The 144,179-nt window shown below is 38.9% G+C and overlaps 1 protein-coding gene and 1 non-coding gene across 4 annotated transcripts; both read right to left on the bottom strand.

The window, feature by feature from the left end:
• Positions 1-5,106: 5,106 nt before the first annotated feature.
• Positions 5,107-93,810, bottom strand: LOC149022213 (Transducin/WD40 repeat-like superfamily protein). 3 transcript variants are annotated; one of them, XM_089150386.1, is made up of 21 exons: positions 93,550-93,810; positions 91,639-91,842; positions 91,446-91,530; positions 64,535-64,637; positions 64,364-64,448; positions 60,492-60,578; positions 60,267-60,364; positions 59,872-60,031; positions 59,683-59,785; positions 59,376-59,595; positions 50,263-50,321; positions 49,722-49,846; positions 49,069-49,532; positions 30,136-30,217; positions 29,872-30,045; positions 29,716-29,769; positions 29,460-29,552; positions 29,316-29,381; positions 8,504-8,550; positions 7,568-8,275; positions 5,107-5,858 (listed from the first exon to the last, which is right to left on the bottom strand). In XM_089150386.1, exons 2-21 carry the CDS (start codon positions 91,753-91,755, stop codon positions 5,477-5,479), a joined length of 3,312 nt encoding a protein of 1,103 aa, XP_089006512.1. In that variant the 5' UTR covers positions 91,756-91,842; positions 93,550-93,810; the 3' UTR covers positions 5,107-5,476. The 3 variants fall into 3 exon arrangements, with proteins under 3 accessions (XP_089006512.1, XP_089006510.1, XP_089006511.1); XM_089150384.1 differs by having other exon boundaries at positions 5,108-5,858; positions 60,267-60,370; XM_089150385.1 differs by lacking the exon at positions 93,550-93,810 and adding an exon at positions 92,071-92,389 and having other exon boundaries at positions 5,108-5,858; positions 60,267-60,370.
• LOC149022214 (small nucleolar RNA R71) lies at positions 52,776-52,882 on the bottom strand. Its single transcript, XR_016172619.1, has one exon. It is a non-coding gene; the product is annotated as a small nucleolar RNA R71 (small nucleolar RNA).
• Positions 93,811-144,179: the final 50,369 nt, after the last annotated feature.

Consider the following 144,179-nt stretch of genomic DNA (forward strand, 5'->3'; position numbering starts at 1 on the left):
TACCCTGAGTCAAACAGTCCTTCAGAAGAACCTGAAGATAAGGACTCTTCAGAAGAAGAAATTTCAAATTCTGCTGAAAATAATGGTTTTGATGATGAACCTTCTGCCAAAGATGATGACAATAATCCTCCAGTTTAACCCAGAAAATTCTTCCATAAAATATTTCAGAAGTTTTTTTTTTTACTCAACTTTTTGTTTTTGTCTTCTTGCCTTTGATCACTTTTAACTTTCTTATTTTGATCAATGAATGTTTTCTTTCTGCTTCTTATGACTATTGCTCAACTGATTTGCAACTGCCAAATAATTTCCTCTTGTTTTTATTTTTCAAAAACAAATAATTAACTGCCGAATGACTCTTGCTGGTATGATGCTTTCAGAAGTAGATAAATGATGAAATCTTCTAACAAAATAGATGACCATAACAACTGATCAGATTAGAAAATAGTTGACTAGTGCCTTAGTAATTTGGTCAAAAACCTTTATGTTGCTTAGCTTGTTAGAAATCCTTGATCAATTTTGGAAAATATGATCAGCCTCAAAAGTCTTGGCTTACAAAAAGCTTGACTTACGGAAAATCCTGATCATCATCGGAAGGCATGATCCTTGATCAGCTTCGGAAAGCGTGATCAGGCCTTGGAAGGCTTGGCTTATGGAAAGCTTAACTTATGGAGAGTCCTAATCATCCTCGGAAGATATGATCCTTGATCATCTTTGGAAAGCGTGATCAGGCCTCAGAAGGCTTGGCTTATGGAAAGCCTAACTTATGGTAAGTCTTGATCATCCTTGGAAGGCATGATCCTTGATCAGCTTCGAAAGCGTGATCAAGCCTCGAAAGGCTTGGCTTACAAAAAGCCTGACTTACGGTAAGTTTTGATCATCCTCGGAAGGTATGATCCTTGATCAGCTTCGGAAAGTGTGATCAGGCCTCAAAAGGCTTGGCTTACGGAAAGCCTGACTTACGGAAAGTCTTGATCATCCTTGGAAGGTATGATCCTTGATCAGCTTTGGAAAGTGTGATCAAGCCTTAGAAGGCTTGGCTTACGGAAAGTCCTGATCATCCTCGGAAGGTATGATCCTTGAGCAGCTTCGGAAAGCGTGATCAAGCCTCCGAAGGCATGATTTGTGAACAACCTCTTTTGTGGTGATGAAAAATCTTTTGGGCTAAATATTGATGAGAGTGATCCTTCAAGGACAATATGAACTTCTGCATTTGTTATTGATAATATTTTTTGAGGTGGATTACATTCCATGGACGTTATAAAAAACTCCCATGTAAATCCTTGAGCCAATATGTGTTTGAACTGACAACCTTGATCACCACTTATGGTCCTTCCGGATTTGCAGACAGCTGCAATTCTTTGGATCTGATATTGATTTTTTCCTTAAAACCAGATCACCAACTTTAAAGAACCTAGGTCTGATATGAGCATTGTAGTACGTTGTTGTCCTTCTTTGGTACTCTATGTTCCGGTACAATGCATTCTCTTGTACTTCATCTAAGAACTCCATATTTGCTCTCAATCCTTCTTCATTTGTTATTGGATCAAATTCTTCTTATCTTTTAGATCCAGCCACTACTTCCATAGGGGCCAATGCTTTTGAACCGTAAGCCAATTTAAAAGGTGTCTCTCCCATTGGAGTTTTGGCAGTGGTTCGGTATACCCAGAGTACATAGGGTAATTCATCCACCCATGAGCTGTTCACCTCATCCAACTTTTTTTTGATTCCTTGCAGTAGAGCTCTATTAGTTACTTCAACTTGTCCATTGCATTGTGGATAGGCAACAGAAGAATTCCTATATTCAATGTGATAATGAGCACATAACTCTTTGAATTTTTCATTATCAAATTGCGTACCAGAATCCGTCAGTAAAACCTTAGGTAAGCCAAATCTGAAAATGACTTTGTTCCTGAAGAATTTCTCCATCTGACTTGTGGTAGTGGTTGCCAAAGCTTCTGCTTCTACCCATTTTTTAAAGTAGTCAATCGATGCCACCACAAACTTTCTTCCTCTAGATGCAATAGGAAATAGACCAAGTATATCTGTTCCCCACATTGCAAATGGGATGGGATTTAGAATGGAAGTTAATTGATCTGCAGGCTGTTTTTGGATTGGGGCGTGGATTTGGCATTGATGACATCTTACATAATCTATTGCCTCAGTTTGCATTCGTGGCCAATAGAATCCTTGCCTCAGAACTTTATAAGCTGAAGCTCTTCCTCCCAAATGACTTCCACAGATTCCTTCATGGACCTCTGCCAGTGCATATTGTGCATCAAATGGGGCCAGGCATTTCAGGAGTGGTCCAGAGACTGTTCTTTTATAAAGTAGCCCATTTTTCAAAACAAATTTTGCTAATTTTCTTTTCAAGGTTTTGGCTTTCTCTTTATCAGTAGGTAGAACATCATTTTTAAGATACTCAATTATGGGATTCATCCACGATGCTTCTGCATCAATTTCCATGATTTCTCCATAAAATGCTGAATATGGTGGTGTGTGATGTTGAAAATGCTAGATAAAATGGCATTTTTATGATTTTTTATTCTAAATATGCTGAAGTGTTTAGTTCCTCAATATACACTACTTGCGATAAAGAAGCAAATTTTGCTGAAGCTAGCTTTGCCAAAGAGTCTGCCATCATGTTTTGACTTCTTGGAATTCTTATGATAAGGAAATGTTCAAACCATGTTTTACATTCTAGCACTTTCTTGAGGTAGCTAATCATTCTGGTATCCTTTGCTTCATATACTCCAGTTACTTGACTAACCACCAGCTCAGAATTACTCTTGACTTCGACATTTTGTACACATAGAGATTTTGCCAAGCGAAGTTCTGCAATGAGAGCTTCATATTCTGCTTCATTATTAAAAGCATGAAACCTAAAACGAAGGGCACTTTGAATTACAAAGCCAGCTGGACTTTGTAATATTAGACTGCTCAGACCCCTGAGAGTGACTCGAGCCGTCAACATGGAGAATCCATCTACCAGGGATTGCACTGGGATTTTTTTGATCCATGGGTGGCAAGACATTCTGAGCAACAAAGTCTACAAGGACCTGTGCTTTTATCGCAGTTCTGGGCTTATAATTTTGCATATGGCTCCCCTGTGGTTTCATGAAATGATTAAATAAGGACAAGTTTAGAAAGAAACTGTTAATTTAATAAATTTTGTGACAAAAATGCCCTTTTTCCAATTTATTTATTTTAATTTTTTTCCCCCCTCCTTTTTAATAAGTTTCTTTCTTTTATTCAAAGAAAAAATGTAAAATTTCATTATTGATAGTCAAAGGAGTCTCTCCATCTTCTCCATAGTCGGCCAAGAATTCAGCCGCTGCTCAACCCTTGTTGCAGAGAAAGAGCCCCTTGAAAGAAATCTCAAAAATATAACTCCAAAACTTCTAAAAGGGAAATACGATCATGGTATCATCATTCATAAAATCCTGAAAAGAAATCTCATTTACCAAAAAAAAAAAAAAAAAAAAAAAAAAAAAAAAAAAGAAGTCTCAACAACAATGGCGTATCGTTCCCATCACCGGTACCCAATAAACTAAAATATGCATACCACTGTTCCTCTGCCTTAAAAAAGCTTCTCACCTGAATAACCTTATCTTAAACCTTCATCGCAGGGGTCTCTTAATGGAAATCAATACCCCCATTTTTAAAATTCTCAACCCTAGTTTTTAAATTCAAGTTGGATCCGTAGATACATAAAGTTCAGGTGAAGGTTGGATCATGACAGCATCTCAACGATGGACAGCAAAATAGAAAGAATGTAAGACAGCATTGGAAGGATCAAAATCCCTCTGGATCTAGTGAAAGAGAAAGCCAACAGTCACAGAGTGTACCGACCAACCAACCTACAGTGGAAATTCCCAGCTACCATTCTGAGGAGGAAGAAGCGAAATGTGACTGTTAGGTTCACCTTACGCTTCTAAGCTCTTCGAGTGTTGCTCTCAAATGGCTACCACACCTCAATTTCAAACTTCCCCCTGGGACTTGTGGTTTCTTTTCTTCTACTTTGCTCAACTTCTTCTGTTTCTCTCTCTGGCACTCTCGAATCTTGTTCTGCACACCAGGCATTTTTGGAACTGGGTTTCTCGCTATGGAAGAAGGTCTTTCTCTACCTTTATCGTCTTCTCCTTCTTCTATCCACGTCAATGGCGAGCCTTCAGGTTCTGCTTATTCTTCCTCCTCTTCTTCCTCGTCTGGAAACCGTACGGGAAGAAGATAACCATGATAACCAGGAGCTGCTACAGGAGCTTCAGCAGCAGCAGCAGGCAAAATACCTAAAATGCAAGTTGAAACTTGGACCGTATGAATTAATGAAATACCAGGGTGTTTTGTTAAAGCAATTATCTCATGAATATGTTGGAGACGCCATGAAATTAAGGACCCAAAGCTACACCTAACATGAGTTGTGACCAAGTAATTGTTTTCTCCCACTCTTGCCTGCTTCGTCTCCGAAGCTTTTGAAACCAGCTGGAACAAGGGCTGAGTTCTTGGCCGATGATGGAGAAGACGGAGAGACTCACATTTTTTCTTTCGATAAAAGAAAGAAACTTATTAAAAAAAACAAATATATTAGAAAAGGGCATTTTCGTCACAAAATTATTAAATTAACATTTTCTATTCAACTTGTTCTTATTTAATCATTTCATGAAACCACAGGGAAGCCATATGCAAAAGAAAACTTACACTGGACTAAAAGTGACTTGGACCAAACCTCAGGGGGTCCAGATGAAAATTACCCTCTAAAAATTGATAAAATAATTCAATAGTGAAACCCTTAGTCGCTCCCACATTGATGCTGCACATAATATTTGCTAGTACAAGCAAGGGATCAAGACTCTTGCTGAAGCATGATCTTTTGAGTGTAATGATCAGGCAGACTTGAATGCTAAATGTGCAATTTTGCTGCCAACAATCAGGATTGAAATCTTGGCCGAGATTTTGATCTCCACTGTTCGTCTCGCAGATGGTTAAAAGCGAGGTCGGTCAATTTCGATCTCGAACGTTGGCAGTACAGTGCTAGACGTTGGCAGCACAATGCCCAGCACTGAAGTTGAACCTGTAATCACCCAAGTATTGCTCATGGTGTTTCGAGCTGTTTCACGTGTTCCAAGACAAATTTGCAAATCAATTTGGCATCCGAATAAGTACAAATGATAGGTTGATTGTGAGAATCTGCTGGATATAAATTTAAACTCTTTTAAGGAAACCTGATGATTATGATTATATGCAATTGTACACGCCTTACCCAACACGACTATCTTACAAGGGCACACCGGGTGCCAAAAGCTTCCACACAAGCAGAATATGCGGGGACAATTTTCCCACACAGTCTTAACTCCAACAATTATTTGTTGAGAGGCAATTTCAAGTTCTTAACCTCTAAGCTTTATGGTCCACTAACAATTGCACCAAGACCCATCTCTTATAATAATGTAAATAATAAACAATAGAATAAATATTTAAGTTACACAGGTGATGGCGACAGTAGAAATACTGGCTGCAATCTCTGTAGTAATATGCCACAGAAGGGACACAATGGTTTCAAGGACACTTCAAAGGAATGTCCTTCACTTAAGGACTTCAGATCCATGGAGCTTGAGGACATTGTAAAAAGAGTCCAAGGTGCCAGATTCTTAGCCCTTCTCTGGCAGCATGTACAGAACCATGATACAGTAGTGTTGAAAACCTGCATAGAAACAGCACATCTGTGCAATCTATGGCCCTGGTCAATACCCATAGCGCACTTCACACTTTTGCAGAAAGCAACTTCTGGATTTTCAAATGGAACTGACGCAGAACAAAAGCTGCATTTCTCTTCTGTTGCATGGTCACAAGTTGGGTGTATCCTGCTTTTACAAAGAAAATACAAAAATAATAAGATTTTCACTTAGGAATACAAATAGTATTTGCAGACATGAGATACTAGAAAGTTGAAGAATGTGTAGCGCTAGAATATCACTATTGCATATGGCAAAATAAATTCAAGCAACAGCAACTTTATCATCAACAAATAAACAAAAAATCATTTGAACACCAAAGGGGCATTCTTGAATCATATGACTGCTGATGCCTGGTGTATACTGGTCAAAGTGACTAAACTAGGATATATGATGTTGGGAAGTGAAACCGATTTGGGTTATGTAATGGTAGGTTCTGAACTGAGGATTTAAGCACCTATAAAGAAGTGACATACATTAGTTGAGAAGTGAGGAAAGAGTAAGTTCATTTTGAAGTTTCTTCAGTGCTTGGTATAGTCACAACAGTAAAATAATTTTTATAGTATTGACAAAGTGATACAGTTACAACTGCTCAACTAAGATTACAATTATCTTATTTTGGATCTAATCTATAAGTTCATATAAAAAGCTCACACCAAGCACACATGGTTCCTGCCAACTGTGGAAATCTGAGGAGGGTCATAGTGTAAGCAGCCTTACCTTACCCGTCCCCCACACTTCAAGGAGCGTCTGTTACCTGTCTCAAACCAACAATGGAGACTGTTTCTATGTTAAAAGACCTAACTAGAGTTAGGATACTTAATAGAGAAGTTCTATTTTAGGTCAACTAATAAAAGTCAGTGTGCAAGAGTGATCGGAAGTCCTTTTAAGAGTCAATTTAGATAATACATATACACTACATCCTATCAGACGAACATATATTTAGTATGTGGGGATTATTGAGCTGTTCACCATGGGAACAGAATCGATCTCTCTCCCCTTTCTTTTAGATCTGTTCATCTTTATTTTCACGTCAGATCTCTACTCTCTGTTTTTTTTCTTCTATTCTTGCAACTTTTTATTCATCGTCTGATCTGTCGGATCCCTATTTCCTACATCTCAGATTGCATCACTCTTAATATATCCTTCTAGTTAGTCATCCATATCGTCCCAAATTTATTGCATTATCTTTGGCATACTTACTTTGTGGTGTCAAATTCTGATTCCAACAATTATAATTATAAATCTAGAATTGAAGTCCTGTTTTCTTTGTGCCACTAAAAACTGTATGTGCAAGTTAGACCACTTCACCCTTTTCAGGTATAATTGCATAGTTGTTGTACAGGTTGTAACTTAAACTCAACCAGAATTGTAGCTTGTTCTGATATCTCAGGCTAGAGTTATAAATTTTGCCCTATTTCTGAGATCCTGTCAATACTGATCTTTTACTAAACTTTTCTGGTTCAGGAACATTACATTGCCAACTATTTCACCAGTTCAAACAACATATATTTAAAAATAAATGTCACGTTAAAATAGAGATGTAACCCCTGGATTTAAATATATATAAGAAACTTCCCTTTCGACTAGAGCTTTTCATGTAAGTTTTCACTATATCATCTATCAGAGGGTCAAAAACATTTCCCCTACTTACATTCTGTTTTCATCCTTATTAACTATACCTAGAGATCTATCCTGATTCAAATTTATTTTCCCTGTGTGGAGAATGCCAAGCCTCGATGAAGAAAACACATCTAAGAGAATCAATGATGCGAAGTCACAATGAAAAACCTCTCCAAGATAACTACAAGTGAATAGATGGTGGAAGTAAAAAGTACCTTCTATGTACCTCTCCAATTTCTGATGTCAGTAATCTAAGCTGATTTTGTACCAAGTCTTGGTTCATTGAAACCCACCGTTGCATCGGCACAACACCAAGTGGGAGCCAATATCTTGCTGTAGAAAAATTTGCAGCCGAACAACCTTTATGACCTAAAAGAGCAGCAAAACTGAAGCCCACGACCCTCTCTCTTAGCTCTCTCTCACTGTCGACAAATAACTTGATCCATGGACCTAATTTCTCACTTTCAAGACCATCCATTTTCTCCAGCTTGTGTTTGCTATTGAGTATTTCATTCTGGAAATCTGATAATATTACCCTTCTACAGATAATGTTAAAAAGGTGGAGCTGACGAGAAGGAATATTGGACAGAGATCTCGATGCCTGAAATAAGATGTCTTCAGTTGAAACACCCTCAGGGTAACTATCAAGCCAACTTGAAATCCATTTAATCAGTACAGCATACACATAATTTGGTGTCGCTTGCTTGAAAGCTGACAATGCTGCAATGACATCCCAAAGAACCAGTGTTTTTTCAACTTCATCATACCGCTTTAAAGACCACAAAATGTTAGACTCCCAATAAGCCAAATCAATGCCAGAGAAACCAATAGAAGTCTCAATTTCATGGTCAGGAATCGTGTCTGACAAAACTTCAACTTGCTGCCCACCAATCCAACAGAACTCAACAACAGCCTTTTGTACCCTGAGAATGTTACATTGAAAAGTAAGAGTTGAAGTGTTGAATTCCACGAGCAAATTAACGCAGAAATAACAATCATCATCTAATTTTGAAATGCAATTAGGTTTGGAAAGGCACAAGAATCATATGAAGGAATTTAAGTTGCACAAGACAATGAGGAACCGCAAAGAGAGAGAGGAGGAAAGAAAAGAAAGGGGGGGGGGGGGGGGGGGGGAGGGAGGGAGAAATAACCTTGCTTGATACATTGGATCCAAAAGTTCAGCATCAATGCCACGAACCTAAAATCATTATACAGATTTTACCTGTTAGACCCATGGTACTACAAAGCGTAACTCACACAAGAGGAAACAAGTAACAGCAATCTGAATCCTACAGTTTGGAGGCAGTGACTGTGCCAGTCTCCTGCCTCCCTTGGTCACTATTATGAATACTGAATGTACAAAACAAAAAACTTCCGAATCATCATCATATGGTAAAAACTAGCTCTAGCAACTACGGCCCCTCCACATATATTTTCACAAAAGAAGAAAGATGAGTTGCATGAGATGGCATGGCATGGTCAAACTCCTAAGTAACAACCGAAAGTCCTGTGATCATGTACTGAAAAAAAAATGAAATGTTTCAAAACAGAGAAAATATTCATAAGGCAGTGTTTTCATGCACAGAAAAGGGTGTTCGGCAATTTAAACCCAATAACACTTGACCACGAGTTAAAGTGTCACAGGATATGTCAGCATGGTAGTGAGGTAAAGACTTCATAGATTGATGTAAGAAAAACATGAAGAAGAAAGACCAAGACACTGGTCATGCCACCAATCACACGAATGATGTCACAGCCCATTTTTTTCTCTGGTGTCCTAGAAGATCGTGATCGTGAGTGGACCCCTGCATGGATTTCAACTGCAGCTTTGGGAAGTGATTTTATTAAATTTCTATATATATGGTTTTCCCTATTTTATGCTGAGAGAAATAGTCCTATTGTCAGCATACTATCGTTCTTAATTTTAGAAAGTTTCTACTTTGTTGGGGAGTGATTTTATTTAATTTCTATATATATGGTTTTTCCTATTTTATGCTGACAGAACTAGTCTTATTGCAAGCATACTTTTGTTCTTAATTTTAGAAAGTTTCTACTTTGTTCCTATTGAGTTAGCTTTTATTTTATAAATTAGTAGTTTCCATTTGTAAGCAAGCCTATGGGATCCTATTAAAATATGTAAAAGGCTACTAACAACCCTAATGCTTTATGAATTAATTGAAGAAGTTTTGATTTGATGCTACTATTCTTTTGTGCATGCTGAGTATTAAAATGGACTGATGGCCTTGCTGTGAGAACTCAACTCCAGGGTTGAAGGAACCTTGCTATTGAGTGCTAAACCACACATTCTAATTTTCCATTTTCTTTTAAATCTTCTCTTTCTTCCTCTTGTTCAAACTACCTTGTACTGGAACCTGAGTACTGCTGCTGCTGCCGCTGAAGAAGTTCATCAAAGACTATTGCTGATCATCCCAAACCATTTTTTTGCTGGTTAAATGTTACTGCTGCTGCTTCATTTAAGCTGCCCTGTTACTGCCCAGATTTTGTGATAATTGCAGCATCATCAAGGGTTTCCTTCTTTTCCCTCCATCCCGTGAACCCTGCTGGGATTTTATTGTTAGGCTGCCATTGTTAGGCTGCCCGACCCTGGTGAAGAACAAAAAAAATTTCCCCAAGAAGAAAGAATACATTTTATTTTCATCAGATTTCATGGATATTCTATGGTGGGTGAGATACAGTAAACGAAACCATATGGGCTGATTCTAGCCTTGTGTGAAAACTACTAGCCCAATGATTAATCTACACCACCTTTCGTGGTGATCTTCATCACTACCTGGCCCACAATCCCCTCAAGTTCCAGCCCTGAACTCCCATTAAAACCCCATTGACCTTGTATCCCTAAAACCATTCAACCAAATGCTATGAATTGGGACTTTATTTCAACTCCTACAAATTCAAATAAGCCTTTTCTTTCATTTTATCGTCAGCCCCCTCAGAGGCAGATTGCCATCGAATGCTCAAACCCCCTCAAAAGGCAGAAAGCCATCGAGTGCTCAAACCTCACCAACAGCCTGAACAGCCCTGGTTCAAAAATTTGCAAGTTTGGTTGTCTTCCATCTGAAAAACCTTTTTCTCTAGAGCAATCTGCTATGTGGGGTTTGTATCCTATTTCATCTACTTCAGGTTTCATTATTTTGTCACTTTTGCGAACAATTATTCTAGAGTTACTTGGTCATAATTAATGAAAAAAACGTTCTCAGCTACTTTCTAGATTTTCTAGTTTTGTGGCTGAAATACAGACTTCATTTAATGTTCCTGTAAGTATTCTTCGAAGTGGTAAGGCAAAAGAATATTTTCCCCGCCATCATATGATGACTTTGTGGTAATATTATATTGTTCGTTAGTCTTTTAGAGCCTATACCCCTCAGCAGAATGGCATAACGAAAAGGAGAATAGAGACTAATGGACACTACTCATTCCTTTTTGTTTGAGATGAAAATGGACGAGACTTTCTCGGCTGATGCCGTTTAAGTTTTAACCGCTTGTTGCTTTATTGATTGCATGCCTTCTTTTGTTTTACAATGTTTTTTTTTTGTGGGGTGAATTTATAGGGTAGTATTTTGCTTGCTTTATACATCCAACCATGGATTGAGATCTCGATCTCGAAGGGACCTAGCTCCCTCAAAAAACCAAGATCTCGCAAGATTAGTCAAGATCTGGTAAAAATCCTCAATCAATTCAACCCAACTCGAAGGCCCATCTTAGCAGGTATTAGGGATCAATTTGGGCTAGAATTTGGTATTTAGTCTATTTTAGGCCCCCTAAATACAACAATGGCTTTAGATTTGTGAGAAAACAAGTGTATCTATGAGTTCCAACTTAACCCTAACTTTGAAATTGATATGGTGAAGGAGTGAATATGCAAACTTATAAAACATGGAAATAAAAACCATTACTTGATATAAACAAAAAAGCAAACGTATAAAGTCAAATAATACATCAAACATGTCTTGTTGTTCACATTTCAAATTAAATCATTGAGGCACTTATAAGTTACACCACGAGAGTACAAGAGTAAAATCAATGACTAAGCAACTCCTCCAACTTATGCCTCACAAGCACCAACACCACCTCCAGCAATGTAGAACATAGTTTTTTTGGGGGAAAATAGAGTTTGGGAAGAACACTCCCCTTGCTTCAAGATTGGCTTCAAAATCTGTATATCTTTGTTCTAGATGAACTAAATAGCTTCTTATGCACCCTAGGTAGAGATCCAACCAACTTTCCAGCGAAAAATCTAACCAAAACACCAAAACCAGCAAAGTCAGAAGGAGTGTCATTGAGACGTCTTAGCCCAATATGGTATTTTTGAAGACTGGGTTGAACCGAGATCATGAGTCGACTAAGATCTCAGCTGAGATGTTGTAGTTTTCTATGATCATCTCATTTCGCATGAGATCCATCTCAAGGTCAAAAATGAATCTCAGTGAGATCTCATGAAACCTCAAATTATGTATCCAACTGGTCCCCTTTAAGTTTTCCCACCTTCTGTTTTCGGCCATGCTTGTGTTATTCACAATTATTGTCCCAGGCTCTCTAAGTTAGATTCCAGATCTCTAAAGTGTAGCTTTCTTTAGTATTCCAGCAACCCAAGGGGTGGGGTAGTTATTCTTCTGAGCCCTGCAATATTTTATCACAGTTGATATATCCTTTTTTGAGTCCATGCCTTATCAGCTGCTTCTTTTAGTATTTCCTAAATTGACACTGATCTTCATGTCTCTGTTGTTCAGTCTGTGGCTCTGGAAGTTGCAACACAGTCTTCTTCTGTGCTGCTCCCTATCCTTCCAAAGTCATCAATTACAGATGTCTATGCTTGTTGTATGAAGATAGCTACTACCATCTTCTTCCCATGGAGTCTACCTCCAGGGTACCCTTGTCCACGAATCCTGAGGTTAGCATTCCTTCTGATCTTGGTGTTTTGATTACCTCCATAAGGTACTTGGAGTTGCATTCAGCGCCTTATTTCTAACAACAATTCTTATGCTGGTTTCACTCTTCTTTTCATTCCTTTTCATTTACCATCAAGGGTTGTCTTGTTCCTAAGTTTGTTTCAAAGGCCTTATCTAATCCTAACTGGATTATGCTATAACTGAGAAGCAGTTAGCATTGAAGGAGAATCAGACTTAAGATCCTGATTGATTACCCTCATGGAAGTCCATTTGGTTTATGTTCTGAAGGTTAACCCAAAAGGCTCTTTTCCATGTTTGAAGGCTACACTTGTGGTAAAAGGGTATCAGGTGTACGGTGTTGCCTACTTGGATAACTTTTCTCAAATAGCCAAACTTACTTCTATTCAAATTATGATTTCATCTGTCCTTTACACCATCTAAAAATGGCACCTTTTCAACCAAGTTGGCATACCGCTTCCTTACTTTAGGATGTTCATTCTCTTCCTTGCTTCCCAACAGATGGTGGAAATTCTTTTGGCATCTGAAGATTTTACCTCCATATAAAATTTTCTTTTGGAGAATGATCAATAATGGTCTTTATGTTAGCTGTGTCATTGCAAATTGGTTACCATGCTATCCATTTTGTGCCTTCTGTAATATTCATCCAGAATCTGAAATGCATCTCTTTTTTAATGCTCTTGGACAGATCATAATTGGAGTTGCAGAATTTTGGGATTAAATACCAAAATAATATCTGAACCAAGCATTTTGACTTCTGTTTAAATGCTTTCTTATGGTCAAAAAAGATTTAAAATTGAGATCTTGGTTCTTTTCTGTCCTGGCAATTACCTGCTATTACATCTGGAATACTCGAAAGAAGGTTGTTTTCCAACATAAATCTGCCACCCTGATAGATGTAAGCTGTTAAATACTGACTGGAAGTTGCAAAGTGCCACAGATTACAATCACTCTGAGGAACCCTTGGATCACTCACAAATCTCTGTTGAACTCGGAAGTATTAATTGGCTGAATAATGATACTACCTCTTGTGGCTTGCAGGTCTCTTTCTATCACAATTAGGAGAGCACCGGTGGGTTTTTTGCATGGTGTTCAAGGGCACTCTGGTTTTGGTTAAGACAGGCAAAAGAATAGGAACATCAGAACTTGCTGTGGTGGGTTTAACTCTAGCCTCTAATAGTGGTGTTTCTGATAACTATCCATCCATCTCTCTGTAAATATAAACTGTAGTCTGTAGCAGCCTATATAATGCTCTCCCTAAACCAAAAATACCCTGGCTTTATGAATTTTTTAACTCAGCTGTTGCGTTTGACATCTAGGGAACATATGATGTGATGAAATCCCCCGACCACTCGGAGCGCTTCAAAAAACATACCCAACTAGGCTGGGCAGACTTATTTAGAGAATAAAACAAAAGAAAAGGTAAAGGGTCGGTTCAAGACCGAGGTTGAAGAAGAAACCACAGAACCCAGTAAGAATTTTCCAACTATTTGAGAGAAGCACACCCATGCTAATGTCCCAATGGCAGAGGATGGTTTTAAGAAAATTATGGAATGAGAGGGGAAGGCTGTCGAGAAGGGCATCATTATAGAGCGTGAACCTGCCAGAGGGATCAGAGTCTACACGTTAGTGAAGGGCCGAGAGATGAAGAACAAAATTGTCAACAATCCTATAAGCATCCCGGAGATGTTGAAGGTCGGGTTTCTTTAGAGATCGGTAGATACCATTCTGAAACTGCAGTCTCATAATGGTATTCAGGGTGTTTGGCAATGAGAAGCTCCCACCGGGCTCCTTGATAGCTGGGGCAAATTCAATAGTGATAGGCACCGACCATGGGCTTCCACCCTGAATTAAGTAACCTGCTGGTCTGAGTTAGCTAGGATGGGAAGAAGGTAGGAGTTCAGAAGGGTTAGAGAATGGGTCAAATTACTAGTGTAAAGGGATCAAACCACTAGAGGCTATACTAACCCCACCAACTTGACCGCTGTCACCCTCAAAATGCCTACCCATTGAAGATAGATGAAGGAAAAAGCCCTAACTAAAGGCACATATAGCAATGCAAAGGGAAACAACACAAAGCTATAACAATGGAAAAAATGGATGAAGCAGAGGCAGCAGACTTATTGGTGATGATAGAAAGAATGAGGATGGAAAGCAGAATTGTGGGACGCACAAACAGAGCACCAGAAATAAAACGGACACTGGAGGATGCAGAGGTGAGTTGTAGCAGAGACTAGTGGAGAAATCAACTGTGTGAGGAAGAAGAAACAATAGAAATGAAGAGGAACATGACCCCCTCTTAAACCACGATTTAAATCAATAGCTCAGATTAAGCTGGATGAACGGACAAAATTGCACGCGTTGCTTTAGGTGACCGAGGCACCACAATGGCAACTGAACGTGTTAGGCCACAAGGCAGACGACTTTGTTAACATTCATTCTAAGTCTTTGCAACTGCACAAAATTTTCTTAGTGTTGCGCTCCAAACTGACTAGATCATCGGAGGCGGCCTCCCGACTACCCTAGGTCGGCTTATGCTCGTTTTTTCTGTTTTACAAGTTGATTTAGTGATCCAGGTGATTCAGTCAGATTTGGACACGTCAGTATGGATAAGGTCGTTGGGAACATGGGAGAGCTTGGTTAGTGGAAAGTTTGCCTATATTTTTATGTTGTAACTCATAATAGTGAAGCTGCTGTCTGTAATGCCTCAAACCCTATATTTCATGAATGTACAAAGCATACTAAAGTTGATTGCCATTTTGTTCATGAGAAGCTATAGCGAGCACTTGTTTTTCAAATCATGTTCTCATTAGAGAACAATTAGTGAACCTATTTACAAAGCCTCTGGGAATAATGAAGTTTGTAATAAGTTGGGCATGATTAATGTACATGCTCCAACTTTAAGAGGAGTGCTAGAATATGTTATGAGTGGGCAAAAGGTTAAAAGTGGGAAAAAATCCAGTCTCTGGACTGATGCCTGAGCTAACGCTTGGAAGGATTCTAGCACAAGTAATTGCTTTCCTTCGTATTTTTGGTTCCCAATTTTGATTATAATTATCTCCCTTTTCCTTGTTCTATTAATACGAATTGATTTGGAGGTGAACTAACATGAAGCCTCTCTCAACTATTTCTCCTCCATCATCTCCTTCTCTGGTTTTGAAAAATTTGTGGATGAGAGATCGATTCCAGCCCCAACTGATTAAAAGATCCTTTACTTTCTTATAGGATGGGTGTGAAGCAATGGAGGGTTCAATTCAGTACTAGCTGATTTCTCAAAAATACAGACAAGGTGGGATAGAGTAAACATCCCATACGTCCTCTGGTATCTTGGTGACTGCTTGGTATTTATTGTAATTATATGTTTCCCACTTAAACTTGGCTTGAGCTCAACCAAAATAGAGTGCACCAACTCATAGTGCCCAACTTGGCTTTTTCGCTGACAATTGGTCTCCAAAACTGAGTTCTTGAATCATGGTCGGAACTCCGAAACCTTCTTATTTTGGGATCTAGGGAAAATTCAAAAGTAGGCTAGCTGGCTACCCAGTACCCACTTTCTAACGAACAATTTTGACAGATTTGGAAAGCTGGGTTTGATTCTATTCCAGGTTCAGGATTCAAATTTATAAAGACTGTGCTTGTTGTTGAAGTGAAAGCAACAGTAACAGCAAAACAGCAGAACTCTAAGAAAAGCCACAGACAGTGATAACAGGAGAAGAAGATGATGAAGAGATGCGGAGCTTGATCCCTATGCATGCAGCCATCAAAATTGTACTCTACGCCATTCCACAGTTTTTCTGCTTCTGTATAAACCTCTCCCTAGAAATACGACTTCTTTGAATAGGAAGCCACAGTGGTGTCTCATTGGCATTGACCATGATGACAATCATTGCAACGGCCATCATTAGCGGAAATACAAATTATAAAGGCGTTGTGCCATCATCACTTTTGTTCGACCCTATTTAAGAATGTGAAGCACCAAGGCTGCTGCCTTGGTGCACAAGCTTGCTTTGGTGGTGATTTCCTTTTTTGGTCTGATTGCATTGCTTTATTTTTGGTTTAGGAACCTTGGTGGACAAGGTTTAGGATTTTTAGAGAGTATACTCTCTATTTTTCTATTAGTTACTAATTTCAAAACTTTCCTTTTCTATAGTTTCCATCTTGGACAGCTTTTAGTAGTTAGAAGACTAGAAGTTTCTGTCCACAAGTTGTACTTTTTTATTTCCTTTAGAGGACTTCTTCCTAACCGCGCACCTCAGACTAGAATTTAAACATAAGCTATGATGAAAGAGAGTAATCCCATGGAACATGCTTAATCGCCTTAAAGAGAAGAAGGCTAAGCTGCCCAGACCTTGTGTCTTCCTTTGCTGGCTAGATTTTGCGCTAAAGCAAGAGAAGCCCACGGTAAGACAAAGGCTGTGAATGGGAATGCCCTGATTAGGCCTTAGAGCAGTCCGGCGTGGACAAGAGCAAACAATTCCTTTCATTGAGGGAAGAACTTTGGTCAGCCTGGCTGGATAATTATGGTATACCATCTTACTTATTTCAGTGAGACTCACGTTGCCTGGTGGTTCTGATTAGTTGTCGGGTAGGCTGGACTGGGGTTCTGGGAAATTCTCTATGAATCTCGATAGTAGTTCCATGAACAATCCTTTGGGGGATTGGATTAGTTTGATAAAGTTTCTCGTCTCTCTAGTTGGATGCTTAACTCTTAAGATCTATAAATAAAGGAAGCCCACCATTCTAGTTTTACTTCGCTAGAATTGCAAACCTTTGCTGTGGTTCTTCTCTCATCTTCTCCTGTATTCTCCTTCTTCCAGCACTGATTTGATTCATTAAAGCTTATTTGCTAACATGGCATCAGAACTGTGTTGAATAAAAAACAGTGTTGTTCCATTCTTTCTTCTGAAGCCCTTTTTTGTGTTCTGTTTTCCTTGGTGTGCAGCCATCTAATGCTCCACCTAATACACTGTTAGGTCAGGTATTCATATGAACCAATCTACTCTTTCTATTACCCTATGTTTTTAACGTCCCAGAACTCAGATTATATTCTGATTTTTATCCCCATTCATTAGAGATCCCTTTTTCTTCCCATTCGGACTGAAAATTGCAGAATTTCTATTGCACTTTCTACTTGGGATACTTATTCAAGTTTCTACCCAACTGATTGTGTGATATCTGATACAAGTTATTATGTCTTTAATCACTGCTGATTCAACTACAAGTGTTGCAGAATCTAAGGGATCACAAGTTGATCCAATTAATGTTCAAATTACCCCCATCAAACTCAAAGGTATTTCCAGTTATTTGCTTTGGTCACAAGCTGTTTGTGTTTTACATATTTGCAAAAGGTAAGCATAAGTTCATTGAGGCTGCACCACCTACTGAGACCGACATTTCCTATGCTAGTTGGACCCAAGATGATGTTGTCATCAAAATTTGGATGTGGAATAGCATGGAACTTGATATTGCTACCAATGTTATGTTTCACAAGACTGCCAAGGGAATATGGGATGACTTGCACGAAACCTATTCCTAGGCTTAAAATATGACGGATTTGTAGTATTTATAAAAAGCTATTTCAACTTCAGCAAGTTGACAAGTCTTTGTAGGATTATTACAACTCTTTTAAAGGCATGATAGAGAAGTTGAATGTCTTTCAACCTCTCACTACATATAGAGAAACTTAAGGCACAATTGATTGAGTTTTTTGTATCCAAGTTTCTTGCAAGATTGAACCCTGAGTTAAATCCGTGAAAAGACATATTCATGCTAGTGACCATGTCCCCAACCTCAGTGAAACATATTCTAGACTTCAATGAATTGCCTTGCCTGAAGGGGGTTCTTCTGAAAATAGTTCTAAAGGTGAAAATTCTGTGTTTACTACATCTCCTGGAAGGGGACATGGTTATGGTTAAAGAGGAGTTAAGTCAACCTCCTAGAAGTCATGGTGTTCAGTAGTCTGATAAGGCATTTAGGCTTTGCACTCATTGTGGTAAAATTGGACACTTAGTGGAAGCTTGTTGGGCCAAGCAACTTGCCAATCATGCCATATTTGATGGTGGTATTGACACAGTAGCAAACAATGATAGTGGTTTTGGATCTTCTTCTGGGAACTTGTCTAAGACTCTTTGAGAGGATGTAACCGAAATCCTTCGCCGTCCACAAATATTGAGACCACTGATTCCACATCCACTGGTACTTCTGCTGCCACTCTTTCTCATACAGGTGTGGAAGTTTCATTAGCGATGATAACATAGTTACTGGTAAGTCATTACTTTTTTAGTTCGTTTTCTAAATCTACTACAAATAACTATGTTATCATCGCTAATGAAACTTCCACACCTATTTTAGGCTCTTAAAGTGTTTCTCCTACACCTTCCCTTACCTTGTCATTTGTGCTTCATGTTGCTAATTTTTCTTTTAATTTATTATCTATTGGCTAGTTAACTAAAGTTTTCAATTGCTTCGTAACTTTTACTCCTAATTCCTGTGTTTTCTAGGACCTTTACACTAGGAAGACAATTGGTGGAGGGTATAAAAGGAACAGACTTTACTATTTGGACTATGCTACCCTTATTATGGCTCTTTTTGATGATGACATAGATGCTTTCAAATGGCACTGTCGTTTAGGCCATCTTTCCTTGTTTAAAGTCAGTGTCTTAAGTTAAATTGTGAGACATGTGAGTTGGGAAAGCATTATCGTGCCACCTATCCTCCCGCTGGTCCCTTATAGTGAGTTTTTGTTTTCTTTAGTTCATTCAGATATTTAGGGCATGGAAGAAAAGTCGAGTGATATGGTCGAAATATCGCTTGAAATGTCTACAAAATTTGAAAACGAAACGAAAATAGTGGACATGCATGAAAAGTGTATTGTATCGTGTCGTGTCGACCGATATTTGAGCCGAAACGACACCATCGCATGTTATAAAGTGTCTTGTTTCAAGCTAGTTTTCAACTTACCGCCATTTTTGAGCATATCGAGCGATATCGCCAGGCACATTTTGACCCTATTTTGATTTTTTTTTTTTGTGATTTCTCTTGCTTTCACCTCTCTTTTCACCTAATTTCTACAACTCCATTTCATTCAAACACTAGATTTGCTCCTCCATTTGTGCATTTTCTCAAATCTTGCAAGGTGAGTAACCAACTTCCTCATTTTTTTAATTTTTGTTTTGTTTGTGCCTTAAATCATCTTAGATTGTTTCCAACTTTAAGTATGTTTACTTTATAGTGTTGATATATGAATTTGTAGTGTCAAAATTAATTTTTTACTCTTCCTACTATTCTTTTATTTTTCTATTATTAAAAATTATTTACTAAATTATGTATATTGCTAAAAATGTATATGTATAGTACATGTATGAGCTTCAAAATTAATGTATATGAGAGTTGAGACACCATATTGCTGTGATGGTGTTGAATTAATTTTTTTCTATTAATTATGTAATTTTACTGTATTTAAAAAATTAAAAAAAAAATATATATATATATATATATATATATATATATATATATTTATATTTATATATTTAAAAATAGGAGGTTATTATTAGAAGCATGTATGTCATTTTTGGAGCATAGTGTGGAGCTTTTCAAGATACTTAGTGTGTATTTTTTGTATCAGGCACTCTCATTCAAAGATGTCAGACATAGGTCGGCAACACGGGAGGCCACTGACAGCTGATAGAAGGAAGAGCGAGTGTAATTACTGCAAGAAACAAATAGGAGGTGGGGCCACTAGACTAAAGGTACATCTAGCTGGTGAAAACAGGGATGTAGTAAGGTGCCCAAAGGTGCCCGTAGAGGTCAAGAGGGCAATGGCCTCATATATTAGTGGGGGAAAGCAAAAGAGGAAAGATAAGAGAACACAAAGGGAGGAGTTTGAGGATGCATGCTTAGATGACCTTCCAGATCCCGAGTATAATGGTCTGGATGAGCCAGGAGAGTATGGATGTGACCTTGATCCAGAGGCCGATTAGATCAGAAGGGCGATGATGATGAGTAGGGAGCAACAGAGGGTTGATGACATGAGGAGGCAATAGAGGGGTCTGGGTTGTGGGTCCTCTAGAGAGCCACTAGGTATGGGAGGCAGAGGCAACTCCCAAGTCCCTATGAGGAGGACTCAGAGTGTGAGGCAAGAGGTTCCTATCCCACGGACCCCTACAAGGGGCCGAGCTTCGTTAGCACATCCTATAGATTTGGATCTTGAGATTCTTCACAATGATCCGGCCCTATTTGCGAGGCCTGAGCATAAACAGAAAAATTGAAGCAGTTATGGGGGAGTGTGAAGGAAAAAGTGGGGATGGCTTTCTCCAAATGGGCTTATTACCATAGTATTCCAGCACATACAGCTCATGGGCCCTACTATAGAGATATAATTGAGGAGATAGGCAAGGCTGCGAGTGGTGTACAGGGCCCCACTCCATATCAGATATATATAATGTCTATTTGCCTAAGCATAAAAATGACTTAAATGAGTATATTAAGAGATTAAAGCTCATGTGGGCTCATTATGGAGTGTGTGATGGTTGGACTGGTCCCACTAGACAGTGCATCGTCAATTTCATGTTGAATTGTGACGGGAGGACAGTGTTCCTCAAGTCAGTAGATGCATCCGGTGATAAGAAGGATGCAAAATATATTTATAAATTATTAAAGTGAAGGAGGTTGGAGTGGAAAATGTGGTCCAAATTGTGACTAATAATGGCTCCAACTACAAGAAAGCTGGGTTGAAGATGCAGGAGAATACAAGGTATCTAAACATATAGTATTAATTTTCATTTTTAAATACATATATTTGCATTACATGTACGCTTTATAACTTTGTATTGAACTATTGATGCCTCGATGGATGGACAAATATAAACTCTTTTGGACTTCATGTGCTGCTCATTGCATTGACTTAATGTTGAAAAACATCGGAAAGGTCAGGCTTGTGAAGAAGACCGTGGAGCAAGCCCGACAAGTTAGCACCTTCATCTATAACCACACCTATGCATTAAGGATGATGAGGGACAAGTGTCAAGGTAAGTTAGTGAGGCCAGGCATAACCAGACATAGTTATTAAAACGGCAAAGCAACCAAAGCGACTGGGGCTCCGTCTTGGTGTTTAGGCGACTAAGCGGCGCTTAGGCGGCAATAAAGCGACCAAAGCGGTTTAGTCATTATTTTTAATATAACTACTTTTTAATACAAATACTTTTTATAATCAACTAAAGTACTAAACAAACATTCAACAATCACATTCATAAAAATAAAAAAATAAAAAACATTCAAGAATCACAATTATGAAAAACTATCCAAAAAAAGAACAAAAACATAACTTCATCTCATCAAGCATCATAAGATTCATAACAATCATTATGTAGTATGTACTATATCAGTAATCAATGTGAAAAATGAAAATGAAAGAAAAGCAATATGTACTATGTTAGTAATCATTGAATATGACTCATGCTTCACATTCTATTGCCGACAGGCACTTTGAGCCTCGATTCCGAAATGGCTCACATATTTATATTTATATACAGCATTGTAGAATAAATTATGATTAAAAAAATAATAATAATAATATGCACAAATTACAAAATGTAAAAAAAGCGGCTGCTTTAGCATCTAGGCAGCAAAACGGTAGTGCCTAAGAAAAAAAGCGGTAAGAAATCAGCCTGTTAGTTAAGCGGTCACAATTTAAGCGGTTCAAAAACCGCTTTGCCGCCTAGGCGGCCACTTTGAGAACCATGTAACCAGATTTGCTACTAATTGGATAGCACTGCAGAGCTTTGAGAGTAGGAAGACTGGCCTTAGGAGCATGTTTGCATCAGAGGAGTGGTTTAGTTGGGAGGGTTCTTCATTCGTGGGAGGAAGGAGAGCACAATTGACCATACTCAATGAGACTTTCTGGCATAATGTGAGGATAATGGTGAAGATGCTTGAGCCTTTGATGCATGTGTTGAGGATGGTAGATCAGCAGAGAAAACCTACTCTACCACACATATTTGTTGCAGTAGAGAGATGAAGCAGCAAGTTGCTTAGGTCCACCCACACGGCAACAAGAGAGTCATCGAAATCATCGAACTTAGATGGCAGTCTATGTTGCAGCATTCACTGCATAAGGCTGGTAGTTGTTAAGTCTAATATTTAATTTAATTTTTATTATGTTATCACACTATTAAGCATTAAATATTCCCTTTTATGACATTTTTTCTTACACAACATACTATTTAAATCCCAAGTACCATTACAAGGATAATCTTGGGATGAGGCAAGATTTGATGGATGCCATCCAAACTGCAGTGGAGAAGTTGGAACCGGATCCATCTAAACAAGCAGTCATCCTTATGGAGGTGAGACAGTGATTTGAATCATTTGATATTCACAATTTATAGTTTTATACTAAGTCATTAACCTAGTAACTAGTTATTGTTTTTTTCTCTTTATATATTAGATAAAGGCATTTAGGGATGCCACTTGGAGCTTCGATCATTCTGTGGCCGTATCGGGACGGGAATCCGCCCTTGGGGGTAAGTTCATTCATTTATTTCATTATATATTTAATTATTATATTCTATCTTTAATTTAGTTATTTAAGTATTAAAATGACTTGGAGTCTATGTTTGTTGCAAATGAGCGGTGGTTGCAATTTGGACATGACTCACCCCACTTAAGTGTGATTGCAAGCAAAGTGGGGTGAGCGAAACTAGAGCACCTTCAGCCTCATTCACTCGAAGAGGCGCAACTGATTGGGTGTAAAGCGTCTAGAGGACCTTGTCTACATACACTATAATATGAGACTAAGAGAGGATCATATTAGACAAGGGATGGACAGAGGAGAGTAACAATATCGAGTTGGCCGACATATTTGAGATGAATAATGATGATAACCTAGTAGTTGACTGGATTAAGGACAGTGGAGAGCCATTGTTGGATGAGGAGGGAGGTCGTCCCAGTAGACAGATTGCAGAGGAGATGGGGGCTGATGTGGAGGACTTCATGGCCTAGGAGGGGAGTGCACATGCAGCACCCGCCTGTCCCTTCGTGCCACACCCTAGTGCATCCACCCAGAGTGAGGATTTGATTGTCTGGTCTGACACTGAGGATAAGGTGACTCAGGCCTCCGGCAATGACGACGATGGTGGTGATGATGATGATGGAAGGGATGAGGAGGGTGTTGGAACTCCTGATCATGATTCAGCTGATCTTAGGGACAGACCACCACCACCACCAATACGTGAGAGTCAAGGGGGGAGGACGACCACCAAGATTCACAGGCAAGAGTCAGTTCACCCACGGGACATGGGATTCAGACCATACTGGAGCTGTATCTCGAAGCCAAAATGTTTCCTCTACATATTCGAGGAAGAGGAAGGGGAGACAACACGGCTATAGCACAGAGGACACGGCATCATATGGGTCCTACCGTCCGGCTGATGCAGAGAGCTTGGTGGGATCTATAAGATCGATGAGCATTGATGCTTCTAAAGACTCCTCCACCTCCAGAGGATCCGGATGGCATAGGCATGCAGAGTCCTCATATGATACTACTGTGGAGAGTATTGGTTCTTTTGGGTCGACTTATGGAGCTTATGGTTATGAACCATACGGTGTCCCTCTTGGCTATCAGATTCAGGGTTAGGCCTGTCAGCCACTAGTGGAGCCTTATGGTTATGGAACAACTTATAGAGCTTATGGTGTCCCTCCCACTGTCACCTATCGTAGTCAGCCACTGGGACCTTATTGTCAGTATGGATCTGATCCTTCTACTGACAGTCATGGTGCTCCTTCACTTGATGAGCAGATCTTTCACTTTATTCCACAGCCAGTTCTTTATTTGGAGATTCACAACTTCCCACCGTTAGGAAATTCTTATGCATGTGGATGAGGCCACGTACAAAGCTGCAGTTGCTAACTACGTCGACAACTATATGGGGCAAACATCATGGGACTTGTATTGTCATTTGTATAGGGTGCAAACGGAAGAGGGAGACATTGAATAGAATAGACTTGTAATTAATAACATACTAAGTTACTAACATTCTTGCTTGAGTTGCTTCTTCTCATATGTAGTGTATACTTGGATGTAGCATTTTTAATGGTTTTTTAGTAAACTAGTAGTTCTATAGTGTTTATTATGCTTGAAATAGGTAGTATGCAAGAATCCAAATCAATTTGAGCCCATATGAGGCTCGAAATTGAAGTTACAAGTGTGCAGAAAAAAGTGTCCTCTTGCAAGGCCGAAATTCCCATTTCGACCGAAATTTGTTCCTTGTCATAGGAGTGCAACACCAACAGTCAATAGGATAATACGTAGGATATACACAAAATACAACTTTGAGGCATAGAACACTACAAATAAGCAATATGTAAAATTTCACAAAGTATAAAATAGAGAACAAAGTATGATGAGACAACTTTGTCCAATGACAATTTTTTTTACAAAAACTGTACAAGTATGAAGTATGTACTGTTTTGGTGCCTTAAAGAGAGATATTTTGATTCTAAATATGCTCATATATTCTAGAATTGGTTTATTTTCTTCAACACTTTATCCTCAAGCTTTTCTATAGACTTGCATCACCTCCACCTTCTAAAAATAGATCAGCTTGGTCAAACATGCCATGATTCCTCAAGAAATGTCTCTAACTGACTTCAGAGGATGAGCAGTGAAGTAAAAAACGACCAAATAAACTGGAATCATGTCCGAGGGAACAAAAATTTGGCTACCTAATGTTTCTATAGGTTAGGTGATTCAATAAAAGAATATTCCACTAATTAGTAAGCCAAGCCCTAGGGATCTTTGAAAATGCATGAACCACAATGGCTGTCTTTTAAGATGCATGAGCAAATAATGAAAAAAACAAGAATCTGATAGAAAGGAAATCTTTCTATACCAATCAAAGCCTTCAATATATAATCAATAATCAACCATAACATATTCTTGCAATTTGAAGAAATTATAAAGCAGCAAAAAAAAAAAAAAAAAAAAATAAAAATAAAAGAAGAAAAAAGAGAAAGAGAGAAAGAAAGAAAGAAAGGGACTTGAGCACGATGGGTTAAAGGATAAGAGGTTGTTGCAGAGTTTCAAAAGAGGCAGAAGGATGGGTTGCAGGATAGGTTTGATGGCCGCTGGAATGGATGCGATTGCTACTGGAATGGTGAAACTCCAGTTTGATGGCTGCTAGAATGGATGTTTTGCAGGTTATTGATGGGAAAGGAAGCTAGCGATGGGTTAAAAGAAAAGGTTGCAGAGCGTTGCGATGGTAGTTGCAGAGCGTTCCAATGGTTGAAAAAGGGATTGGCAAGTTAGACAACGACTATGGAAGGCTAATCAATGAATGTTGCAGGTCAGCCAAGCGATGACAATGGCAGTGGTGTAGTTATAGTGGCAGCGGCAGGGCACAGGCATGGATTGTAGTTGCAGAATCGAGAAAGAGAGAGAGAAATAATTTGTCTTTCCTCCTCTCTTTTTTTCTTTGCTTCCCTGATCAACTTTTGGCTCTAATACCACGTTGTAATTTACAGAAATTATTGCTCAAAAGGTATATTTTATTCATAAGTCCCAATAGGGTAGTTATAGTTACAATCTGAGTAAATCATACTTTGCATAGAATAAGGAAATACAAAGCAAATAGAATAGAAAATCAAAATTAGATATTAGGAAACTTATTCTAACACAAACCAGTATAAAGAATATAAGAAAATAAAATATATAACTAACTCCAATTAGGAAACCTCAATCATACTTCCAACACATATCTTAGACGGCTTTGGTGGACATGAATTTAAACTAAAGACAGAAGTAATTGCTGCAAGTGTAGGCAAGCTACTTTTGGCATGTAACTTTCACCTTGACTAAAGTCTACTTTGTTTAATATATTATATACACCACAATAATATTCCAGCCACAAAAATAACTAATTTATTGCAGCTTCAACATCCAGGGTCACCAAGAATGCATGAGTTACCAAACACCAAACTGATCTTGTTGAAGTTTGGGTTGTTACTATTCACGTGCACAGTAACGTTACCAGTTTAATGCCATTATTCCTTGTTTCCTATTTAGATACGCTACTTTTATAATGTAGGAATCTTGCTAAACAAAATTTTGGTAGTTTCTAGAAAACATAGTTTCTATTTTCTATTAGTAACTAATTTCAAAACTTTCCTTTTTCAGTACTTTCTATTTTGGACAGATTTTAGGAGTTAGTTTTACAAGAAAATTCTGTACATAAGTTGTACTCTTTATTTCCTTTTATAGAGGGCAACATGGCTTGCTTCTCAAGTTGTAATCTGGATTATTGATATCTATAAATAAGAGGTTGTGATTCTAAGAGTGCTAAGCTAGAATCGCAGCGTATGTGATTCCTATCAATTCTTCTTCTTTCTTCTTCTATTCTCTTCTTCTTTTTTCTTCTCCTTAATTGTTCTTGTTATTGCACTATTTTGGTTGATTAAAGTTTATTTTCTAACATGACATCATAGCTTTTTTAATCAAAACAATGTTGTTCTCAAGTATTCTCTTTTGAATTTCTCTTTCAGTGTTCCTCTCTTTGGTGCACAGCCACCTACTGCTGAACTAATTTTATAGTTAGATCAAATGAATATATAAACTGATCTATTGTATTACTTATGTCTTACTTATCCCATAACTTGATTGATTACTTTAATCTATTATTTTCTGTAGTTTTACATCCTTCTGCAGACTGTTTTTCTTTGCAAACACCTATTCGATTATGAATTTTTCTGCTATTCTTCTTAAAGTTTTGGTGCGCAACCACCTAGTGCTGCAAATAATAGATCAGTTTTTTGTTCTACCTCTGCACTCTACAAAATTTATTTTATGATTCTTCTTCAAGTTCTAGGGTGCTGGTTTATGAGTTTTTACTACAGATCATGGGATCTTTTGATGGTTTCCGAATATTTATTTGGGATGGCTATTGATTTAATATGGCTGGCTTCTTTGATGACTTATGAAGGACTCAAATAATACCTATCCATGCTACTAACAACCCAGGGAATCCAAATGAAGATTGGCTATATGTTTTAATTTGCAATCCTTTACATGATGACTCCTACACAAGTTTTTTTTGGGTCTTCTCTAAGGTTCGATCTACCTAGTATTTAATCCCTAGGCAGCTGTTTCCTTTTTATATGATAAGGGCTGCGATTTACCTATCTAGTTGTGTTTGCACCTCAACTACTGGTTTATAACCTACGATGATATACAATGTTTCATGCGAATTCTTGGGCAACTATTTCCCTATTTAATGGGTGGAATTAATATTCTGCAATTTTTTTTTCTTCCATAAAGACTTGTACCTACTTTGTTTCTTCTTAGATTTTTTCAACATCTCAGATCTAAATTTAGTATTAGCTAGGTTATACTCCATTGACTACTATTGTTTCTAACAATTTTTTTTCTACCTACCTCTGGTACTACACATTTTTCTTTTTAATTGTTTTTTATTATCCATAGTTGAACCTATGCCTCTCCCTCCTCGTCCATATTTTTCTTTTTATTAAATCCCATATATACCATAACTCCTCGCCATTGGACTACCACTGATACTATATATTTACCACATTACAACATTCCCTACCATGAGAACTTGGAAACTATATTTCTTGGGATCTTTTTAAACTGGATATTGGTTATTGGTTGTTATTAATTGTCCACATGTAATGCTACACGTGAGGGGGAGAATGATACCTTATTCTATATCTACTCAAGATGTGTTGATGGATATTATTTGTGAAGATTTTTATCCTCAACTTATGGCATTCTACAACAATATCATTACCTACCTTTACCTATATTGTCCTTTACCTAACTACTTGGTCTATAGTAACCCATGCTACCTTACCTACTTGGTCCGCAGTAACCTATATTGTCTTTTACCTTACCTACTTGATCCACACTAACCCATAGTGTCTTTTACCTTACCTACCGGGTACGCAATAACCCATACTATCTTTTACCTACCTACCTACTTGGTTCGTAGTAACCCATACTACCTTACCTACTTGGTCCACAGTAACCTATACTGTGTTTTACCTACCGACTTGGTCCACAATAATCAATATTGCCTTTTACCTACCCATATTTTACTTACTATTTGCCTTCTTGCGAAGCATTTATATCAATTTTGAAGATTTAGTGTGGATATTTCTCCCTACTACCGGTATTATGTGGATAATGTCTTTTGCCTACCCATACGTTACCTACTACTTGCCTTCTTATGAAGCATTTATATGGACTTTCGAGTTACAATTTTAAAGATTTAGTGTGGATATTTCTCCTTACTACCGGCATCATGGGGATAATGTCTTTGATCGTGCTATACTTATGGACTTTGTTTGTCTTCAACATCATCAATTCTTCTCATTATTGGATGGTTCTTTCGACATGAAGAATTTTGGTGTTGATTATCTCCTAGATGAAGTTTTCTCAGTGTTTATCGACGTCTGTTATTGCTACACGATTCAAGATTGGTACTACCTTTCAAGTTTATTCTTATTGTGCAAGCTGAAGTTTTCTTTGTGTATACTCCAGCTTGAGGAGGAGTGTTGAAGTTTGGGCTGTTACTATTCACGTGAACAATGTTATGCCATTATTCCTTGTTTCCTATTTAGATATGCTACTCTTTCTAATGCAGGAATCTTGCTAAACAAATTTTGGTAGTTTCTAGAAAACATAATTTATATTTTTTATTAGTTACTAATTACAGAACTTTCCTTTTTCAGTATTGTCTATTTTGGACAGATTTTAGGAGTTAGTTTTACTAGAAAATTATGTCCATAAGTTGTACTCATTATTCCCTTTTTTAGAGGGCAAGACGGCTTGCTTCTCAAGTTGTAATCTGGACTATTGATATCTATAAATAAGAGGCTGTGATTCTAGGAGTGCTAAGCTAGAATCGTAGACGTATGTGATTCCTATCAATTTTTCTTCTTAGTTCTTCTTGTTATTGCGCTGTTTTTGTTGATTAAAGTTTATTTTCTAACAGATCTCAAACAAAATCTAAAGGGAAGTTACTCTTACCACAGCCGCCACCAAGCTTCCGGGAGAGATCGCAAGACCAAAGCATGAATTAGACGCATCAGGAAGCTGAAAAGAAATTTTTTTATCAGGTAACAGAGTGAGGAGAATACACGAATATAAAGACCAAGAAAAAGTACATCATACATCGAGAGAGCTTCTAATGCCCAAACGAGTTGAAGCGAATGGTACTTCTTTCAAAGAGCTTCCTCTTAACACCCAGCTACATGCAGAATTATCCTATAAACATCAATACCAAAATAGAACAGCACACAGAATATTTTAATAACATGACCCAAATGTACATTACTACAAAAGTATGCAAGCATTGGGCAATAAACAATGAAAATAAAGAATATTATGAATATTAACCATCAAAATACTGATTCATGCATTTAAATACCTGGCTACAGCTGTACAAAGAGCGACCATCAAAAGCCCAAGCTAGACCCGTAATCTGGGATAAATTTGAAAAACATGTCAAATGTCATCACCTTGTAAATATGTCAAAGGTAATCAACTTGTGATGGAAGATAGCTCCATACTACTCATAACTCACCACTTTGCCATGTACTTCATACAAACCAACATGTTCAAATTTAAATCTGAATATATCAAAGATCCATACGTCCAATGATCCAGATCCTCCACCAATTGCTATTTGCATTTTGCATGGAGAATGTATAGGCAGAGCCAATGAAAGCATTGAGATTGGTGTGGAAGTAGCAGGTAGCTATTTACAAAGAATAAACATAAATATGTATCAATTAACTACCAACACTTATTTAGAAGTACTGACAAGTATAGGGAAGAAGTTTGTAACCTCCTTCAACAAGGAAAAGGAAGCATGATTAACTTCTGATGACTTAAATAATTGATCCGGATCTCCCAGCCAGATCTTAACACTGAAAAGAAAAAAAAGTGAAGAAAATGAATAAGTGAGAGGAACCAATTGCACATATCTCAAAAAAGGTAAAAACCTCCCCAAAGAAAATAATGCCTATATGTTAAGAAACTTTTTGTTTTCCTTGTTGCAGTGGTAAGAGTGGTAAATATACTTAAGGCTCCATCAATTTGCAAGTGAAACGAAAGGAAGGGAAGAATAATCTGCTTTGGAAAGAAAAGGAAAGTTATAAATCATGACTTTGTGACCTAACAATCTAAGGTATTTATATTTCTTCCAATGTACTGTTTATTACTTCAAATGTTCAAAATCTAGCAAGATATTTAGGAGAGTTTGCCATATATCTTGCCGAGATATTGAGATGAGAAGGGCAATACCAAAATTTGCATTTTTAGAAGGGGGCACTTTATAAAAACGGGGTTTAAAATCTGGGTCAATGAGATTTCTCAAATTTCATGTGAGTCTTGCCAGACCCAGCAAAGCTCCCATTTCAACCCCAACTTCACTTCTCTTCCTATTTTCTTTAAATATTGCACTTTTTAGTCATTCTTTATTCAAATCTTGGGGATTTTGCCTTAATCTTGCCAGAAAATGTGGTGTGGAGGTGGATTGAGCTTGATTTCATAAACCTTTTATGGTTTTTTGAAATTGAAGTATACCGTATACCATTCTTCTGTAAACAATTTTTTTTTTAAATGCATGTTAAATAGTAGTTCAATATTGTATGTTAAAATAATATTGTTGAACACTATGGACCGACCTATGAACTCAAGGTGTCAATTTTTTATTTTCTCTAAGTGAATTATTTACATACAAAATTTTTAAAAAAAATGTATATAATGTAAAACTTGTATGGTGATGGAATAAATATATGTTGAACTCCATGGGCCAATCTACGGTTTCATCGTGTGGAAGTGGATTGAGTTGAGACTAGCAGTGCTAGAGCCTTTGATAGTAGCTTTGATAGTAGTGATTGTAATGATGGTGGACTTCAAAAGTATTATGTAGTAGCAGATTCACTGAGTCACAATTTACAAATGCAACCCATGATACACACCATGGTGACATACATCATCAGAGAAGCAAACTCTCATCCAATGGAACTAAGGGTTACTCTAGAGGGCCCCATGACTAGTTTAACCCACTAGGTCCGACGGACATAGACAGTGAGGGCTTATTTGTCACTATATGTGATATGAGTATTGAGACTATTGGCAGGAGTTCATCTCGAACGGGCCCAGAGCAAAGTGGGACATACTTTAACACATACAGTCAAATGGTTAGGATGGGGATGCCTGCTCCATCTTATTCTAGTGTTGGCTATGGCTCCTCACCAATTTAGTCACAATATAGCAAAAAGGGGTATTCTTTTATTAATGAAATGTGCTTTTAACTTGTCCGAGACCCTGCACATCAGCTAGCATATATATACTCGTACTCAATGCCAGTGGCACCATATCATCCTTATGATAGGTATGGTGGTGGATCAAGTGGTAGTCCATCCCAAACTTCATAGTATGGTTACCCATATCGTAGGATTGGTTACCTTCATTACGTTGATGATGTCACATACATGGAGTTGATATCTAATTATGTTCAATACTTCTCAGGTTTATGTTATAGGATGCATATGTGGCACAAAGTGAGCGTTGAGTTCAACGAACATATAGTAGGAAGTAGGAACTAGCCAAGTCGAAACAACAACTTTTACTAGACCAGGTATCACTTATTCATGTAAACTATATAACTTGTAATATGAATCATGAAGTATGATTGATGGTGTCTTATGGAGTAGTAGCTTCTTTATTGTAATTTGTACCTGAGTACTGAGTTTAGCATATTATGTCTTTTAGAAATCTACTTATCCTTGTATTTGTCCTTGCATTTTAAAGAACGTTTCAATGTTCTAATATCCATGTTTACATTTGTGAAAATACATTTTCCAAAATTCTAGTTTCGTCCCCACATGTCTGAGCATATGCAAATCAAGAACACAACTTTGTGTGCGGTTTTACTCAAAAATAACATTTCCATTGTGTTTTTTTTTTTTTTTTGTGTCAAAAGGTAGCACACAAAAAATTAGACCCAAAACCACTTAAAACCCACCTAAACAGCCTGTAAAAACATGGTGACATTGTATACCGTCTCCCCAAAATTTTGGCAATATTTCAGTATGACGAGAAGAAATTTTGATCCTTGATTACTTCTACAAGGCGAGCCTCCGTGCAATTGTAAGGTTGTTCCTCTATGACCAAGAGGCCAGATGTTTGAGTCCGCAAAATAGCCACTCAGCATAAGTGAGAGTAAGGCTGGGTACACTATGAACCTCCTCAGACCCCATGCTCTCGAGCTCATGCACAAGGTACACCCTATAATCCTTGGTAGAATAAGTCGTGAGGGGAAAAAGGGTCCATAGAAGCTGATATTCCAGTCTTTGGATTAACGACTGGTGTTAGCCTCCTTTTTTTTTTCTTCTCCTTTTTCTTTTATAACAATATGAGGGTTTTATACTATGTGAAGACCTCTACTGGTTCATCATTCTTCATCCTCATGTCCTCCTGTTCCATCATTATTTTAGTGTCTAATTTACATGATACCAGAGCTTGATCCAGGAACCAATACATAGCTCCACATCAATCCTTGGCTTTGAATCTTCAATTGGTTTGTTGAAGATATCTTGAAGGCTCCAACATATTTCCGCCAAGTGGGAGCGGCACTCAATTGCCTAGAGACTAATTCATCTTTTGAATTAAGGAACTAAGTCGTTCTTTTCTGATTTTTCTGATGTAGCTCTTGTTCTGTGTTTTCAGGTACAGTCACCTTGCTGTTACTTTTTTAAAGGCTGCACATTGACCCAAGTTGGGAACAATGTTTGTTGAAGAATCAATCTGTTCTGGATCTTTTCTGCTCTGTGATTGAAACAGAACTCTGCAGATTTTTGCTCTGTTTGAATTAAAACAGAAGCCAAGTCTGCATCTCATTTTTATGAGGGTCGCCTTCTTATTGTTTTTGGACATCTGCTGATTGGACTACAGTTATTTGCTATCTTCTGATTGGACTACAGTTATTTGCTATCTGCTGCTTTATTTTGAGTATTGATAGTTGCTGCTTGATTTTGAGAATAGATACGTGCTGCTTGTTTTGAGAATCTATACCTGCTGCTTCTTGGAGTGTGTGGATCATCATCATCTTGGGTATCCTTCTGAGGATCTCTTTGAAGATACTTGCTATTTTTCTTAATGGCTGAACCGAAGAGTACTATTACCGAGGTTATCTCTTGATTCTCTCATTGCATTACTGAGAACAAAATTAGAAGGGCCTTTTTACTTCCACAAGTGGAAAATGATTGTAAAACTAGTCCTTACTGCTCCTTGGCAGCAAGCTCACTTGACACATATAAACTACCCCTGCTTATGATGAGTCATGAGAGACCGTCAAAGGACAAATCCTAGAGCAAATGTCTAATTCCATGTCAGACCAAATTGCAAACCCAGTGACTCGTGTGAATATGTGATACAGTGAAAGAACAATGGGAAGCACTTGAATTTGTATTCTATACAGAATAACCAGTCGCATATTTCTGTGTTATCACAGGATTTCTATCAAGTTGAGCGGAAGGATCGTCTTTGACCCTACACTTTCCTGAATTCAAAAAGATATATAAAGAAGCAAATTCCATATTTTCTATTATCTCTGATGTGAATCAAATGCAAAACCAGTGACACCAGCTGGTAGCTATATGATTCTTGGGGAGGTCTTGGCGAAGACTTCTAGTTTGTTCGGTACCAAATTCTTGGTGGTCACAAGGTTGTCACATTGGCTGACACTTTTTCATGTGTTCTTAGTGTGTGTTGCGAGTATTCCCATGATGCTACTCTAATTAATAATCCAACCCTAGCCTCTTTAACTCCTACTTGTCGTTCTACTAGAGAACAAGGTTCAGGTCATGGTTGTGGAGAATTCTGGTCAAAACCTGACGATTGGCTCACAGAGTTCCTCAGATACCACAGGAGGGGAGAAAACATGCTATGACTGTGGTAGACCTATACATATTTGTTAGCAACTTGGCAAACCAGCTCTGTTTGCCTACTCCATTATTGCTTCTGATTCCACTAGTACTGCTCTATCTACACAGCCTGAGGATAAGACAGGAAGATATCTGTTGAGGACTATGCTCATGTCGTTCAGTATTAGGCTTCTTAGTCACCAAACCTTCCATTAAAATATCGAAAAGGTTTCCATTTTTGGTTACTTTCTATTTTAGTTACTTTCTAATTTTCTTATTGCTTGGGTGACAAGAAAACTCCCTAGGATAGTTTCCTTTTGTAGTAGATTTTGGAAGATTCCATGCGATATGTAATTTTTCCTTTTTGCTGTAACTCAGTTTAGGAAAGTTTTCCTAGCTGAGATTCGATTTTACATTATAAATAAAGTACCAGTGGAGAACCAAAACACACATGCAAGCACTCTCCCTTCTTATTCTCTTCTTCTTCAGTCTTCTTCTATTCTTCTTCTTCTTTCGAATTTCCTTTCAGTGCCTAGGCTGATTACTGGCACTGAAATTCTAACACCTTCCACATCTACTTTTGTTCAGACAGGTAATGCTACTACAAGTATTTCCTTTGCTCATCATTGGACTGCAAGTACTAGAGCCTTGGATCATCTATCACCTTAGCTGATGGTTCTTCTACCAAAGTTAAAGGCACTAGCAACCGTTCATCTTACTCGTTCTTTGCCATTATCCTTTATCCTTTATATTTTTTTATCATCAGTAACCCAGTCACAAGGACCAAGGGCCCATAGGGTGGAGTAAGGTGTGAAGGGACAAAGGTTCACAACGTGACACCTCCTTGGTCTTACTACCTTTACATAGAAGGCTGCCACCGCCTTGCTAGAAGCACGTTCACATTATCCTCTATCCTTGCTTTTCTCCAAATCTGTTATATTTTCATAAGTTTACTTCAACTTGTAACTGTCATGCCTCATTCTTTTCAAGATTTTGTCCATTTTTAGGATACGAAGAAGAAAATTTGTAGAGGCTTCAATGGCATGGTCTAGTATATCAATAACCCCACCAGATCCACTATCTTTTGGGTCATTCTTTGCTGAAGACAGTTGAAGATCTCACCAAGATCTCAAAAAAGTTGAAATGATTCTAATATGGGGTGCCACAGCAAATACATTGCTACTGCTGATGTATCCTTTTTTAATCCACCGCTGTTACTCTTGTTAGTGTTTCAAACATTGGCAATGATCTCCTTGATTATGGTTTTCACCATGTGGTTCTGCAGGGTCTGATACATTCTTCTTTTTCGCACCCCATGGTCTATCGAAATTATCTACTGAGAACGTGTATGTTCATCATCCAAAGGCAGCTATCGTCCTTGCTCACACAGAATTTGTTTCTTGGTCACCTTCGTCATGGATCTTGCGGTCAGTATTCCACTGTTTGATCTTCAAGTCTGATTGTCCTTCAAAAGGATGCTAAGAATTGTGTTCAATTTATCCCATTTCTGACTTGTTTCCCATACTGATTTGTCCTCTTATTTTCAATCTTCAATCTACCATTGTGAACCACTCTGTTCCTATGTCTTTTCGAGAGGCCTTATCTAGTCCTTGGTGGAGAGATAATAGGACAGAGGAGCTGTTGACATTGGAGGTGTATCAAACATGGGCTCTTGTTCCCTTACACCCAGGTGAGTCATCTACTGGCTGCCATTGGATTTTTATGCTAAAGGTTAATCCAGATGGCCCTCTTACTCTTTTAAGGGCCAAGCTTCTGGCTCAGGGGGTATGCTTAAGTCTATGGTGTTGACTACTTAGATACACTTTTCCCAATGGCTAAACTAACACGTTCCAATTTTGATTTCTTGAAGTGCAACTAACAACTGGCCCTTGAATTAGCTTGATGTGAAAAAGGTAGAGATTTTGAGAAGAAGAGAGAAACACTTAGAGGATTGGACTGGAAGATAGAATGTGTGTTCTACCGTACCAGGTTACCAGTAAACATAAAATTATAATAAACTGAAATAGAATTAAAAAAGGAAATATAATTCTTAACTCTCACCTATCTAAGCCCAAAGCCTAATAGGAAACTAATAATTAAAGCCTCAAACCAAATAAGGAAACCACAATAGGAGGACTCTCCCTATCATGTTAATCATATTATCTCTCATAATCTCTAACATTGACAATATTGTAATAGTAAAAATCCCAAAATCTGTAACCAATACCAGGTAAGAGAAGAAAATATATTGAGGGAGAAGATGATAGAACAATGAGAGAATAGGGCTGGTTGGCTGGGTAATACAATCTATGTTCTACCGTACTAGCCAACACATATGTTTGTAATAAACTCAAAAGTAGAATTACAAAAGGAATATAACTCTTAATTAAGCCTAAAGCTTAATATAGAGAACTCAGTCGGACTAGGACAAAGTGAAGACCAAAGACCTAAACCATTAAGCAAACCATGATAGGGGAAGCGTTACATCATGTTGTCCTCTCATTATCTCTAGTAATCATCACAAGAGATGACTCATGGGGGATTGAGAATGTGAAGATATATTTGCAACAATAATCTTAGTCAAAAAACTTAGGAAGACTGAAGTATTTCTCAGTGTGGGTGTCACTCAATCTAAGAAAGTAATCTTTTGGTCCCAATGGAAGTATAAAATTTGTTTATCATCTAACACCTGAACTAAAAGCACATGCTAGATGATGGAGTTGTTCTTGATAACCCTATGAAGTATCAGAGGCTTGTCGGCTAATTGAATTACTCACCGTGTGGTAATATAGTTGTTGAGAGTTGCATAGAGACTCCAAGGCTGCTGCCATGGTGGGCAAGCCTTGGCAGTAGTTGCCTTTTTCTTTACTTTATATTATGGTGCTGACTTTTTAGTTTTGGTGAAGGAACCTTGGTATACAAGGTTTAGGAGAGTGAATACTTTCTATTTTCTGCTAGTTACTATTTTCAGAACTTTCTATTTTGGACAAATTTTAGGAGTAAGAAAACTAGTAAATCATGTCATTAAGTTGTACTTTTTTATTTCCCTTTCTAGAGGACAATTTTCTTGTCTCTCAAGTTGTACTTGTACTCTTGAAAGATACAGCCCTGCTGTTCTAGGTTCTTTTCCTAGAATCACAGGTGATTGCCACTGGCTCTTAACCTCTCCTCTTTCTTCTTCTTCTCTATTTTCTTTTCAAGTTCAGCTACTGTTTTGATTGTTTAAAGCTTGTTTTCTAACATGGCATCAGAGCTTTTTTTTCATCAAAACAATGCTAATCTCAATGTTCTCTTCTGAAGTTCTCTTTCAATGATCCTTTTTTGGTGCACAGTCACCTGCTGACTTAATTTACAGTCCGACTATATGATAATCTAAGCTGATCTTTTATACTTTTTATTCCCTAAAATAATATCCCAGAACTTGATCGATTTTTCCTTAGTCTTATTTTTCTGCACTCAGCAGAATTTATTCCTCTAATTTTCTAGCCTATGACTACAGTGTCAATTCCATAGTTGTTAAGGCGTCAAGCACCTCAAATTGGCGTCGCCTAATTTTCAGGCAATAAGGCAACCACCTTGGGGTATGAGGCGTCGCCTCAGGTGCCTCGGACGCCTTAACCCCAAGGCGTCCGCTTTTTTTCTTTTTTGAATCACATGAAAGATGCCAAATCAAAGGCATATATTGAATTACTTATTAGATTCCGATTGTAAAGTATCTATTGGTTGAATCTATATGCATATTTATAATTATGCTACATGTGACCAAATGTTAAAATAAAATTAAAAAATTACAAAAACAAACAAAATCAAAAGAGAATAAGTTCTTGACTCGAGTCTCACACTCTCACTCTCACTCTAATCCCTAATCTCTTTTTTATCTTCCTCTCTTCTTCTCTTCCATTCCTGCGATGACACTTTGGCAAGCAGCGGCCAGCGACAAGCGACTTCTTCTCTTCCTTTCTTCCCACAACAACACTCCGGCAAGTGCAGCGACAGGCGACAAGCAGCAACAGATAAGTTCTTCTACTTCCTCCAGCTTCTTTTTTCTTCTTCTTTTTCCTTTTCTTTTTTTATATTCTAAATAGGGTTTCTAAACTTGCAGCGGCTCTCTGGCGAAGAGAATAACATCCCTCGAACCATCTCAAGTTGCAGCAGCACTCCGGTAGCTGCTTCTACTCTCCGGTGACTTCTTCTTCTTTTTCCTTTTTTTTTTTTTTTTTTTTTTTTCCCCTTCCAAAAAATTCTGGTACAAACCTGTTGCAGCGGCAGCAGCGCCGGTAGTCTAAAATTGCACCGGCAATGCGGCACTCTGAATAACATCACTCAAACCATCTCAAGTTGCAGCGGCACTCCAGTATGTGCTTCCTCTCTCCGGCAACTTCTTTTTCCCTTTCTTTTCCCTAAAAAATCTGTTTGTTCACCGCCTTCTCAGGCGACGGTATGTATGTCTCTTGTCTTCTTCTTCTTCTTTCTTTTCTTTTTATGTTTTTTCTTTTTTTAGTTTTTTATTTTAACTTTGTTCTCTTATTTGTTTATGTAACTAAGAATATTGCCATTGGTTTCTGCATTTGATAAGGCAACAATACAATTCAAGGCTGCCAATGACTAATTGCACCATGAATACATACTTCCTTTCCTGAGATTCATTTCTATTCTAATTCCGGCCATTTTTGTTAAACTTCCCCTATTTCGGTATTTCCCCATGATTTATTTAGGACCTACCATGTGTGTTTTGTAGTATGTTGGATGAAATGAGGTAGGCTAATATTTTTTTTTTATTATTATTATATACAATATGATAAATTTATAATAAATTAGAGTGTATGAGATGTACACTAAAAATTTCACTTAAAACACCTCCACCGCCTCAAAAGTGCCTCAGAGGGTGCCTCATCGCCTCAACTAGCCTAAACCGCCTCCCATCGCCTTGTCGCCGTGACAACTATGGTCAATTCTACACTGCAGATTTTTTATTACTTTCAAGTTCTAGGCTGCTGGATTGTGATCAATTGTGTGAACTCCACTTCTACAAATCATATCTTCAATTATTGGTGATTTGACTACTAGTACTGTTGATTCCAAGGAATCACAATCTGATCTAGTGAATGTTCAGATTACCTTCATTAAACTCAAAGGTAGTTCTAATTATTTACTTTGGTCACAAGCTGTTCATGTTTACATACTTGCAAAAGGTAAGCTTCAATTCATTGAGGGTGAACCTCCTGCTAAGACTAACAAATCCTACTCTAGTTGAATCTAAGATGACACAATCATAACAATTTGGATGTGGAATAGCATGGAATTTGATATTGCAGCCCATGTTAAGTTTCACAAGACTGCCAAGGGAATATGGGATGACTTGCAAAAGACCTATTCCCCAGCTAAAAATATGACTCGAATTTATAATATTTATGAAAAGTTATTTCAATTTCATAGGTTGACAAGTCTCTGCAGGATTATTACAACTTTTTTAAAGCTATAATAGAGGACTTGAATGTCTTTCAACCTCTCACCACAAATATAGAGAAGCTTAAATCATACTGAACAAATTTTTTGTATCCAAGTTTCTTGTAAGATTGAAGCCTAAATTGAAGTCTGTCAAAGGAAATCTTCTAGCTGGTAAGCATGTCCCCAACCTTCGTGAAGCATATTCTAGACTTCAACGTATTGCCTTGCTTAAAGGGAGTTCTCCTAAAATAGTTCTAAAGGAGAAAATTCTGCCTTTACTACTTCTCATGGCAGGGGATGTCGTGGTTCAAGGGGGTTAGAAGTTTGAGGCAATGCTATGCAACCATCTGATAAGACATTTCGGCTTTGTACTTATTATGGTAAAACCTGGCATTTGGTGGAAGCTTGTTGGGCCAAACATGGAAAGCCAAAGTGGACCAAGCAACTTCTCAATCATGGCGTTTCTGATGATGATACTGATACGGTAGCAAACAATGATAGTGGTTCTAGATCTACTTCAGGCGACTTGTCTAACACTCGATGAGACGATGTAAGCCAAATCCTTCACCGATTGCAAAATATTGAGACCGACACTTCCACATCCATTGGTACTCTTGCTGCCACACTTTCTCATGTAAGTAACACAACACTTCTCACTTCTACACCCACCCCTTGGATCATCGATTTAGGGGTCTCTTCCCACATGACTAGTAAGTCATCACTTTTTAACTCTTTTTCTAAATCTACCACAAATATTCTGTTGTTATAGCTAATGGGTCTTCCACACCTATTCTAGGCTCTAGAAGTGTTTCTCCTACACCTTTTCTTACTTTGTAATCCATACTTCATGTTTTTAATTTTTTTTAATTTTCCTTTTAATTTACTATCTGTTAGTCCGTTAATTAAAGCATTAAATTGCTCTGTGACTTTTACTCCTAATTCTTGTGTTTTTCAGACCTTAACATAAAGAAGATGATTGGTGGACCGTGTGAAAGGAACGGACTCTACTATCTAGACTATGCTTTCCCCTATTGCGGCTCTGAATAATGATGGTGTAAATGCTCTCCAGTGGCACTGTTATTTAGGCCATCTGTCTTTAGCTAGATTAGAGATTTTATTTCCTTCTTTTAAATCAATGCCTAGATTAAGTTGTGAGGCGTGTAGGTTAGGGAAGCATCACCATGACACCTATCCTCCATGCTCCTTCCCTTATAGTGAGTCTTTGTTTTCTCTTGTTCATTTAGATATTTGGGGTCCTTGCAGAATTGGCAATAGGAATGGTTTTTGGTATTTTGTCACTTTCGTGGAAGGTTTCTCCCATCTTACATTGTTGTATCTTTTAAAGCGTCAAACAGAGTTCTTAGCTATATTTAAAAAAATTATTCATGAAATGAGGACTTAATTTTCTCTTGCTATTAAATTTTTTAGATCTGATAATGCTTTAGAATACATACATGATATATCAAACTTTTATGATTCTCTTGGAATGATTCATCAAATCACTTGTTCATCCACTCCCCAACTGAATAGAGTGGCTGAATGCAAGAATCGCCACCTCTTAGAGGTTGCACGAGCTCTTTTAATTTAGACGACTCTTCCCAAAAGTTACTAGTGCGATGCTATTTTGACTGGTGGTCATTTAATTAGCCGAATGCATATAACTTTACTTTCTAAAAAATCTCCATTTTCATCTGTTTTTCCGAATGGAGAACCACTTTTAATTTTGCCCAAAATTTTTTGTTGTGTTTGTTTTGTTCACATACCATGTACGTCGGATAAACCTTCCCCCCATTCTATTAAATGTATTTTGCTTTAGGTACTCCATAAGTTTTTGTTGTTATGATCATGTTCATCAAAAATAATTTGTAAGTGCTGACATAACCTTTTTTGAAGACACCCCTTATTACCCTAGTCCATCTATGTCTCTTGAAAATCATGTTTTGAATGATATGATACTCCTCCTATTCCCTCTTAAGTTCCTTCAAACGATAGTGTCCCTTAATAGGTTTATCAGGGGAGACGTAAGTCAGCAAAGCGTATGATGGACAATACAGTTCCTCCTAATGATACTAGCAGCTCTATTTCAGTGTTAATTGAAGCTGGTCCTACAGAAGTTCCCTATTCATCCTCTCCACCAGCGGACTCTTCTAGTGGAGATCCTACTCCGACTTCAAATGACTTACCAATTACCTTGAGGAAAGGTTCTTCTACTTGTACTTTACGCCCTAACATTGTTTACCCCATTTCCAATTTTATATCTATTTTACATCTACCTCCAAACTTTCATTGTCTTGCTCTTTATCTACCATTCATGTTCTCACCCATCATACTCAGGCCCTTAAAAACCCTAGCTGGAAAGCTACAATGTATGTGGAAATGGATGCTTTACAATCTCGTCATACATGGTCTTTGGTAGACTTACCTCCAGGGAAAGATATGGTCTGGTGTCGGTGGTTGTATATTGTTAAGTACCATTCTGATGGTATAATTGAATGGTTTAAGGCCTGCTTGGTGGCTAAGGGCTATATACAAACATACAATGTGGACTAGTTAGAGACTTTTTCTCTTGTGGTTAGTCTTGATTCAGTTCTTGTGATCACTTTAGCTGTAAATTATGATTGGCCTTTTACTCAGCTTGACAAAAAAAATGCCTTCTTGTATGGTGACCTTAATGAAGAAGTTTATAAGGAGTAACCTTCAAAGTATGTTGCTCAAGGGGAGGACAGTGCCCGTGTTTGTAGGCTTCATATAGCAATCTATAGCCTCAAACAATCTCCACGAGCTTGGTTTGAGAAGTTTAGCAAGACTATAGAATCTTTTGGATTTGTCCAGTGTTATTCTAATCACTCTATCTTTTGGATATGTTGATGATATTATTCTTTCAGGCAATGATATTGGGGTGATCCATATAGTCAAGGCACACTTATAGAAATATTTCCAAACCAAAGACTTGGGTGATCTACAGTATTTCTTGGGGATTGAGGTAATCCGTGGTAAATAAGGAGTTAGTTTGTCACAATGAAAGTATGTGATGGATCTTTTGACAGAGACTGACATGCTTGCCTCTAAGCCTAGTGGCATTCTCATGGATCCTTCTTAGTTAAAGTTAGGACAGGATGACGGCGACTTATTGGATGATGTCCATCGTTACAAGGGTCTTATTGGAAAACTTATTTATCTCACAGTTACTCATCCTGATATTTTATGTTATGTTGGTGTGTTGAGTCGGTTCATATAGTCTCCTAGGCAGGCCCATCAGGATGCAGCAACGGGAATAATTCAATATCTCAAGACTGCACCTGGAAAAGGGCTCATCTATAGACCAAATCTGAGTATGGATTTGGTTGCCTTTTCTGATGCAGACTGGGTAGGATCCTCAGCTGATCGCCGATCTACTACAAGTTATTGTACCTTTTTAGGTGGAAATCTTGTGACTTGGAGGAGTAAGAAGAAGTTTGTTGCCCAATCTAGTGTTGAAGCAGAGTATAAGACCATGGCCCATATAGCTTCCAAATTGATGTGGTTCATTCCATGTTGGAGGAAATGGGATTTCCAAGCTCAATCCCTATAAAAATGTTCTATGATAATCATGTTCCTACTTACATTGCTAGTAACCTAGTTTTTCATGAGAGGACGAAATATACAGAGGTACACTATCACTTTGTGCATGATGCAGTTAAAAAAATGATTATCAAGACCATGGAAAAAAAATTAATTGAAATGGTCAAAATTTTGACCGAAATGTCTGCAAAATTCCAAATCGAAACGAAATATAGGTACAGGCACGAAATGTGTCATATATAGTTTCGTATCGACCGAATATGACACATTTCGTGCCAACCGATATTCGGTCGATACGAGTCGAAATTTCGGCCCGATACCATATCAAGCCGAAACGATACTTCCACAACTTTTAAAATGACCAAAATCGAGCCAGTTTCGACCTATTGAGCCATTTCGACACTACTGAGCGATATCACCCTGGAGATTTCGACCTGTTTTTTATTTTTTTTCAATTGCTTTCACCCCTCTTTACACCTAATTTCTACAACTTCATTTCCTTCAAACACTAGATTTGCTCCTCCATTTATGCATTTTCTCAAATCTTGTAAGGTGAGTAACCAACCAACTTCCTCATTTTTTTTATTTTTGTTTCATTTGTGCCTTAAATCATCTTAGATTGCTTCCAAATTTATGTATGTTTACTTTAGAGTGTTGATCTATGAATTTGTAGTGTCAAAATTATTTTTTTATTCTTCCTACTATTTTTTTATTTTTTTGTTACCAAAATTATTTACTAAATTATGTATATTGCTAAAAATGTGAGAGTTGAGAAACCATATTGCTGTGATGGTGTTGAATTAATTTTTTTCTGTTAATTATGTAGTTTTACTTAATTTAATATATATTTAAATATTGAAAAAAAACTAATCAATTTCTGTTTTAAATTTAAAAATAACAGAGTATCAGTGGAAGCATGTATGCAATTTTTGGAGCATGTTGTGGATAATTTTTAGATAGTTTGTGCGTATTTTATATATTTTTAAATTATTTTGAATTTATATTTAAAAATAGGAGGTTATTATTAAAAGCATGTATGTCATTTTTTGAGCATATTGTGGAGCTTTTCAAGATACTTAGTGTGTATTTCTTGTATCAAGCACTCTCTTTCAAAGATGTTAGACATAGCTTGGCAACATGGGAGGCCACTGACAACTGATAGAAGGAAGAGCGAGTGTAATTATTGTAAGAAACAAATAGGAGGAGGTGGGGCCACTAGATTGAAGGTGCATCTATCTGGTGGCAACAAGGATGTAACAGGGTACCTAAAGGTGCCCGCAGAGGTCAAGAAGGTAATGGCCTCATATATTAGTGGTGGAAAGCAAAAGAAGAAAGAGAAGAGAATACAGAGGGATGAGTTCAAGGATGCATGCTTAGATGACCTTCCAGATCCTGAGGATTATGGTATGGATGAGCCAGGAGAGTGTGACCCTGATCCAAAGGCCGATCACCTGAGGGGGCGATGATGATGAGTAGGGAGCAACAGAGGATTGATGACATGAGGAGGCAACAGAGGGGTCTGGGTTGTGGGTCATCTAGAGAGCGAGTAGGTATGGGAAGCACAGGTGGCTCCCAAGTCCCTATGAGGAGGTCTTAGAGTGTGAGGCAGGAGGCTCCTATCCCACGGGCCCCTACAAGGGGTTGAGCTTCGTCAGCACATCCTACAGATTCGGATCTTGAGATTCTTCGCAATGATCCGGCCCTATTTCCTGAGCATAAACAGAGAAAGTTGAAGCACTTATAAGGGAGTGTGAAGGAAAAAGTGGGGATGGCTTTCTCCAAATGGGCTTATTACCAAAGTATTCCAGCACATACAGCCCAGGGGCCCTACTATAGAGATATGATTGAGGAGATAGGCAAGGCTAAAAGTGGTCCATATTAGATACATAATGTTTATTTGCCTAAGTATAAAGAGGACATAAATGAGTACATTAATGGATTAAAGCCCATGTGGAATCATTATGGAGTGACTGTGATGGCTGATGGTTCGACTAATCCCACTAGACAGTCCATCATCAATTTCATGTTGAATTGTGATGGGAGGACAGTGTTCCTCAAGTCAATAGATGCATCCGGTGAGAAGAAGGATGCAAAATACATTTACAAATTATTGAAGCAAGTGGTGAAGGAGGTTGGAGTGGAAAATGTGATTGATAATGGCTCCAACTACAAGAAAGATGGGTTGAAGATGCAAGAGAACTCCAGGTATCTAAACATATACTATTAATTTTCATTTGTAAATACATATATTTATATTACATATTTACATGTACACTTTTTAACTTTGTATTGATGCCTTGATGGATGGACAGATATAAGCTCTTTGGGACTCCATGTGCTGCTCACTGCATTGACTTAATGTTGAAGGACATCGGAAAGGTCAAGCTTGTGAAGAAGACCGTGGAGCAAGCCCGACATGTTAGCACCTTCATATATAACCACACCTATGCATTAAGGATGATGAGGGACAAGTGTCAAGGTGAGTTAGTGAGGCTAGGCATAACCAGATTTGCTACTAATTGGATAGCACTGCAGAGCTTTGAGAGTAGGAAGACTGGCCTTAGGAGCATGTTTGCATCAACGGAGTGATTTAACTAGGAAGGTTCTTCATCAATGGGAGGAAGCAGAGCACAATTGACCATACTCGATGAGATTTTCTGGCACAATGTGAGGATAGTGGTGAAGATGCTTGAGCCTATGGTGCATGTATTAAGGATGGTAGATCAGCAGAGAAAACCTACTCTTTCACACATATTTGCTGCAATAGAGAGGATGAAGCAGCAAGTTGCTCTGGTCCACCCACATGGCAACAAGAAAGTCCTCCAAATCATCGATATTAGATGGCAGTCTATGTTGCAGCACCCACTGCATAAGGCTAGTGAGTTGTTAAGTCTAATATTTAATTTAATTTTCATTATGTTATCACACTATTAAGCATTAACTATTCCCTTTTATGACATATTTTTTCTTACACAACATACTATTTAAATCCCAAGTACCATTACAAGGCCAATCTTAGGATGAGGCAAGATTTGATGGATGCCGTCCAAACTGTAGTGGAGAAATTGGAATTAGATCCAGCTAAACAAGTAATCATCCTTATGGAGGTGAGATAGTGATTTGAATAATTTGATATTCACAATTCATAGTTTTATATTAAGTCATTAACATAGTAAGTAGTAAGTGGTAACTAGTAACTAGTTATTGTTTTTTCTCTTTATATATTTAGATAAAGGCATTTAGGGATGCCACTTGGAGCTTCGGTCATTCTGTGGCCATATCGGGACGAGAATCCGCCTCTGCGGGTAAGTTCATTCATTTATTTCATTATACATTTAATTATTATGTTCTATCTTTAATTTAGTTATTTAAGTATTAAAATGACTTGGAGTCTATGTTTGTTACAGTTGAGTGGTGGTTGCAATTTGAACGTGATTCACACCACTTGAGTAGGATTGCAAGCAAAGTGCTCTCCCAAACATGTTCTGCCATTGGTTGTGAGCGAAATTGGAGCACCTTCAACCTCATTCACTCGAAGAGGCGCAACCGATTGGGTGTGAAGCGTCTAGAGGACCTTGTTTACCTACACTATAATATGAGACTGAGAGAGGATCATATTAGATAAGGGATGGACAGAAAGAGTACCAATATCGAGTTGGCCGATATATTCGAGATGGATGATGATGATAACCCAGTAGTTGACTGGATCAGGGACAGTGGAGAGCCATTGCTGGATGAGGAGGGAGGTCATCCCAGTAGACAGATTGCAGAAGAGATGGGGGCTGATGTAAAGGACTTCATGGCGAGGGAGGGGAATGCACATGCAGAGCGTGCCCGTCCCTTCGTGCCTCACCCTAGTGCATCCACCCAGAATGAGGATTTGATTGTCTGGTCCGACACTGAGGATGAGGTGACTTAGGCCTCCAACGATGACGAAGATGGTGGTGATGATGACGATGGCAATGATAATGGAGGGGATGAGGAGGGTGTTGGACCTCGTGATCAGGATTCAGCTGATCCTAAAGACAGACCACCACCACCACTACGTGAGAGTCAAGGGTGGGGAGGAAGATCACCGAGATTCACGAGCAAGAGTCAGTTCACCCATACGACACAGAATTCAGACCATATTGGAACTGCATCTCGAAGCCAAAATGTTTCCTCTACATATTCAAGGAAGGGGAAGGGGAGACAGCACGGCTATAGCACAGAGGACACGCCATCATATGGGTCCTACCATCCACCCGATGCCGAGAGCTTGGTGGGATCTATAAGATTGAGAGCATTGATGATGCTAGAGACTCCTACACCTCCAGAGGATCCGGATGGCATAGGCCTGCAGAGTCCTCATATGATACTGCTGTGGAGAGTATTGGTTCTACTGAGTCGACTTATGGTTATGGACCATATAGTGTCACTGTCCCTCCTGGTTATCAAGATTCGGGTCAGGCTAGTCAGCCACTAGTGGAGCCTTATGGTTATGGAGCAGCCTATGGAGCTTATGGTGTTCCTCCCACTGGTCACCAATCGAGTCAGCCACCGGGACCTTATCATTATGGACCTTATCCTTCTCTTGAGAGCCAGGGTGCTCTTTCATTTGTTGAGCAGATTTTCCACTCTATTCCACAGCCACAAGGCCCACCACCACCAGTTCCTTGTTTGGAGATTCATAACTTCCCACCGTCAGGAAATCTTATGCATGTGGATGAGGCCACGTACAAAGATGCAATTGTTGACTACGTCCAAAACCATATGGGTCGAACATCATGGGACTTGTATTGTCATTTGTATGGGGTGCAGACGGAAGAGGGAGATGAATAGAATAGAGCCAATAGACAGGTAATTAATAACATTCTCGCTTCTTCTCTGATGTACTATATACTTGGAAAGTTGGATGTTACATTTTCAGTAGTTTTTTTAGTAAACTAGTAGTTCTATAGTGTTTATTATGCTTGAAATAGGTAGTATGCAAGAATCCAAATCAATTTGAGTGCATATGAGGCTCGAAATTGAGTTTCCAAGAGTCAGATAAAAAATGTCCAGTTTTGGTCGAAATGGAAATTTCGACCAAAATTTCTTCCTTGATCGAGACTCCTTTTGTGAGCTCTACTGATCAGCTAACTGATTTGTTCACTAAAGCTCTATTCAGACCTAGTTTTTAGTCTATCTGTTGCAAGCTGGGCATAGGAGACTTGTATGCTCCAGCTTGAAAGGGAGTGTGGAGAGTTGCGGAGAGACTCCAAGGCTGCTGCCTTGGTGCGCAAGCCTTGGCAGTAGTTGCCTTTTTCATTATTTTCTATTTTGGTGCTGACTTTCTATTGTTGGTGAAGGAATCTTGGTACACAAGGTTTAGGAGAGTTAGAGTGAATACTTTCTCTTTTTCTGCTAGTTACTATTTTCAGAACTCTCTATTTTGGACAGATTTTAGGAGTTACAAAATTAGTAAGCTCTGCCCTTAAGTTGTATTTTTTTTATTTCCTTTTCTAGAGGACAATTTTGTTTTCTCTCGAAAGCTATAAATAGATACAGCATGTGGTTCCACATTCTTTAGCTAGAGTCGCAGGTCATTGCTGCTGGTTCTTCACCTCTCTTCTCTTTCTTCTTCTCCTCCTTTTCGAGTTCAGCTACTGTTTTGACTGTATAAAACTTGTTTTCTAACAACAGTCACAATATATACATTAGGAGCATAGAAGGAAAGATACATTCCTTCGTGTCCCATCAAAAGATTCAACTCACATAAAAATGAGTTACTAAAAGATAATAAAAGAAAACTTTCATTTTCCAAGCAGAATTAAGGAAACAAACCCAAATGTAATCCTTGGAATTACATAACTCACCTCCCATCAGAACTGCCAGTAACCAAAAGAACCCCATAATTCGAAGCATCCTTGGCACACTTTCCCCAGCTAATTGCCGTGACCCATGAAGTATGAGCCTGAATGAGTCCACTTAGCACCACACCAAGAGCAAACCTTCCATGCTCAACAGAGTAGACCTGTGGCTCATGGATTCTCCACAAAGAAACTTTACCAGACTTCCCTCCAATTGCCAGCACTGCAAAGTCAGAGGATGAACTATGTGGAGGATGTACACCAATTTTGGAGGATGCATGCAACACTGGGGACCAGGCTACAACAAGTGATGATAACATTGCATTGCGAGAAGCATATTGTCCAGCAGTTATTAGTGGGAGAGTACCCTTTTCTCCCATCTCCTTGTTAGCTTTCCTTTTAGATACACGTGTCCGAAGAGTTTGACATGCACTCTTTTTTCTAAGATTCTGAACACTTAACTGACTTGCCTAAAGGAAAATACACAAGAAAAATTACAACAAAGGATGGGAAAAATTGAAGAAAATATAAAAAATATTTTAATGGACCTTCAAGCCTCAACCACAGGTAAATTCTTAATTGCTTCAAAAGATTTGGATATTCAGTATAGTTATGCAACCAGAGAAGAAAAGATAATGTGCCAACCTAGGAACACGTACCTCAGGCAATTGCATATCAACTGGCTGAATCCTTACGACAGTTACATGCCATGATTTAAGTGCCGGATTCCAGACTGGGGCCAGCCTAACACTAGTAGCATCTAATATGATTGTGTCACTATCACCTGTGATTCAGTAGTAGTCCAGCAGTATAAAATAAGATATGTGCAATGTGCCAAAATTCAATAAACAAATCCAGAAGAAGAGGTGACAAATGTATATTAAAAACAAAAGAACACTTCAAAATGCTAGAGATTTACTCATTTGAAACCAGCAAAGATACAACCAACAAATGCTGACTGAAATAAAAATAAGAGATGTAAGCAGGACAAGAATCATAAAATCTACAGATGAAACAAGTAACTGGATATGGGCAGAATATTGCAAGCTCCAGGGCTAGCAGAACATGGAAATTCAAAGTAAAACAGATTGAATATTAAATCTAGATGGATTTTCCATTAATTTTAAGAGTAAGTCTATGGACAAAAAATGGATGACATATTAATGTGATATTACCCATTCAAGTTCAAATTTTACATACCAATAAGTCTCACCCGGAGGCTGTTGTCTTTCAAATCCACTAACAAGCCTTCAACCCATCTGCAAATGCAAAAATATCCTTAAAAATGAACCCCATATATTAAAATAACAAAAAAAATGGATGTGGAAAAAGAAAATTGAAAAAGCAAGTAGTGATTGAGCAGTAATCGAAAAATGAAACAAACCAACTAGGAAGATTGAATAGCATAGGCTGCAAGGGCATCTCCCCACGTGGTTCCAGCGGTTTCATATCATATCACAGTATCACAACTTTAATCCAGCTTTCCCACTCCAATGTACAGTGGAATGTCAAAAGTAGAAGTTACACGGACTATGTCAAAATATCCCATTGGGTTTGCTATTCGTACACCAAGAGCAAATAACTAAGTTACAAGAAGTGAATGGTGAACTTGAAAGTCTTCTTCAGGCACATCTCCTGATGGTTATGTTGCTTCAATCTCGTCCCTTTAATCTTTTGTGGCACCTTCTTTGGCTGTCATGAACTTGTCATCAAGGGCTTTGATAAGCATGCATTTACCATTATTTATTTGATTTAATTCCCCATACTGATTTAATTAAAGAGAGCTAATTGAGTATTTTTGTGCATTTTTCAGGAATAAGGTGATTTTGGTTATTAGAGATAATATGGAGTAAAGTTGGCAAATATTTTAGATATTGGTGGATTTTAAATCATGGCATTCAATCTTGCTGCTCAAGAAATCATGAAAAGTGAGATCTTAGCCAAATTGGAAATAGGTGGAGGTCTAAGGAACCAAATTGGTAATAAATCTGAAAATCAGGTAAACAGACCTACCTTCAGTATTTTGGGCATATCTCTCTCGTATGAGCTTGGATTTCGATGATTCAAGATGCTATGGAACGATATTGAAAATATCTACAACTTTCCAGTTTTGAGTTTTCCCAAATTCCGAAAGAATAAAGGTCAAATCGACGGGTAAAGAGAGGGGATTCATTGTGTGCGGGAGACATAAAAGAGAAGCCAGCCACAAAGAAGAAAGGGAGACGGCGAATGTGGCTCTCATCTCTCTCATTGCTGAAGAAGAAGACCACATCTCTCTCTCTCTCTCTCTCTCTCTCTCTCTCTCTCTCTCTCTCTCTCTCTCTCTCTCCCTCCTATGTTTCATCTTTATTTTTCTTATGAACTTTGTGATAATGAGTAGCTAGTTCCTTTTCTTTGGGATGTAGATGAATCATGCTTATTTCATTAATTTGATTGTTCTATCTCTTCTAGTTGATTGTGTTTGAGTTTGGCCAAAGATGTTTTATAGCTCAGCGAACTAAGCGTGCCAAGCTTCCGCGAAGAACGATAGTCTTGCGAAGATAGGGCATACCTAGGAAGACCATCCCTAATTTACTTTGAAGTGTAGAGTTATATCGGTTAGGGAAAAGCATTGGGGATTCGAAATCCCAAAGATCTTCACGTATTCATAGTTAACGTTTTTGAATTAATTAGTAGATTTAGTTTAAATTTAGTTTTGTTGAATTCAATCTTAGTGACTTAGCCTTTTAGTTCCCCATGGTTCGACCCCGTACTTTCTGCTTGCTAGATTAGTATAGGATTTTATTTTTGATTGGTTAACGACACGATCAAATTTTGGCGCCGTTGCCGGGGAACCAAAGCACGATTGCTAGGATTGATTTTTGTCAATTAGGCATAATTTTTAGAGTAATTTTAGTGTTTTTTATTTTTTATTTTTCTTTGCTTATTTAACTAATCTCTTTTTCTTTTGTTTTGTAGGTAACTGCAAGAGTAGCGATTCGATAATTAGTTTAGGTTGTTATCTTTTCTTTCTTAGATATAATTGTATTTAGGACTTTTTAATTGTAATATTTGCATTAGATTGGGTTGTTTAGGTTAATTTTTAAAAATCCCCATCCCTCAGATCCCACATGTGTAACTTTTGTTCAAAAGATCACGTGGATTGCGCTTCAGGTACGTCATAAACTCTCCCTTTTGCTATAGTTATTTTCTTTGAATTTTTCTTATTTAGCTTCTTTTTTCTTCTTCTTCTTCTTCGTGTGTATGCATGGTCGTCGGTCCTTAAACCCTGAATTGACTCCACTTGACTTAGAGTTAGAAGAGACTTTGGCCAACCTTAGAAGGCAAAGAACCATGGCAAACTATGAGCATCCAATGAGGCCCTTGAGTGAGCATTTCATTCCTACGATATATACTCCGGTTTCTTGTATTAAGTTGCCTAACATAGAGGCGGCTCAATATGAGATCAAATCTAGTGTGATTCAAATGCTACCATTTTTTATGGACATGCCAATGAAGAGCCTTATAAGCACTTAGATGAGTTTTTAGAGGTGTCTTCCACGGTTAAAATTCAAAACCTCTCAGTTGATGCTTTAAGGTTACTTCTTTTCCCATTCTCCCTTAAAGATAAAGCTAAGCATTGGCTTCAATTTTTTGACAATGTTAAAATTTCTACTTGGGCAGAAATGCAACAGGAGTTCCTTAAAAAGTTCTTCCCCATTGGCCGTACCAATAGCATTAGGAGAGCGATAACGAGTTTCTCCCAACAAGAAGGAGAACAATTTCATGAGGCTTGGGAAAGACTAAAAGAATTACTTAGAAAGTGCCCCCACCATGCTATTCCTAAATGGCAATTGGTTCAATGCTTTTATGATGGCCTTAGAGACCGATATAGGCAAATGGTTGATTCTTCTTGTGGTGGGACTTTCATGCACAAGAATGAGAATGAGGCATGGGAACTTTTTGAGACGCTTAGTGAAAACTCCCAACACCATGCTTCAGCAACTAGGACTGAGATTCCATCCATTGGGCAACCAAAGAGGAGCAGTTTCTATGAGATCAATCCTACCGTTGAGATGAGTGCTAAGGTTGACTTGCTATCTAAGAAATTGGATTATCTCTTGTCATTAGGACAACAAACCACATCTCCACTTCCTACAAGTTCCTCTCCACCTAATCCGATTGAAGCATGTGATTTATGTTCCAGCATATCCCATCGTGTCAGTGAGTGCTATTTGGCTACACAATACCCTGAGTTTGTTAAGGAGCATGCACATTTGGCACAAGGAGTCTCTAAATTGGGTAATGATCCATATTCCAATGCCTACAACCCAGGATGGCGAAACCACCCCAATTTTTCATGGCGAAACTCAATGCCCAATCCCTCTAATCAAATACCTTATAGGCCACCTCCATTTAATATGCAACAAAATGCCCATAGGAATGAGCTACCATCATCTCCACAACCCTCACATAATTCATCATTTGAGGATAAGGTACTAAAGGCGCTTAGTGGACTAGAGCAAAACACTCAATCGTTACATTCTCATTCTCAATCCATTAACAAATTGGAAACCCAACTTGGTCAACTAGTTGATGCCATCAGTAGGAGGGAGGTTGGCCAATTACCTAGTCAACCAATAGGTAACCCTAATCATCCAATTGGGTTTAGGAAAGAACAAGTCCAAGCAATCTCTGTTGTGATATGCAGTGGGAAGGAATATTATGCACCTTTGCCTACTCCTAAGCCATTGCCCATTGATCTTAAGAGTCGAGAAGAGGTTGATTTGACCCATGAGACTGGCAATGATGCACACAAGCCTAGTAAAGAAACACCACCTGTGAGTATTCCCCATCAATTTCCTTGTAAGGGGTTGCACATTCCGATTGTAGAGGGTCCTATTCCTAAATCTTACACTCCCAAAGCCCCCTTCCCTAAAGCTCTTGAGTCCTCAATTCCAGATTCTATAAAGAATGTATCTTTAAGCCCAAATAGAGATGAAGAGTGCTTTGCGATTAACTTTATTGATGAGGTAGTGGTTGATTATATTCTAAACAATCTTATTGATGATCCCCTACAACATTACTTGCCATTTGGGGAATCTAACCTAAATATTGAGGAAGTCAACACATTGTTGGACTCTTCCACTTCTTTGAAGCAGTCACCATTCACATTTAGATTTGAGCTTCCACCTCCATTGGCTGCATCTCACTGAGTCTGGCTGAAGACACTAAACTTAGCGCTTTATGGGAGGCAACCCATTTGTATAGATGTTATTTCTTGTTTTTTTTTTTTTCTTCTCTTTTCTTTGTTTGTTGTTAGGTTTTACTGTTGCGTGCTTTATCATGATTTCAAACATCGGGTAAACTCTTTCCTCTATTTGCTTCTATCATTTTTTTTTTATATATCTTGCATGCACTGAGGTCATTGCATAATTTAAGTGTGGGGGGGTGTCAACTCGAGTAAGACTTGTTGATAGTTGGTAGAGCATTGTCACAAAGATAAAAAGTGCCCAATTTTTTCTGGCTTTGGTAAGATAAATGTTTTAATTCCTTGCTTAGATACAAAATGAGAGTTTTAAGTGTTTTAGAAATCCCATCTGATGTAATGAACACCCTCTTGAGAGAATAGTAATGGGTTTTACGTTTTGAGATCGAGGTTGAATCGGAAAATAGGAATTCCAGTTAGTCCAAAAAGTTTGACCATCTAGTTATCTTGTATTGCCTTGTGCTTATGGTGACAAGTTAAGACCGATTTTAGACTATTTAAATGTGAAGTGATTTGAAGTATAATGTGAAAAAAGAAAAAGAAAAAAAAAATGCTGAAGTTTAAAGGTTAGACCTCCTTCTTAGTAACCGGGTCTCAGTGTCACCAACATCGTGCCTCGCGTCAAACAGTTGGGGTATCTTTGGTCCAGTCTTGGCCTGTAGCCTAGTTGGCTTGAGTAAGTAAGTTCGAGGGGTATTCTACACCTAGTCCCATAAGGCCATCTGGCTTGAGAGCGGCTGACCCAACACTCGTTACATAGGCCATCTAGAAAGCTTAAGAGGCAAGACATTGCACGGACTAGAACTGTGACCATTAAAGAAAGAAGTGAATTAATGTGCTTATAAAGGTGAAATGTCTAAGAAGGTCAATATTGCTTAGATCTTGAGTTCTTGGTATTATTTGGTACCTAGTTTAGTCTTATCTGAAGGGTGAACTGGTAGACTGAAGATAAGAAGAGACTTCTCGATTGAATTGTTTGCCTAGAGCTAGACTCAAGAGAGGGTGTAAGAGCTTAAGTGTGGGGGTGCCTATATTCCCTTTAATCTTTAGTGGAGCGTCTTTGTCTTGGAATCTATCTTTCTACTCTTACTACTGCCAGAATAATTAGAAGAGCACTTAAGAATTTTGTGTGTATATTCTCTGCAAACACTCACGAGACACAACTCGTCCACTAGGGTAACCTAGGGGTTTAAAGGCTTGTTGCACATGCTAAGTGCAACCGTGATTCCTACGAAAGTGAGTTAGGTTTTTCTTTCTTTATTTTCTGTATTACTTTTATTGTTTTGTTTTGCTCGAGGACTAGCAAACACTCAAGTGTGGGGGTATTTGATAAGCATGCATTTAACATTATTTATTTGATTTAATTCCCCATACTTATTTAATTAAAGAGAGCTAATTGAGTATTTTTGTGTATTTTTCAGGAATAAGGTGATTTTGGTTATTAGAGATAACATGGAGTAAAGTTGGCAAATATTTTAGATATTGGTGGATTTTAAATCATGGCATTCAATCTTGCTGCTCAAGAAATCATGAAAAGTGAGATCTTAGCCAAATTGGAAATAGGTGGAGGTCTAAGGAACCAAATTGGTAATAAATCTGAAAATCGGGTAAACAGACCTACCTTCAGTATTTTGGGCATATCTCTCTCGTATGAGCTTGGATTTCGATGATTCAAGATGCTATGGAACGATATTGAAAATATCTACAACTTTCCAGTTTTGAGTTTTCCCAAATTCCGAAAGAATAAAGGTCAAATCGACGGGTAAAGAGAGGGGATTCATTGTGTGCGGGAGACATAAAAGAGAAGCCAGCCACAGAGAAGAAAGGGAGATGGCGAATGCGGCTCTCATCTCTCTCATTGCTGAAGAAGAAGACCACATCTCTCGCTCTCTCTCTCCTCCTATGTTTCATATTTATTTTTCTTATGAACTTTGTGATAATGAGTAGCTAGTTCCTTTTCTTTGGGATGTAGATGAACCATGCTTATTTCATTAATTTGATTGTTCTATCTCTTCTAGTTGATTGTGTTTGAGTTTGGCCAAAGATGTTTTATAGCTCAGCGAACTAAGCGTGCCAAGCTTCCGCGAAGGACGATAGTCTTGCGAAGATAGGGCATACCTAGGAATAATTTACTTTGAAGTGTAGAGTTATATCGGTTAGGGAAAAGCATTGGGGATTCGAAATCCCAAAGATCTTCACGTATTCATAGTTAACGTTTTTGCATTAATTAGTAGATTTAGTTTAAATTTAGTTTTGTTGAATTCAATCTTAGTGACTTAGCCTTTTAGTTCCCCATAGTTCGACCCCGTACTTTCTGCTTGCTAGATTAGTATAGGATTTTATTTTTGATTGGTTAGCGACACGATCAGGCTTGAGTCAACCCGTGGTCCTCTAGTTTAGCCTCATTGTCTTTGTCAGTCTTTTCTGGCACTAACTCTGGACAGAGCTTCTGGTTTGGTGGAGAGAGTTCATCCATTAAGCTCTGGTGGCTTTCTTGGTTGGCTCCTTCAGATTCTTTGGGTGGAATCACCAAGTGCTGTGGTTGGGTACTGGAAATCCTTCGATATCAGGCCTGCTTCTTAACCTCTTCAAGAAGATTTTGGGGGAAGAGGACAATTTCTGACTCTTATGAATAAATTTACTGGTATTTTCCCTAGCAATGATGGTTACATCATTATCATACAACCATGGTCTCCCTAGAATAACATCAGACGACCACATCGGAACCACATCTATACTAGATATCTTCTGAAAAGGAATGAAGACTGATGGGTACTAGGAATCTCAATTTAACTTCTAGCTGGTCATCACTGAGCGGGGATACTTGATGGGGTTGGGGTTGTTTCTCAATCTTAAGATTAGCCCTTTTTACAAACCCTACAGACAACACATTCACGTTGCTACCCTTATCAACTATTAACTTGGTCAGATATAGAAGATACATGTTCAAAATACCCCTCCTAGAGGGTTTGGCCAGACTAGGGAGGCTTCTTAGAGTCATCTTGTGGGCCCCACTTAGGGTTTCAGCCAAGGGCAAAATTCACACCCACGGTAAGCAAGTTTGCTGAAATTCGGCGAACTATCGCTGAATTTCGGGTGTTTCGGTGGCTGGTGAACCAAAACTCGAACTGGAGAGATACTCACTTGAAGGATGCAATAACTGGACAGGAACAACGACCAATGGCTAAGGATAGTAGTGTGCATGGGGAGAGTGATATGCAAGGGGAGCAACCACTCACATTGCAATCTCTTTTGAAAGCTTCCCAAAGAAAAGATGCCCAAGAAGTGCTTCTACCATTCCTTGCGAATTGGAAGCTCCATTTCCTAGTCCTGGAAATACTAATCATAGTATGTTGTCTCAATTCCTTCTGATCCATCATTATACTTACCAATTGCACTAAGAAGGTAACCACAAGCATACAGTGTTGTCAAAGCGTCTACCTAGGCAGCCAAGCAGTTTTTCAACTGCCTTGTTTTGAACCACTTAATTGGCATGCTATTTTTTTCCGCTTTTTCGCCTAAGCGCTACCGCTTTGTTGCCTTGTACACCTTATTGCCGCCTATATGCTAAAGCAATCACTTTTTTGACATATCGTACATGATATTTTTTTCTTAATTTTTTTTTAAATCAAAATTTATTCTACAAAGTCATATATAAATTTAATAACTTAGTCAATTTGAAATTGAGGCCCAAATTGCAAAGGAACTCCGAGGCCCAAAGTGAAGCATACGCCATACTCAACATTGAGAACCAATGAATCATTAAATGGACTATGACTTGGAAATTGGAATATGGAGATCTATTAATTTATCGTGTTGGCTTTGTTAGTACATAGTTATTGTTATGATGCTTGATAAGATGAACTTATGTTTGTGTTCTTTTTTTGGATAATTTTTCATAATTATGATTCTTGAATGCTTTTTTTTTTTTCTTAATGCATATGACTATTGAATGTTTGTTTAACTTATTATAGAAAGTAGTTGTATTAAAAAGTAGATTAAAAGTAGTTGTATTGAAAACTTTTGACCTAACCGCCTTGGTCACCTTATTGCCGCCTAGGCACCGCTTTGTCACCTAATCGCCTAGGTGGAGCCCCAGCCGCTTTGGTTGCCTTGCCGCCATGACAACCTTGCGAGCATGTACTAAGCACCCTATTTCTAATTTTACAACATACTAATCCCTATCCCCAACCTTTCAAAGTTTTGTTTCTACTCTGTCCTCTACTTCTATTGCCAACACCTACTAGGAACTAGGAAGCACTAGCTCATCCTCACTAGAAAGAAGCTGAGAATGAAAAGATGAAAGCCTTGGGGGGGAAAATGTGGGATTTGGTTAGCTTACCTATAGAGAAGAGGACTATTGGTTGCAAGTGGGTGTTTCTTATTCAAAACAAGGCAAATGGTATTGTGGATAAATACTAGAACGGCAGCCAAATGATTTACACAGACCTATGGAATTGATTACCAAGAGACCATTGCTCCAGTTGCTAAAATGAATACAACATAAGTGGTGCTTTCATGTGCAGTAAATCAAGGATGGGATCTTCAAAAACTTGATGTCAAAAATGTCTTCCTTCATGAGGATATTCAAGAGGAAGTGTATAGGGATGTTCCACCACAGTATACTACTACTAAAACTCATGGAAAGACATGGAAATTCAAACGTGCTCTTTATGGGTTGAAGCAATCCCCAAGAGCATGGCTTGGAAGTTTTCATAAAGCTATGGTATCTACCGGGTATAAACACAGCAATGCAGATTATACCCTATTCATCAAGAAGATGGATACTCATATTACAAGGTTGGTGGTGTATGTGGATGACACCGTTATTATAGGCAGCAATACAGCAGAGATTTCAGTTCTAAAGGCATTCTTGGGGGCTGAATTTGATTTCTTTTTGTCCTCACCTATTATTATAAATAATGACTGAGTGTGTTCGCTGACACAAGTCAAAAGTTCTCAGACAATTCAACAGATAACAGCCCAGGTTCCAATAGTAAAACTAATTACCCAAAACAGTTTAGGAATATAACTATGTTATACAACCAGAAATAATTGAGATTACCGATTATTTATCCAAGCTTCCACTGCTTGGTCAGCATAAAGAACATCCTCTAGTCCATCACATTCAGCCAGCAAAATTTGTTCTGGAAGATGACCAACATCAATGGAAGGACGAATTTTGGGGGGCAGATTAATCTGACCAACCATAGTACCATTAAGGAGACTTGAATCATCCATTTTATCAGAGTCAATGTTAAGTTCAACCCATTCTTCTCGATTTCCTGAAAAATATAAGAAGAGAACATAAGCATAATAAATCCCATCAATCATGGTAACCAAAGCAAATACGAAAAGGGCATTGTGACTACCATTTAGAATAGCTTCTGGGAAGCAAACAAGAGCTTTCTCACCATCCATTGATTTTATTTTGCCACTCACCCAGACAAGGTGTGATCCGTCCTCCTTATGAACCTGGATACACAGCACTAACGGATATAAGAAGCAGAAAAACGAATGCAGCAGAATTTCTAATTCTTAGAACAGGAAGCATTTCAAACCTGTACTAACGAACCCTTCTTGAACACTGAGCATGGAAGTGTGACCAATTCTGTGCATATAGTAACAGGCTTTTCATTTTCTGGAATACAACTACCATTTTTGGTCTGACTTTCTACATGTAAAGACAATTGGCTGCCAAGACAACCTGTTCCATCTGTGCTGCAGCATGTTTGTGGAGCCTAAGTTATGATTTAATTAAAAATGAACAAGTAACCTACAGAATAGGTTCAGTTATGGAGGCCAACAAACAGATCAATAAATCATATAAAATAATGCAAGCTCCCTTCAGAAGTTGTCAACGAAATAGGAGTCAAACCAACAGAGAAAAAATAAACATAAAGAAAGTAAATTCAGATTAAATGGCAGCAAAATATCTACAGTTAAAATGGTTTACATTTTTCCACTGTCTATTGTTCTGTGCCTCTGCCCCCTACTCAAAACAGATCTCTCCAAATCATTGCCACTTTCACCATCTTTACAATTTTTAACTAGCTGTTCCTACAGCAATAAGACCCAAAATAATAGGTTAACTGGCAATAACTTAAAGATATTCCAATTTCAATATTAAAAAATACTAATAAGAATGAAAATATAATTTATAGATAGGAAAAGAACCCACATGAGAAGACTTTGTTGAAGGTATATCAAACTCCCCAAAACTGATACCTTGAAGATAATTACATAGCATATTGGAAATGTCCATAACCTGTTGAAATATTAGGTAAGACCGTAAGATGACTAGTCACTGTTAAGTCAGCACTGCACTGTAGGACCATGAAAGATGTGAGGTATCCATCAATGAACACTTTGACAGAAACTGTCTCAACGAAAATCATCTGTGAAAACAGGAGCACAGCATAAAACTTTTCAAAAGAAGCATGTAAACTTTACTACTGATTCAAATAGCCCGATTGCAGAAACTCTTAATACAGTCTAATCATAGACATCTACATGAGGGCCTGATCCTAGTCATAGATATATAAATAGCTATATGACTTGGACTCCACATGTATGGCGGTGGAAACATGGAGGCTCGTAGCAGAAGAGGGGAAGCTGGGAAGAATCAGACTGTAAGCAAAGAACAAATTTTGATCGAAATCAGGATTTTGACCCAAGAAAAGGCCAAAATCTTTAGGTTTCGACCGAAATTTCAGTTGAAACATATGATTTTTTTTTTTTTAAATTTCGACCCTAGGTTTCAGGCCTTATATGACGTCCATTTCATCTGATTTCTTGGCTACTACTTATTTAAAGCATAATAAATACAATGGAACTAGTATTTTGCCACAAAAAAACAATGAAAATTTACCATTCAAGTATACTAACAAATGACTGGTTCCGACAAGTACAAATTGTATTGCATACAAGCATGGAAGCATCAGCATACATGAACAAATCAACAAAATAAAATGAACAACTAGATCAAGTGATGGTGTCTCACATACATTAAGTTGAAGCCCATATACATATGTATTTTTTAATTTAGAAAATAATTATTAAAATCATAAAATGAAAAAAATGGTAGCAAATAATAAAAAAATAAGTTTAACAAAACACAATCAAAGATCATAGTCCTAGGCTAAACATATATCAATTTCAAGTCAATACAAGATCATTTAAGGCATGAACAAAACAAACATAAAAAAAGTGGAGTTTGGAACTGTTAGGTATGGGCCGGAGTTTCCTTTGCAGTAGTTGTTGCTTAGGAGGTGTTTGAAGGCAAAAGATGAGCGAAAGAGGTGCTTGAAGGCAAAAGAGACGTGGAAATTAAGTGAAAATGGGATAGAAATCAACAAAAACTGAGGAAAAACAAATTTGAATGTCGAAATGCTTGAAATTTCGATCAAGATGGTCGAAATTTTGATCGAAACCTCCAAAATGGTTGAATTCTCCAAAATTTCGGTCGAAACCTATAACTTTTCCGAAATAATTGGAATTTAATTTTGGTTTTCAAAAATGCAGGCATTTCAGTCGAAATTTCGACAATTTTCACCGAAATTTTTTCTATGGTTGTAAGGGGAGAAGTCAAGTTCAAACGCTCAAAACAATTGCCTTACTCATAAAATCAAACACAGCTCTAGCTTCAAAACTTCAATTGTAAATTATACTATAATTTATTTGAGTAGATAGAAAAGACTCATTCCTGAAAATATAAACCTACCAAGAATCGAAACATCAAAGAGGAAATCAACCATAATAAACCATATCATAGGAAACAAAAACTACCTATAAAGTTCCTACATAATCTATCCCCTTGTCAAATTAAGTAAAACAAAAAATTTCCATCCTTAGTATACCACCCACCCTTGCCAGACCAGAAAAGCAATTTTGGACCAGTCCTTGATTTGGGGATCTAAAGCAGCATGTAAGTCCAGGCAAGCTTAGGCAACTACATCATATGGTCTTTCCATAATATATGAACTGGATAGGATCGGAAAGATGGCACCTTGGTGATAATTAGGTCTCTTATTGCAAGTTAAGTTCCTTAATTTGTGTTGTTGCTATTTACTTAATTGTAAGGGGGGGTTCTAGTTTATAAAGGAAACCTCAACTGAGTCAAAGGGGGATCCTAGTTTATAAAGGAAACCCCAACTGAGTCAATGTTTATTTCCTTGAGTCTTTCCCTCCTTGTGTAACTCTATAAATTGCCTACTCCTCTCATTGTAAATTTAGGTTGAATTGGATTAGAAAACTAAGAATCTTGAGGGAAATACGAGTCATGGCTTTCATGGGAAGGCCATGTTGTAGAAAGTCTTCTTCATCAATTCCAGAAAGCTTCTTCAAATTCCAGCAATAATTAACAACTCCAGCAGCATGTACAAGTAAGTACAGCAGCCTAGGATCTCCCACCACAGCAGTCACCAGAGATCCTCCCCCACCCATTGCCGCCACCAAGAAGTCCTCCCCTACCCTGTGGCATCCCTAAAACTAATCCCCCACCCCTCTATAACCCTACAGCACCCTCCCCAGCCCCTTCTACATCTTGTGGCATCCTTCCCTTCCTCTTTCTCACTTTCGGCCCCTTCTTTCTAATTCTTCCAGCAGATCTGCAAATCAGAAAAGAAATGAAAAAAGAAAGAAGAAAGAAAGAGAGAAATCAAGACTACCCAAGAACTAACCCAAAACCTTTTCCTTCCATTAGAGATAGTTCCCTAAACCTTCCAATACTATTTCTTTCAACCCTTGTGTGATTTTGGGTATCTCAAGATCAACCAATAAGGATATGTTAAAACCCTAACCATTCCCATACCAACCCATTTGGCTTTGTTAAACTGAATTTTACCCTAAACCTTACCCATTTAGAACCCAAGGTTTATCTTCTTTTCCACATCAACAATTCAAAACAATCCAACCCATATTTAACAAAATTATCCATCCCATCCGGATCTGATAATTACTTTGATGGTTCTCAAGAGTATTGATTATGGGCAAACACAAAATTCTAGGGAATTATTTCAACAAACCCTAACCCTAGAATTGGTTAGAATCAAGTTCCTTTCTTCTTCTATAAAAATACATATATGGAGATAGGGTTACTTTTTAGCCCAGAAGAGCACCGATCAATAACCTGTCTTTATGTTAACTCTGTATTTACGACAACTGTACATCTATAAAAAGATGAATGGTCAAAAATGACAAGACATATCAAACCAAACATGCCAATCTGGGTAACACAAAAACCATTTGTACACCCGGTTTGGCTTACAGTTGGATTTTAGTAACCTGCTTTCACGGTTGGGGTCAACCTGACATACAGGCCCAAGAAGTTTTCTGCAAATCTTAGTTCTATTCTTTTGCTTCTCGGCTGCATAAATTAAAAAATGAAGTTGTGAATAATATTTTCTTGTTTGTTACCTTTCAGATTTCTCTATTACAGATTTAAATTTCCTTCCAAGATTTAGGGTTCCCTCTATGATTATTCCTTCAATGAGAGTGGGGGAGCAAACTAATTTATGGGGTAGGGATTTCATTTATCCTACTCCAATTATAGATTAAAAGAAAAGGGGAAAAAAACAAAGTATAGCAATTATATTGACAACCGATAGCAGCTAACAAGACTGCATGAATAAAATTCAAAAACCAATCAGCGAACTCATTTAACGCTCTGACCAGTTGGAAGTAAAGTCACAGGAAGGAAATAAAACTACAATTTTAAATTTCTAATCATCAGCAGCAATCATTATTTAACACATAAAAGATTAATACAGTAAATGAATCCTACTTCACTCTTCAATTTCAACTAAATTACTTGGATTAGAGCATTAGAGCAGGAACACCTGATTGGGCTAGATCCAGGAAACCCATTTGAAAAGATTAATAACCATATTGCATAAGAGCGCAAATTGGTTTTAAACAATCATGACGACAAAGTATTTCAATTTCTTTCATATATTTGCCACTTCCCTTTGTTTCGCTCTACTGTAACTAGAGCCTAAGAATATCAAACAACACTTTGGCATTAAAACTGAACAATGCTTTCTTAATGCATACCTCTACCCATTCAGCATGAAACTCGCAATAAGGTTGACGATAAAGCTTCACACGGCCTTCCCTAGTACAGACAGCAAGCAAGCATCTGCAGGAAGTTCAATTACTATTCATTCAAAACAGAAGCTGCGGAGCCAAGACATTTAGTGTCAAGATACCAATAATTTACTTTACCCCGAGTTAGAAGCCAACCCTGGAGGAGACCATGATACTGATCGAACACATGGACGAGTGTCACGTGATAAAATTGTGGGCAATAAACATCCAGTAAGTAGATCTACAAATGAATCAAGATACAAAAGATGTCACGACAGTGTCACAAATGACAACGAATCATACTGAAACTTGAGTTCATGATTTCACTATGTAATGAGTAATCATATGAACTATGTTTTATATTTCAATAAGAAAAAAAATTGCTAAATTTGGAAAGTCTAGGAATCCAGGGGGGGGGGGGGAGAAGAAATGTGCCCATAGCCAAGAAGACTGAGTAATCCAATCCCTGCTTATGAAACAGCACTTCCTACCCTCATTCATGGTCAGAGAACTCTCGAGATCTCAATCTCGTGAGTTATCTCTCTTTTTCTATCCACAGATATAAAATGATGTGTGAGATAGGACATTGTGTTTATATCACATAGGATCTCAAGTCTCGACTCTCAAGTTGTAACTTTGACGATAGGATTACATTTAAACTTCATCATTTGAACTATGAGCATGTGCAATGCATTAGTTAGACTCGTTTGAATGTTGGACTTCGATGTAGGAGTATATGATGCATACAACAGGCCATTTTAAGGTTTCCCTTCAGCATAGTTGTTTCCCACTCAGGGTCCAAAGTAGATCTCACATTTAACACTATTATTTCCATAAAACTAGGGTGCCCAGTGCGATCAGAAGGGCTGAAATAGGCTGAACAGCAAGTTTTGCCCCAGATGTCCCTTAATATCCCTCAAGTTGGAACCATGGGCTGGGAAAAATGTACCACCAACTCAACAAGATCTCAAGCCAACTCTCTTTTTGAGTTGGCAGGATGGGTCTCAAGGTCAAGGTCTAGAACCATGCTCTCAGTACCACATGCTGTTATTTCTGCAAGTGTGTGTGTATGTACCAACACATGAAGTGGCAGTTTATATCATTGCATTTAAACTTACGTAACAGCTCAAGGTTGCACACCAACAGGAGCAAAGAGTGAAATTACATCAAAGAGGGAACCGGATCCCAAAAAAGATGCATAGTCAAGAAAAATTATTTGACGTTAACCTATTTTTACTACATTGAACTCAGCCGTAATGGTCAAAGACAAGCCGGATCTGTTTATCTCCCCACCCCCCAGGCCACCCGGGGGGGGGGGGTGGCTGAGGAATAGTGTCCAAGAAATGCCTCTAAATCAGGGACAAAAGTTTACAAATTTATATGATTTCAGGCTTAGAAAGCATTGAACTCAAACATGATTTCGCCCCATGAATCCTAGTGGGAATCTCTTGTTACAGAACAAACTGTTATCTTTTACCCCCCCCCCAGTTTTCCAGGTTCTCAATGCCTATCCAATGAAACTTCGTTCTGATGAGGGTGTTACTGACCTTGTTGTGAGCTCATTTTGTTCAGTTAGGACTCTTTAAGCTTTTAAATACTAGTTCCCAACCAAAATCTCATTTTGTAATCACCACCCTGTTTTTGTATACCCTAGTTGAAACATTGAAATCGCTAGCCACCTTCCATCTCCTCTAATGACATTCTTTGAGTGATTTTTATCTATTTGCTTTGCTCTTAGTCATTAATGAGAATGCGCCATGGAATTACCTGAGAAAAATTTTGAGGTATGAGCATAAAATAGGTATTACTAGCAAATTTGAAGGAGAATTCAAGGCTTTTTCAGATCAGCACACTAATAAGAGTGCAGAACATATAAGGGCTTGCTTTGGTGGGCTTTCACAAAGAGATAATTGAAAGAATGGGATGGAGAAAGAGGCAAGGAAAATTGCATAAGAAAAAGAGAAAAGAAGGGGGGAGCCAGAAGAGTGCACATGCACACAAAGCCAGAGGCTCTCAAATCATAAAAGCAATTCATATTTTCCAACCTCTATGATCTATCAATAATGGGGATCATGGTAGGAAATCTCACGAGATATCTCGCTTTTTCAAAGACACGAGATGAGATGGAGATTAAGAGCAAAGAGTTGGGATATCTTGCTCGAGATCTCGCCATATCTCATCATATCTCACCAGAACTCTCAATTTTTGCCCCTTTTTTTGCAGATTTTGGTTGGATTTCCACTTGCAACTATTCTTAGCACATCTACAACATCAAAGGAAGATCAATCATTCTTTGCTTGTCTTATGATTTAATAACTTATATACAACTTCTAATAGCTGTATAATTTTATTATTCCATTCTTGAAAATTGTGACACTCATATGGATGGAATTTTGATGACATTTAGGTTATTTGATGCATTTGATACACTTGTTTTCATTTATATGCCTTAAAGGTTCTATATTACATGTTGTATAACCTTGCATTCCCGAATCCTACAACATCTCGATTTCACAATATGGGTAGACTTAGAAATCATACTTAAAGTTGTTTTCTGACAAATCCAAGGCCACCAATGTGTTCAAAAGGCCTTAAATTGGCTAAATACCAAGTTTCAACCCAATTAAGACCCTAAAACCTACCAGATGGGCCACTAAGTTGACACAAAAAAATTGCATATCTCGACAGAGATCTCGGTTTTCAAGGTGGCAAGATCTCGCTCAAAAGCGAGATCTTCTAGCATGATGGAGATTACATCACATATAAAGAAAATTAAAACTCATAAAATAACTCTTTAACTAGGACACCAACACAAATAAGGAAACTAGAGAATTAGAAACCATGTACCCCACCAATCTAACTTCTAAAATAAAATAAACATTCATTCCCCAAATACATTTAATTCGAAAACTTCTACACACCATGACTAAAATTGGACCCTGTTCCTCTCTATCTAGAAACCCATTATGTTTGGGTTGGTCGAAGGTAGTGTATTGGCATCAACTCTTCCAGTGTTGAGAAAACTCAAGCACAAGTTTGTAAAATGACAGTATCAACACCGTACGACTAGCATCCACAATATTGACTTTGATGAGGAGATGACAAAATGCATATCATGGTCAACTAACTGACGGTCAATAGCTAACGATGTCTCTTCGATGGAAGTCTAATAATGGGGTTACACAACTGAAATCATACCATCAAGCAATTCTTCAATCTCAGCTCTGATCCAACCATGTACCTGAATTTGAATGTCACTTTAATTTCCATATTTTCTTTCATATATCCAATTCAATCTTCTGATGATCATGGCATGCTTGACATTATATCAGGAAGCAGTTCATACTACTGACCATGGAAAAAATTCGATCGAAATGGTTGATTCGACCGAAATGCCTACAAAATTCCAAATCGAAACAAAATGTATCCATATCGTTTACGATACCATATCGGGCCGAAACGACACTTCCACAGCCTTTAAAGTATCCAACTCAAACTCATTTTCGACATTTCGACGCTATTTCGACCTACCGAGCCATATCTCCCTGGAGATTTCGACCTCCTTTTGAAGATTTTGCTGATTTCTCTTGCATTCATCCCCTTCTACACCTAATTTCTAGTATCCAATTTCCTTCAAACACTTGATTTGCTCCTCCATTTGTGCATTTTCTCAAATCTTGCAAGGTGAGTAACAAACTTCCTCATTTTTTTATTTTTGTTTCATTTGTGCCTTAAATCATGTTAGATTGCTTCCAGATTTATATATGTTTACTTTAGAGTGTTGATCTATGAATTTGTAGTGTCAAAATTATTTTTTTTATTCTTCCTACTATTTTTTATTTTTCTGTTATTAAAAATTATTTACTAAATTATGTATATTGCTAAAAATGTATATGTATAGTACATGTATAAGCTTCAAATGAATGTATGTGAGAGTTGAGACACCATATTGTTGTGATGGTGTTGAATTAATTTTTTTTCCTGTTAATTATGTAATTTTACTGTATTTAATATATATTTAAATAATTAAAAATATATATTTAATAATTAAAAAAAAACCAATTAATTTCTGTTTTAAATTTTAAAATAGCGGAGTATTAGTGGAAGCATGTATGCAATTTTTGGAGCATGTTGTGGATATTTTTAAGATAGTTTGTGTGTATTTTATATATTTTAAAATTATTTATATATTAAAATATACTTATATAGTTATACATATATTTTTTTTATATATTTAAAAATAGGAGGTTATTATTAAAAGCATGTATGTTATTTTTTGAGCATATTGTGGAGCTTTTCAAGATACTTAGTGTGTGTTTCTTGTATCAGGCAATCTATTTTAAAGATGTTTGACATAGCTTGGGAACATGGGAGGCCACTGACAACTGATAGGAGGAAGAGCGAGTGTAATTATTGTAAGAAACAAATAGGAGGAGGTGGGGCCACTAGATTGAAGGTGCATCTAGCTGGTGGCAACAGGGATGTAATAGGGTGCCCAAAGGTGCTTGTAGAGGTCAAGAGGGCAATGGCCTCATATATTACTGGTACAAAGCAAAAGAGGAAAGAGAAGAGAATAAGAGAGATGAGTTCGAGGATGCTTGCTTAGATGACCTTCCAAGATCCTGAGGGTTATGGTAGGGATGAGCCAGGAGACAGTGACCTTGATCCAGAGGCCGATCAGCTGAGGAGGGCGATGATGATGAGTAGGGAGCAACAGAGGATTGATGACATGAGGAGGCAACAGAGGGGTCTGGGTTGTGGGTCCTCTAGAGAGCCAGTAGGTATGGGAGGCACAGGTGGCTCCCAAGTCCCTATGAGGAGGTCTCAAAGTGTGAGGCAGGAGGCTCCTATCCCACGAGCCCCTACAAGGGATCGAGCTTCCTCAGCACATCCTATAGATCCGGATCTTAAGATTCTTCGCAATGATCCGGCCCTATTTGCGAGGCCTGAGCATAAACAGAGAAAGTTGAAGCACTTATGGGGGAGTGTGAAGGAGAAAGTGGGGATGGCTTTCTCCAAATGGGCGCATTACCATAGTGTTCCAACACATACAGCCCAGGGGCCCTACTATAGAGATATGATTGAGCAGGTAGGCAGGGCTGAGAGTGGTGTACAAGGCCCCACTCCATATGAGATATATAATGTGCATTTGCCTAAGCATAAAGAGGACATAAATGAGTACATTAAGGGATTAAAGCCCATATGGAATCATTATGGAGTGACTTTGATGGCTGATGATTGGACTGGTCCCACTAGACAGTCCATCATCAATTTCATGTTGAATTGTGATGGGAGGACAGTGTTCCTCAAGTCAATAGATACATCCGGTGAGAAGAAGGATGCAAAATACATTTACAAATTACTGAAGCAAGTGGTGAAGGAGGTTGGAGTGGAAAATGCGGTTCAAATTGTGACTGATAATGGCTCCAACTACAAGAAAGTTGGGTTGAAGATGCAAGAGAACTCCAGGTATCTAAAGTCTAAACATATAGTATTAATTTTTATTTGTAAATACATATATTTACATTCACATATATATGTACACTTTATAACTTTGTATTGATGGCTTGATGCCTTGATGGATGGACAGATATAGGCTCTTTTGGACTCCTTGTGCTACTTACTGCATTGACTTAATGTTGAAGGAGATTGGAAAAGTCAAGCTTGTGAAGAATATCGTGGACCAAGCTCGACATGTTAGCACCTTCATATATAACCACACCTATGCATTAAGGATGATGAGGGACAAGTGTCAGGGTGAGTTAGTGAGGCCAGGCATAACCAGATTTGCTACTAATTGGATAGCATTGCATAGCTTTGAGAGTAGGAAGACTGGCCTTAGGAGCATGTTTGCATCAGAGGAGTGGTTTAACTGGGAGGGTTCTTCATCAGTGGGAGGAAGGAGAGCACAGTTGACCATCCTTGATGAGACTTTCTGGCACAATGTGAGGATAGTGGTGAAGATGCTTGAGCCTGTGGTGAATGTGTTGAGGATGGTAGATCAACAGAGAAAACCTACTTTACCACACATATTTGCTGCAGTAGATAGGATGAAGCAGCAAGTTGTTCAGGTCCACCCACGCGGCAACAAGAAAGTCCTTCAAATCATCAACAGTAGATGGGAGTCTATGTTGCAGCATCCACTGCATAAGGCTGGTGAGTTGTTAAGTCTAGTAGTATTTAATTTAATTTTCATTATTTTATCACACTATTAAACATTAACTATTCCCTTTTATGACATACTTTTTCTTACACAGCATACTATTTAAATCCCAAGTATCATTACAAAGACAATCTTGGGATGAGGCAAGATTTGATGGATGCTGTCCAAACTGTAGTGGGGAAGTTCGAACCGGAAACAGCTAAACAAGCAATCATCCTTATGGAGGTAAGAAAGTGATTTGAATCATTTGATATTCACAATTCATAGTTTTATACTAAGTCATTAACCTAGTAACTAGTTATTGTTTATTTGTTTTTTCTCTTTATATATTAGATAAAGGCTTTTAGGGATGCCACTGGGAGCTTCGATCGTGTTGTGGCCGTATCGGGACGGGAAACCGCCCCTCCGGGTAAGTTCATTCATTTATTTCATTATACCTTTAATTATTATATTCTATCTTTAATTTAGTTATTTAAGTATTAAAATGACTTGGAGTCTATGTTTGTTGCAGCTGAGTGGTGGTTGCAATTTGGACGTGACTCACACCACTTGAGTGTGATTGCAAGCAAAGTACTCTCCCAGACATGTTCTGCCACTGGTTGTGAGCGAAATTGGAGCACCTTCAGCCTCATTCACTCAAAGAGGCACAACCGATTGGGTGTGAAGCGTCTAGAGGACCTTGTCTACCTACACTATAATATGAGACTGAGAGAGGATCATATTAGACAAGGGATGGATAGAGAGAGCACCAATATCGAGTTGGCCGACTATTTGAGATGGATGATGATGATAACCCGATAGCTTGATCGGTTGGTCAAATATGGATCGTATCGGGATATTTCCTTGTGGAGACGGATTGCTGGATGAGGAGGGAGGTCTTCCCAATAGTCAGATTGCAGAGGAGATGGGGGCTGATGTGGCGGACTTCATGGCCCAGGAGGGGAGGCTACATGCAGAGTCTACCCGTCCATTCGTGCCACACCCTAGTGCATCCACCCAGAGTGAGGATTTGATTTTCTGGTCCAACACTGAGGATGAGGTGACTCAGAACTCCGGCGATGACGACGATGGTGGTGATGATGGAGAGGATAAGGAGGGTGTGGGACCTCGTGATCAAGATTCAGCTAATCCTAGGGACAAACCACCACCAGCAGTACGTGAGAGTCAAGGGGGGGAGGACGACCACCAAGATTCACAGGAGAGAGTCAGTTCACCCACACGACATAGGATTCAGACCATACTGGAGCTGCATCTCGAGGCAAAAATGTTTCCTCTACATATTCGAGGAAGGGGAAGGGGAGACAGCACGGCTGGAGCACAGAGGACACACCATCATATGGGTCCTACCGTCCATCCGATGCCGAGAGCTTGGTGGGATCTATGAGATCGATGAGCATTGATGATGCTAGAGACTCCTCCACCTCCAGAGGATCCGGATGGCATAGGCCTGCAGAGTCCTCATATGATACTGCTGTGGAGAGTATTGGTTCTACCGAGTCGACTTATGGTTATGGTTCTTATGGACCATATGGTGTCCCTCCTGGCTATCAGATTTAGGGTCAGGTCAGTCAGCCACGACTGGAGCCTTATGGTTATGGAGCGGCCTATGGAGCTTATGGTGTCCCTCCCACTATCGATTATCGGAGTCAGCCACTGGGACCTTATCAGTATCCTTATCCTTCTCCTAGTCCTGAGAGCCAAGGTGCTCTTTCATTTGTTGAGCAGATCTTCCACACTATTCCACAGCCACAAGGCCCACCACCACCAGTTCCTTTGGAGATTCACAACTTCCCACCGTTAGGGAATCTTATGCATGTGGATGAGGCCACATACAGAGATGCAGTTCTTGACTATGTCCAAAACTATATGGGGCAGGGGCAAACATCATGGGAGTTATATTGTCATTTGTATGGGGTGCAGACGGAAGAGGGAGACCTTGAGGCTTGAATAGAATAGACTTGTAAGTAATAACATTCCCGCTTCTTCTCTGATTCATGTACTATATACTTGGAATGTTGGATGTCACATTTTCAGTAGTTTTATAGTGTTTATTATGCTTGAAATAGCTAGTATGCAAAAATCCAAATCAATTTGAGTGCATTTAAGGCTCGAAATTGAGTTTTCAAGATTCAGGAAAAAAGTATCTATCGACCTTTTCCAAGGTCGAAATGTTCATATCGATCGAAATTTTTACCTTGCTACTGACAAGCACCTGAATACCTGTTGTCAATTTAGAAAGTTCAGATTGTATTTTACAGCATCCACCACTAACAGAAGAGAGTAAATCATGCTGATCATTCTTCATGTAGTGGGGTTATGATAATAACAGCAGATTTGTAAATCAGTGGGTTCTAACGTGCATGGCAGAATTGAAAATAATGAATCTCCAAAAGTGGATAGCAGAATTGTCAACGTAGCAACTCCAGCTATTTTGAAGGCCAGGCCAGCAGGGACAATTGGAGTGAGAAGAGAAGAGAAGAGAGGAAATGAAGTAGAAGATGAAGAAAGAAAGAGGGAGAGAGCTCATGAGTATTAAGGCTCTCCCCTATGTACTTTATTTATCATATAGAATTCAATCTCAGATAAGGAAAATTTTCCTTAACTGAAATACAACAAAGAAGGAAAATTCCAGTGCATAGAATCTCCCAAATCTATTAAAAAGGAAAATATCTTGGGGAGACTACTTGTCAATCAAGCAATACAAATAATAGTAAAAAAAATAGAAAGTATACATCCACCAATTGGAGCATAATATCTTCAACATTCCCCCTCAAGCTGGAGCATTTAAGTCTCCCATGCCCCACTTGCAACATCCATTCTTGAAAGGAGGCCCAAAGATCAACTTGGTAAAGATGTCTCCTAGTTTCATTGGAACAACAAAGGGAGTAACAATCTTCTTTTTCAAAACAGCATCTCGGACAAAATGGCAACTCACTTTGATGTGCTAAGTGCGCTCATGGAAGGCAGGGTTACAGGCAATATAGGTTGTAGCTTCATTATCACAAAGCATTCTCAAAGGTCGAGTCACTGGCAACCCCAATGCAGAATGAAGGACTGGATCCATAACTTAGCAGTGGTTTGAGTTATAGCTCTATATTCAGCTTCAGCACTTGACCACGCAATAGTCGTTTGCTTTTTGCTTTGCATAGTGACAAGGTTGCCTCCTACAAGCATACAATAGCCAGTAGTAGATCATTGATCACCATCAGCCCCTGGCCAATCAACATCAGAAAACCCAATGATGTCAATGTGGTGATGCGGAAGATAGACATGCCCCTTTCTACTTTAACGTATCTTAAGATGCAACACTGAATGACTGAACTTCCCAATGTATCTTAATGCATAAACTAATTCACTACACCCACAGCAAAGGATATCTTTGGTCTAGTAACTGTAAAATAAATAAGAATGCCTACTAGTCATCTATATCGATGGGCATCTTCAAATTCCTCACTATCAGAGAACCAAATTTCTGATGTGGATCCATGGGAGTATCTATAGGTTTGCCTGCAAGGAATCTTGTATCATTCATAAATCAAGGGCAAACTTACTTTAAGACAAATTGATCCCCTTCTTGCTTCAAATCACTTCAATTCCTAGAAGTACCCAAATAAACCCAAATCCTTCATTTGGAGTTCTAATGAAGATAGGTTTTGACTTCGACCATACCAGTAGAGTCATTGCCAGATATGATAATGTCACCTATATATCTATCAAATCACTTTAGAATTCTGTCATCAAACAAAGACAAAATGGTTAAAGTAACATTATGAAAAACCATAAAATGTCTGGCAACCACGCTCGTGTAGATGGTTTAAGCCCATATATTGCTTTGTGAAGCTTGCACACTTTCCTTGACATCTCCCCCTATATACTTTCTTCCTGAAGATCACCATAAATATAAAGTAAAAAATAAATAAATAAATAAAAAGTTATTCTTCCCGTCCAACTGGTATAAGGGCTAATCAAGATTTGGAGATAAAGCAATAACGATGTGGACAGAATTAAGTCTGGCAACTGGAGAAAAGGTCTCAAAATAATCAATTTCAAATGTTTGGGTATAGTCCTTATCAATATCAAATGTCTAGGTATATCAAATGTCTGGGTATAGTCCTTAACAACTAACTACATAGAACAAAATTCCATCGAAACTTGCGAAATTTCCACCGAAATTTCCCATTTTGGAAAATGCAAAACGAAACTCATGGGGACAAAAAAAAATCCTCAGTTTCGATCGAAACTATCAAAATTTCGTCGAAACTTGTTGAAACCTCGAAACCTGTCGAAACTTGGTTCAACCCAGTTGGACCAGCTGGTTTATGAGGAAAAAAAATCCCAAATTTCGTGGGAAACTAGGGAAATTTCATGGGAAACTTGGGAAATTTCATGGAAACTTGGGAAATTTCGTGGAAACCTAGGAAATTTCGTGGAAACTTTGGAAATTTCGTAGAAACCTGGGAAATTTTGTGGAAACTTGAGACTTTTTCCTATAAATTTTGTAGTTTTCCCAAATTTTCAATTTTTTTGTTTATTTCATGTTTTCCCAAATACCCACGACAAATACCCCTCCATCAGGAGTACTTCCCTATCCAAAGTGCATATTCCCTCAGGTTGGTTATCTTAAGCATATTGATGATCAGACTCATAAAGTTACAGTTGTCGATTAACTTGACAACCATTGGCATAAAATGTCATGGGATGTCTATGTTCGTTGGTTGGAGGAGAGGATGTTACAGGCATAGTACTACTCAGCTCACAGGATGAATCCACTTTTGGCACTCCTCTTAACACTAAGTTGTATTTTCCTTTTATTGTCAACTATTTTGAAGTTAGAAATTATATATTAAATGTTATGTGCTTAAGTAGTTAATTTTATAATGTACTGTTTGGACAACTCTACATTGATGTTATGTACATTGAATGACATATCTACATTGATTTTTTTAGCAAAATACAACAAATGTATTCTTTATACTCTAATTAGCTTAAATACAGGATCCCACCCCAAAAAACTCTCTAAAACTTGTCGAAACTTGTATGGAAAAGTCCTCGGTTTCCTCAAAATTTCCCAAGTTTCCACCTAAGTTTCCCATTTTCATCCGGTCGAAACTTGAGTTTCCCTCAAATTTTTTACCATGACTAACTATGCTTTAGGGCACTCAATGGATCCATCAGCTGTACACCTATTGACAACAAATCACCTCTTTATTAGGGGGCAAATCCACAAGAGACCAAGTTTTTTGTGGTATCAAGGCATCCATCTCAGCATCCAGAGTAGCTTCCCACCCATCATGGGAAAGGGCCTCATGATGAGATTTTGGAATAATGGTAGCACATAGTGAGGAGTGAGGACACAAAGGACCAATGCAAAGGAGGTAGATGGTTAGCGGAAACAAAGTTAGCAATGGAATACGCAATGAAAAAACATAAAAATACAAGAGTGTTTACCTTTGCAAATAGCAACTGGTAAGTCAGTAGGATCTGTAAGAGTAGAAGGTGGATAGGGAAGGCCCTGAGATGGTACAATAGTAGCTATGGCACTAGAGGATACAGTCGTTGTTGTCACCTTTGATACAAGATCACTGACAATCATCATTAACAGGTAACAATAGGAAGTAGGGGGAGTTAGAGGTACACCCTCAGGGAAAACCATAGTTAAATCATCATAAGAGAAGTAAAACTGAATATCCTCAAAGAAGGTAACATCAGCGCTCACAACTGCCAGTTCAAGATTGGGTCAAAACAATGGTAACCTTTTCAAGTCCTTGAATATCCAAGGAAAATACATTTGTTGCACAAGAGAAAGTTTATATAAGGCAGGTTGAAAAACATGTACAAAACACACCCTAAAAATAAAGTACATAGGCGAGAACCTCAATACACATGAGCTCTCTCCCTCTCTCTCTCTCTTCGTCTTCTACTTCTCCCCTATTCTCTTCTTTTCCTCTCATTGTCCCTGCTGGTCTGGCCTTCTAGATGTCTGGAGTTGCTACATGGCATCAAAGTAAGTTTGATCTCCAAATCAATCTTTCTTGACTACTGGTTTGAAAGCCTCTCCCAGGAATTCTCAGTTCTACCTACTCCAGCAACTTGCTGCCCTTTTACTCATCTGAATGTGATCAGACAAGTGATTATGTAAAGCTCCTAGTCTTCCAAGTCTGATCTACACCTGCCTATTACCTGTGATGTTCAGTTGTGCCTATACTGGGTGATAAAACTCCAGAATTTTTTCTCATGCCAAGTTCTAGCTGGTTTCTTCATCAGATAAAACTATTTTTCGAGGAAGAGTTCTACATATCAGATGCAGACTTCAATGCAAGTTTGGTCTCTTGTTGATGGTTTGACCCACCTCATACTAAACTCCCCAATAGATCTGGAAATACTCTGTTTAGTTGGTCTTCTATTAGTACTACTGGGAATTTACGGCACTGTATCGGCATCATCTATTACACTATTAGTCTTAGTGCTTCAGCATCTGCAAAACACTCTATCTTCCCCTGAGTTACTACTGCCTATTGCCACTGTTACTGCTTTTTTAGACTGGTTGGCATGATCTGTACACTATAGTTTTAGTGTTTCTGCATCTGCAAAACACACTATTTTCCCGAGTTACTGCTGCATACTGCCACTGTTACTGCTGCTTTTTAATTTTTTTTTTTTTGGGGACTGCTTGATACTGCCACTGGTTTGTTGCTGCTACATGTACTTCTATTATTTTAATAGCTGAAAATAATCCCCCTGCTTAAATCCCTCTGGTTCTGTTGCGCCTAGTTCTGCTGCTGATGTTTACTGCTAGAGGAGTCCCTTATTTTATTATGGCTGAACCTAAACCTACTGATACTCTACATGTATTACTACCATTAAGTGGTGTCTCTAACTATTTGTTATGGACTCAAGTTGTTGAGGCCTATATCCATGTTTAAGTATGTCAAGGAAAACCCACCTACACCTGACCTTAAGGATCCTAAATCTGTGGCTGCTCATGATGAATGGATGAGAGAAAACTCTATTGTTAAAATTTGGTCGTGGAATAGCGTGTGAGGCCTCCATCGCTGGCAATGTAATTTTCATACTTTAGCTAAGGGAGTATAGGAAGAACATCTATGAAAGCTACTCCCAAGCTTAGAACATCTCTCGCACCTATGCATTCCATGAAAAAAAATTTCAGTTTTCTCGAGGGCACAAATCTCTGAGTGATTACTTCAGTATCTTTAAAAGCAATCTTGAGGAATTACAGGTTTACCAGCCCATCTATACAGACATTGAAAAATTGAAGGAGCAACGGGTCGAGTTTTATGTTGTGAAATTTTTAGCTGGACTTCATCCGGATTATCAAACAGTTAAAGAGTCAATTGCTTACTGGAGAAAAGTTACACTCTCTCAATGAAATCTTCTCGCAATTGAATCGGCTGGTCACTAGCTCTTACAAATCCTCAAATGCTTTGCCTAAGGAGAATTCTGCTTTTGTTGTTGGTGGTGGAAAACCTTCCTCTAGAGGTTGTACACAAATTTGTGATCGTGGTGGAGGCTCCATTTAGTATGATGGACAACAAATTGATAAGTCCACTCGCCAGTGCACCTTTTGTGGAAAGCTCAATCACATGATTGACAAATGTTGAGCAAAGAATGGTAAACCAAAGGCTTACGAATTGGCAAACATGGGATTTATGGGGAACTCTGGTGACCCCATTGCAACTCAACTAACTCTCCATCTGGTGGACAATCTACTAGTTCCTCTGTTTCTCGTGAGGATTATGACATGCAGCAGCCTGAAGCAATTTAGCCTCCATGTCTACTGCTACCTTGGCTCATAGAGGTCACGCTGCTTTTACCACATCTATATCCACTCCATGGATCCTTGATTCTGGTGCTCCCTGCCATATGACTGGTAAGTCTCATTTATTTTCATCATTTACCAATGTATTAATTTTTGTTATTTGGCCAATGGTTCCTCCACCAAAGTACTTGGACATGGAGCAGTTTTCCCTACATCTTCCATGCATTTACATTCTCTTTTGTTTCTACCTAAAATGCCTTTGAACCTGCTATCTGTTAGCCGACTTACTAAAACCCCTAACTATTCTGTCACAGTTTTTCCCTCTTATTGTGTTTTTCAGGATCTAGAGACAAGGATGACAATTGATGGATGGCTTGAACAGGACTGTCTGTACTGCTTAAACACTGTTGAACCTTCTACTTAGTTGCTGCCTCCACACATCACACCACTTCAGTGGCATCTCCATCTTCAATAGTCAACATTGGGAGGGGTGTCAATCTGGAGACAGACTCGATAAAACTAAGCCGGGCCAGACTGACAAATCCCGGACTGCACTGGACCGATACATAAACAGGCCAGTTTTAGACCCGGACTTATTTAAAGCAAATCAATCTTAGTCTTCTTATCCAGCCTGTCAGTCAGCCCAAACAACAGGCCCAAATAGAAGACCAGCAGACCGAAATGCAAAACCAGTTTTGTGTGATTTTCTTCGACTCGTTGTGCGACTCTCAGATTCTAGACACTCGACAGTTCAACTCTCTGTGAAATTGTGATTGAGAGCAAAATGGAAAGTAGTGTTCATGACCAAAAGGAAAAGATCATGAGAGTGTGAGACCCTAAACCCTATAAATGTTTCTTCCTCTTCTACGAATCCTCTGCAACTTCTTCTTCTGGTGACCTCTTCTTCTTCCTGCAAGTGAGATTTCTTCTTAATCTTGCCTACAACTTTGGAGATAATAAACTGAAAGAGGTATGTTTCTTATTCCTATGATATTTTCCCGTTGGATTTTTTCTCCTCAATTTTTGGATATAATTTCAGTTAACTTCTTCTTTTATGCATTGTTATTGATAGAATGGGTAATCCTTCTGGAATGCACCATAAAGATTATTCTACTATGCATATTAATGACGAATCCTTCTACAATGTAATTTTTCCCAAATTATTTTACCCAATACTGGATTTGCTATTGCAGTGGTTGGTTCATCATTTTCCAAAATTTTCCCAATATTGGATTTGTTAATGTAGTGATTGTTAAATTTTTCCCAATATCGGATGAATCCTACGTATATGCTAAATAGTTCATAAACTTGACAAACAACTAAGTGGCTTTCTTCCTTAAAGAAGACAATGAATAGTTTACGTAAGAATTTCTCAGATTACAACTGAGTGGCTGATGTGATGAAGGTTGACCATACTATAATTGGACCTAAAACCTAGGGCCCACTCCAGAGCTGTCCGAATACCCCAGGGCTATTTTGGTCATTTTCTCAGCCCTTTTAGCGCTCAAGATGGATCTGGTTGGAACCCCCCCCCCCAATCCAAGGGTTATGGATCTAATTTTATTTTTCTATTTGGATTAGTATTTTGTGAGTTATGAAAGAATCGCAATCCATTGTAATTTCTTAATTTAAGTTGTGTTTGAATTGGTTAGGTTGTGGATAAGATAAGACTCTTTAACAAAGAAGGTTCTTATCTTTTAGGAGTTTACTTTTGCTTAGAGCTTATCTTTATTACGTTGTAGTGGTTTATTTAGTTAGGAAGTCTTTTCCTAAAGAGGACTCTTAGATAAGTTGGTCTTTATTTCAAGAAGCCGTCTTTATTTTAATTGGTAGTTAAGTTGGTCTCTAATTATTGATGGAGTTTGAGTCAAGTTCTTCCTTCTTTATAAAGCCAATAAATAGCCAAGCATTCATTGTAATTCTTCAGTTTTGGATTGAATAAAAATTTATCTTGTGAGACACAAGGTCGTGGTTCTCTTTGGGAGGGCCACCGTGGATTTTTTCTTCATCAACAATTAGCAATCAATTTGAAGTTCAAGAAGCCATTAATAAATTGCAGCATCTTCTTCAACCCTCACAGCAGCCTACCTTAAACTCCCAAGTAAGTAACAGCAACCCCAGCCACTTCCTAACTGCCTCCCTTTTCTTCTAGTCCACCCGCAAGCTTTTCCTCACCTCCCCATATACTTCTTTTATTTTCCATAATTTTTCTGGAATTTGGGGACTTTTTCTCAGACCTAAAATTCAATTCAGCTCTATGGCAATACAACCCTAGTGACCCTCCATCCTAATTCCAACCCAATCAGACCAAGCCCTAACCCTAACCAAGAGTCCTAAGCAAGGCAAGAAACCTAGTTTGAACCATAGCCTTAAGGAATTTTTTTTTTTTCAGTACAAGGGAGTTTTTTATACATAGGGGGATGGGGATATTACACATGCCGTCAGCAAGGATCCAACCAAAGACCTCTTCACTAAGAAGTGTTGGCTTCACCAACCAAACAAACCTGCATTGGCAGCCTTAAGGATTAATTCTGAAATTGTAAAACAACAAAATCAGAGTTAGTTCTAGCCTAACCGAACCCTTGAATCATTCCATGCTCAACCTAGAAGCCTTGAAACATACAAACCCTAACTTGTAAAAATTCTGCACTTCTGCTGCTATTTCTGAGAACTAAACCCTAACCCAACTCAGTCCCTTTTCTACACACTGAAAAATTGAGAAGAATTCAGAAATTACAGAACGGCATCCTCCCACCAGACCATTCTTAAACACTTGGATTACTAAAACATAGTGATGAAACCACGGATCTAGGGTCAGGGGTAGAACTGCAATTTCCGTAGAATGCGGCTGCCTAGGAAATTCCAGCAATAGGTAGAGGGGGTTTTCTAGGGTTTTCCTACATTCCAAGCCTGCTGAAGATGAGTTTTGGATCTGAATTCTTTTGAAGACTGAAGTTCAGATTTGAAATTTGAACTCAAACTCAAAATTCGGGTTTAGAGATGTTTCAGCTAGGGTTAGGGTTTGGGGAATGGGCAGCAGTCCTGCAGTTTAGAACTAATGAGGTTACTATTCTGCAAGTCTAAAACTGTCTCAGAAGAAGGGGCATTGAAGTTGCAAGTGTCTAGGGTTTTCTGGAATTTAAAATTCTGCAACTCTTCTCAAGGAAGAAGATGAAGTGCAGGAATTTGAAACTGAGAGAAAGAGGGCTGTAATGGGGTAATTAACGGAGGGGTCTTAATCCAAGAGGAATGGCGACTTTAATAGAGGAAGAGGGGTGGGTTTAAGAGCTAGGAACGGGGATTTCCTAGTTGGTTAGGATCTGCTGCCATGGGAAGAAGGATGGTCTCGGGGAAGCTTGAGGGTGCTAAGATAGGGGCTAGGGCTTGAAGGGAAACAGAGAAAAGGAGCAGGGGGTATATGCGATGGGGTTGGGAGGTGTTTGAAGCTGTAACAAGAGGGGACGGGCAGGGGAGGGGAGGTTGCTGACAGGAGGAAAGGGGGTAGGGAATGCTACGATTGATGGGGAAGGTTTCTAATGTTTTGTGCAAAGGAGGAGGAAAGGTGGGAACGCTGTTGTACTTACTTGGGGATTGGGAATGCTGGCTAGAATGGTTGCCTGGACACTTGAAGATCTCTTGAGAGCTGCTGAATTGAAGGAAAAAAGAACTTGAAAGCTTTTTCACCCGCCAGGGCCTACCCACACAGGAGACCCTGAACCTCAAACATTCAATTCATTAATTCATCCAAAACTGAAAAATAACTTACATGAAGAGGCTATTTATAACATGAAAATACGACTCTAACTCAAATTGGGATCTCCTTAACTGAGGAGATCCAATTACAACTCAAACCGGACTCTTATCAACACTTAAGAAAATTAATCAAATTACTACGAGATTCCAATCCCTAAATTGGAATGTTATTGACATACTTTATCTATTTAAGCACATGCTAATTAGATAACTTAAGATTAAAGCAACCAACTTGACATCAGACTCACCTCCTTCAAACACAACTTCAACTTACAATAGAAGACTTAAAACAAATCCAATTTAGACTCAAATTGACCCAACGAAATCCTAATTTAATTTCAACGGAAATTTAAGGGCTAAAATGCCCAAAATACCCCCCATAGAGAGTTCGGCCAGCCTATGGAGCTTCTTGGATCCATCCTGGGGCCCCAGACAAGGAGTCCTTGTGTTCACCTCACCCAGTTCTGAAACTGCAGAACAGTTCACACACTAGTTGTGGACACAAGACAGCAAGCCCTCTCCTTCCCTAACCATAATCGAAACCTACTCTAAACCTAATTTGACTATTAGTTCAAACTTTCAGATCTGAAATTTAAATTACAGTAAAATTCAGATCTGATTCTCAGTTGCAGCAGGGTTTTCTGAAGCTCTAGAAAATCTTAGGATCCTGAAACACCCATGACCCATCCCTATTGCTGGAATTCCTGGGCAACCCTAAAATCTAGTGAAATCCTGAAAATACCCCTAGCCCTAGATTTAGGTAGTACATCAATTTTACTATCAATTAATATATATAGAATCCAACTTTACTACAAAAACTGCAGTCAACACTTTTGTTCCCTTGTGAGTCTTGAAAGAGAATTTCCATAGACTCTTAAGACTTCAGAACCTTGCCAGTGAATCCCACGATATGTACAGGGGAACTAACATTGTCATTACCATGGGCTATAGCTGGGGAACCCAAGAGCTACTCTGACCATCTGAATCTGTTGCCAGACTTAGATAGACCTATTGTACTGACTGGTTTGACAAGATACATCCTGGCTGTATTTTTTCTGGATTGAATGAGATATATCCCTTCAGTGTTTATGGTTTGAATGACATACATCCTTCCTATATTTTTTGGTTTGAATGAGATACATCCCTGGTGTGTTTTTTGGTTTGAATGATATACACCCTTGATGCAAACCACGAAATTTAGGGTTAGATTTTCAGGATCATCTATTTAAGGAACCAGCACTACTTTAGGGGTTTTAGAGTAAACTAGGGTTTCTTCAGGTTTCGGCTAGTGGGTTTTTGGGCTCTGACTTTGCTGGTTTTATGTTTCAGATTAGGACTCGGGGTTTTGGAAAGCTTTAAGGGGATTGGAAGGTATGGTTCAAAGTTTTAAGAAGCTTCTAAAAATTCTGCAGAAGTCCAAAGTTGAAGAAGACTTGCAGATAATTTCAGTTCAGGGTAAAATAGGTTGCATATGTTAATTGGCTTAAGGGTAATGTTCTAGGGTTGGTTACGATTCAAGGAAAGGGGAAAAGGGCACAAGAGGGGCTGGGGTGGTGGGTTTAATTCAAGGAGAGGTGCTGCTGCTTGGGCAGAAAGAAAGGGGGATGGAGGCAGGTATGACCTACTGTTGCAAGAGGAAGGCCTCTTGGTCTAGGGGAAGAGGCTGAAATGGCAGGAAATTAAAGGGGGATAGTCTAAGGGGTTTGCGATGGGTTGGGGGTGTAGAACTAAGCCAAACAAGAGAGAGAAAGAGGGGGGTGGAGGCAGGTATGACCTACTGCTGCAACAGGAAGGCATCTTGGTCTAGGGGAAGGGGCTGAAATGGCAGGAAATTAAAGGGGGATAGTCTAAGGGGTTTGCGATGGGTTGGGGTGTAGAACTAAGCCAAACAAGAGAGAGAAAGGGGCTGTTAGGGTTGCGGACAGAGAGAGAGAGAGAGGGTTAGGGTTTGGGTGGGGTGTTTCACTTACTTGTAGTTGAAGAACTAGGGGTTTGCGATGGATTGGGGGTGTAGAACTAAGCCAAACAAGAGAGGGAAAGGGCTGTTAGGGTTGCGAACAGAGAGAGAGAAGGTTAGGCTTTGGGTGGGGGTGTTTCACTTACTTGTAGTTGAAGAACTACAGAAATCTTTGTGTTCGAATGCCTGAAATCATGAAGAAAACCTTAAAGTTGAAGACACAATGCATAATACCATCCGCAAGTCACCCTACCAAGGATCCCATGACTTTTCAAGTCAATTTCTCAAACTCTGGTTTCATTCACTAATCAAGACTGACTATTACAAGAAAGACTCAAGCTATTTATAGCCTTAGAAACCTGACTAAATTCAAACTAGTAACTAGGCCCCTAAGTAAACAATAATTGCCAAATTAAGACTCAACTAAAACAACCCCATACTAATACTCCAAAAAAGAAAAAACTATTTCCTATTTTAGAATAACTCTACAACTCTAGCAAAACTTAAAAAGGAAAAAAAACTACAACGAAATCCAATTCCAACCCTTAGATTGGAATCTCTTACAGACACTTATTTGTAAACCAAACTAGGACTTAACTAACATAGAACTATTTTAAGACAAGGTTTCCTAAAATAAAGGAACCTATCCTAACAACTCAACACTAACTTTAATGGACTTTAACTCTTAAAATACTAACTCAACAGAAAAATAAAGATAGATCCCTAACCCTTGGATCGAGGGAATTCTATCAAGATCCATATTCAGCCCCAAAAGGGGGCATGGAAAATGACCGAAATATCCCTGGGATATACAGCCAGCTTTGAATGCCTTGTTGGGTCTAGTTTTTGGGCCCAATTTTTGGGGAGCCCAACCTAGGATACATCGGCTCTCCCCTTCTTACAACATTCACCACCTGATGAATGTGCTTGTCATGTGTCTCTAGGTCAACTCTCTAGAAGGCTTTCCAGTAGACCTCTCTTCTTGTAGTGAGGAGGAAATAGTAGGTATAGAGCCACCAGTACTGCTCCTAGAAAGAACTCTGGAAGGATGATGACTCAGGTGATGTGGTCTTCAAGTCTAGGAGTGTCTTCTTCAACAATCCAATATGGAGGGCATGGGGAGGTGGTTGGTGAAGCTTTGGAGTCCTTCTCTATCAGTTCCTTCATTTTGACTGTTGCTATGGGCCGTAGGAGGTTTCTAGTATCGTCCTCAAGAAAGAAAATGAGACCCAAGGAGGGCTAGTTTTGCATGGACTTGGTGCTGGTAAAATTGTCTGGCAGCATTATGGAACCCTCTGTTGTAGTGTATACCTTATCAATGGAATCTTCTTCCCGGGGTAGTCTTGTCAATCTATTATATCATCTCCTCTATAGGAAACTGTTGGATTGGTGAAGAAGGTTCACCATCTGGTTGTGGGGCTTTGGAGTTGTGGGTGGCGTCTTCATTGTGCTCTTGATTGGGTCTTTCAGATTTAGGATCCACCAAGTGTCATGCTTTGCATTGGAGTCCTTCTGAATTGCTTTGGGACTGCTGCTTCTCGATCTCTACTAGAAGGTTCAAGGGTAACAATACAATCTTCTGACCTTTGTTCCTGAATTTACAGTTGTTTTCGCTCCCCATTATGGTTACATTGTTATCATACAGCCAGGGCCTTTCTAATAGTGTTAGTCAATCCCATGGGTACTACATCACACTATATCTCCTCTAAGTAAGAATGGAGCCTGATAGGAAGTTGACACCTATGAGTGACTTCTAACTCTTCACTGTCTACAAGAGAAACTCTACGGGGTTGGGGATGCCTCTCAGTCTTAAATTTTGCTCTCTTTCCAAATTCTTCAGACAACACATTAAAGCTACTACCACTATCGACAGTTACCAAAGCTTTGAGGTCACCCGATTGGACTCTAGCGTAGTAGAAGGGGCAACTCCTCCAGTCTTCTTCTTTTTCTGGCTCTGCTGAAAGGATCTTGAGGGAGGCGCTGCAATAGAACTCATCCATGTTGCTGCTCACTGAGTGTTCTTGTAGCTCTGGTACCATTGATGCAAACCCCAAAATTCGGGTTAGATTTTCAGGATCTTCTATTTAAGGAACAGGCACTACTTTAGGAGTTTTAGGGTAAACTAGGGTTTCTTGAAGTTTCGGCCAGTGGGTTTTGGGCTCTGACTTTGCTGGTTTTATGTTTCAGATTTAGGACTGGTTAATGGTGTCTGGAAGTTCTGGTTTAGGGTTTTAAGAAGCTTCAAAAAATTCTGCAGAAGTCCAAGGTTGAAGAAGACTAGCAGAAAATTTCAGATTAGGGTAAAATAGATAGGATAGGTTTAAATGCCCTAGAGGTTATGTTCTAGGGTTGGTTACAATTCGAGGAAAGGGGAAAAGGGCTCAAGAGGGGCTGGGGTGGTGGGTTTAATTCAAGGAGAGGTGATGCTGCTTGTGCAGAAACAGCAGGGGGGCAGGGATGACCTACGGTTGCAAGGGGAAGGCCTCTTGGTATAGGGGAAGCAGCTGGAATGGGAGGAAACTAAAGGGGGATAGTGATAGTCAAAGGGGATTTGCGATGGGTTGGGGGTGTAGAACTAAGCCAACAAAAGAGGGAAGAGGCTGATAGGGTTGCGGACAGAGAGGGTTAGGGTTTGAGTGGGGGTGTTTCACTTGTAGTTGAAGAACTACAGAAATCTTCATGTTTGGATGCTTGAAATAATGAAGAAAACCTTGAAGTTGAAAACACAATGCACAATAACAGCCGCAGGTTACCCTCCCAGGGATCAAACAACTTCTCAAGTCAATTTATCAAACTCTGGTTTCATTCAATAATCAAGACTGACTATTACAAGAAAGACTCAGGCTATTTATCGCCCTATGAACCCAACTAAACTCAAATTGGTAACTTGGCCCCTAAGTAAAAAATACTTGCTAAATTAGGACTCAACTAAAACAACCCATACTAATACTCAAAATAACTCTTTCCTATTTTAGAACAACTCTAGGACTCTAGCAATACTTAAAAAGGAATCAAATTACTACGAGATTCCAACCCTTAGATTGGAATCTCTTACACACACTTATTTGTAAACCAAACTGAGACTTAACTAACATTGAATTACTTTAACATAAGGTTTCCTAAAATGAAGGAACCTATCCTAACAACTCAACACTAACTTTAATGGACTTTAACTCTTAAAATACTAAATCAAACAGAAAATAAAGATAGAAACCTAACCCTTGGATCGAGGGGATTCTATAAAGACCCATATTTAGCCCCAAAAGGGGGCTTGAAAAATGACCAAAATACCCCTGGGATACTCAGCCAGCTTTGAATGCCTTGTTGGGTCTAGTTTCTGCGCCCAATTTTTGGGGACCAACCCAACCCAGGATACATCAACCTTAAAGCTGCAAAGCTAAAGGAAAGCAATGCAATGGCTCTGGCAATGATACCATCAAGTGAGTTAAAGAGAGGTGGGATACATGTCTGTTTATTGGAGTTTGTCTATTCATTGTACCACCTATGCTCTCCATAGTACAAGTTAAGCATTTCATTTTTTTCCCTTAACCAACAGTGTCGGGGGTGGGAGGGGGTTGTGTATGTGTTTGTGCAGCAACTAACCCCATCTTTTGGTGTTGTTCAGAATGAAGCTAATGTATTCCATTTCAATCTCTCTCTCTCCATGCAAAAAAAAAAATTTGGGCGAACTGAGCATGAGATACTTGGCTTCTTTATCAGCTTATGATTCTTGTAACCTAAAAGGGGGATTGGGGCTTCCCTTAATTATTAGTTGATAACCAAAATTGTTCCTTGTCTAACATGGATAAAACCCGTGAAGCTGTAAATACAGTTGAATTTCCCACTGGTAAAGATTTATGCACATCACCAGTTCAATTCTCAGTAATGAACATACAATTTGGAAAGACTGCTTTCCAGTGTCCCTATGTTTTAAGTATTTTGTCTCATTTCTTCATAGGTTACCTTTGAAACCCATGTAACTTACGTCATCTGTGATGTATATTCAGGTGAAGGTCTTGGAAATACCAATATGGATATTACAAAGCACCAGTCAAAGCAGCCGGGAACAAAGGTTATGCTGGATTAGGATGGGGATAACTGGATAACAATGAATTCACTAATCACTGAATCAAGTGGGGCCATTCAGTGAACTGATTAAAATGTAGCAGTTCAGCTTACCTTTGTTTATGAAGAAGAAAAAGAGGAAAAAGTAGCAGAGCTAGGCTGCATATCAAGTTCCTTTATTGTTGGCCTGTATAACTATTTTGCATTTTTTCAGTTTAAAACAAAATATATCTGGAATACACACATATGTATACCTATACATATACAGAAACCACAAGTCAGCTTAGTCTCATTAGGCTAACCAAGGACCTGGGCTCAAGACACAACAGTCAACAGGAAAATCGCTAGCTCAGTTGATTGACTCCTCAGTGTGGACTCATTTGTAATCAATTTGTAGTTCATTTTACATCAAAATTTAATGTTGTTATTGAGAACTCGTAACTTGCAATACTATCATACTCAATGGCACAAATAGATGCCATTCCAGAACTGCATGGGAAATAGAACTTTGACAGCCGTTAAGTCACCGATTAAACCCGAATTAGACTAGCTCAATTACAGCCTGGACCAACACATGGACCGAGATGGAACTGGAAGAAATGTTAAATAGAACGTAGAGGGTCCAACTTTTTTGGACCAATTGGCCTGGTTAGGCCTGACCGAGACCGGCTCAGCCCAACCAACTGACACCCCTATTACATTGGGGTTGATAAGGAAGCACAATGAGGGCTTTATGTAAAAGGAAGGGTGAGTAAACTAGAAATGCAAATAAATAAATAAAAATTAGAATAAAGAAGAAGAATGATAAATTTCAGAAATTTAAAAATAATATAAATTTAAGAAAAGAGAGATTGTGGGTTGCCAAAGTTCTTATCTGGATTGTCCTACTCCAAAACAGAAAGCAGAAAACTTTAATTGAAATTGGGAACCAGTGGAAGCAGGTACAAAAGAAGAGGAAAACAGTTGTAGTTGAAACTGAGGATTCCTGCTGCAATGGAAGTATGAACCAACAGGTGTGTTTCTAATCACAGGTGCTCTGCTTCTCTTCTTCAATTTCTTCTCCCTTTCTTTCTCCTGGAATGTATCTCTCATCCTCTATTCATCTCCAATGTCACTCTTCCTCTTCATTTCTTTGATTTCTTTTTTCTTTTCTTTTCTTTTCTTTTTTTTATCTTTTTTCAATGGTTTGAACCGTAAAGGGACGGCTTCAATTTTTTTTTTTTTTTTTTTTTTGGGGGGGGGGGGGGGAGGAGGAGGAGGGAATCAGGGAAGAAACAGAGTTTGTTAGGATACTGGTTGTTGGCTGAAACAGGTGAGAGTGAGTTTTGTCAGTGGAAATCAACAGAGGTCTCGTTTTATCTTTTTCAGTTCAGTCTTTGTGCAAATAGAGATGACTTCAATTTTTATTTTACATTTTTTTGACAAACATGGAAACGGTGGAAGTGTGGACTGATGTTGTGAGTAGACAGCAGGATTCCCCCCCCCCCCCCGGTGTCTCTTTCATTGTGACAAATATCAGAGGAATGATGAAAGAGAAGAAGAGGATTGGGTCAGCAGGGATTAATAGGGAGGAAGGAAGGACCTTCGCCTCTGATACCGAGTCAGTGCAGCCCTGCTATGGAAGGCTTTCACAGAGAGAGAATTAGAAAAATAAGGAGAAAGGGGAAAGGGAAATAGTATAAAAGAGAGAGAGGGAGGGTAAGAAGAATGCATGCACACACACACACAGCCACACACACCCCCAAATCATAAAACTCAATTCATATTTTCTGTTTTCTATCTAACAATGGGGGATTCCATCAAAGTAAGTTCCTAAAATTCTACTAGACCAATTGGGTTCGGGGTGATTGAAGGAAGTCTTGCAGTCTATCTGCATCAATCAATCATGTAGTAAATCTTATCATCACCAGAGTGACTCCTTGAGCCCCAGCATCACATCTACTTTGGGTATAACCACTAAATCTATTGTTAATCATCACAGATGCTTCACTTTTTTGTCCATGGCTTTAACTTTAACACAAATATAAAATAGCCCTCCAGGAGGAGACATCATCAACCTGACCTTTGACAAATGAGCAACAGATAACCCTGTTATTGGGGATGAGAGCAGTGATCAATGATTGCTCCTCTCCAAATATGAGCTATGTTATGTCTTCCCTTGATTCTCCTTTAGGAAGTTCCTTGGTTCTCCTAGAAGGGGTTTGGATTGCGAAAGCCCTTGCAAGTATTAATGCCGACTAAGGCTGGTCTACTGTAGTGGGCTTCACAAAAAATAAGGCAGAAGAATTAGAAGAAAGGGAAAGTGGAAATGGCATAAGAAAGAGGAGGGTAAGAAGAAGAGTGCACCCATACATTGCCAAATAGGCTCAAATCCATAAACTGAATTCCCATATCTAATTAGTCTTCCACAACGGGGGATTACATCATGTATAAAGGAAATCAAGAAACTCCTAAAATAAGACAAACTCTCTAACCAAGAAACTACTTCAAATTAGGAAAATAAAAACAATTAAAAGCCAAATACCTTACGAATTTAACTTCCAAAAGAAAGACTAAAATTAAGAGAGACAAAATTTCCAAAAATTCTACTTCAAATTAGGAAAATAAAAACAATTAAAAGCCAAATACCTTACGAATCTTCCAAAAGAAAGAATAAAATTAAGAGAGACAAATTTCCTAAAATTCTACTCAACCCATGACTCCAATTGAACATTGTTCATCATGGTCTAGAAACTCAGGTGGGATTGGGACAGGAAAAGACAATGTATTGTGCATCTAGTATATTAATAATTGACGATGGCTTCAGGAATAACATATTTTGGATCATGTATGAATCCGATCGTTCATACAGCAAGATGATCTGATGCCTTATGAAGTGAGCATCTTATCATTCTCTATGAACTTCACCACACTGGATGCCAAACTAGACCACCCTTCAAAGGTTGATGTTTCAGCAAACCAACTGGAGTCAAGGGTTTCTTTGAATAAAAAGATAGGCATTCTGGTGTAGCTGCTTCATTTGATGCATGCCATAATGATTGGAAAGATTTGGGTGCTCGATATTTCCTCCTTTTACCCCCCCCCCTTGTCATTAAAATGTGATGCTTATACATAAAACTTACTCAAACAAAATGAGACTAAAGTGGGAAGCTCAATGTTGACAAATGCACCCAAAAAAGGAAAGAAAGAAAAAATGTAACACGATTAGGTAATAATGAATGCAATTTGTGACTGTCTACTGCAATTAATAGTTTCCCAAAGCAAACATAATATTGATTCAAAATGAATGGTTTGAAGGAAATATGCAATTTAGCACTAAAAGAAACAACCATACCTTTTCTTTCGACCACTCCAATAGGAAAAGGTTCTGCAGAGGGGATGTTAATCAGTCCTCGGGGTCCCAAAGGTGCAGCTGGATTCTGTAACATATGAAACCAAACAGATAAATTTACTAGTTAAGTACAAAATTCAAAGCCTATTCATTGATAATCCACTCCAAATAGATATTTTCTTCTTTCCGAACATACCAAAATAGTGACAAGATGTCCAGAAGCAACAGCCACTAGATTCTCCTCCGACCATGCAACAGAATTTGGATAAGAGGGAGAATCAACAACTGATGCTGCTTGGAAACAAGAAGCCATAACAAACAACAGTTATTTTCTTCCTCTTCTTTGCCGTGTCACTTGGTTTACACTCTCTGAGAAAGATCTGAATTATGAAATCTCATTCTGTTCCAAAAACAATTCAAATTTTTTTGTCAAGAAATTGAAATTGTCAGCTGCAAACTGTAGAAAAAAGATTCACGATTCAGAAACAAAATTGGTAAACATAATTTTTTAAGATGTTGTTTATCTCTTATTTGTCCTTCGAAAACAAGCAACTTAATCTATCAACCCAGACCAAAAAAGCAACAAACACACAAGAGAGAGACAGAGAGAGACAGAGAGAGAACTAACTGAGATCTTAGAGGATTAATTCTTCTTGCTAATGTCCAGCAGGCATTACCAACTCATCATCAGCACTCTCAACCATGGCTAGATTTGAGACAGACACCGCAAACAGTATGCAACAAAGGCATAATATAGATTGCAATAAAAAATTTTAAAATAGAAATATGTGCTCAAAACAAAAAAACGAAAAGATTGGTGATGATTAACAGTAACGCTAAACAAACCTAAATATGCAAGAGTTGAAATATCAAGTTAACCTCCACTCTATTAGAGACTTCAGGTTATAAAGAAAATGTTGATTTTGGGTGAGAATAAATGTAGGCCAAGAGACATGTACGTTAATGCCTGCTTAGAGAAGCCTCAAAAGGGAAAAGGGAGGTGGGAGGTGGGAGGAAAGAGAAAACCTACAGAGAAGCATTTTAACTTTGCTGCTCTGGAAGTGCCCAATGAATTGAAAATTTTCTGAACTCAAATTTTCCACTAACATATTAAAATAATAATTAACTGAATGGTTGTTTAGATTTCTTGATAGGACTACTGGAAGTGAATCACAATTGTTGATCAATCCAAGCTATGACTGACCCTGGGACAAGGTTAAATACCCCATATATTACAAATTCAATACCCTCCTATTTTACTTGCTTGTGCTACCTACTCATGGGAGGATGCTGATCTACAAGAGGCTTCTAATCCAAGCGAGGGATTTAACCATTGAAGATTGACAGAAGCCAGATAATTTTAAAAACTAAAGTTAGGCAAATGGAAGGCATTCACATTTGAATTTGCAGATTTATTAGCTAGAAACGAAAGATGTGGAGTAAAACAGAGGAGATATTAGCTGTTTGGAGATTACATGCACAGTTAGAACTTAGAATCATGGTTGCGCCACTAGTTATCATTGCTCAGTAGCACATAATAAAATAAAATGTTAAAAGGTAATATGGCTTGATGCTGTAACACATGATAAATTAGTCGCATAAAAATTTTCAGAAAGCTAGGATCTAACAGAGAAACTGATGCAGCAACAACACCTCAGCATGACACCTTGGATGAGGACGCACAGCCGGCTCGTCAAGCTGGCACAAGCAGAGAGCTCCGGATATCCCATAGAAAGATCAAGCAGCCGGCTAGAAGGATATGATCTGTGAAAATCCTATCTAATTCGGTCCTTGGGTACGAATGATATGCGCATGCTTATCAAGGAAATTTCTGGAATTCTGAACCTAACGAAATTATTTCCCTGTATACAATCCCTGTAATGATCAGCAGAAAGGCAATGAAGAAATTACTTATTCTCCTATCTCCTTCGTCTTCATCTCTGTTCGTCTGAATATTCCCTCCCCATCCTCCGTTTCTACCCCCTCTCCTCTAATTCCTACTAATAGTTGCATCAGAAACATGGAAGAAAATATACCATGTAAAAAAAGAACTTAAAACGTGAGTACCCATGGAGAGAAAACTGAATGGAAGGGGGTGGAGGCTTACCTGGCTTCTGCTTCTGCTTCTGCTTCTGCTTCTGCTTCTGATTCTGCTTCAGCTGTTGAAAGGTAAGCGCAAGGCTGTAGAAAATACAGTTGGGGGAAGGTCTGGAACTGTGGAAGAAGGGGGAGGTTTGAACGGCCACTAATGGCGGCAAACGTAAGGGCAGTTGCTGAAACAAGCAGACAGAGGAGGGAGAGATCCAGGATCAATTCCACTTAAGTGACTCTTGAAGTTTTTACTGAGGAGATTATAAGATGGACAACCCCTAGGGTTCGAATCTCTTCCACACCTTTTCTATTTGAATTCCGCGATTTATTAATACTGAATATGGACCTAAGACTGTGTTTGGATGCGAAGAAAACAAACGAAATACTTGGAAAACTACAAGATTAACCAAAAGTGACCTTCATATTTCAAAAATGGCCACTCAACTTTTAGTTTAGTAACTTATAACCATGGAACTTAATTTCACCGAAATTCGGTGATTTTGCCCCCTGGCAAAACGATACCAGAGGGCGAAACGATATTTGTCATATATCGCCGAGATCTCAATGCGATATATGCAGGTTTCGCTAGGGAATTTTTGTGAATTATCATTTGATTTATCTGATTTTCTCTCTCCTCACCCAAACCATCCAGAGTTTCTCTCTCCTAGTTCTAGGTGTTTTGGCCATATTTTCTTCCGATCTTCAATATAAAACCGCAGTACTCACTTCACTCTTGACGTGATGTTTTTGAAATTTAAAAGTAACCGCAAGTGCACGGTATCGTGTAGCTAACTGGTCGATTTCAAGGAGATATACCACTTAGAATTCAACTTCTTAATAGTAATGCGAGAGTGGAATGATTCAATTTTTGTTAACTAATTAATTAAACTAAACTATCCTAATCTATACGTCTAATGCAATCGAATTGAAACGAAAAATAAATTAAACACAATCAATGCATAAATAAAAGACAGGAAAAAAAAATGCGAACAATAAAAATAAAAAGGAAAAAAAAAGTAAAACCAGTTAGTATGTTAAAGTAGTCAGTAAAATTTAGTTCATAGCTAAAATGCAGATGCAACACCACCCATCACCAGAAGCAGAGGCACGACGTAGGCTTGCTCCGGTTATGTGGTCCGAGATGATGAATGAATAGGTAAAAAGTAAATAACAAAGCACTAAACAAAACAATAAAAGGAAAATGAAGCCTTAACCAAAGAGAGGCACGACTATAGGCATCTCTAATCAAGGATCCAGGGGAAGGGAGAACAATAAATAATGCTGAAAGTAAATCCTAAATTAAGAATATGGAGGGGTAGATAGAAGTGGGAATGGAGGGAGGAGAGAAGATTAATAAAGAATGTTACTTACTTGCGAATTGAACAAATATTCGAATCTCAACCAACCCTAACAACCAGATCTAGATCTAGAATGATCTAAATCTGCAATTGCTAGACCCAGAGAAAAACGAATCTAACAATTTGAATTACATAAAAAAATTAAACCTAAACATTGAATCTAGAAATTTAAATCTCACAAATACAAGCAAAGAAAACTAGAGAAAGCCTAAATAAACTGAAGAGAGAAGAAAGAATGCTTCTACTAAGCTCTAGAACACCTTCCCTTTGATGGAGTATGCTCTCCTTTTATAGAGTTTACATGAGATATGAAGCACGGCTGAATTTGAATAAAACTTAGGATTTCTATCTGACTCAGCCAATTAGGGTTTTGACGTACTAATCGAGCCAACTTAGAGAGATCAGATGCATAGTTCCACCGTTCGATTTGAGGTTTAAGTAGTCGTGAAGCTCTCCTCCAAAAATCAGCCCAATCGGACATCAGATGACCGTTCGATGAAGGGTTTGATCGAAACTGGACAGAGGTATTCAAAAACGGGATTTTTCCTCTTTTTCTTTCTTTAATTAAATCCAAGATAGGAAATAAGATATTGAGGTATGCAAGGACACTTTTCCATTTGGACTCTCTCAATAATATCTTTGTAGATTTGATTTAAAATCTCAACATCAAATTTGCCTTATTTATCTCTTCAATATTCGGAATTGGCCCATAATCACACATCTCTAGCCCATCATGCTCCAGATCAGGCCCATTTTCGCATTTGAGAATTTGAATGGACTTCTTGACGTGTAAAATAGCATGATTCAAGCCCAAAACTCCAAATATTTGCTTAAATCTTGAAAAGTCCTAAAATCTGCAAAAACAACATAAAACCCAAGATAACTCTATTCTAAGTGTATAAAATGCATGCTTTATGCCCTAAAATTTCACACATAAATGTGCTCATCAATGGGTATAGCATTATTCGCGATGATCAAGCAAGATTTCACACAGATCTTAGTGTTTTTCATCTAAGAGGTAAATTGTTATTCTCTAAACTTTTTTTTTTTTTTTGAAAATGCATGCTATAATGTTGTTGGATGGGTATGAAATTAATATATGTTGAATACAATAAGCCTATCTACAAACTCACGGAGTCGGAATTTTTTTTCACTACATAATTTATTTATTTATTTTCAGGCGTCAAAAATTGTATTTTTCTACATTTTAAATGCTCGCTTTTTGCATGATATATGTGTTGTATCATGATTGAAAAAATATATGTGGATCTCCATAGGTCGACCTACAGACTCACGGAGTCGGAATATTTTTCGACCCAATAAATAATTATTTGATTTTTTTAAAATTTATTAAAATATGAATATAAATATAAATAATTATGAAAAAAGAGAAAAAAAATTAGGAATAAAGAAGGGAAATGATTTTGAAAATTAGAGAAAATTATGGAATACCTATATAATTATTTTCAAGTGCTTCTTGTGTGGTTTTCATTGTCGGTTTTGATATGGTAGCCTTTTCTTTTGTCGAAAAAAATTTAAATATTGTTTAAAATATTATATTGGTATTGTTTAATTGTATTATGAAATATTTGTTGCAACAATTATCATGTCTAGCAGTGGGGAGCAGATTCACAGGGCCAGGGATAGGGACAGACACAGGGAGCGGGGCCTGTGGGGAAGGGGAGGGTTGATCCTGCATAGCAATATTGTGTTACAATTGATGGCAACAAAAGTAAAATAAAATGAAACTTCTGTGGTAAGGAGTTGAACTCAGGTGGCATAAGTAGGTTTACGGCTCACATCACTGGTAGTTTAAAGGATGTGGCCACCTGCATTAAGGCGAATATGGATATCGTGAAGGCAATTAGAGAGATGGAGAAAGACAAGGGGAAGAAGAAACAAGAGAGGAGAAGGGTAAATGATGCATTGGATGAGGCGGTGTGGGCACCATCATCTTATGTAGTTGATTCAGATTCTGATCAGGAGGTTGATCCCGTCGATTTGAGAGAGCAGGAGGCGAGGGACGTTAGACGGGAGATGGCTGAGAATAGGGCGTTACAGTACTAGGAGGAGGAGAGGGCTAAAGCTAGATTTACAGGACCTGGTACCTCTAGGCCTGTAGGGGCTAAAGCATCTGGATCAGGGGCTGGAGCATCTAAATCTAGGGACAGGGGTGGTATACGTGGTATGTTCAGCCGATCACAGAGTTAGAGGGTCCCTTCTATGGCTGATGTATAGGGATCACGTCCACGTGACTATCCATAGAGGTCGGATCCTATCCAAGAGTAGGATCCTGATATTTTCAAAAATAAGGGGGCCAAGCAGCCTAAGATCACAGGTGCATGGAAAGGGATGGCGAAGAAAGTGAAGAAGGCAGTGTTGAAGTGGATGTACTACAATTCGGTTCCAGCACATAGGGCACAGGGTCCTTATTACAGTAATATGGTTGACACTATTGCAAAGGTAGGTCTTGGATATCGTGGTCCTACCCCTAACAAGGTATTGACCACCTTCCTGGCTGAGGAGAAGGAGGAGCTGCAGGAGTACATCAGTAGTTTGAGAATATTTTGGGAGACATATGGATGCACCATTATGTGTGATGGATGGACCGGTTCGACAAGAAAATCTATCATCAACTTTATGGTGTATTGTGATCAGAAGACTGTGTTTCTATAATCTGTGGATGCTACTAGGCATACAAAAGACCATAGGTATATTATTGGACTTTTGCAGGATGTGATTGATGAAGTTGGGAGAATGTGGTGCAGATTGTCACCGACAATGGCACCAACTTTAAGAAAGCCGGTGAGGTATTGATGACTACAGCTGGATATAACCTATATTGGACACCCTGCGCAGCTCATTGTATCGACCTCATGTTAAAGAACATCGGCAAGATCAATATTATCCAAAGCAAAGTGGAGAGGGCTAGGCAGGTAACAAATTTCATTTACAATCATACTTTTGCTCTGCATATGATGAGGCAAGCATGCGGTGGTGAGCTAGTGTGACCCGGTCCTACAAGATTTGCCACGAATTTCGTCACCCTCAGCAGTATTCAGGAACGGAAGGCGGGCTTGAGATTCATGTTTTCATCAAAGGAGTGGTTCTTATGGGTTGGATCAAAGTAAGTATTTTTTTTAATCTCTAGTCTCTACTATTTGATTTAACAAGTTGTTAACTTCTTATACATTTATACTATAAAATATGAATATCTAGTATGTAGTATTTATTACTAACTTAATGTGTTTGTGATAATTCAATACTAGTAGTGGGCGCACCGCACAGACAACAATCTCATCTGATGAGTTTTGGAGGAATGTGAGAATTGTGCTGGAGACCTTAGATCCTATAATAAAGGTCTTACGTATGGTTGATTCCTCCCTCAGGGGGCCCACTATGCCGCACATATATGCAGCCCTGGAGCGAATGAAAGTAGCAATCCAAAGAGCTAACCCCAGAGGTTGCGTTGCGTACTTGAACATTGTTGATGCTAGATGGACCGCTCATCTAATACATCTGATGCATAAGGTGGGCGGGTAAGTAATTAATGTGGGTTACTACTTATTATTATTAATTTGTAACTTGTAGTAAATATTAATTCTTTGACTGTGAGTTTGTGAATTGTGCAGCCTATTATCTCAATCCACAATATCGGACACCTGAAAATTTGGGGTTGCGGTCAGACTTGCTTGGTGCCTTTATGGAGGTTATTGCGAAGTTAGAGCCAAACGCAATGGCCCAATCAAGTTGCCATATGGAAGTTAGAACTTAGAAACTCAAAAACTTAGTACTTGCTTTTCATTTGTGAAAGAATTTAGCTAACCATCAATACAAATTATTGCAAATAAAATACTTTAGGGATGCACTGGGGACCTTTGGTTCAGTTGTTGCTGCTCAAAACCGACAAAACTATGATCCAAGTTAGATGCATGATTACATTTTACATATAAGTATATAATTATATAAGTAGGATTTTTGTTAAGCATTAAAGTATTAACGTAATTTATTTGTGATAATGCAACTGAGTGGTGGGTTCTGTATGGGGGCGATGCGGAGAACCTCCGGAAAGTGGCAGTGAGGATCCTCTCCCAAACTTGCTCTGCCTTTGGGTATGAGAGGAATTGGAGTACATTTGGGATGATTCACTCCCAGAGGAGGAATAGGTTGGGAAGTCAACGCCTGGATGACCTCGTGTATTGTCACTACAACATGAGGCTGAAGTTAGAGAATACCTGTGTAAAGGCTAACACTGAGACAGACAGGGACATCCAACTTGATGATATCTTCAAGCTCACTGCAGATGACCAACATCCACTCATTGATTGGTTGTTGGACAGGGGCGAGCTAGTGTTAGACCAGCCTAGAGGTAGGCCAAACCTAGTCATTGCTCAAGTTGCGGGAGTTGATGTAGATGAGTACATGGCATCTCGAGAGGGGCAGGTACATCAGGCGGCTGCCGCCACGGTGGATGAGGATTGGATGGTGCAGCCTGGCACATAGGAGGATGATATAGATGACACCCTTGCTCCCAGTCCCAGTCATACTCAGAGGGATGGATGATGACGACGACGGTGGTGTCGACAGTCTTGGTGGTGGTGGTGGTGGTGGAGGAGGAGTACAAGAACGATATCATGTTCCATTATCGAGGGCACAGGATCCCCCCCCGAGATACACTGGAGAGACTCAATACACACATGCCACCCAGGATGAAGATCATGGTGGTGAGCTTTATCGTGGTCGTCCTACGAGCTCCAATCGGCCAGGGAGGGGGGAGGTTCATGGGGGGGGGAGCAGCAGCACATGCATGGGTATGGGTCGTATGGCTTTGGTTATAATGACGATACTCGATCGTATGGCTCATACGACCATTTTGATCCAATGGACAGGTTGTCGGGAGTGATGGGGTCCATGACCTTGGAGGAGTCTATAGGCTCCACACCTACTTATGGCTATGGTGTCCCTTCTACTTATGGACACGATGATATGTTTTCTAGAAGTTCGCACTACCATGGATATAATGATGGATCTTCCATGAGCTTGGGTTCGCATGAAGGCAGCACGTATGGTGGTTGGGGTAATGATACTTGGGGTTATCAGCATCAAGGTGTCCCATTTATGCCTTCATTTGGCTCATAGAGAACTGTTATGTTGGAGGCAACATACCGATATCCTTTCGATCATACGATGTCAATTGAAGAGCTCCGTTCACATTACCCCCTAAGGGGAGTAGTTTTACAATCATGGATGATGAAAATTATAGAGGCCTGGTTTCTTTGTATGTCAACAACCATCAGCATGACATGTCTTGGAGTGACTTCAAGAAAATAATGGAGCGTAAGTTTAACGTTGTAGCCTTTGGGCCTTGTACCCAACTATCAATGGACACAAAGTTGGGGGACGTGGATCCACCAAGGCATAGTACTTGGTATTGAGTATTGACTGGTACATAGTTGTATATTTGTATTTGTTACTAGTATAATAGGTTTTTTTTAATGATGTTTATCACTTTATTATCATTGTGCATATTTATATTAGTGTAATTGTTTAAAATAATGTTGTAGAATTATAATTTTACTGGTATATACAGTCGAGTATATGCCGGATCAAGAACACCAATTTGGGTGAGTTTTTAAGGCAAAACCAGCCATTCCACTGTGTTTATTAGCATCAAATTAGGCTACCCACCAAATTTCAGCTCATTTTAACAAAAAAAAACCCACCGAAACTAGGGGGCAAAATATGCCGAACCGGGTGGAAAAATATCGCCGAGATATTGGCGATATTTCACCATTTCGCTCAGTTCGCTGCCCAGTGAACCCGGCGAAACAAATGAAATTTCGTTCTATGCGTATAACTTATGTAGACACAAAGGAGAATGGTATTACGAAAGTTGAAGTAACCAAAATAGCGATTTCCTTATGTTTTTTGACAGTTTTGTCCTAACAATCCCTTGCCCCTGATCAACTGCAAATGAGGAGTCTGATCAGCTGCATTTGTTCTCTTTTTTTCTTTTTCTTTTTTGGTTCAGGATTTCTTCTCTTTGCCACACCATGTATGGAATCCAACTCATCACTACCTGAACAAAGAAGTTTAAATTCAGATGCCTCCATGACATCTCCAAGACATGATGTTCTCGTAACTGGATTGAACAACTAAGGAGAGAGAGAATGGTCCCAAGGTGTGAGGATTTTCAAAATTAGGGCTAAAATCCATCGGCTACTCACTCAAAATGGGTCGGTAATTTGGTGGTGGGTCTACAATTGGGTTTGCAGGTGGGTGATGAGGTTATTTTGGGAATGGCAAACCGGTAAGGGAGAAATTGGAATGTAGCAAGAATAGGGGTAGAGGTGTCCAAATAATTAAGTAAAAGTAGAGAAAAACTATAGTGGCTAATTTTGTAAGTCCAACCCATTGCTGAAAATTTTAAGCACGGTAAAACAATTCGGTGAAATTAGATGGGTACGAATGGTAGCGAAATAAAAAACCACCGAAATCGATATTTACAAAAATTGCCTGAAGATCGCCAGCGAGCCAACAAGATACCGGCAAAAATCCCCGAAACTTCATGATTTAGTTGCCGGAAAATCGACTGAGCAGCGGGGATCTTTGAAACTCACTGAAAGAAAGGAAGAAAGCTTCTTGAGTACAAACCTTCTAACCATGATAGACCAAGATTTAAAGGATACTTCAGGCAGAAGATCTAAAAGAAGAGCGAGGTGGAAGAAGTAGATCTCCCTAGGAAGATTTTCCATGTTGTCCTCGGAATCCTTTTTAGGGTTGCTTTAGGAATTTCAGAGGTGTACTACAAATTGTAAATTGATTGATCCCTGATGCGTGAGAGAGAAGCTCACACATCCCTAATTGTGAACATTTACAAAGATGATGACGGTGATGGACTCATTGTGAAATCCCTCATAACCCTAACTTGGAAATCCATATTGAAAACTCAGAATGTAGGAAGAATGCAATTGTGGGTCATCCAAATTGAACCCATTGGATTTGACTTTGAACCAGTGGAAGTAGATGGAGATGATGTTATATTGAGAACTTTGTTAGATTATGGATGAAGAACTAACATGAACATTGACAAACTTGGTAGATGGATCAAGAGTACAATAATGAAACAAGTAAAAGGTCCCGAAAAATCAGGCAAAACCCTTCTATAACTTGGAAAAGACCCAAGATGAAGGTAGGACTTTCGGAGCACCAAAATGCAGTTTTTGACCAAAAGGGTCAGGTTAGTAGCCTGCTTTGGTCGCCCCAAGCGACTAGGCTAGTCTCGTGGCAAAATTGTCACTTTTGGGAAATTAGGTTTTCAAAGCCTTGTTTAATTATTTTTCATTCTAAAACATGTCATTATGTCCTAAAGCCGTTAGAAACTGTTAGAAACACTCTACAGAACCCTCTCCAAGGTGAAGGAAGTTTTGGGAGCATCCATGAAGTTTTTCATTTGACGATTCTTCTTCTACAAGGTTAGCATCCACTCTCTTCTTTCTAGTTCTTTTTTCTCTATTGTTTTTACCTACTGTAGAGACTTTAAAGAAGGTCCAAATCTACTGTAATGACCTATTCTTCTATTCTCTTAGTTCTATAGTGAATCGTCATTCACTCTAGTTCTTTCATGAATTTCATGATATGATTTCGGTAAAGACTTAGTATAAATCTATGTGATTTTTATTCTTGTGGATTAGTCTAATTTCAATCCATGTTAAATCATATTCTATGATGTTTTAAGACCTTATTATACTATTCTCTTTACCCTAGAGTGAATCTCCATTCATTCTAGTCTATCCGTGAATCGGTGGTTTGATTTCAGATTAAACCTAATAGAGGACCTGGTAGGTTTTTATTCCTTTGGCCATAATTAATGCCTAAATCATACTAGATAATGTCCTAGTATGATTTCAGAATTTTCTAGCTAATTTCGGAGTGATTTGGAACCCAAAAGATGAGTTTTTGATCGATTTTAGGATTTGTTGTCCGTATGCAGCAGCCTTAGTCAATTGGCTTGGCAGCCTCAAGTGACCAACCATGCTGCGACAAACCAAATGCCTTGTTTTTCCCTCTTTTCATCTTCAAACTTGTAGGGTTTGTTCCTAACATTGAATCAACATATTATTAGGACTTTTTTTTGGCAAGTTTTAACTCATCTTTTGGTCTACTCTGCAAGGGTTTCAAGTCAACAACAAGGTGAGGACGTTCACTTACATATACCCTAAGTTACATTCTTATTTGTATTAGGACTTGAATGCATGTTCTATATTGTTGTTTAGGACTTAAGCATGATTGTTATGCCTCTATAATTTCATAATTTTATTAGTAATGATGTTATGCATATTTGTTAAATATGTGAATGTTTGGAATGTGAATGAATTATGATATAATGATGTGATTGGAATCATGTTGTAATGTGAATGCTTAGGTTGTGATTGTGGAATGGGAAATGCCAATTGGGTGTTTCTGTCATGGGACATCAGTGGAGGTGGTATGGGACACAATCCTATGATACTCCTTGGCGCTTTTCATGATTACTGGATGTCATTCCTACGATGTCTAGAAGTGTTTGGTTAGAAACCCCGTCATATCACATCCTATCAACGTGGGTATTGAGGCCAAGTGACCAATGGTAGCAATGGGGATTGTGGGCGCTCAAAATTGGTAGCAACCCATGAGAGGATACAATCACATTGTGGGGCCCATTCATTGGTAGGGTCGCATTATAATAAGCTTAGGCTCATGGGCGCCCAAGACCGGTAGACAACCTTTGAGAGGACAACCCATTTATTATATGTGGATGAACAATAGGATTAAAAGAATATAGTCCGAGTTGGTTGGTGCCATAGGATACGATGACTTTAGGGGGAAGGACACCGAAACAGATTGTGAGAGGCATGAGGGGAAGTATCCGATCTTAAGTCGATGTGACTCAGTAGATGACTTGCACTAGGCTAGGTATAACCTTGACACGTGCCAGTACTTGTACCAAATGGTGTTGAGAGAGCGGTGACCTAAACCCCGGCTATGGTGATAGTCCGAGAGGGATGCTTGTAACCCCTTGCCCAGATCCAAAAGAGGTAGCCAGTCCATGAGTGGTCAAAGTGATAGAGACCTTCCTAGAGGAGGCTGGTGTTCTATCTTAATGCATGTCCACCATTAGAGAATAGCATTTGTTAGAGTTAGTTGCATACTTGCATATTGTCTCATATCATATTGCATCATACTTTGTTCTTGAATTGGATTGTAATTATTATTGTATGTGAACTACTCGTTGAGTTCTTTTGAACTCACACTTCAGGGACAATGTTTGCTTTAGACTTTGCTATAGGTGTTGATGACGTCGAGACCTATGAGTACGAGACCCCGACAAGTGATCCGTATGGTATACAAGGTGTTGGTGATCACGAATATCACGCTGAAAAATGTTCGTGTGTCAATTGTGCGTACACCAAGATTAGTCCAAATTTGGAGTTGGTCTACCCCGTACTGGATATGGAGATTTTTGAATATAGACATTATCTTTTTGACAAGGAATCATATTATTTGTAGTACTTAGAACAATTTTGAGACTTTTTTATTTATTTTTGTTGTAATACTTTAGTTTTGACTATTCTTCCACATTTTGATTATTAGAGTTTACTTCTGTATACTCTTTTACTCTAATTATTTTGGTATCACTGCCATACTCTGATATTGTTTTGAGATCCTTGTGAGATCCATACTTTGATTATTCTTTTAGTTACATTAACACAATGATTATTTCTTGCTCATGAGTCATGATTGTACTATTGTGTTATGTGGGAAGATGATTCTTGAGACTTGATCTTCGGGGCTGTGGATCACACATCCTAACGACAAAAACACAATATTGCAGTTAGGGTACTGGTTGAGGAGATGTGACAAAGTGGTATCAGAGCCCAAAGTTTCATACAATCCTAAAGACGAAAACACAGTAATGGGGCATCTTCAGGTCATAGATTCAAAAGTGACCCAACTCTCTTAGAATGAATAATAAAAAACATCAAATTAGATACTTTAACAAAATGAAGCATAATACATCAAGTATGAATAATACACAATAACCATGGTGAAACAAACATATATCATATTTGAAAGATGAAATTCATAATGTACAATAAGTTAAGTGAAACATTTGAATTTCATTAACCGATTAAAAAAGTTTTACTAGATGAATTTAAATAAATACATTTGGAGTCAACATAAATAAAAAAAATCCTAAAACTATCTATCTAGGCGATTGCCTCTATGATCCTGAACTATGACTATTTTTGAGAGCACGGACCTCGCCCTCTATTCATGATAATCTGCCATCCATTGCTATCAAGTGAGTCTCTATCCTCTCTAGTATAGAGACAATCATGGACAACTGAGAACCTGAAGGTGGTATCTCAGGAGTCGGATGCGAAGGACCCCCAACTTCCATTTGTTGAGGCGGAATATCATCCTCCTCATATCATTGATCATCCTCCTCATCTACTTGATGATCCTCCTCATGTGCCTGATCATCTACCTAGTCATGTGCCTAACCCTCATCATCATCTTCCTCATCCTCGAATCCCTCATATCCTTGGAGACCCATCATCGATATCAGTCAAGCTCCTATGAACCCTCCTATGTCACCGTAAAGCATCATAATATCCTTTAAGCTAACCTCGAAGAAGCGGAAGAGAAGGGTAAGAAGCCGGCTGAAAGCGAGATTCCTAACCCCAGGATACTCTAGTCGGTCGATCATGACATGCTGGATGATGTGAGCTAAGTCTATAGGAAGACCCAGGTACACTAGATACGTCTCAAATGCCTCCGTCACAGTGATCTTATTGTGATGACCTCCTTTCGGCACGATGTTCCTGCTGATGATGCGAGTTATGACCCTAGCTGATGGAGGCATCTGAGTACAACACCTAGGAATATCGTAGCGCTCGTCGTCCCTAAGCAAAGAACAGATCTCACTAAGCTTATAAGGGAGTAAACTATCATTGCCCTCTACCAACCATAATCCACCAACACGCACTCGAAACATATAGTACGAGACCGTATGACTATGCATTGGGCCTAGAGTTGTCCTTGACACATACTAGTTCTCATTGTTACACCCCACTCAGCCGGATCCGGCCATACCCGGATACCCGTGGGGGTGATACACCGCAAGACCTAGGTTTAGTGACAATTCCATACAACATATAATATAGCATAATTAAAAGGACAAGAATAAAGTTCCAAGTATACAATTATCAAAACTGAATTATCAATAGGTACAATCATCCATTACCTAAAGTTAATCAAAAGTTATAACATCAGAGTTTTGAAAAGAGAGGAGGATAGTTTTCTTCACAGCGGAATATCTAAGAGTTTCCCTACTGGGAGCCAAATCCATAAAAGCAATCTAGACACGGGCATGAAGCGTCATGCGCGTCCACTTCTTCTCCGGTTGCACCCTCAAGAAAGTCAGCTGGTGGCAAATCCTCCACTTGGAAGGAGTCTTCATAACCTACAATATATTCTTATAGAAACAGACATATAAAAGGAATGAGTTCAATAGAACTCAATGAGGTCAACTCAACAACATATCATGCATCCATTCACAAGATTCCACACCACACATACAACATGAATATCGATAATGTAATATGATATATGAATGTTTATGATATTATGCCCCCAACTCTATCATGAAGTCTCTATGGTAGACACGCATTAAGTCGTACACTAGTCTTCTCTGGGCGGTCTCATTCACTCTCCCTCAACAAGAGACATCTATTGGGTTCTCCGTGGTTGTTGGGTCAAGTCACATCAATCCGTGGCTAGGGTATTAGTCACCACTCTCTCACATCATCGTTTGGCATGAGAACTGGCGCATGTCAAGGATTACTCTAAGCCCAATGCACAGTCATACGGTCTCGTACTACATATGGTCCGGATACTTCCCTTATGGCACCAATCAGTTCATACTACGTTGACTCTTAACCCTCTAGTCATCCACATATGATGGATAGGATGCTCTCCATGTCCTTTCACGGGTTGGTTACTGGTCTTGAGCACTCATAATGTCACATCCACCCAGCCGGTACCCTACCTGGCATACCCGAGTGTGTGATCCACAACCCCGAAGATCAAGTATCGTGGTAATCAACCTCCCACATAGAGAATAACATAATCATGAACATAAATAATCAACGTGCAAAAGATAAACAAAAGATCTAAATAAGGAAAGAATAAATCATATATCATCAGAGTATGAAAGACAATCAAAATGCCTAGATCAATAAGTAAAGTGAGGCGGAATCCCACTCTACAACTAGCAGAAAGTAGATCGTAAATCAAAAGAAAGATTACATCTGGTTCTAAGATAAGAAAGAAAGATAAAACAAACTAAACTAAAGTCTATTCTACTTTATAGAGAACGTCTTCATAAACATAGACTTTTCAATGACGCTCAGACGTTCCCACTCCACAGTAGGGCTAATCCTGGTAACAAGTGAGACCACTTGTGGAATCCTCAATGTAATCTTCATGGTTGCCAGCACCTTGTGTGAAGTACGCCTCTTTAGTTTGCGGTTCCTCATATTGACCTTCATTGTCATCAGTACCTCTAGAGTAGTCTAACAAAAGATATTGTACAAAAATGAGTGAGTTTCAATGAAACTCAGTAAGGCAGTTAATCCATAACAACATAAATAGTAGGAATTCAAAGCAATGTAAAATGCTATATGATATGAAACATATGATGCATTATGATTCTAACTCTATGTATGTTGGTCTCTATTGGCAGACATGCTTTAAGTCATAGCACCGTACTTCTTTCGGAATGTCTCATCACACAACGCCTTTTGGTAGTGGGTCCGGCATCCCTCGGGACATTCCATGGCTGGGGGTTAAGTCACCACTCTCTCACATCACCATTGGTCTAAGTACCGGCGCATGTCAGGGTCAAAGCCTAGCCAAATGCAAGTCTCCTACTTAATTACATCAAGTTAGATCTAGATACATCCATTCCTCGCCCTTGGCGATCCTTTCCGGCATCCTTCACACTAGAGTCCTCATAGTCCCTGACTACGGACTCATCAACCCTATAGGTCATCCACATATGGTAAACGGGAAGCTCTCACGTCCCCTCATGGGTTGGTTACCGGTCTTGAGCGCCCGTGAGCCCAAGTCTATCCATATGCAACCCTACCAATAAATGGCCCCCACAATGTGATTCTTGTCCTCTCACGGATTGGTTACCGGTCTTGAGCGCCCATGAATCCCCATTTCTACCACAAGTCATTCGGTCTCAATACCCCTCCGATTAGGGTCTGACATAACAGAACATCCTAGCCAAACACTACTAGATAGCCCTAAATTTGTCATCCAACAGTTTAGGAAGGTGTCCAAAGGGCATCTCTGGAGACATCCCATAATATTCCCGTAGTTGTCCAAGGACAAAAGTGTCAAAATGACACCTCTCCTTTCCAAACCATACTTAATGATTCACAAGCATAAATCCATCATGTCACATACATGGTAACTTCTTATATAGAAAGAAATCAATAATAACATCCAACTTGCATATAATTGGTAAGTAAATCATACATGAATCAATTGACATGATCAAGTAATGCTACTGTAATTCAAAGTAATTTCATCAGTAGTATATCAGTGTAAGAATCTAATTAAGGAAATAAATTAAAGATTCAAATATAGAAACTAGAACATGCAATCTATGTAGTTAAGGAAATAACCATCCTTACCTTATATAACTCGCAAAGGATCTTAGGGAATCAAGTAAGACCTTGACTAAACTTGGGAAGAAAGTCCTAAACAAGTGCATATAACCTATTAGGAATGATACCTAGAAGGAAAGATATCAAAACATCCAAAACAAACCAAATATGAGGTTGCTGTACTCATTGGTCGATTGAATTGGTCTACTGCCTCAGTCGACCAATGAGTCGACCAACAGAGACAGTGGCCTTCAAAAATAAGAGATTTTAGAATATAAAACCGAATTTGGTGGTTCAAAAGGGTACTAAACAAGGGGAAAACTACAATGGCAGTATACTAGAATATAGAGGACTTCAAAACACTAATCATATCAAGTTACAAATTAGGAAACAAAAAGTTACCATAATTAGATCAATCATGGTTCTTGAAGAATTCATAGTAAAAATCATGGACAAGAACAATAGGATGATGGATCACTAATTGTGATAAAGAAATCATGAAAAGCATGCATAGATCTTCAAGAAAATAGATCTAAGACTGAAGAACATCAATCTAAATAAGGAAAGTGAATGAATACATGTTTTCTTTCAAAAATGAGTGATGATCTTGATGAAGATCATCCACCAAGCTTTAGATCCTTAGGAAAAGAGAGGGAAAGAGTATAGTGATAGTTGCAACAGAGATACAACATCACTTCTACTGTCCTCAATCAGAAAAGGAAAGAAAAGTAACGAAGAATCAAAGATGAAACATAGAAGAGGATGATCACATACCTTTTTGTGTAAAAGCACGAGATTTGACGAAGATCCGTCAAGAAAGTCACCAAGGATGCAAGGGAGATGACTTGTAGAGGGCTCTGGTACGTTCCAAAGAGTTTGGAGGCAGAAAATACGAAGTAGACTCGAGATTGGACTTAAATAAAGCAAGCAAAGACCTAATCAGCAAAATCAGATCTCATTGGTCGATTGATTGGTCGACTGGCCCAGTCGACCAATGAGTCGACCAATCAGGATAGCAAGTCCAAAATAGGGAAATGAAGGCTCAAATCAAATCCAAACATAAAGGGGTTTTGCACACACACCAAGTGACTTACCTAGTAAATAGAAATGCCTTCAAACCAAGCCAAAGAGTACTCCAAGTCTATCAACTAATTCCATCTTCATCAGGGTGCATTTTCCATAAATGGAATACTATCATCAACTCTCATGAATTCTAAGCCAGCCACCAAATCTTCCACTGGGATGGCCCATAACTGACTTCTTGCTTTACTTCGGGTTGTCGGACCTACAAACAACAGGGTTTCCGGGTCAAGGTTAGGGCTGGGTTTCATACATAAGCCCTTATCTATTATATGCAACCATACCATCTCATGATGGCAGTGGGCCTGCTTGATGCTCATAGGACCCAGCCACTGATATCATAGGTTAACCGGTTTCAATACCCCTACCGGAAGTGTAGTAGTACTCATGAGGTTACCTAGCCAAACACTTCTAGACACCTAGCATTCATGTAATTAGGTCTAAATGCATACTCATGTAAATTCACTAGGGTAATGGGCGAACCCACAACCCAGTTGGTAAATAGATATAAGAAAATCAAAGTCTCAAAACCAATCCCACACACATTTCATATCATCATTCAAAGAATATTGAAAAATAGAAGCAAACATATTTTCTTACCTTTCATTCGCACAAAGTCACACACATAATCACAAGATTATAAATACTAAAGCAATGCAAGATATCAATAATGAAAATTAATTAACATCATTAAACATGCAAGATGAGGTTAAGTATATTCCTCACCTTTCTAGTTAGTATAGCACTCAAAAGTTCCACAAAGTCACACTCACGAGTCAGTGATTATAATCAAAATAAACCTTATCATGTAAGAAGATCCTAGAAACAAAGTAGAAGTCAATTGGATTTTAATAGAGTTCCCCAAATCACCCAACAAAAGCCTAATCTGCAAACTAGGTTCAACCCGCCGTTCTCAACCTAGCTTTGGCAAAAATCAATATTTTGCCATCGATTCGAAGTTGAATCGAAACGCAACTTTGGGAATTTCTAATTGGCAGAAAAAGGGTCCTAAGGGTATCTTCAATTTGATCTAATTCATTCTAGATTAAAAAGCCCCAAATTTGGATCTCTAAATTGCCACTGGGCGTCTTAAAGAGTCAAAACACGAGATCTTTCGCAACGATTCGCACAAACCACTTCGAAACTAAAGGGAAACATAAATATAACTAAATACAAGCATTCATTAAGCCTAACATGCATCAACTACCCAAATCTAACATTTATTGTGAAGAACACCTTATAAAACCAAGCTTGAAGAAAAGGGTTTAAGGATTCTCACATTTTCTAATGATTTCGCTTTGATTTGGGAGTTGGCACGCTTCCGAATGGTTAGAATCCACTCCTCCCCTTGGTTTATCCTCCTCCTTTAGCCTCAATCTCGCACTAGCATTCCAAAATGCAAGTATGAGAGAATAGGAACTTGAAATAGGGTTTTAAAAAGTAAGAACCCGATTTTGCCCCGAACTGGGCAGGGGGTGGTCGACCGGCCGATCAACCAGCCTGATTGACCGGCCCTGGTTGAGGGGCCAACCAAGGTCTGATTCAGGTGATTTTTGGCTTGGTAGAAAGGTCTTTCAAAGATCTACACTTGGGTGAAATTACCTCATCATTTGGATTCTCCATCATCGATTTCTGGGCCTGCCAATATCGCCTTTTAAATCCTTTATGACTAACCTTCTCACCCTTTTTAAATTCTAGGAGAGGTGTCGAGTCATCACAAGGTTCATCCACTTGTATTGGGGTCCACTTCCGAACCTTCGGACTCGACTCGAATGGCCCATAATTGTCTTTGACTCGAGTTTCGGGTTCGTGGTCTTATAACAATGGGTTAAAGGGTTAAAAATCCGAAGGATTTCACACTCATGCTAAATGGTGATGTGAGAGAGTGGTGACCTACATCCCCGGCCATGGATTAATACTACTTGCTCTTGTTGAGGGAGAGTGACTGAGACCACCTAGAGGAGACTAGTGTATAGCTTAATGCGTGTCTATCATAGAGACCCCATAATAGAGTTAGAAGCAACATATTCATTCATTAGTCATATTATCAATATTAATATTATATGTGTGATGTGGGAATTTTGTGGATGAATACTTGATATGTTGTTGAGTTGACCTCATTTAGTTATATTGAATTGATTCCCTTTATATGTATATTTTGTTAGATTTTAACTGCAGGTTATGATGACTCCCATTCAAATGGAGGATCCGTCATTGGTAGACTCTTTTGAGGGAGCAACTTGCTAGGAGGTGGACTTGCATGGAACTTCGTGCCTGTGTCAGGACTACTCCTATGGAGCTGTGTTCTAGTAGTGAATTGGCAATACTTTGGGAGTTGATAGGGTCTCTCATGGCTATGTTTTACATTTTTACCCTTATATTCTTTGTGAAGAACAATGACATCTCTTATCAAGACAATTAGATTATTTTTCCCTACAAACAAACACTTCTTTCTTTTAAACTCTGATATTCAGTTTTGATCATGTTTTAACTTTAGTTGAGGGATAATTGTAAGTCAATTTATAACTTTAATTATTAATCATGTTTTATTCATGTCCTTTGATTATGCTATATCATATGATTGTATGGGTTTGTCACTGAACCGTGGTCTTGTAGTGTATCACCCCCACGGGTATTCGGATAAGACCGGATCCAACTGAGTGGGGTGTGACATGCCAGGTTCACCAAGGGGCGAACCGGCGAATTTTGCTGGAATTTTGCACCTTTATTTTAAGGAAAATGGTAAACAATTTTGTAAAACTCAAACTTAACTAATTTGGACAAAAAAATAAACAACATAACCAATCATGTAATTAACTTGAAATAAGTTACTAGCTATTGGATGACATGGAATGAGGTTGAAAAGAATATATTCAAAAAATAAATAAAAACACACTATCTTAAGGAATTATGTTACCAACTTGTTTGATAAAAAAAAAAATGTTTCCAACAAAGGTTTGTGCAGTTCATAATGACCGGCAACTCTTAACAAAGAGATTGCATGTTTGATGCTCCCTGTGGTATGGTCCCTACCCCCTAATATACAGTTTCCAATTCCCTCCCCCCCCCCCCCCCCCCCCCCCCCCCACCCCCAAAAAAAAAAAAAAGTCAGCTCCATCCCCTAAAATTAATGCCACCCTTGAGATACTAAATTTATCACCCCTTTTAAAAAAAAAAGTATATTAGACACCCTATTGTTGAAATTACAATTAAGTGCTAAAGCAAGCAAGTTAAACTTTTCAAAAAGACAATAATACCCTTGAATGAAAAAAAAAACCTATGCTCAACTCATATTCCTCTTCCTCTATTGTCTATGATCACTCCTCTTTTTCAATTCTTCTATCTTCATGATTTTTTTCTCTTGTGAATATTTTCATGAGAGAAATTAGAATGTAGGGTAGGAATAGGGGGAAGTGTCCAAATAATTAAGTAAAAGTAGAGTAAAATCTGTAGTGGCTAATTTTGTAAGTCCAAACCCATTGTTGAACATTTTAACCAAAAGGTATGGTAGACAGTTTTTTAAAGTAAAACTCTAAAGTAACTAATCATGTAATTTTCTTGAAATGACGTTACTGACTATTATATGATACGGAAAAGGTTGAAAATAAAATATTCAAAAAAAAATAAAATTTAAATAACATCATCCTAATGAGTTATGTTCTCAACTTGTTTGTTCCCCCTCCCCCCCCCCCCCCCCACACACACACACCAAAAAAAAAAAAAGAGTGGAGGAGGTTGTAGGTTTGATGTCCCCTATGATATAGTCTCTACCCCCTAATATACAGTTTCCAATCCCTCCCCCAACCCCATCCAAAAAAAAAAAAAAAAAAAAATCATTTCCACCCGCCGAGTTATCCCCTAAAATTAATGTCACCCCTTGAGGTACCAAATTTATCAATCAGGCTTGCTATAGAAGAAACATATATCAATGATCAAGAGTGGTGCTGAAAATTTTAAGAGATAGCCTAAGAGTGGTGCTGAAAATTTGCCCAATTTTTTTTTTTCACCTAACTTGAAAAACTCGTATTTCCATGGGAATCCCATGAAACTATCCATAGAAGATGTCAAAATTAGGATTGAAGATGATAACTCATTTGAACCAAGATTTTGTCTTCTAGTGTAGCTACTTCATATCCCTTCAATAAGGAAATCACACCATGAGGTAAGCCAAATCAACGAGAACAACCTGACTCACTAGATTGGGGTTGTTAGTTCAAAATCAAGGCTATTTAGACTCGATGGTTAGCACCGGTTATCCAGTTCCCCATTCGGATCTAGATTTGGCCTATCCAGACTTACTAGACTATGGGTTAACCTTGGTTTGGGTGTTCTTGAGTCCCAAGAGCAAAAGCTGAGATTTCAATTCTGGCACAAATCCAACACATTCAAAGCCTAAATTCCAAACTACACTAGGCTATAGAATACATAATCAAGTAACAATTGGCGCGTATTAAAGATAAAGAACAAAACCGGTGTAAAAGGCTTTTGTACAAGCAGAGTCCAGGGGGCAATGATCTAACCAAGAAACACCAAATATACTTGTTGAACTCAAATATAACCTAAGAGCTGAACTTCTAAATCAGTAAGTTCAAAAAGTAGTCTAAGATTTAACAGCCTAGTACAAAGGTTATGCCCTTAGCAAAAGACTGAGTTCAAACTCGCTAGTAATCCTTATTGCTCATTAAAAGAACAAGCTCCACAGTATCTAGCACTAGAGCACATCACACAAGAAGAGGAGAAGTTTTCTTCAATAAAATGTTCTCCATCAAAAGCCAGTTCGAACCTTCCATCTTGAAGACGCCGACAGATGGTAAAATATCTTTCACCAAAAGTCCACATCAACCTTCCATCATGAAGACACCCATAGTTGGTATAATATCCTTATTTTTAAACTGAAGACAATGATATTGATTGTCTGCCAAACCTCTTCCCCTAATTGGAAAATTCAATCCAATTTAGATTTGTACAACATCTTTATTTAGTTGGACATAATATAATATCATGGACAATCGTATAAGACAAATGAAGACATACAATCATAAGAATGGAAAACTTATCTTATTTTGAATAACATGAATGATCTCTTTGTTGAAAGCATCGTAGTATACATCCATCTAATGATGCACAAACAAAATTAGTGGAGTTGAGACGTGTCGGTGGTGGCCGGCACTTTCTTTAAGGTATTTAAATGCCCCGAATAGTGCACACGGGTTCTAAGTGCGTTTTCACCCCCAAGATCAAACAACCCCTCCATCGTAGACGATGCACTCCGTCGCGATGAACTAAGGGATCCAAAAGCTACATTCACCAATCCGTTGTTGACATAGTTTTCAAAACAACTTCACAAAACATATTTTCCCTCTCTTAATAAACAACCCCTCTCACCTTTATATAGGAGAGTAAAAGACACCACTAAGGATTGTCTCCAAGAAGCACAACTCTTCCCTTAAGGCTTGTTTGTTAGCTACCAAACTAGCCACTAAGGAAAACACCTATGGTCCACTTAGGTGTCCATTGGAAAAAGACAACTAATTAAAATGAAATATTTTGAATTTTCAAATAAAATTACAACAATCCCCCACAAAATTCAAAACTTTCGGAAAACAAAACTCTGAATTGGTGAACATATTAGACACAATAGGACACGTCGTTATAGGTGTCTTTCGGATTTGAACCTACACTAGGTCTAATGAACCCCGCTACAGAGTATGGGTGAAGTCAGACTTCTTGAACCTTTCCTCAGTGCATAGCTAGCAAGCTTATCAGCCATATCCTATCGGTCGACTTTACGTGATAAGCCCTTTCATAAAATTTATTCTTTTTGGACATTTTTCCTCTAATAATGAGAACAGGCCATGTCCCAGATCTCAGTCTCATGGATGTCTTGAGAATTTGCCTATATAATTCTCATTGAAAAGCGACCTTACTTCCTACATCCACTTAGGTCAGCCAGTGTGCACCACAATTAACACACCCCCACATTTCGTAGGTTTCGGCTAATTAAGAACCTCTTGTTCAACCTCTTTCCTTGTGGTGGTACTACTTTACCTTAATATTGAAATGAACTTAGTAGTACTTCTCAGGTCATCCAGTGACTTCATTGTTTACCCTTTGAACCTAATTCAGGATTGAAACCTCTTCACATAGGTTGGGTGTCCATCACATGATCTTGGATAGGCTTTCATAGCTCATTTCTCTAAACAACATCACATTAGTGATTTTGAGGCTTTACACAATTTTTAGTCAAACTATTTCATTGACTATACATAGCGCTATTATTAGCCTCACTAGACATATATATAAACATAATGTCTTTCCATTTATAGACACATGCTTCTAAGACATAGTGTCTTACTTTCTCTATTGATCATGTCATTTACCGTCAATGTAAATCTCTATTCCAATGATCACCATCATGTATCTTTCATTGTCATCTTGTGGCTTTGGATTCGACAAAATTTTAAAGCCATACATGTAGGTACTTATATAAAAATTCATAATAAACACCTACCAACACATAATTTTACATGTTACCTCTTTGGGATTTCCAACTTTCTTACAAAGGCAAATGTAGTTGGTGATATTTCTTGGAACTTATAAAATCATTCCCCACCATAAGTTTCTATATATCACCTTTAAACCAAGATGGTGTTCAAATGTATATGAAACACCTGCCATTTTCTTCTCAAAAAATAGCCATTTTACTATTATCGTCTCTTAAGAAGAGACTCAACATGTCAATATACATGTATTCTCAAAATATAGAACCCCAAAATTTAGGTTCACTATATTTTAAATAAATATCAACATGCCATTAACATATATATATATTCAAAGCACAATTAGTGAGCTAACTAGTTTGATAGTTATGCGTCCAAAATCTGCTCACCCTTAGATCTCCTCGTGATGTCCCGCAAGAGCGGGATGTGGCCCGCGCTGGGGTCCGGAGCCCCGCTAAGTCGGTTGATGAACTTAATCACAACGGCTCGCTGGCGCGGCTAGGATGGCTGGAGGTGATCTAGATAGTAGATCGGTAGTTTAGGTCTATCGGTATGTTCGACCGAGTCTCGGATAGTATTCTTTTCGATCCCTCACCTTGTATGGTAGTGAGGTTTATATAAGTGTACCTTCGAATCTCCTTCGTTGGATGCACTTGAGCCTTCTTCGGGTAGTCGTTGGATCTTGTTAGATCCGTTGGATGACTTCTACTGTTTGGACTAGTAGAGGACTCTTGAGATAACCTTTAGGTTATGTGATGATTATCCCTTCGATAATGATTATCCGCGCCGTCAATTCAGTCTGCCATTATTAGGGTGATTACCCTAATCCATAGTAGGATTAGGGGCGCTTGGCGAATGCTTTCTTCTTCGAGCATCTTCCGGATCCGGTTCGCTCGGGGCGAGTCGGATCTTCGTCTCGCGGGTCGAGGGTCGGACGGTATGAACCCGGTCCGATCATAATCTCTCCGTATCATGAGCCCCGGCGCGTTCGGTGATCCGAGGGCTTGGTTTTTATGGGTTCGTCGTCGGTGATAATCTTGGTGCTTCATTAAATGTCATATCACATTTAATGCGGTGGTCACTTTTCCTCGGCGTTGTGAGTGTGGCCACATATCTCCTTGCGCTTGATCTCGTCGTGGCTCACGTCATCCAAGCGCGGTTTCCGACGCCTATTTCGGATTAGTGAGTTTAAGCTTTCAAACGTCTTTCAATCTTGATCGCTGATTTTGAATCAATCTCGATAGTTCGATTCCCGAACACTCGTGCGGGAGTTTTGCGGTTCGTTGTCTTCGTAGGTTTCATTCTTCCGTCTGGAATTTGAACCTTTGTTGTCTGCCTTGCGCCTTCTTGCTCTCAAGCTTCCGCCTCACCGAATCGGTAGTTTCTTGGTCTTTTTCTTTTGTAGTTTCTGAAACAAGTAATGGCGGATGATAGGGCTTCTCGGTACCGTGTTGGTAATAGCGTGAGGCTTTTGCTTCTCTTGCTCCCGACGTCGGATAGTGATAACAAAACCCTACTTCCTCTGCGCAAGTTCGTTGGTTTCTCAAAGGTTTAGAAAGAAACTGAACTTTTCCTGTCCTTCTCGAGTCCGGATCTTCCAAGATTGTCGAGTCTTCTAGGCAGCCTCAAACTTCCGGGTCCGATGGTGGACCTAGCTCTGTTCCCTCCATTTACAAATGAGGAAACCCTTCTTTCAGCTGTCCAAGATTTTGATTTTCCTTCCTCATATCAGGTTAGGGCTCCCCACCCCGATGGAGGGTTGATTCATCCCTTTCGGGTGATTTTCTCTCGTATATAGATGCACCGGGCGGGGTCCGCTTTCCCTTTTTTAATCCTTTGTTCTTCGCAGTTCGAATCATTGGAACATTTGTCCCGAATGCTCCTCCCCAATAGCTGGCGTCTTATCGTCGGCTTCTTGGGTTTGTGTTTTGAACTTGGCATTATGCCATCTCTTTCTCTCTTTGTACATTTTCATGTTCTTTCTATCTCCCATCCTCCCGGATGGGTTTTTTTGTCCAAACGCAATAAGGCTGAACTTGATTGGAGGGGTAGCATCCTTGTCAAAGGAACTTGCCCTTCTAACCACAAAGATGGCGCAACGATACTTTTTCTGTCGAGCGCCTTCATCGATCTTAACTTCCCAACCACTTGGAGGAGGTGTACTTCTTCTTCCGAGAATAACTGAGGCCTTCCCTTATCCAAAGAAGACGAGGCGGCCCTCAGGAAGATCAAATCCATTCCATGGTATCAAGAGATACATGGACTTGAAGTGGAGTATAACTCCATCCTTCATTACTGGGGCTTGGCTCATTGTGAGCTTCTAACCACCATCCTTTAATTTGACTGAAGTGATATGTTTTTAATTCTGACTCTTGTCCTTCTTCTTTGCAGTGCCTCCAAGAATGAACCCCAAGCTCACGTGAAGGCCGCTAGGGCCTTGTGACAGCCGAGCAACATCGCCCGAGCCTTGACCGTAGATCAAGAGGCTTCTATTCCCTCTCCCACCCCTCTTATAGGGGTATCAGGAATATCAGGCCCGTGGCTGATGCTTCGGGTAAAGGGAAGAAACCGATGGTGGAGAGGTCTAATGTCTCTTCCTCCGCCCGAACCAAGAGGAGGCATGACACAATTGATGCTCCCTCCAATAAAAATCCAAAGCTTCAACGGATGGTGAGGAGGTCTTCACCCCCGTGGACCCCGAGCCGACCGACGGGGTGACTCGGGATCCCAGAAAGCTGCAGATGGAGCTCCCTCGCTCTTGCTCCTTCGATCGCCGAATTTGAAGCCCTGGATGACACCTCCCTTGCTAGTCAATCTACAAGGTACCGGTCTTCTTGCTTAGTTATTTTTTCATAATTTCTCATGACTTCTTCGATATTTTCTGCCTTCCCAAGAATCTTTGTGTTGAGCTTTTATCAACACATGGAAGCATTGAGCCGAGTTGGTCACACCAGCTCCTTGCCGCAAACTCGTGAAGAGAATTTGGCGAAAGCCACTTCAAATACACCAGCTGATTGTAGCTGCCGTGGAGCTGCGAAAAAGCATGAGGAAGAAGTGATCTCCCTCAAGGAGGCCCTTGAAGCGTCGAAGATTCTGCCGCTGCTGCCGCGCCGAGGCCGAGCAACGCTTGCCACTTGTTTGGTGACGGGCTTGATTCAAAGTAGGGAGCTCAGAACATCTGGTTGGCGATCCCTAGCAAGCCCGAGCATATAAAGCCGAGCTTCGGAAGGAGTGTGTTCAAATACCCAGCAGCGTACCTTTCTCCGAGCTGCTAGGTATCTACAACCTTCAAGCTTATCGCTTGGCACGCGTTTGGGAGCGAATCCTCGGATCAATCCCCTTCGACACTGCTCCCTTTCTTGAGGTGTGCCACAAAGAGGTCTTCGGGAAAGTTGGTATGGATCTCCCTGGCTCGGGAAGAAGATGATCCTTTTCTAGCCGACCCTCAATATGAGGCATACCCGGCCGACCGCACTTCCGGGAGAAATCACGCCGAGTCTCAGTTGCTCTGTAGAGGACTCCCTGCCATTCTTGAGGAAGGCTCTTCTCATGTTCTTGAGAAAAGTCCTCCCGACCGGGGTCCCTCGGCAACAATGAAGAAAAGGCTTAGGGAGTTATCTTTTTGTCGATTTACCCTCTATTTAATGAATAGACATTTCTTTCTCATGTTGGCCTTTATATTTCCCCGTCTCTGCCGAAATCTTGCCTTGAATATCAAAGTATTAATGATAAAACTCATCACTTAACTTTACATTCCTCCCGAATAATAATCTTGTAGAAATATTGTGAAGATGCGTTTCGGGAAGATGCATTAATCTTCTCCACTACTTCATTTATTGCAAAGTCCCACGTTTCCCTCTCGCGAGTTCAACGTTTTCTTGCCTTTGTATACCATTCACTGTTTTCAATGAATCGGAAATACATCCATTATTTTAATGGCGTGCACGATTGGAGGTATCTCTCATCGTGCTCGCTTCCACATGTTTCCATGTGGCATCCCTCCAACCGTTGATCTTGCTTTCTGCGATTTCACGTCATTTCATCTAGGTTGTCTTGTCCTTGCCTTCAACCGTCGTCTTAATACCGAGGCTATTTAAAGCCTTCGTGGGTACTCTCCATCTATCCCGCCTTCTTCAAGTTAGATTTGCTAAAGTGGTAAAGCGACCTTTCGTCCTTCGGCCCGCTTCCGTATTCCTCGTACTCCAACAATAGCTCTATCAACTTTTGAACAAGTGAGTTTCTTGATTACTCATCTCTTTCCCCACTTCCCCCCGAGTAACCCCGTTATACTTGGTTTTTATTTGGTTTTGTTGGAAGTGATAAAAAACTAGGGTTTTCCCTCTTGTTGTTGTCTTTATTTCCTCATACGGCTTTTTGTTTGCTAGTGGCTCCCAAGATCAACCCGAACTTTATCGAGCAAAATCTTGAAAGAAAATCTTCTCTGTGTTGGGGCCTCTGGTTTCCTAGTGAATCCTCCGCTAGCCTTCCTATCTTCGTCTTCCCCGTTTCTATTGATCCTCCCTGTCCTCCTTTGCCCGTGATCGCTCGTCTTTCCCGAGATCTTGATCACTCCTTCCTGATCCCCGCCCTTAGTCTTGTCCCCCCAAGAGACTCTTCGCTCCGGCACTATTTCTCTGAAGGTGTGTCCCCTCTGCTCCTTTTTCAACTCCAATGCTTGTTTGCATCCTCCTCCTCTCTTTCCGAGTTGGAGGATTTTCCCTGGGCCCTCTCTTGCCTCTCCTTCTCTTGGTGTGCTCATCCTTCTCTCCTTCGCTATTAGTGTCAAACAAGTTTGCCTTTGGTTCCTCTCATGACTTCAGCCTTCTTTCCACTTCCTGAGTCTTTCGTCCGGTGATGTAGTCTTTCTTCTTTCCTCCTTCTTTCTTTTCCTCCTCTTACTCGTTGTTTCAGTCTTCTTTCTTCCCCCGTGGAGGCTTCTGGCTCTTTGGCATGTTTCTGCTTCGGAATCTCCGCTAGATGTTTTCTCCCTTCATCTCTTGGAGGTCATTCTTTTCTCTTCTCCTTTGATGCCGAGATCCCTCCTTTCCCTCCTTCCCTTTCTTCCTTTCTCTCCCTTCCCTTGTTCCCTCTCTTCTTTTCCTAGCCTTTTGTTGTATGCTTGCTTTAACTTCCTCTTCTTTCTTTGATCCTCATTTTGATACGACTCCCTCTCTTTTTCCTCCCTATTTTCCTTTCCTCCTCCCTAGACCGGATAATTTCCTCCACCTTCCGATCCGTTTTCTTTCCAGTTCTCTTTTATTCTCGAGTCTTTCCTTGTCCTCTTTGTCCCTCTTCTCCCCTTTTCTTTTTCTCCTATTTTTGTATCCTCTTTCTTCTCTTCTTTTCCTTGTCCCCCCATGGTTGACTCATATTTTGTTCTCTCCTCTCTTGTTCTTCTTCTCCCTTTGACTTTCTTTTTGACCTTTTCCCTCTTTATTGTTTTGATCTCCTCTTTGGATCTTTTAGATAGAATTAACTTTATCTTGAACTTTGCTCCCTTATTCTTTCTTGTCTTAGTTGTTTACTCCTTTCTTATTTCTCTGTCACTCCTCTTTTCCTGCCTTTCTTGGTTTCTCTGTCCGACTCCTCTTTTCCTCCTTTCTTTTTCTTCTTCTTGGACTTCTCTTTTCCTGCCTTCGGAACTCCTCGTTTTCTCCTGCCTCCTTAGAAGTCCTTTCCTTGTTGGACCCACCTTTTCTCCTCCTTTTTGATCTTGTTCTTTGTGTCTTGTCCCCCATCGATTTTTTCCATTCTTTTTTTGTTCTCCCTTTCTCCTCTCTTTTGGTGCCTCTTCTCCTCCCTCTTTCCTGTTGATTTCTTCCTCTCTCCCTTTCTCCTTTCCTTCCCGGGTCCTTTTCTTTTCTTCGCTGTTTTCTCCCCTCTCCCTTCCCTTCTTCCTCTTTTTCCTTCCTTCTTTGTTGTTTTCTCTTTCCTTTCCTTCTCCCTCACTTCCCCTTTTCTTTCTTTTTCCTCTCCTCCCTTGTCCCTTTCTCCCTCTCTTTCCTTCCCTTTTCTCTTTTCCCTTTCTCCCCCTTTTTCTTCCCGCTTTGTTCTTCTCTTCTTTTATTTCTTCTTTCTTTCCCTCCTCCTTCTTTTTCCCCCTCTCTTTCTTATGTTCCACATAATTGCTCAAATTGTGGACGATCAACCGAGTACCATGGTCGTGACAATAATCTTTGGAATCCCAAAGCGATATATGATTGATTCAAGCACAAATTTCTCCACTTTTTCTCGAATTGCCGCTGCATTGGCTTCTACCGATTTTGTGAAGTAATCAATTGCTACTATCGGATATTCCCGTCCGCCCGATGCCTTGGTGAATTTGCCCATGATATCAATTCCCCACATCGCAAAGGGAATGGGATTTAGAATTGAGGTCATAGTTTCCGCCGGGCGCTTCGATACCGTAGCATGAATTTGACGTTACCACATCGACGAACGTATTCCATAGCAGCCTCTTGGACATTAGGCCAATATAACCCAAGTCTCGAATTTTGTGAGCCGGGGCTCGTCCACCCATGTGAGCTCCACAAATTCTTTCATGAACCTCGCCAAAGCTGATTTTGCTCCTTCGAGCCTATACATCTCATAAGGGGTCCAGCATAAGATCTTTTGTATAGTCTCCCATTCCGAATGACAAATCTAGCTGATCGAATCTTGATCAACCTTGCCTCTCTGATCCTCGGGTAATTTGTCATCCCTTAGATACTCGATTATTGGATCCATCCAAAGACGTTCGCTTCAATATAAGAAATTTCTTTCTCATGATAACTTGGAAAAATTATCTCTTCAATGTAGACCAAGGGTCTAGATTCTTTTCCTTGGCATTGGCTAGTCGGGATAGCTCATCTGCCACTTGAATTTTCATTCCTCAAATCGAGATATCTTCAAATTCCAAATTGGTTTTGAAATGCCGCACTATCTCTTGATATTTCGCAAGCGTGGTTCTTTAATACCATACTCCCCCTGGACTTGGTTGACTATAAGTTGAGAGTCACTATAAATAGTAACATCTGCAATAGCTAATGCTTTTGACAACCGAAGTCCCGCTATCGAGCCTCATATTCTCGCTTCGTTATTACTTGCGTCAAATGTGAATCTCAAAGCATATCGAATAATAAATCTGCTGGACTTTTTAATAGAATTCCAGCTCTTGCTCCATCTTTATTACTCGAACCATCCACATATACCTCCCAAGTGGTTGGTATAATGGGATCCTCAATGGTGGGTTCCACGGTGCAGTAGTTTCTACTACAAAGTCGGCTAATGCCCGAGCCTTGATTGCGTTCGGGCTTAAAGCTCACTTGGAACTCGCTGAGTTCAACCGACCAGGACACCATCCTTCCGGACAAATCCTTCCGGACAAATCGGTTTGTTAAGAACTTTACTAAGAGGAAAAGTTGTAAATACCTCAATTGGATGAGCTCAAAATATGGCCTTAGCTTCTGGCGGCCATCATGAGAGCCGAGCCGCTTCTCAATCTGTGAATATCTTGTCTCCGCATCTAGCAACACGTGGCTTACATAGTAAATCGGCCACCTTTTTTTATCTTTTCCCAACAAGTATCGCACCGACCCGAAAGGACTCGCTAGATATAGCTGTAATATTTCCCCCTTCTCTGGTTTGGACAGATCGTGGTTGTCCAAGTGCTTCTTTTAATTCCTCAAAGCTTTCGGCACTCTTCAGTCCACTTTGCTTCCTTATTGCCCTTCGTCTTTAGTGCCTTGAAGAAAGGCAAACATTTTCTCCGGACTTGGAGATGAATCGATTTAAAGCGAACTCTCCTTGTTAAACACCGCACATCCCGACTTTTGGGAGCCTCCATATCAATCAGAGCTTGTATTTTGGCGATTAGCCTCAATTCCCTCTCGTGATACCATGAGCCCAAAAATTTCCCAGGAGACTCCAAAGGCATATTTTTCTGGGTTTAGCTTCATTTGATGTTTCCGATCGAGAAACCTCAGTCAAATCTCAATATGATTTGCTTTTGTAAAGCTTTTCACTAGCATGTCTCAACATAAGCTTCAACATTCTTTCCTATCGGCTCTTTGAAAATCTTGTTGATGGCCCTCGATATGTTGCTCCCGCATTCTTCGGGCCAAAAGGCATGACATTGTAATAATAGCTCTCACGATCATCATGAAAGCCGTATACTTCTCATCCTCCTTATTCATAAGGATCTGATTATACCCAGTAGGCATCCATGAAACTTAAAGTTTCATATCCTCTCGCATCTATCAAGAGGTCAATCCGAGGCACGGTAGCAATCTTTTGGGCAAGCTTTGTTAAGATCTTTGTCCTCACATCCTCCACTTTCCATTCGCCTTTTTACTATTACCACGTTGGCCAACCAAGTTGGGCACTCAATTGGTTCTATGAAACTAGATTCTTAAGTTTTTCAACTTCGCTCGACGGCTTCATACTTTTCAATGGAGAAATTTCTTCTTTTCGTATCCGTTTTGCCTTGGGTCTATCCAGTTTGTGCTCCATGGCCCATCGATTCCGGCATGCCCTCCGCCTGCAATACATCTTTATTATGCTTAGAAATAACTTCAACTCATCTTTAAATTCTTCCCTGCTCACCCGATATAAGTAATCTTTTTCTCATCCTTGGTCACTTGATTTGTTCCCTTCTCCCTGTTCGGGTCTTTGCATCTCTGTCTCTTCTCGATCATCTCAACTTCTATGGGGAGGCTTACCTTCCTCGGGCCCTCCTTGTCTTTTAAATAGGCACATAACCTGCCAAGATCTTCCGTCGGAGACTTGACCAATTCCCATATCCCGTTTTATCTTCGGTGCTTTGTCACATGCACCTATCTTGATAAAGATGGTCCCAGGATCATATTATTCTTCCCACCACCAAAAATTGATTCGGCTTGTTTCCTTGGAAACTTCCATGGATAAATCCCTGGACCGATCCTTCCGCCACCGCGATGACCCCCAAACCATATAGATGTGTGGATGAAGGTTTCATCATCCCATCCACCTTCAATTTTTGATACACTTTGTGAATTTCCTCCCCGTATCATCAACTCTATCACTTCCCTCTCTCTCTACCTTGATGACTATAGCATCATCTGAGGTAAACAAACATCTCTTTCGTCTTCCTCGCTAAGGTGATAGAATCTTCCCATTCCTTCTTCCCTTCCGTCTCTCCTTCTCTTTGGATTTTGTTTTCCTCTATTCTCTTCCTCGATGGTTTTCCTAGCTTCTCCCTCCTTGCCCTTCTTAGATTTCGGGGCCTCCCTCTCTTCCGACTAACCCGTCCCTTTTCCCCCTCTCCTGGCTCCTCCCTTCTTCCGCTCCCGCTGTCCGTATTATCTCTCATATCCCTTTGATCTCTTTATTGACCATAGTCCTTGTATCCTCTTTTCTCGTCCTCTCTCTTCGTTTCAGATTTTCCCCTTTATATTTCTTCTTTTGAGGATATTTAAAATATTGCCCATGAGCATTCTGAGTTACTCCTTTCCTTTGGCCCCTTTTCCCCTCCCATTTTTCTTTGGCTTCCTCCCTCCCTTCTCTCCTTTTGGAGACTTTATTATCTCCTTGGCCCATCTTCTCCTGACTTCCCTCCTTCTCTCTCCCTCTGTCCTTCCCTGTTAACTCCTTTCCTTGTTCCTATCTTTTCTCTTTTCTCCTTTTCTATCTCCATCTCTTTTTATCTTTTCCTCTCCTTGTTCGCTCCTCCTTGTTTCCGTTTCTTCCTTTTCTTCCTTTCCCTTCCCCTTTTGCCCTTTTCGTTTCTCCTTCCGGGTTCCCTTTTGTGTTGCTCTTGTGATGACTAAACCCCGCATATTTCTCTTCCTCCCTTCCTTGGTTCCTTCTTTGTCTCCGCCTCTGTTGGTCCTTCCTTCCCCTTGGCTCCAGTCTTCCTGCTTTCCTTTTTCTTCCCTTCCTGCCCTATTTCTTTGTGTTGCCTTCCCCTTTGGTTCTTCCTTTCCCCTCGTTCCTCTCCTCTCTCTCTCCCCCTCCTTCCCCTTCCTCCTCTTCTCCCTTCTTCCTGTTTCTTCCCTTGTTCCCCTTTTTTATCTTTCTCTCTTTCTCCTCTCTCCCTCTTTCTCTCCTCCTGTCCTCGTCTCCTTCCGTTCTCGTATTCTTCTTCCTCTCTCCTGCTGCCGTCTCCCTCTCCTCTTGTTCCCTCTCTCGTCTTGGCTCCCTCCGTTGATCTTTCCTCCTTATCTTGGTTGTTCGTTCTCCTCCCCCATCTCCTCTGTTTTGCTTTCTTCTTTTCCTCCTCTCTTCTTTCCTCTCTTCCCTCTTTTCTTGTTTCCCCCTTGTCTCCTCTTCCCTTTCTCCTCTTGTCTTCCCTTGCCCCTTTCTCCCCTCCTTCTTTCTTTCCCTTCCTTCTTCTTTCTTTTTCTTCTTTCCCTCTCGATAGTATTCTTTCGATCCCCTCACCTTGTATGGTAGTGAGGTTTATATAGAGTGTACCTTCGAATCTCCTTCGTTGGATGCACTTGAGCTTTCTTCGGGTAGTCGTTGGATCTTAACAGTTAGATCCGTTGAGTAATAGACTTCTACTAGTTTGGACTAGTAGAGGACTCCTGAGATAACCTTTAGGTTATGTGATGATTATCCCTTCGATAATGATTATCCGCGCCGTCAATTCGAGTCCGCCATTATTAGGGTGATTACCCTAATCCATAGTAGGATTAGGCGCGCTTGCGCCGTGCTTTCTTCTTCAGCAAGCCATCTTCCGGATCCGGTTCGCTCGGGGCGAGTCGGATCTCTCCGTCTCGGCCGGGGTCGGGGTCGGACCGGTATGCCCGGTCGATCATTCTCTCCATTCGTAGTCTCCATGTTGAAATGCATCAACTCGAGTAGTGCTTAAATTAGGGTCATTAGATATTTCAATTGCAAATTTGCAATATCCTTGGAATGTTGACCTCATCATTTGACAAAGAGCAGAGTGCTCCATGCATTCCAATCCTTCATAACTTAGATAGACACAAGGTGTCTAAGCCCTGTAGAATGCAATGCAATACAAGATACTGCTTCAAATAATGCCTCTATACATTATCACAGCCTCTAACTCCGGAAACATTTTGGATCTTTATGAACAAGATCACTATTCACAGTTGCTCTTCTGCAAATAATGTTTAAACAATGTGGTAAGATCTCCTCCAAACCACAGAAGGACCAAAGCTTGCATCAGTAATTGGTAAGCAACTAAAAGAAGGCTGCATGTCATTATTTTTAGACCACTTCACTGCCTTCCCTACAATACTGAGAGCTTTTACCATGACCCTTTGATCCCATTCACTCCCACTTTTTGGTCATGTAAACAACTAGACAAACTTAATTAAACAGGTTGGTCCAGAGCACCTATTATATCAACCGGATAAGAATCAATCCAGTGGTTCAATCAGTCCAATGTGCCTTCAGAAAATAATTTCTTAAGAGTTTACAAATACACCCTAGAAAAGACTCTCGGTGTTGTTTGCATCACAACAGTATTGAAGGCACCAAATCCTTTGAAATTTGGATTCTATCTTCGCCATCTTTTACTGTCTACTGAGGGCGGTGGAATCCGTTCTCATCCATGATCTCCAAAAATTTCTAGGTAACTTGTGAAACAATTGGTGTGTCTATTCCAACTGACTCACCTTCACCTTGGTAACCTGTAAAAGTGAAGTTTAAGGCTTAGGTGTCAAACCCTCTTTTCAAAGCCTTCACTAAAATCAGACCTTTAAAAACTTCACATTTAACACTGAAGCTTTCACTTCCAGATTCATCGGTTTCTGTGTTATGATCCCCAAGTAGATCATCATGATCAGGATCTTGCCCAAGCATTTGACACACTAACTGTATTGGTGCCACTCTACGGGTATTTAGATTGAATCATTTTATCAAACTTGCTAATTAATATGGTCTCCTTTAACTTTTTTTCTTAGATCATACAAACCCAGTTCAAATTCTAAAACTACATGATCTGATCTGGTTCTTTGATATAGAAATATCAGAAACCAAACTTGGGTGCAATCAATCTGATTAGGAGAAACCTACGGGCTGACAATCTCATGTCCATGGATTATTATAACAACAACAGGACTTGTAAGAATCAAGAGCAAAACCGTTCAGAGTTGGATCCTCTCAACACAATCTTCAAGATGTGTTCCCAATACTCCCACCAACAACCTGCATGTTTCAGCAATGGACTTGTTCTCCGTAACAAAGGAGAAGAAGCAAGTATTGTGTGCTCCATGAATATCAACAAGCTTATCATAGTCATGGCAGAGAGTCAACAATGAGAACTCTACCTTATGTTTACTACATATTGAATTTCTATAGAATCTAGGTTTTCATTAACCTAGGACATGATCAAGCCTTGAGCACAGAGGCAGGGAATTTGCACTTCCCAGTACTTAGCTTATTTTGTCATCAAATTGAACAAACTATGAACATAAGCATAAGATATAATGGCTCTTTTGGTTCAGAAATAAATATCTTCTTTAAGGAGAGATGCACGCGGTATCTCTTCCTAGGAAGAAATACCAGTAACTTCACAATCTATGAGAAGCAAAACTATTTGAGCAAAATGTCGCGGCTTGGTTTTCTCACGGATTAGATCCATTGACTTGCACTCCACCATTGAATGAGAATGTGATAGTCCATTTTCGGCTTCTCAGTGACTTCAAAACAAGCCCAAATTCCTTAACTGAAACCATATAAGAAAGCAAAAAGGTTTCTGGTTTTGAAGGGTTTCCATGTTTGAAATTTCAGTTCAGATTCAAAAACTGAATGGAATCTCTGCAAGAATATCTCCCAATAAATTGCTCTAACTTGAAGACATTCTCGAGCCCTTTTATTCAATGTCCCTTCGTCTCTTTACTCGCTCTTCATGCAGTCTTGCACAGGAGGTCCGAGTCATGTCCTGCAGAGTTCACGTTCTTATGCTGTTCGGTCAGTAACCACAATTTTAACGTAATACAAAAATATAGGTTCAAAGCCCAAAATCAGTGCATCATACGCAAATACAGATGTATGAAGAAGGAACGGTGGCAACTCTTTGAAGAATCAGGACTTTCTATCACAGCCACAAAACGACACCTAAACAGTTATTCCGTTGCACTACCTTTCAAAGAAATCAGGACTAGAATAAATATTCTAATAACAACACTGAAATGGTGGTGACTATACTAAAGATTCATGCCACGTTTCAAATTTTGAAAAATTCCCAAAGAATTGTCCAATCATTGGATAGACTAATAACACCAAATGAGAAACTTACGATGCATCATAAATAAACGTAGCAGATAAAGCCTATATATCTAACTTCGTTCTTCATCTGAAACAATTCTTAAAGTATATGCGTATGATTACTATAACAGTTCCATACCAAGTCTTATACAAGATTTAAATACCTTAAAACTTGTTGGACATAATATAATATCATGGGCAATCGTATAAGACAAATGAAGACATACAATCATAAGAATGGAAAACTTATCTTATTTTGAATAACATGAATGATCTCTTTGTTGAAAGCATCGTAGTATACATCCATCTAATGATGCACAAACAAAATTAGCGGAGTTGAGACGTGTTGGTGGTGGCCGGCACTTTCTTTAAGGTATTTAAACGCCCCGAATAGTGCACATGGGTTCTAAGTGCATTTTCACCCCCAAGATCAAACAACCCCTCCATCGCAGACGATGCACTCCGTCGCGATGAACTAAGGGATCCAAAAGCTACATTCACCAATCCGTTGTTGACATAGTTTTCAAAACAACTTCACAAAACATATTTTCCCTCTCTTAATAAACAACCCCTCTCACCTTTATATAGGAGAGTAAAAGACACCACTAAGGATTGTCTCCAAGAAACACAACTCTTCCCTTAAGGCTTGTTTGTTAGCTACCAAACTAGCCACTAAGGAAAACACCTATGGTCCACTTAGGTGTCCATTGGAAAAAGACAACTAATTAAAATGAAATATTTTGAATTTTCAAATAAAATTACTAAAATTACAACATTTAAGGATTGTAATCATAAAAAAATAATCAAAGAGGGAAAATCTCCATCACATGTGGACATAGGTCTCAGTTGACTGAACTTAAACTATCGTTCTTTTGTTCCTCCCTCTATCAACTTCATCTTCTCTAACATGGTATAAGAGCAGAAGTTTTATCTATCATTGATTCTCCCACCACACCCAACCCTCTTTCTTAGTTAAAGAATCTTATCTCCATCAATTTATTAGATACAAATGACTTGTGGTGTTCACAGTACCTTTGTTGAATAGCTATGATCTCTTTGGATATGTTGATGGCACCTCTATCTGCCTAGTGTCGACTATTGCTGCCAACAACTCCTTCAATGGTCCCAAATCTTGCATATACTCCCTGGATCTGCCAAGACCAACGCTAATTAATATATTGGCTTATTGTCTTTCTTACAGAGGCTGTACATTCTCAAGTTGTGGGCTGCACTTTGCACTACTTCCTCTGAGGTTTGGTTAACACTTGAGAAAATCTACCCCATGTCCTTTGCTGTTAGGATAATGCAATTAAGATTGTAGTTGCAACAAACAAAACATGGTGCCGTCAAATGCATGAACATCTTCTCAAAATAAACAACAAATTGCACTGGCACCCCAAAATGGAGGCTTTAAAGCACTGACACCCCACTTTATGTTTAAAAAGCACAAACACCCCAAAATTGGATCTTCATTGGATATGTTTGTTCAATTTATCATTGAAAACCTTTCAGACACTGTTTATTATAGGGATATTTTTTTAAAAATAAACAGTAATTTATTTGCTTTCAATGATAAATTTACAAATCTATCCAATAAGTATCCAATTTTGGGGTCTCTGTGCTTTTTAAACATAAAGTGGGGTGTTAGGGCTTTAAGGCCTCCATTTTGGGGTGCCAATGCAATTTGCTCCAAAATAAAAACCGTTGATGATTAACTAGCTACTGTCAATCGTCTTGTTGCCCACGAAGATCTCTGTCTTCACTTCCTTAATGGTCTAGGACCAGACTATGCTGCATTCGTAACTTCCATCTCCACTCAAGGTATACCAATGACATATAATGATCTTCGTGGCATGCTACTCATCTAGGAACTTCGATTGAAAGATGATTTGGTTTTTGTTGACGTCTAATCACCTGCTGCCCATTTTACATAAGTCAAGAGTAAATTGCCACATAGCAACTCACAATAGTGTGGGAACTCTAGTTCTTGTGGTTGCTCCAACCGAGTTCGAACCTATAACTGTCGGTCATCACAATATGGGACTTCAAATACTTCATCTATTGTTTCTAGACAACAAAAATGACAAGGCTCCAATGCAGGGGCTTTACCTGAACAATACCAGATCTGTAACTACTTTGGGACAAAGGACTTGAATGTTGATAGTGTTACATGTAACATCCAACCCAAACCTAGCCCGGACACCCTATTTATTTTGGGATAAAGAAAGACTTGTTCAATGTTAGACCTTAAAAGTTGGACCTTAATTTCAATATTATTATCTTTGAAAACCTTAGGAAGCCATGTCAGACCTTTCCCTTAGGGTAGATCTGTAATATCTGGCCTTATCCTAACCTTGACCCGGCCCGGGACCTGTTATGTTTGTAGGTCCGAAAACCCGAAGTGGGGGAAAAGATACTTGTGGACCCTTTTGATTGTTGATTTGGTGTCGGAGCACAAGCCCTTGGACATTGACGATGATGCCCCTCACTTGAGAGCATTGTCAGTGTTAGTTTTGAATCTGCACACCGAAGAGGGGTGAATTAGTTGAAATACCAAATGAAATCCTGTGCTCAATCCAAATATATTTACCAAAACTAGACTTCTTGATGGACTTGTAGGAGAAAACCCCACTCAATTTGACCCCATATAGCACTCCAAATCCCTGTCCGAAGTTGCTGAACTATGTCTGGCAAATCCTGCTTGCGCATCGAAGAAGGTGAGCTTAGTTTGTGAACATAATGAACTCCCATTCTTGATCCAAAGATATTTCTGGAAACTATACTTCTTGATTGTCTTGTAGGAGAAAACCTCACTCAATTTGACCTTGTATAGCCCTCCGAATCCCTGTTCGAAGTTACTGAACTATTTCTGGATTTTCTGCTGAAACCTGTTACCTGTTTTGGTCGATCCTTTTGGTCGATGCCATCAACCAAAACCATCGACCAAAGTTACCCAGAATCGAGAAAAAGATGCTTTTTAGATATTCCTTCATCTATTTAAGTGAAACTTCGAACCTAGAACGATATTTTACTCATTTCAACACTTGAGAACGTGGGAAGGCTCCTCTTAGGCTCCTCTTTGGCTTGGGTGATGATCTTCTACAATAATCATTGTCTCTTTTCTCCAACTATCATCTTCCAAGGTATGATTCTCTCTCTTTCTCTCTATTCCACTCACTTCCCTTCTTCTTTTACTGTTGAGACCATGGCCAAGGTGCTGCAACCTTGCAAACACCTTGCCATGAACGTCTCTTCCCATTTATACTTGCTTTTCCTTCATTCTCGCTATGCCTCACTTGCATCTTGATCCTTACATATACATTACCATGATTCCTTGCTTAACAACTTGATTTCTTATACTAAACTGAGATGTGGAGTATGATTAGTCTAATCTTTGGCTTGCAAATGATTGTAATCATGTTCCTAACCTATTCCCCAACTAATTCTCTAGCTTCCCTTTCAATTACATCAATTTCTCATGAATGCTAGGATTCTTGTCTTTAGAACATAGGACCTCAATTTGGGGGTTTTCATTTGGACCATTGGATTGTGATAATACTTGCTAGGTAGTGTTCTTACATTGTTATTAATCATCCCTCCAAGTTTTGGATCGATCCGAACCCCGGAAGACCCATTTCGGACCAAAATCCCCAAAATCCACTATTCTGCCCCGAAGGAAATTTTGGTCAATCCTTTTGGTCGATACCATCGACCAAGACCATCAACCAAAGTTGTTGCTGATAGCAACCTTGCTCCGTTTTGATCCGTTTGACATCCGATCTTCCCGACTTCTTCTCTAACTTATTATTGATGTTTGTTTAGGGTCTTAACAATTCTTTTGGACTAATTCTTGGTATTCTCAATTCATCATCAACTCAACCTAAGGTAAGGATGGTTATCTCCATAAACATATAGATCATCAACTTATGATTTATGTTCTTATTTATGAATAGAATCTCTTGATTTCTTTTAATCGTTATAAGACTGTGATATATGTGTTAGAACAGTAGTATTGAAATCTTTATACTCTTGTCATGTTACATTACTATTCTTGTTTACTTATGTCTATGATGATTCATTTCAATATCATGATTTAACTTGTATTATGAAGATGTATTGGATGCATGAGAAGTGATGAACTTGAATATGTGATTGCCTACGTATAACTTGGGATTGGGGAGTGTCCTATTGACGCTTCTGTCCTTGGGCACTGGAGGGAATAGTATGGGATGTTCTCTGAAGGTGCCTATCGACTCTTTCTCGGGTTATTGGATGACATACATAGGGCTGTCTAGTTGTTTGGCTAGGATGTCCCTGTCGTATCAGACCCGAATCGGAAGGGCATTGAGACCGAACGACCCGTGGTAGCAGTGGGGATTTGTGGGCACTCAAGACCGGTAACCAACTCGTGAGAGGTCATAAATCTCATTGTGGGAGCCATTTATTGGTAGGGTTGCAAATGGATAGACTTGGGCTCACGGGCGCTCAAGACCGGTAACCAACCCGTGAGAGGACGTGAGAGCTTCCCGTTTACTATTTGTGGATAACCAATAGGGTTGATGAGTCCGTAATCCGGGATTACGCTGACTCTAGTGTGAAGGATACCGGAAAGGATCGCCGGGGGCGAGGAATGGACGTATCTGGATCTGAGATGATATGACTGAGTAGATGACTTGCATTGGGCTAGGCTTTACTGTGACATGCACCAGTACTTATACTAAATGGTGATGTGAGAGAGTGGTGACTGATCCCCTTACCATGGTTTTGGAGATGACTTTACCGATATTCCCCTGGCATTCCCAAGATATGGAATGGGAGAGTGACAGACGACCCAAAGAAGTATGGTGCTATGACTTAAAGCATGTCTACCTTAGAGACCAACATTCATAGAGTAAGAACCATACTGCATCATGTGTTCCATATCATATTGCATCATATTATGGCTTGTATCATATGGTTTATATTTTATGGAATGACTACCTTACTGAGTTCTTTTGAACTCACTCCTTTTTGCAACATATTTTGTTAGACTTTTCTACAGGTACTACCCATGGTGGGAGATCTCGCTCTCGAGCGAGATCTCGCCACTCAGAAATACCGAGATCTCGACCGAGATCTCGCCATCTCGGTCGAGATATGCCAGAAAATTGGCGGTAGTCTCGGTAGCCCATCTCGGTGAGTTTTAGGGCTCTGGTTGGGCTGAAACTTGGTATTTAGCCTATTTAAGGCCTTTTGAACACATTGGTGGCCTTAGATTTGTGAGAAAATAACCCTAACTATGTCTCTTACGTCGACCCTATGTGTAAAACCGAAATTCTATGAAATGCAAAGTTAGAGTCTTAGAGAATAGAGATTATAGATATAGAGTTAGAGTCTTAGAGAGTTAGAGACAACATGTAATGTAATTATGTAAAGATATCAAGTAATTCAAGACTTCAAGTTAATGAGTTATCATTTATCAACCATCAAGTATCAAATACAAATATACAATAACATTACACATCAAGTATTCAAGAATCGAGTCAACAAGTGATCAAAGTTCAAACTTCAAACTATCAAAGATTCAAAGTAATAAATTGTTAAACACTTAAATGTCTTCAAAATTTTACAACCATAACTCCATAAGAATTAAGAAGATTACAACTTACAACTTACAAGTTACAACTTACAAGTTACAAGACTAAGAGTATCACTCAACATTCCGCATCAATTGATTCTGAACGGTGGCCACATATGACTCCCAAGTCTATTGATCACTGAAGTATGTCACATATCGGTTTATATGATCATTATATGTTTGCATGTCAGAATACTGGAGGAATAGCAGTCTGGGATAACCGTCAATCGTGGGTGGGTGAAAGAGCCATTGTTGTTGTTGTTGTTCATATAGTTGTTGAGTATTTGGGTACAGGTTTCTAAACCACTCATTTAACAACCCACCTTCACTCCCATATGCATACTCTCCAGGTGAAGGGTCTTGAGGAATAGTATGACCTCCATAAGAAGAATACCCACTGTAATCTGACCCGGTGCTGTGATCCCCGTATTGGTACCCCGATGACAGGCTCTGCTGTTGTGAATCACTCTGATCTAGGCTCATGCTTCCCATGTTCAATTCAAGATCATGCATGCTCGCATCATCATTCAGTTGCCCCTGCCCTTGCTTTGATCTTCTCTTCCGACTCCTACTATAAGTCCGAGAGATAGGGGAACTGTGGCTCACATGTGTTGGATGACTCGGACCTGGTGGAGGTGAGTCAGGTGACTCCCTTTGTTGACGCTGACTTCCACCAGAAACACAACCAGCTTGACTGCCTCCATGACTCGAACTCGATGTTTGATTTGGGCCACTTGGCTGTCTGGTATGAGTGGTATCATCGGCATCATCATCTGAATCCCCACTACTAGTTGTCACCTCAGTTGTTTGAAGTCGACCAGGTGGCTCCACAAATGGTACAGCTGATCCTTCTGATGCCGCTACAGCAGCTTGACCCTCATCAGAAGATAGGTGCTCAGCCACAACATCTGGGCCCACAGCAGCAGCAATGGTAGGATCAGGCTGCCCTTCTGGCCCATCCAGTCTATAGACTTAATGACTTATAGAGTAGTGAACTACTTACCAGGATCAGTTTTTTTCCTAGTTGCAACTGCAGAAGGCTTTCCAAAACTCCCAGAGGCATCCCTGAACTCCCTGATCTGTGCACCAATTCTTCAATTATTGTATTATACTATTATGTATATGCTTAATGGCTAATGCACTAATGCAAGAAGTTGAAGAAACAATTGAATAAGTTCTCACCTCTCCATTAATTGTCCCTTGCATGATGGGATTTGACACAAGCTTCTCCACCACCTCTTGCACCGTAGTCATCAACTTTACATCAAGCCCCAGATCATTCTTGTAATGGTACTTTGGGTTGAGGTAGTAAGCTTGCATTGTGGAAATAAAAAATTTGGTTAATGACTTAGTGATTTGGTTGTTTACTAACTTACTTGTTTATAAATTATAAGTTATAAGTTATAACAAATAAAGAATTTAAATTAAAGTATAAAACAAAAACTTAAAGACTTAAAAGTGACTCACCAGCCAAGTGCAAAGGATGCATCAAGTGCATCTCCCATCTATTATCGATGATCCTCTCGTAGGATTTGAAGGTGCTAGGGGCAGCAGCTCTAACCAACTCTTTCATTTGCTGGAGGGCAACATATATGTGGGGCATTGTGGGCTTCTTCTCCGAATCCACCATCCTTAAAACAAACACAATAGGCTCTATAATGCCTAGTGTCCTATTCAGCTGCCTCCAAAAGGAATCATTAGCAATGGTTTGTTGGGCTAGTACTGCATCAGGATGGCTAGACCCACGCCAACCAAACCACTCCTCACTTGCAAACATGTGCCGAAGACCCACCACTTTCTTCCGAAGCTTTTCAGAGCTACATAGTTGGTGGCGAATCTAGTCAATCCAGGGTCGACTAGATCACCCTTACAGTGGTTCCTCATCATCTTCAGCACATAACCACGGTTACAAATAATATTACTTACCCTTCTAGCCCTCTCAACCACAGTACTGATTGACTTTCTTTTCCCCAAGTCCTTCAACATAAGATCAATCGAATGAGCAGCACATGGTGTCCAAAAGAGGTGGATCCTGCAGCTCTTCTTCCTCATCAACATTTCATCAGCTTTTTTGAAGTTTGCACCATTATCTGTGACAAATTGGACAACATTCTTTGGCCCTACCTCGAGTACCACCTCCCTAAGAAGCTTGTAAAGGTAGTCAGCATCTTTGATCTTATCTGAGGCATCCACTGACTTGAGGAAGGATGTCTTTCCATTGCAGCTCACCATGAAATCAATGATGGACTGTCTAGTAGGACCAGTCCATCCATCAGCCATCACAGTAACACCATATGTACTCCATTGTTCTTTTAATGATTCAATGTATTCATCCACCTCCCGCTTTACCTTGGGTAAATATTTATTCATTACTTCCCAAGTCTGTTGGGCCTTTAACCCCTACACCTGCCCTAGCAACCGCATTGATCATCCCCTGATAGTATGGTGTTTTGGCTACATTGGGTGCAATGTTGTTATAGAGCATGAATTTGCTGATTGATAACCTAGCTTCCTCCTCCCTACTGCCTTCTCTACCTCCAGCAAACATATAGGGAATGCTTCTTTGATAGATGTCTTGTTGGTTGAAGAGGGAGGGGTCTTGGTCAAATGTGGAATCATAGTGTGTAGTCTTCCTCCTCCTCCTTTCGATCCTCTCGCCTCGGGTTCCTCGAAAACTATGTCTAGGTGGCATGGATGCCCCCGACCCCGAACCACCCGCTCCCCTTGTTTGTTCATATTGCCTCACACTATCAGCATGTAAGGACTGTCTGCTAGCTTCCATTGCAGCCTTCATCTGTCTCCATTCGGCTCGTGACTCAACACCCATAACCCTCCTCCTCTCTTCATCATCGCTTGATTCCTCATCAACATCAAGAGTAGGTCTAGATAGCACTATATCCTCAAATTCCCTTTGCTTTTGTGCCATCTCTTCCTTTTTTTGTTTCCCTCCCCTTAAAGTTGCTGCAATTGTTTTTTGGACTTCATAAGGAACCCTGGAACACTTGGCAACATCTTTATAATCACCAGCCAAATGTTGCTTTAATCTAGTTGAACCACCAGAATTCAAAGTCTTGAGGCAATACTTGCATCGGGATTTCTTCTTGTCGTGATCAGTGGATCCCCATGTTGCCAAGCAATGTCCCGAGTCCCACTACCAAGTGCCGCCACTCCCACTAGTTGCCATTTAAGATTCAAATGTACAAGATCGAAAGTCCGAAATACATACATGAATCATGAATATTCCCAAATAATCATTAGAATAATTTTTAGATACATAAAAACATGTAAAAACAATTTATAAAACAAGAAAACACACACTTTGTTCTAAGATAACATATATACACTGCTCAAACAAACATGTTAGTATTTTTAAAATAAACTACATAATATGAGCATCATTTAAAAAAAAAAACAGATAAATTTTTAATAACATATTATTTTTTATAATTATTTTATGTAAAAATAATTTATAAAACAACAAAACACACACTTTGTTCTAAGATAACATATATACAATGCTCAATAAGACATGTTTGTATTTTTAAAATAAACTACATAGTATAAGCATCATTTAAAAAAAAAAAAATTTTTTTTTTTAATAAAATATTATTTTTCATAATTATTTAAATAAAAAAAATACGGCAAGCATGATAATCAAAATATTAATACATGAGATTGTAGCCCTCTAAATGTAGTTTAACATAAATAATAATCACATTCATATCATAAGTATTTATTTATAATCTTTAATTTTAATTTTTTAGATAATATATTCTTTAAATACGAAAATTCAAAAAAAAAATTAATAACAGAAAATTAAAATTTTTTTCCATGAAAGTGTAGATCTAAGCTTGAACATCAACATATATTTATATCACACTCATACAATCATTGTAGAACCTTGTATTTGAAAAAAATCAAATTTGGGGGAAAATCTTACATTTCTTGAAGATCCCTTGAAATATGCTTGAATCACTACAAATATGCTTCAATTTGTTGTTGTAGATGAGTTGATGATGTTGCTATGTTGAATCCCCAACAAATTCCGGCCAAAAATGAAGTTTTCCGGCCAAATATGGGCTTCCAACGAGATAGAGGAGAGAGAGAGGCTCGAGAGAGGCGAGAGATGCCTCTCTCGAGCGAGACAGGGGCTTTAAAAAGCCCCTAAATTAGCCAAAATCCTCCCGTTGGCGAGATCTCGCCGAGATATTGGCGAGATCTCGCCTTTCTAAAAAGGCGAGATATCTCGCGAGATCTCCCACCATGACTGGAATGGTGAAACTCCAGTTTGATGGCTGCTAGAATGGATGTTTTGCAGGTTATTAATGGGAAAGGAAGCTAGCGATGGGTTAAAAGAAAAGGTTGCAGAGCGTTCCAATGGTTGAAAAAGGGATTGGCAAGTTAGACAACGACTGTGGAAGGCTAATCAATGAATGTTGCAGGTCAGCCAAGCGATGACGATGGCAGTGGTGTAGTTGCAGCGGCAGCGGCAAGCGACAGGTATGGATTGTAGTTGCAGAATCGAGAAAGAGAGAGAGAAATAATTTGTCTTTCCTCCTCTCTTTTTTTCTTTGCTTCCCTGATTAACTTTTGGCTCTGATACCACGTTGTAATTTACAGAAATTATTGCTTAAAAGGTATATTTTATTCATAAGTCCCAATAGGGTAGTTATAGTTACAATCTGAGTAAATCATACTCTGCATAGAATAAGGAAATACAAAGCAAATAGAATAGAAAATCAAAATTAGATATTAGGAAACTTATTCTAACACAAACCAGTATAAAGAATATAAGAAAATTAAATATATAACTAACTCCAATTAGGAAACCTCAATCATACTTCCAACACATATCTTAGATGGCTTTGGTGGACATGAATGTAAACTAAAGACAGAAGTAATTGCTGCAAGTGTAGGCAAGCTACTTTTGGCATGTAACTTTCACCTTGACTAAAGTTTACTTTGTTTAATATATTATATACACCACAATAATATTCCAGCCACAAAAATAACTAATTTATTGCAGCTTCAACATCTAGGGTCACCAAGAATGCATGAGTTACCAAACACCAAACTGATCTTGTTGAAGTTTGGGTTGTTACTGTTCACGTGAACAGTAACGTTACTAGTGTTAATGCCATTATTTCTTGTTTCCTATTTAGATACGCTACTCTTTCTAATGTAGGAATCTTGCTAAACAAAACTTTGGTAGTTTCTAGAAAACATAGTTTCTATTTTCTATCAGTAACTAATTTCAAAACTTTCATTTTTCAGTACTTTCTATTTTGGACAGATTTTAGGAGTTAGTTTTACAAGAAAATTCTGTACATAAGTTGTACTCTTTATTTCCTTTTATAGAGGGCAACATGGCTTGCTTCTCAAGTTGTAATCTAGATTATTTCATTCTTTCTTCTTCTATTCTCTTCTTCTTTTTTCTTCTCCTTAATTGTTCTTGTTATTGCACTATTTTGGTTGATTAAAGTTTATTTTCTAACATGACATCATAGATTTTTTAATCAAAACAATGTTGTTCTCAAGTATTCTCTTTTGAATTTCTCTTTCAGTGTTCCTCTCTTTGGTGCACATGACCACCTCTTTACGAACTAATTTTATAGTTAGATCAAATGAATATATAAACTGATCTATTGTATTACGTATGTCTTACTTATCCCATAACTTGATTGATTACTTTAATCTATTATTTTCTGTAGTTTTACATCCTTCTGTAGATCTATTTTTCTTTGCAAATACCTATTTGATTATGAATTTTTCTGCTATTCTTCTTAAAGTTTTGGTACGCAACCACCTGGTGCTGCAAATAATAGATCAGTTTTTTGTTCTACCTCTGCACTCTACAAAATTTATTTTATGATTCTTCTTCAAGTTCTAGGGTGCTGGTTCATGAGTTTTTACTACAGATCGTGGGATCTTTTGATGGTTTCTGAAGATTTATTTGGGATGGCTATTAATTTAATATGGCTGGCTTCTTTGATGAATTATGAAGGACTCAAATAATACCTATCCATGCTACCAACAACCCAGGGAATCCAAATGAAGATTGGCTATATGTTTTAATTTGCAATCCTTTACATGATGACTCCTACACAAGTTTTTTTTGGGTCTTCTCTAAGGTTCGATCTACCTAGTATTTAATCCCTAGGCAGCTGTTTCCTTTTTATATGATAAGGGCTGCGATTTACCTATCTAGTTGTGTTTGCACCTCAACTACTGGTTTATAACCTATGATGATATACAATGTTTCATGCGAATTCTTGGGCAACTATTTCCCTATTTAATGGGTGGAATTAATATTCTGCAATTTTTTTTTCTTCCATAAAGACTTGTACCTACTTTGTTTTTTCTAATATTTTTTCAACATCTCAGATCTAAATTTAGTATTAGTTAGGTTCTACTCCATTGACTACTATTGTTTCTAACAATTGTTTTTCTACCTACCTCTGGTACTACACATTTTTCTTTTTAATTGTTTTTTATTATCCATAGCTGAACCTATGCCTCTCCCTCCTCATCCATATTTTTCTTTTTATTAAATCCCATATATACCATAACTCCTCGCCATTGGACTACCACTGATACTATATATTTACCACATTACAACATTCCCTACCATGAGAACTTGGAAATTATATTTCTTGGGATCTTTTCAAACTGGATATTGGTTATTGATTGTTATTAATTGTCCACGTGTAATGCTACACGTGAGGGGGAGAATGATACCTTATTCTATATCTAGTCAAGATGTGTTGATGGATATTATTTGTGAAGATTTTTATCCTCAACTTATGGCATTCTACAACAATATCATTACCTACCTTTACCTATATTGTCCTTTACCTAACTACTTGGTCTGTAGTAACCCATGCTACCTTACCTACTTGGTCTGCAGTAACCTATATTGTCTTTTGCCTTACCTACTTGATCCACAATAACCCATAGTGTCTTTTACCTTACCTACCGGGTACGCAATAACCCATACTGTCTTTTACCTACCTACCTACTTGGTTCGTAGTAACCCATACTACCTTACTTACTTGGTCCACAGTAACCTATACTGTGTTTTATCTACCGACTTAGTCCACAATAATCAATATTGCCTTTTACCTACCCATACTTTACTTACTATTTGCCTTCTTGCGATGCATTTATATCAATTTTGAAGATTTAGTGTGGATGTTTCTCCCTACTACCGGTATTATGTGGATAATGTCTTTTGCCTACCCATACGTTACCTACTACTTGCCTTCTTATGAAGCATTTATATGGACTTTTGAGTTACAATTTTAAAGATTTAGTGTGGATATTTCTCCTTACTACCGGCATCATGGGGATAATGTCTTTGATCGTGCTATACTTATGGACTCTGTTCGTCTTCAACATCATCAATTCTTCTCATTATTGGATGGTTCTTTCGACATGAAGAATTTTGGGGTTGATTATCTCCTGGATGAAGTTTTCTCAGTGTTTATCGACGTCTGTTATTGCTACACGATTCAAGATTGGTACTACCTTTCAAGTTTATTCTTATTGTGCAAGCTGAAGTTTTCTTTGTGTATACTCCAGCTTGAGGAGGAGTGTTTAAGTTTGGGCTGTTACTATTCACGTAAACAGTGTTATGCCATTATTCCTTGTTTCCTATTTAGATATGCTACTCTTCCTAATGCAGGAATCTTGCGAAACAAATTTTGGTAGTTTCTAGAAAACATAATTTATATTTTCTATTAGTTACTAATTACAGAACTTTCCTTTTTCAGTATTGTCTATTTTGGACAGATTTTAGGAGTTAGTTTTACTAGAAAATTATGTCCATAAGTTGTACTCATTATTCCATTTTTTAGAGGGCAAGACGGCTTGCTTCTCAAGTTGTAATCTAGACTATTGATATCTATAAATAAGAGGCTGTGATTCTAGGAGTGCTAAGCTAGAATCGTAGACGTATGTGATTCCTATCAATTCTTCTTCTCTTCTCTTCTTCTTTTTTCTTCTTCTTAGTTCTTGTTATTGCGCTGTTTTTGTTGATTAAAGTTTATTTTCTAACAGATCTCAAACAAAATCTAAAGGGAAGTTACTCTTACCACAGCCGCCACCAAGCTTCCGGGAGAGATCGCAAGACCAAAGCATGAATTAGACGCATCAAGAAGCTGAAAAGAATTTTTTTTTATCAGGTAACAGAGTGAGGAGAATACACGAATATAAAGACCAAGAAAAAGTACATCATACATCGAGAGAGCTTCTAATGCCCAAACGAGTTGAAGCGAATAGTACTTCTTTCAAAGAGCTTCCTCTTAACACCCAGCTACATGCAGAATTATCCTATAAACATCAATACAAAAATAGAACAGCACAGAATATTTTAATAACATGACCCAAATGTACATTACTACAAAAGTATGCAAGCATTGGGCAATAAACAATGAAAATAAAGAATATTATGAATATTAACCATCAAAATACTGATTCATGCATTTAAATACCTGGCTACAACTGTACAAAGAGCGACCATCAAAAGCCCAAGCTAGACCCGTAATCTGGGATAAATTTGAAAAACATGTCAAATGTCATCACCTTGTAAATATGTCAAAGGTAATCAACTTGTGATGGAAGATAGCTCCATACTACTCATAACTCACCACTTTGCCATGTACTTCATACAAACCAACATGTTCAAATTTAAATCTGAATATATCAAAGATCCATACGTCCAATGATCCAGATCCTCCACCAATTGCTATTTGCATTTTGCATTGAGAATGTACAGGCAGAGCCAGTGAAAGCATTGAGATTGGTGTGGAAGTAGCAGGTAGCTATTTACAAAGAATAAACATAAATATGTATCAATTAACTACCAACACTTATTTAGAAGTACTAACAAGTATAGGGAAGAAGTTTGTAACCTCCTTCAACAAGGAAAAGGAAGCATGATTAACTTCTAATGACTTAAATAATTGATCCGGATCTCCCAACCAGATCTTAACACTGAAAAGAAAAAAAGTGAAGAAAATGAATAAGTGAGAGGAACCAATTGCACATATCTCAAAAAAGGTAAAAACCTCCCCAAAGAAAATAATGCCTATATGTTAAGAAACTTTTTGTTTTCCTTGTTGCAGTGGTAAGAGTGGTAAATATACTTAAGGCTCCATCAAGTTGCA

Source organism: Hakea prostrata, chromosome 3 (genome assembly GCF_041222555.1).
Source record: "Hakea prostrata isolate BN-2017 chromosome 3, UWA_Hpros_2, whole genome shotgun sequence".
NCBI classification, from domain to species: Eukaryota; Viridiplantae; Streptophyta; class Magnoliopsida; order Proteales; family Proteaceae; genus Hakea; species Hakea prostrata.

Coding starts and splice junctions, on each gene's coding strand:
- LOC149022213 (XM_089150384.1), bottom strand. CDS start 91,755: ATGGCTTCTTGTTTCCAAGCAGCATCAGTTGTTGATTCTCCCTCTTAT. Junction 64,449..64,534: donor GGGTTGGCTTCTAACTCGGG/GTAAAGTAAATT, acceptor AACTTCCTGCAG/ATGCTTGCTTGCTGTCTGTA. Junction 59,596..59,682: donor CCCAGAAGCTATTCTAAATG/GTAGTCACAATG, acceptor TATATTTTTCAG/GAAATCGAGAAGAATGGGTT.